This window comes from Mya arenaria, chromosome 15 (assembly GCF_026914265.1).
Source record: "Mya arenaria isolate MELC-2E11 chromosome 15, ASM2691426v1".
NCBI classification, from domain to species: domain Eukaryota; kingdom Metazoa; phylum Mollusca; class Bivalvia; order Myida; family Myidae; genus Mya; species Mya arenaria.
In genome coordinates this window covers 22,974,760-23,096,810 of record NC_069136.1, presented here as the reverse complement: position 1 = coordinate 23,096,810, position 122,051 = coordinate 22,974,760, and the positions used below count along the sequence as shown (strand labels likewise).

The 122,051-nt window shown below is 35.7% G+C and overlaps 4 protein-coding genes and 2 long non-coding RNA genes across 16 annotated transcripts; 1 reads left to right on the top strand and 5 right to left on the bottom strand.

The window, feature by feature from the left end:
- Nucleotides 1–7,976: 7,976 nt before the first annotated feature.
- LOC128219859 (uncharacterized) lies at nt 7,977–14,072 on the bottom strand. Of its 2 annotated transcripts, XR_008258679.1 has the most exons (7): nt 13,918–14,072; nt 13,399–13,499; nt 11,238–11,342; nt 10,603–10,727; nt 9,631–10,234; nt 8,636–8,768; nt 7,977–8,230 (listed from the first exon to the last, which is right to left on the bottom strand). It is a non-coding gene; the product is annotated as an uncharacterized LOC128219859 (long non-coding RNA). The 2 variants fall into 2 exon arrangements; XR_008258678.1 differs by having other exon boundaries at nt 8,636–10,234.
- Nucleotides 14,073–23,334: 9,262 nt separating this feature from the next.
- LOC128219858 (uncharacterized) lies at nt 23,335–27,444 on the bottom strand. Of its 2 annotated transcripts, none has more exons than XM_052927986.1 (6): nt 27,294–27,444; nt 26,159–26,226; nt 25,288–26,020; nt 24,701–24,746; nt 24,442–24,558; nt 23,335–24,101 (listed from the first exon to the last, which is right to left on the bottom strand). In XM_052927986.1, the coding sequence occupies exons 3-6, from the start codon at nt 25,567–25,569 to the stop codon at nt 23,704–23,706; spliced, it is 843 nt and encodes a 280-aa protein (XP_052783946.1). In that variant the 5' UTR covers nt 25,570–26,020; nt 26,159–26,226; nt 27,294–27,444; the 3' UTR covers nt 23,335–23,703. The 2 variants fall into 2 exon arrangements, with proteins under 2 accessions (XP_052783946.1, XP_052783947.1); XM_052927987.1 differs by lacking the exon at nt 27,294–27,444 and adding an exon at nt 26,930–27,244.
- Nucleotides 27,445–29,225: 1,781 nt separating this feature from the next.
- LOC128219857 (uncharacterized) lies at nt 29,226–31,670 on the top strand. Its single transcript, XR_008258677.1, has 2 exons — nt 29,226–29,409; nt 29,787–31,670. It is a non-coding gene; the product is annotated as an uncharacterized LOC128219857 (long non-coding RNA).
- Nucleotides 31,671–52,135: 20,465 nt separating this feature from the next.
- Nucleotides 52,136–120,282, bottom strand: LOC128219854 (uncharacterized). 6 transcript variants are annotated; one of them, XM_052927979.1, is made up of 7 exons: nt 56,256–56,345; nt 55,137–55,204; nt 54,515–54,993; nt 54,105–54,278; nt 53,595–53,640; nt 53,353–53,460; nt 52,136–52,857 (listed from the first exon to the last, which is right to left on the bottom strand). In XM_052927979.1, the coding sequence occupies exons 4-7, from the start codon at nt 54,117–54,119 to the stop codon at nt 52,460–52,462; spliced, it is 567 nt and encodes a 188-aa protein (XP_052783939.1). In that variant the 5' UTR covers nt 54,120–54,278; nt 54,515–54,993; nt 55,137–55,204; nt 56,256–56,345; the 3' UTR covers nt 52,136–52,459. The 6 variants fall into 6 exon arrangements, with proteins under 6 accessions (XP_052783939.1, XP_052783936.1, XP_052783938.1 ...); XM_052927976.1 differs by having other exon boundaries at nt 54,105–54,993; XM_052927978.1 differs by having other exon boundaries at nt 54,105–54,993; nt 55,458–56,339.
- LOC128219855 (uncharacterized) lies at nt 67,239–77,488 on the bottom strand. 4 transcript variants are annotated; one of them, XM_052927980.1, is made up of 6 exons: nt 77,400–77,488; nt 70,715–70,782; nt 69,376–70,581; nt 68,748–68,793; nt 68,489–68,605; nt 67,239–67,997 (listed from the first exon to the last, which is right to left on the bottom strand). In XM_052927980.1, the coding sequence occupies exons 3-6, from the start codon at nt 69,655–69,657 to the stop codon at nt 67,600–67,602; spliced, it is 843 nt and encodes a 280-aa protein (XP_052783940.1). In that variant the 5' UTR covers nt 69,658–70,581; nt 70,715–70,782; nt 77,400–77,488; the 3' UTR covers nt 67,239–67,599. The 4 variants fall into 4 exon arrangements, with proteins under 4 accessions (XP_052783940.1, XP_052783941.1, XP_052783942.1 ...); XM_052927981.1 differs by lacking the exon at nt 77,400–77,488 and adding an exon at nt 75,922–75,998; XM_052927982.1 differs by lacking the exon at nt 77,400–77,488 and adding an exon at nt 71,199–71,217.
- LOC128219856 (uncharacterized) lies at nt 98,824–100,309 on the bottom strand. The gene is made up of 3 exons (XM_052927985.1): nt 100,228–100,309; nt 99,969–100,085; nt 98,824–99,474 (listed from the first exon to the last, which is right to left on the bottom strand). Exons 1-3 carry the CDS (start codon nt 100,268–100,270, stop codon nt 99,077–99,079), a joined length of 558 nt encoding a protein of 185 aa, XP_052783945.1. The 5' UTR covers nt 100,271–100,309; the 3' UTR covers nt 98,824–99,076.
- Nucleotides 120,283–122,051: the final 1,769 nt, after the last annotated feature.

The window sequence follows — 122,051 nt, the reverse complement described above, 5'->3', positions numbered from 1 at the left end:
AACTTGAGAACGCTTTGACCCAGGAACCTCATACTTGGTAGGTGTATTGGTCATGACCAGCAGATGAACCCTATTGATTTTGAGGTCAGTGGGTCAAAGGTCAAGGTCAGTGTGACCTTAACATGAAAAACGGTTTCCGATCAATAACTTGAGAACGCTTTGACCGAGGGACCTCATACTTGGTATGTGTATTGGTCATCACCAGCAGATGAACCCTATTGATTTTGAGGTCAGTGGGTCAAAGGTCAAGGTCAGTGTGACCTTTACATGAAAAACGGTTTCCGATCAATAACTTGAGAACGCTTTGACCCAGGAACCTCATACTTGGTAGGTGTATTGGTCATGACCAGCAGATGAACCCTATTGATTTTGAGGTCAGTGGGTCAAAGGTCAAGGTCAGTGTGACCTTAACATGAAAAACGGTTTCCGATCAATAACTTGAGAACGCTTTGACCCAGGGACCTCATACTAGGTAGGCTTATTGGTCATGACCAGCAGATGAACCCTATTGATTTTGAGGTCAGTGGGTCAAAGGTCAAGGTCAGTGTGACTGTAAGCTGAAAAAAGGTTTTCTGATTGTCCATATTTTATTTAAGTGTCCAAATCCTACTAACAATTTGGCTCCCAAGGGGGCATAAATGTTTCACTAACATCTCTTGTTTCAATTAATTTCTCATTCAAATCAGTTTGCTTGTTTTTACCCCAGATTAATCTGTCAACAGTTTCAAGCTCCTTTGGACACACTATTTTATTGAAAGACAAGTTGAATTCAACCGGGCAATGATCCGAAAAATCGGATAGATCATGTACCAGCATATTGTCAAATAATGAAAATGACTCGTAATCAGCTAATACATAGTCTACAACGCTAGCACCAACTCTGTTTCTACACATATTATAACAGGTGAATAAACCTGGGTCAATACAGACACTACATTTTTTACATAATGTCAACAATTTATTACCGAATGAATTAGACCTATTATCGCATGTATTACGTAGCGGTAAAGTGTTAACGTCAAAATCATCTAAAGGTAAATTGACAAATCGCTGCAGATCAATATTGTCCACAAGATCTGATCTTTGACCAACACGTGCATTAAGATCCCCGGTCACAATGACGTCACCAACCTGCTTAAAACTTCAGATAAGATTAGAAATATAATCAAAAAAGTCAAATTCAAATAATGGTGAGTTTCTGATTTTATACACACCCGATTCCTCAGGCGGAATATAGCAATGGATAAAATATAAATCATTTTCAGTACCAGTAAAAGATTGTTTCACCTTAATGCAAATACAACCTAGTTCATTCGAATCAACTAGTTCAATGTGACCCGAAAACTTTTTGTTGTAATATATTACAAGACCACCACTCGAACGCTTAGCTTTCTTATTAAATTTTGGTCTCGGACATGAGAAGTTTTCAAAATTTTCTAAATCAATATTAACGTATCTTGAATGCCACGTTTCACCTAACAGTAATACATCAAAGCTGTTAAGAAAATTTAAAAAGTCATTATCACATAATTTTGTTACTAATCCTTGCACATTCCAGAGTAAGAAATAAAGTTGCTCCTTGCTGCGTCCCGTTATCTATGTAAACAGGTAATTAATACAATTTAGCCATATCGCAATATGTTTTGAATTGTATACTGTAAGGTTATTTGTGGTCCAATGACTTAGACATGATTGCTTATTTAATCAGACTTTATTCTACAACTTTAAAAGCGTATCTAAAGTTATGCGATTGTGGTGAATATAATTGTACTGTTTTAAGATTACTATTTCGCTTTCTATGATATCTATACAGCGTGTATTCATTACTTCACTCCGATTAAAATAGAAATCTAGACTTTCGTTTTCGTCAAATTATGCACAAGTATATATGTATACATATATGTTTGTATGAATATATATATATATATATATATATATATATATATATATATATATATATATATATTATAGAGAGAGAGAGAGAGAGAGAGAGAGAGAGAGAGAGAGAGAGAGAGAGAGATCCGACACAGTATAAAGAAATATTAATTTTATAAACGCCAATATGATATACTTTAAATTTTATATCAATCAATACAATGGTAAACTCTAACTGACGTATACAAATACCACTGTGGCAATCTTTATAAAACGTGTTGATGGCATGGATAATATTTGCTTAAATTGTAACGTTGTCGATTTAACCTTGGGACACATGATAAAAGCATTATCAATTAGTTTGCAAAGCAGAGTTAAAAAATGGCTTCAATTGCCGAGATACATATGATATGATTTGTATGACATTTGTTATCAATAAATGTTAATAACATAAAACATACGAATTATGCCCTAATAAGATTAATCAAATGCGGAATATCTGACGAAAAAGTTCACATTTCACATACATGTATAACGAAATGTCAATATACTATATGTTTTTCATAAATATTTAAGGGATCATGCGTTTGACAAAAATATCGGAGGCAGAAGCCAACCATTTCAAGTCTTGGCTGAGCCTTTAGTGCATGCTGTAATACGGTTTTGGACAAATCAGCAAGCGCATTGTCATTTCTTTAGAAATTAACTTGAAACGATAGTGGCGGTGGGTGGTGTAACGTGTTTAGAAATTGGGAGCTTTCACGGAAGAAGAGCCAAGGAACGCGAGAAGACGTCCAGTGGAACTGAGCTATTCCATCTGGACGACACTGGGTGCTCTAGGATATGACTTTAAGGACGCCTCATTTCTCTGCCAGGCCATGAACACTTTGTGACGAGCTTCAAAACCACTGTCGTTTATAGCTTGGATGACTGCGGCCATGAGTACTAACCTGATGTTTTGCTTGCTTAACAAATGTCTGCCATGAAATTGCATTATAACCGCCTTGACAGAGCCGCAATGATGAACCAAATGTCATTTGCATCAGGTCTGGCGATAGCATCATCGAAGCAGCCATTGAACAACATCGGTGCAGATTTGTCGGTTTTACTGCCCTGGGCTCTGCTCTCACGGGCCAACCGGTTGAGGACATTCTGCGGTCCGATGGAGCCTCATTCTTGTAAAGCCAACTTCGGACTTCTTTTGCTGAGTGTCGTGCTTCAGGGTGACATACTCGATTCCATCTTTAAGGAGCAGACTAAGACTTGGTGAATTTAAAGACCGCGTGAGACCCAAGTTAGGACCATACGCGCTATCGAGGAATTATTGGAGAAAATGGAACATTGGTAAAGTACCTAGAAATGGTTGAAAGGTCGTTTTGCTCAATGAAAGGCTTGTGATGTATAGGTCATGAAAGCCCGGCCTTACCCTTTTCTTCCATGAACTCATCAAGTGTGCGATATGTAGCCTTAAATGACGTGTCATAAACAATGTCTTTGTTGCGGCCAAGGTCAGTCAAATGTCTGTTCAGACTAGATCGTATGTTCTTTCTACTATTGTAATGGTGCACATTTGTCTGATGGCTACGGGGCGACTTTGCAGTAGAGCTTCCTTAAAGTCTGGCCGTATTACTCTTCTGAGACAGAAGGCATGTATAGTGGCCCAGCGTACCTTGATGTGTATCATTTTGGCCAATTTCCTTCCTGTAATAATTTGTTCATTTTATTATAATAATAAATTTATAATTTATTGCGAATAATGTTATTGTAATTGTTGTTTATAATAACGTATCCCTGTTAAATGAATTTTGTATATATTTTCATTATCAGTCTTAATATATTTTATGCTTTAACACTTCTTTCTATATTGACAAATTAATAAGTATGATTTATACAGAAAGTCGGAGAATCAAATCTATTTTTACACTGATATGAAACAAAAAACCTTTACTGCCCACTTTGTGTTTTTCTTTGACTTGTGAGACTTCTTCGTCTTCCTCCATCCCTTCTAAACTTGGAACATGTAATTCTTCTTATTCTTTATTCAAGTCCCCTTCTTTCTTCAGTTCTTGCCTTATTACTTTGTTGAATTGTTAGATGCTTTAATCTCGACTTTAAATGTCGATTCCAAATTACGAAATAAGTCGTCAACATGGTCATTTTACAGTTTCTCAAATGTTCCATCCATCATGAAATCAAAACCTGGATTAAAATCAATCAACTTATCCCTGCACATTTTGTTTTAACTGAATTACGGCAGCTTTCGACGTCTGCATTTTTTGACTGGTTGCCTAGAATTTTGCTACGATTTCATTCAAAGAATAAGTTCCGAAGTAAATATGCCCTGCCAGGTAGTACTGTTGCGCCCCATGATAGGAGAGGAGTCTCGAACAAAAACACGCGATTTCGATGGGATGCACTTTATACAGAAATTATATTAAATTGATTAACACAAACTATCGTTAAGGAATGAAGTGCTCATGTTGACATATATAATTGGTACATTTATCATGCCTTCCATATGCAAAGAGGGAGAGGTTATATCTAATGTTTGATGATTCCAAAACGATTTAAAATGAACAAGAAAACACTGGGACAAAGCACGATCCCCAGCCCATACATTGTTGCTTTTGTAGCAGCAAACGTCAAACCAAAACGAATGGACAAACGAAAAACCATACACGAATCCTTTGGGACTTCACAATAATGAATCCAGTAATTAATCGAGAACTCACTCAACAAATTTAACCATATAAACCATAACAACCTGCTAAGGCTTAAAATGAAACTGTCGTAGAAGCAAAGTTAAAAAAAATTTCAAAGTGAGAGAGGAAATTACTCCAGATATACAAATTTAACTAATTTATGTTATGCAAAATTCCCACCGGCTCAATTTAAACACAATGTAGAACGACTCGTTCAGTAAACAAGGGCAGTAATCAAGGACGTTTTCCACCCAAATCAATGAACCAAGAAACTTGTACGCACCTGACATTACTGCCCTTTGTAAAATGATTAACACTAACATGTATTGTAATTATTTCAAGATATTTTATACCCATGTAAACATACTTAAAAATCTCGTAAAGAGGATATTTATTTCAACTTTGTTATTTTCTTGAAGGTTTCTAAAATAAGTGAAATTTTACAGTTTTGAAAAGAAAACATTTACCTATTTCAACAAATGCTTAGGAGATGATCTACGAATAAAGATTGATAGTGTTAACATGTTAAGGATGTTTTATAAAAACTGAAAACGATTCGTTAACGTGTGTTTCATAATGTTATAACAAATCGTTCATAAAATGTCAATACTTCTTGTTTTATATATCAAAATGCGTCTTTTTTCGCAAATATATATGCAAATATAATTCGCTTTACACATTTCCATCACATGCGTTTACAGCTTATAAGTTTGTATTTTGTTGTGCAATCGTCTGCCATACATTATTTCTCATTCAAATGAGTCTTTTACATTTGATGAATAGTATTCTGATTTTCAGCCACAACCTTTGATTGTATTACGATCATTTGCCTTGCAAGACACGAGTGCGTTAGAAAACAATAAATAGTTTTATCCAAGATCTGAATAATCACAATTTGTAAATGCTTAGTTTGCAGCATAATAAAATACATAGGCAATATGCAGTTAGTCCAGAGTTGTGTTCCTTGACCCCACAGCACTTTTCTACTCAGTATAGGTGTGTGTCATGTATCGTTAAACATTCCTGTTATAAACAATAAACTTTGCTTGGCATTTATGTCAGGAATCCCTTGACCTATTAAATAATAGACACCAAAATATGTTGCAATATATCTAGAAACTGTTTTGAATCTATTCTAAACAATTTTATGAAATTTGGTAAGTGAGTCTGACTAAAATTTGTGTCAAGTTATGGACAAAGTCACATATTCAAGTAGATTACTAGGTCAAATACAAAAATATTATCATTTTAAATACGAAAAGCAACCTATTATTACCATGTTCCATGAACGTTATTCGTAGTCTTTGCTTCTCTGAATTATATCAAATTAAAATATGAACCCTTCTGGTATAAACGTGCGTCAGTCTACAATTGTTGTAAAACGTTTTAACATTTCAGACGACATAGTGTATACGCAATCCTATTTAAATGTGATAACAAAGTATGTCATTTAATCATCCGAGATAGAGGGAGAAAAGCATACGGCGGAAACAAAAAATAGGACATGTCTGTAGTTGTTTCCTTGTCCAGCGCATTCATATGCCGGTGGTCATATTACTCTCTGGGCAATTCTAGGCAAAGGTCGGTTATAAGGGAATTGCAATAGGTCGTATACCTGTACATTGGCTACTTAAATGTACACATAAATATGAAAAGTATAATAATTTTATCTCCACCTTCATAATATTTCAACAAAAACGTCAAATTGTATAGCCATTAATTTCCTTCCAGGAACACCCTACCTTCTGCAATTATTGCCATGAGCTGCCATGAGCTGCACAATTCAACCCCAGAAGCAATTCGGTATTCTCAAACAGTTATAAAATACAATAAATGATGTCCACATCAACAGCCATTCTCCATACTTATGAAACGTGCCGGCTTATGTTCTATCGGTGTCGCAGAGCTTTTATGGATCGCTCTTATACATACGTTTGTTCAGACCACTTTGTCGTATGATTGAAACAAATGATTGAAGAAAATAGTTCACGGGCAAAGGCAGGTTTTAACAAAATGGCTTTAATAATCTGACTTGTAAATGCGAAACAACAAAATTCCGAACTTTTAGTATTATCTGAGAATAACTCGTGGTAATGTACTGAGTGTAGATATTTTGACGCAGATACTGTACGAAGTATATCCTTTATATGTACTGGGGATAGTAGTCTCATTGACATGCGCGCTATGAATATTCTTATCACAGTGTTAATATTTTGCATTCTTAGTCAAAGATAATAAGTAACAGATCGTATATGTACCATATTTTTGTTTATTTTAGTTGTGTGGTTTCTTTTATTTCTTCCTAATAAAAGTGCTCTGGGATGTATTTGTACCTTCATTAAGTGATTAGTAGAAAAGTATTATGACACAATCATCACGCTGACGATGTGGACATGATAGTTGTTCTGCATATAGTCAACCTTATTTCATTTTGTTTTGAGAAAACCTCACTCATATAACGTCTGAAATAGGAAAGCGTGCGGCTTCACTATACTGGCAATGTCTAAACATGAAGATGCAAGTTTTCGCCACCATTTCCCTAATCGGATAATACATGATGAGTATATACTACATTGCACATACAACATGAAAACATTAATTAAAAATAGTGGATTTAAAACTACGCCGAATGCAGACAATTTCCATACTTCAGAATAGGTTCCATGTGCTTTGTCATTTTAAAGCTATTTGATTCCGATCATCAAATAAGCTGTGTTGTATTTTACGTCATCTATAGATGCGAAATTTTCTGAAGTGGTATGCATACAGTTAAACGTGGATTTCTAGTATTCACGGATAGATAACCGTTTGGTATTAAATAACTCTATTTAGGGCTGACAACTGTTGTTGCTGCAATGTAATGGATGATCTGGATCAGCGTAGCAGACTGGCCGTTTTTCATCATATATTTTGAACGTTTTTACAGGACATCGTTCCGGATTTCTGTTGTTGACCCATAGTTTAGGCTTGACTTGGTTTTTCCCCCGACCTTTTTTGTTTGCAACTCTGAATACTCTGAAAATTCATGACCACTGTCGTCACTTTTCAGTTCCTCGTCATCAAACACATATCTCTGTGCTCCTGAATTCCCTTAGTTCAAAAGTGGACAGTAGTATAAATCCACAGAGTTAAATCTATAAAACAAATACATGAGTTCGGCTCAAGCGATAAATTCGGCAGCCGAGTCAGATAAAAAAATCATCAAAGGCACAAACCTAGCTGTTATTCTTTGTTTCTAGTCGCAATTGATATTAAGCCTTGTATAATGTTTGCACCTTTTATACTGGAAGTTTACCGCAAAGTTAGAACAATGCAACACTTCATATATCAAGGGATTCCGAAGAAACGATGAATTAGTTGACACTCAGAAGAAAAATAATTTTATTGATACGTTATGTTGATAATTCAAGTGACAAGACCGATGTTAAGAAACGAAGAAATAGAGAAATACAATTAATGCTATTCTAATTCTTTTAAGTGTCCGTGTTCCCGCTGTTAAACGGTTACATTCACTACACCCACCGACTGGGTTTGAAATATATTAAAGGGCCCTAGGCCATCGGCGGTCCAGGGTTTGTTGCCGCATTGGTCCAAATGGTCACAGGCGACACATTGATTCCGGTGGGTACGTCCACATTGACATGCACCCATACCTGCAATGGACGGAAACACATTTAGGTAATTTTAATTTAACACTATTTTATTTTAATTTACGCTCGATTAAGAAAACTGCTAAAGAACGATACTTATAACACTGGAGTGCGTGTCCTACATATACCCCTAATCTTATGTTTCTCCCTAGTCTGCCTCTATAAATACACGTCTACCTACATATATCTCTTATTTCTAGTCAGTCTCTATAAATGCAAGTTGAATGGACAGCCAGGGCTAGGAAAAGAGGAAAATGGTAAGATAGGTGTTGAAAATCAAACTTTGTATTGTAAAGAACAGAGGAAGTCAACTTTTGCCTATAATCCAAAATGTAAACGGAGCCAAGAACTTTTTTTTAGCCCATCTTTTATCACTAAGCTTAAAGCTTTTTATTTATATTCACTCACGATGTCCACAGCTCTTGGTATCCCCACACTTCACACACTGGTTGGAATTTGCCGCTTGACACTGTAACCCGCCTACGTCACAGCACGCGTGTACAGCGCGTGATTATGAGCACACTGACATCCGCTCTGTGAGCTAAAAAGGTATTAAAATAATTATATCAATGTTGTTTTCTGTGCATGCACAATCATGTTAAGCTCTACTCGTTCTGTCTCAGGCATTTTATCTAAACGATACGCTCAAGTGACAATAAAATTAAGCTTTGTAAAGGACACAGTTTTTGTTCTAATATGAACTTTTGTCCTTCGAAATTTTAACAAAAATATTAATACGTTTGGCAAGAAATCGAATTTCGTGATTTGGTCTTGGTAATGATTATGGGTCATAAACGAACTTTTTATCCCAAACTCATTTATGCTCATTTATGCAAGTGTGTCGGACTTCTTTCATTTGTTGCTTAGAAATTATGAAGGTCTGTCCGTGCTCATTGGCTGCATAATTTCTTCACTTTCTTTAAAGATAAAAAGGCTGCAAGTTTTTACAGTTAAAGGCCTAATATCCATAAATCAGACTTTAGAAATGTGATAGTGTTTTAATAAAAAGTAATCTACTTTCACTTTCAAAACAGGTAATATTTTTAAAGATAAATCTATCAGTTAATCATAACATTTATCAATAGTAACCCCAAAGTCCTCCCATACTATCTTATAATGCAAGACTCGAGGTATAGTAAAAACTTTTGACGACAGTATTGGCAGCAATGGTGATGTTGTATCAAATAAATGAATAAAAAGATCAGTTCATATTATGTATGCATTATAAATGTGTAAAATAATTGACCATTCCTAACCGAATTCGCCTCCTTTTTGTTAACCAGATTTATGCACACAAATCCCTATTCCAATATTTCTACAACTTACAATATCCAGATATCAAACCTCTTGAAATAATTATGTTTTGTCAACACTAAGACACTGTGTAAGTTTTTTCAAAATACTTGACAGTCAGCTGTGGTGTTGGACGCCTTGATGATCGACATTCGTTTCAATGAATGGTGAATGTTTCAGGACTGTGTGACCGGGGTACATGTTTGCTCCGAATGTCTGTACAAATGTACAGAGTTTTCTGTAATCTCGTAGAAATGTCCTAACAATATTCGAGTTATTACGTATTTTGTTCTTGACAGTTTTCAGCCCGCAGAATCTCGTAGCAACGGCTGGATTATGTAAAAGGGACATCTTGATACAAACATAAGTTCCGATATGTATATCGCCGTATCGGAACACCAGAACGTTTGACAATTGGCTATTTCGTTAATATTTGATAAGTTTCGATGGCACTCTGATATAATTATCTGACAATGAAAGAAGTTATACATTGTGCAGTAATATTTTGAATCTGGAAGGTTTTCTTTCAAGTGACTGAATTTCACAAAACGAACTTGGCAATATCAACATTTGGATCGCAGTCAAGTTCTATTTCCTGTGGAGAATCCACTCAATATATCACAACGTGTCAAGCGCGTTTCTAAGAGCACTTAATGATCCATGCTTTTACCTCCCCGCCGTCCTACAGTTACCCTCAATCAGACAGGTGCCAGACTGAAACACGAGAAACATTAACCTTACATTTGCATTTATGCTGGGGTAGTTATATTATGTACGGGCAGATCCGGTTTATTCACCAAATGATTTTATCTGCCGTGCTTCATTTACATATAACTTTCTCTTGTTTGAAACGTAGCCATTTCTCTCTACATGTATGCATGTATATATGTATATAAGTAAAACCTTAATGCAATTAAATCAAAAGTTGATAATTCACTTTTTTAAACAAGTGTATTCAACATACATTTGTATATATCAAACATTAGATTGTAATAAATTTAGCAAATCGCAACTATCAATACTGTTTATGTTTTACAGTTTATTAGCGATAAATTAATAAAAGATACTGGATTAGAGCCTACCTTTACCGTACACGACGTCCCTGATTGAAGACAGTTGGCACAGTGTTTGTCTGTCCGTACGGCAGTTATCTCATTACTGTATGTGTGGTCGTCGTTTGTCACGGAAATGTTGAAGCCAGTCTGACCTGTACAAATAGGTTTGATTTGTGTTCGTTGTTTTAAAAAATGGTAAAATGAAATGGTATGACCATTATCATTTGAAGTAATGACTTGTGTCGGTTACAAGTGTTTTGTTTCCCGGCCTGGGCGCATGTGAGTTTGGTTTGTAGTCACCAAGCCGGATAAGTGGGTTTCCTCCGGGTATTCCGGTTTCCCCCACAACACAAGACCACACTCTCGCGTAAAATCGTGCCAACGAGAGTGATTTATATAATGTTGTAATAACTAGTTTCAAAATCGTTGTAAAATAAATAAGTTTAAAATAAAGTAAGTATTTGACAGTAATGACCGTGCTTATTTATTCAACTACTCATCAAAATTACATGGACAAAGTGTTTATAATGACGAAAGAAAATTATTTTTATATCCAATTTGACCAATGCTGTCACAACACAATAGAAACAGTGTTAAATATATTTTTCTAGCTGTTTATGCACTCAAAATTATTTTCACTCGAACCCTCCCCTTTAACTGACCTCCAATGGAAGCCTTAGTTGGTAAGCGACATCCGACGTCATACATGCTCCTGTAAACCACACCGGTAGTGTGTGGCCCTTGTAAACAAATCCATGACCGTCAAACTGAAAACAATCAAGGCAGTGTACGACTTAAGCCATTTTTATGCGCCGTATTATGACCATAAGAAAATTAACTAATCAGCCAGCACAAATTAATGTAAAGTATACTCCTAGAAGCGTTTTATCTGGACCTACCAACCAGGCATGTGCCCAAAATGAATCAGATCATGCAACTGTGTCAAATGTTATGATTACGAAAGAAATATAATCATCCGATTGGTTAAATAATTGGAAATATTAACGCCTCATTTACAGTGTGTGTATACCACGTACAAATTGCGTCATAAATGCTAAGTCGGAGGGCAACATTTTGCTTCGAACGAGGACTTTAAACAAAAATAACTTCACTATTTTTTCATACTTTTAAATGAAACATAGCGCAGTATACGCCGCTACGCTCAACTTATCAAATTCCGGTAATAAAACGAATGCGGGGCTCTTTAAAGCTGCACTATCACAGATATACTATTTTTACATTTTGTTTTATTTTTTGTCTTGGAAAAAGCCAATTTTTGTGTAAATATCAGCAGACCAATGATAGAAGATTGCTGACAAACAATCAGATCGTAGATTTTCATATTTCCGTTTGAAAATTAATGTTTTAAGGCTTAAACCGTTATTAATGGTTTAACAGAAGTGCATAAAACATATAACTGGTTTCCATGGATTTTTGCAAATAAGGTTTTTTCTACAACAACACATACTCGTACGTTTAGGGCAACCCGACTCTACCTGACAAAACCCAGGGACCATAGAGTTGTTTTAACCCTAATAAAATCCGATGTTCCGATTTTAAGTTGTTGTTGACAGTGAAATCCTTTTTTAGTTGATAACATTTAAAAAAAAGGTATGAATAATTGAATACAAAATATACGAAATGTCATGGTACACATTTGCGACCTGCTTTGCTGTTTTAACTTGACTAAAAAATGTGTCCCCACTCTATATAATTTTTGAGGACGTTGCCCTAAACTCAGATAACTGTTTTAGGCCTTACTGATTAATAACAGTCATTATTATGTGTATGCCATGCAAAGATGGTGACACTTATATTAATCAGACGACCCGAAACTTTTGTCGGACGTCATGCTCCCACAGACATCAAACTTAATGGTGAAAATGTTAATTAATCAGCATCAAAACTTTAAGTTGATATATCTGACCAGAATCAGCACAGCAATAGTCCTTGGCTTTGCAAACATTTCATATTTTTACTTTAGTGAATAAGTATGGTAGCACTTATTTAAATTTATTACCGTTACAATCCTGGAAAGTACATAAATGTTAAAAAATGGTGATTAGCATTCGCACCGACTAATAATGTAAGTTTTTAAATTGAACTATGAACCGAATACAGTTGTTCAGTTTTTTAATTAGGGTCAAACTTTTACACGTGGAATGGTCATTAGTTAACGGATACGTTACGAAAATTATCAGTCCCCCGTTGAAAAATGAACCTTGGGGTCCATTTTCAACGGGGTCAAAATGTAATGTTGCAACAGAATCAGGATTGATAATCGGATATTATGGGCCTGCATATTCATTACACAACGGTATACAGTTACTCCGGAAGAGTTTTATGTAATTCATTATTATAAAATACAAACATGTAAACACGATTTTAAAATTGACTTCATTAAAAAGAAGGTTGTCAATATTTAAACGTTTAATGTGTTAATGTTGAAATATTCTTTACAACGAAGTTATCAGTTAGGTCGTCACTTGATGCTAATAAGGTAATTTGATAATGAGAAGTTTTTCAAGGGGTTATTACAACCCGTTATTATTTTATTTTGGTTTCCACGATGATAAAAAATGAGCTCGCACAACCGTATTTTTCGTACTAAACACCAATTTCTTATTCGAAATATGTGTACAATAAACACTTTCAATTCAACTTCTTTAATCCCCTTTAAGTAGTTTCTATGATTTGATATGAAGTCTGATATCAAGAATATATTTGAAATTTTACAAAAAGCATTTTAATTGAATTTACATTAAAGAAGTATTTAATACAGTATAATACAATGTATTATAAAGCAAGCGAAAAAGGGCGTACCAGATGCGATCAATAGAATCAAAACACATGTTGTAACCTTGCCAAAGACAGCATCTTTAAATCGCTCAAAAACACAGTAGGCAAGATAAAGTGACTTTCTCCTGGAACATATGCAAAAATCATTATTATAACTTTTTAGATAATAATGATAAAATAGAATGATGGCATTAGAATATACAGGTGACAGTCGCAGAAGTAGCAGCATGGTATTACTCGTAATGTTAAAACATGAACATGTAGAAGAGTTGAAGGAAAGTTTTTGGAAAAGGATTCTTTTTTCGTTAAGACTCTACTGTTTAACTAAATATAGAAATATTCGTGCCGCAGAAACAGGGTCAATCCACTCAAATACAGTAAATGCAGTGTATGAAAATTGTAAAACCAAGTTATAAAGTTCGATTAATAAGAAAAAGCAACAAAAAGAGTACATGTATTTTACTTTATGTAACAATTTTAAACAGTTTATAAATTAGTGTATACAGTTATTTTATTTTTAAATAAATCTAGATGTTAACAAACCTCTGTCCTCTGTTTTGTTTTAAAAGTCCAAGTTATAATGAAACGCTCATAATCGGTATCAAAAGAGGATTAAGCACATCGTTATAAAACCAACACTTAATTGTAATAGCTCCTTTGATATAGGAAGTGATTGTTCATTTAGGCGAGATACCCGATATACATAGCGTGTTAACAGATGCAAAGTAGTCAACTAGAGGTACGTTATATATATATATATCATTAGTTTTGCTATATTTGAATTTCAAGTATACCTGAGCCTTGTTACCGTAGAAACATATAGATAAGAATTGCTAAGTCATCATTAAGACTAAGATCTTAGGAATGTTGGCAAACGTATCTTTAAATAGAACATGAAATGAACTTGAAGATAAAATATTTGATTAATCGAACTTTAAATATACATATGTGTTTTTTTCTATTTTTCTAGGGATCATGCGTTTGACAAAAATATCGCAAGCGGAAGCAAAAACGAACGTCTGCATCTGTTCCAGCCATAGTCTATCCTTCCAAAGAACACGGCCTGTCCGGGAGCATTATCGTGTGGATTCTTAAAATAGTTTGCCTTACTTTCTTACTAAAGTCAATATATTGTGTTCCGTTAATAATGCGACTTTCTGAACGAGACATTTTGAAAACACGTACATGTATTGTTAACATCATTTACTCAGTGATAATATGAACATGTAAAACATAGAAGTGTATCACGCCTCAAACATAAATGGCGCAACGGCATATGTTCAGAACAGGTCACGCGGTGACCCCATATTATTCCATGTTCGGGCACCAAATTTATATAGTACCAATATGGCGTTTATTTTCCGAATAAATGGAACATGTAAACAGGTTGTAGACGTGATATATACGTGACGGAGTTAGTAGGTGACCCGATATGGGTACAGGGCGCAGGAAAACTAACCCCTTACTAACAGTAGTATGTATACATTGCTTCATGACATACCTTATAATCTCAGTGATAAAACATATCGAAAATATATTCCGTTGTGGAAGAAGGTTCCATTACGTTCTAACTTAAAGTAATGACGTAATATACGTCTGCTCACTCCATAAATTAATATGCCTAATGTCTGATGATTCAAATTTGCCTAAACTGAGCTACAAATAGATATTTTAAAAAACACTGTGACAAACCTAGACCCCCAAACCATACTCTGATGATATTGTTGCACCAAACGTCAAAAGACGAAAGGACAAACAAAATAATACACTACGGATCTTTTACCCCAAAATAATCTAGCATTTATCGAGACTTCTTTCAACAAAATAAACCTTTTAACAACCTGTTGAGGCTTAAACTTTATTAATATTAGTGTTTGGTCAATCAGTGAAGACTTTTTTAATTAAGAAAGATTATGACTAAACATATATAAGTTTATCTCAATTACTTTACATGAATGATGAATATCATTCCTGTCTAACTCAATCTTGCAACTTTTATCACAAAACAGTAAAATGATAAATTCAACAATGGTATTAACCTTATCATTGTTAACTTTCAAATAAATATTGCCCTGTAAGTTTCACAGATACACTTATGATGTGCAGTATTCCTAACAAAAGTTGAGACAACTGTTTCAGATGCACTTGTTTAATTTAAATATATGAACACATCATGACATATATTTCAACTTTAAAAGTTAACAACGATGTCGTTAATTCCATTGTTAACTTTATAACAGTTCTGAACAATCCGGCCTATGTCTTTAATTATTGCATCTTTGCTCGTAATAACAGTCTATGTGCAGTATTTCATAGCGGCCGCCGTTGTAAAAAGCTAGTTAGCGATAAGCATTTCCCATTAATTCGCAATTTTGATATGAATATTAAATAGTCTTTTCAACAAATGACAAAGGTTTCAATAACGAAAATTAGGCACTCGAAACAGCTGACATTTCTAAGGATAATCACCAAGTAATGTTTCTCCGTGTGCAATTCGGGGCTTGTTGGAAATTAACCAAAATCTATGAAGTCGACAGGAGATGAGACGGGCACGCTATTGCTCTTATACTAAGTACATTGTATTCATGATGGTAGTATTTACACATGACTCTTTCAACATGTTGTACATGTACAGGATGTTATACTTAATTACATCAGTAAAACAACATTATTTACGAGCAATTTTGTTTTTTAGAGAATGAAATAACAATGTTAGTTTATTTATTAACAGTTGACCTTATTTTCAATAAAAAAAGTATCACAAGGTAGATCTACACCTTGTTCTGGGTTTAATCATCACGTATATTTCTGTAATACTGGATTGCTCTTTTTCTATTTGTCAATAAATATATCACTAAGCATCTATGTAAACAAATTATTTGACAACTAAAACTTACTTAATTGGCAGTATTCAAGCAAGTCATACATTTAATTCTCATTTTGTATTTATGATTTAGATTTATTTAAACACAACAGTACATTTTCCACCTAATCCTTAATACGTGGTATTTCATCTTGATTTCGTGAAAAACATTTGAAAGACGTAAAGTACAAATGCATTTTAACGGGAAATGATGCCATGAACATATAACCATCTATAACGTCAAATTACCTGATATGACGTCACAATTTGAAATAAAGCAAATTTCCTTAAAAGGATAGTTTTCAGTTGTCATATTTACTTGATATCATCTAAGTATATGTTCTACTTATACACGATTGGATGTATCTGTGGTTTTACATTACTTCGGGTACTATATATCTGCAATGCACGAAGTGCGGGAAATGGTATATCTTTGTGGCATTCGGCTCATCCGTAGGTGAAACAGATGTCGTTTTGCTAATTTTTACTTAAAAATGCATGTTATGAAAATCATCTGACAACAAAATAAAGATCCTATATGTATACTGTTCATGAGCTCTGATATAAAGTGTTCATTCTGATTGTATTTATGTTAACAACTTCGATAAAATATGATAAGTCACATTTTTCTACAGCTTTTAACTCATTTGTCGCTGGATTGTGTAGAATTTAAAAACTTTAAAATGTTAATTTTTCCCATTTTAACATGAATTAAGAATTTATACGATTCCATGTTTTTTTGTTGTAAATTATTCGTGAATTCTCCGACCCAAACCGAAATGACGTCTACCGGAAACAAGATTTAGTGTTGTAAATTTGCGTCGCTTGATACTCTATACATACACTATTCATAGATCCGACTAAAAGTCTGTCTTCTGTCTAGGTCGCAATTGCAAAATCATGAAATGTTTTACTTTCATCGTTTTTCTCTTATTCATACTGTTTACGCAATATCTGTTAAAATCTACGTCTGTCTTTGATTATCATTATTGATCATGACTGAATGGTACTTCACATGCATGATTACATTTTGTTCTAACTTCTAAAAGAGAGAAAAAAATCGAATGATATTTTTTTCATTAGGAAGTTGAATGTTCCAAACATTATAAAAGTCTTTGTGTTTGTAATTAGTTCGACATTCAGTTTCTTGCATAACACTCTTAACAACGACATGACAGACACGCTTGTATACATTTAAACGATCGTTATAAGTTCAAATCTAAATGTTTTGCTTTCAGACAGAATTTGAAAAAATACCTTTAAAATTTTCACTTCGTATTTTGATATAGAAACGACAGAAATATCATCTCCAGCACTTAGAGTGATCAATCATATTTTGACATTCCGAGGTTTAAACAGGAAAAGATTCTATAGACTTCTTGTGTTAGTGTTACTTAGGAACGTTTCATATTTGACACCTCGATATGCAGTTATGATATTGCAATAGTTATTATTTTACCTCACGTGACCTGTCCATGTACAGTTCTCCATTACACGTCATTAGCCATTCCGTACCGTTCCCCTGATATAACGCTATTCACCGGGGTTGATGTTATTAATGTAACACTCGCGTGGGATTCGCAAAACCGCGGCCATTATCCAACAGGAATGACATTGGGAATAAAAGGGTTTATAGAAAATAGTACATCGTGGCCAACCAAAAAGGAGTTCAAACAACAATGCAAGATAAACGACCATTACAGAATGATGGGCTAACTAGTGCCACTTGTTTTGTTTTTGTAAGTATTTTTTATACTTAAAATATTTAATTAAAATTAGTATACGATCTACATTTTCAGCCTATGAAATTGCAGATAGGCAATCATTAACAACTAAGCTTAATCGTTAAGAACTTCAACTTCTGTTGTCGGTATTTTCATAGCCTCTAATGGTATACGGAGCATTCAAACTTTTCTGATCGTACGACAAGTATATGGCTTTCTCCGACTGGTTTAGCCGTTGGTTAATTTTTATGTTGAGTCGTTTGGCTCATATAATACGGACATGTTCAGCCTAGTTGGGCATATTTGTTGTTGTTTTCCGTTGGGCCCAAATGTCCATAAAGTTTAATTTGTTATCAGTTAAAGAAAAAATGACATTTGTGAATTTGAACAATATTCTGTACCTTAAAATTAAAAAGAACTTTTGCTTTGTTTCCGCGCCTAGAGTTTCCTCTGTGTGATTTGTTAATTACTAAATGTTTTAATTAACATCACCGCAAAGTTGGTCGGCAGCTTAGTGGAATTGTTGTTTGTTGTATTGTCTTATTCAAACAGCCATGCCATTTACTGGCAAACTAAAATGTATTTTTAGTGAAAAGATAGGGTTGTTGTGTTTACTTATTGACATGCCTAGTCTGGGAGGTGTCATCATTAGTTTTCGATAATGCATTTGATTTCTTACAAATGTCTCAGTTATTTCTTGTCTTATATTTAAAACAAAATAAAGGAACATGTTGATCTTAACAAAACTGTAATTTGCTGGAATTAAACATATTTGCATTTAATGGAGTTAGACAGAAACAAAAGTGTTATTGGATCAATAATAAATATTTAAATTTATTTTCTTGTCTTGTTTAATTAAAAGAATGTTACAAGGTCTGGAATACATTGCTAAAAGCTTTAGTAATCCGACTAAATATTGAAGGTTTTAGGCTTTTGTTTATTAAACATGTTCAATTGAGTACTCATCAGAAACTTTCAATGTTTGGGTTGATCAAAAGCCTATATAGGAGGAAAATTGAGCTATATGTGAAACATGATCTTCCGTGATAAATTACTATTAGAAGACAAGATAACAGCCATCTTAGCTTACTCAACTTTTTTTTAATCCCACGCACATTGGTATTGTACTCTATTTATTTAACTAACTGGGTGGCTAGTTCAAACTTTGCCTTATCCCAACGCCATAGGACTGGTACACCAAAAATGTTCCGTGCGCAGCCCGAACTCTATTATACTGAAACAGTGACATACATGGCAATCAACTGATTCAGCTGACTGGGCGGCTCGTTTACACCCACCCAACCATCACAGTGCACAAAGTTCTGTACAATGCAAGTCATGCTTTTTTATAGATCGAAAACTCTTTTTGTTTAAATGGCAGGAAAAGCTTTAAAAAATATGCAAATTATAACTTTTAAATCATTTAGTTTATACAAGCATTTAATCCGATGTATTATTTCAAGCATATCATTGACTCATTTCACTGTCATATAAATTGTATGTGTACTCACTATTCTTCAGGTGTAGAACAACATCTTAATATTCAAATGCGTACATACTTTGATGTTATAATTAGTATATTCCTTAAAAGAAACACATACAACGTATCAACACAATTCATTTCCATGTTGTTTAGTTCAGTACAAAGGCGCTTTCATTAAGCCTCGGATACAAATGGTGTTCATCGCCGACGACCTCATCACCCTTTCGTTTATCCTTACTACTATGACGAGGTCTATCTCGAAGAATGCCGGAGATGACATTACGATTGCTCTGGTAGGTCTTAAAAAGGTCGCTTAATTTTTTCAATATATTCAGTTGTCTTTTTTCTTGCAGAAAACAAACGTTTGGACCAACAACTTACATCCTTGTGAAAAAAATGATCGTGAACTGATCAACTTGTTGTTTGAAGTTTCCTTAATTTTAAAATAAATGAAATAATCAAGAAATAGAAATTTGAATAAACCGGAAACAGTCCGTCATATGAAGCAATAATAAAGCCGAAAAATGTTATCGCTTTTTTGTTTACAATGATGATCTTGTTAACTCCTTGTATAATTGCAGACTAATTATAACTACAGTCGAAACTCGTTGGCTCGATATCTCATGGCTCGATATCCTCGTTGGCTCGAACCAAATTAAAAGGACCGATTTTTATTTACTCTTTGTTCATATAAATTTCGATCGGATGGCTTGATAACTTGAGGGTCGATATTTCTCCTCGCTCGAAGTCGTTTTCGCGGTCCCAAACAAGAAATTCACACTTTGATTTGTTTGCTTGGGTCGATGTCATTTTCGCGGGTTCAGTTAAGAATCTCACACCTTGATTTGTTTGATTGGCTTCATTTAGCACAAGGCGCTAATCGATTAAAATTGCTTGACTGATATTATAAATATTATCGAATTTAAATGGTTTAACAGTTTGAATAAACATGCCATCACTTTAAGTTCTGTTTCTAATTGTTATCCATGCCTAAATTACTATGCATTTTGATATAACTTTTAAGCTATGTTTGTGTTACCCATTGTTTACAATTGCTTGTTTTCGCATAAATGTATTTTTATTATAAATAAAAAAATAAAAATGATATTTTCTAATATAATCGAATAACTCATATTACGAAATTTAGGGTGCGTAACTATGCCCAATAAATACTCTTTCTTCTCCGCTTGGCTCGATATTCTCGAGGCTCGAAGTACTTTGGCCGGTCCCTAGAATATCGAGCCATCGAGTTTCGACTGTATTTCGTGTTCACAGATTATGCATCTATGCATAAACCTCGAAATTGTGAACCATATTAAACTTAAGGACTTTCATCATTATTTATTTTTTATGTTTAACAGTTTGTTTGCAGGCAAAGCTGTAAATGCTGAAAATAAATGCTGTACATACATGAAGTGGCTGTCCTGATCAGAAAACAGAAATAGATTATGATTATTAAACTCGAGACTACCACTCTCTACTGGCTAATACCTTTAGATGATAATAATAAAGAAAAATAATAGAAATTTAGACTACCCGCAACCGAAAACTGAGAATTCAACTCTTCGACTATAACCAGCTATAAGGTTCAGGTATTTGTGCATTTCTGTTGAGAAAATAACAGACAGAGACAGGCCTTTTATATTCGCTTCTAGTGTACATCGAATCAGCGATGAGAAACAGTGCCATGTTCACCGAAAAAGTCCAAGCAATAGGGTATCAAGTAAATATACTGACACTTCATAATCGGTCACTATTATTCAAACATTATGCAAGACTCCAATGAAAAAGGGCATTCGAATTCATTCTATTTTATCACAACCAAAATTAAAAGGGAGCAAACGATGGAAGCTATTTCATTATTGAAGTATTAACTCTATTACAAGGTTTTCTCCCATTATTATGAATGGGCGGTCATATTGTGTATACAGAAAGCAGTAAGGCATTCGGCGTTCTTAAGTTGTTGATGTGTTCATGAGCAATCAGAATGATCTGAAGCCAGTTCAGTACAATGATGCTTTTTATTATGAAATTCTATGATCACACAGTTTTAAACCTTTTATTTTATAAGGCAGACTGTTTCTAACAATGACTGCATTGTATCTTTGAAAAAGTTTTTGCATTAGGTGCTCTGAATTGTTTACCTCCGTCTGCAGATAGAGTTGGGATCTATAATCATAGAAGTTCTTGGGGTTCACCTATAGGTTTTTTTATTTTTTGTTTTATTGATAAGTTTCCTCAAGTTAATGCATACTTTGATAAGATTTACCTTTTGCGTTTTATCTTTTTAAAGGATTGTTGGGATCAGAGTGAGGTTTGTGTACAACAATGGTTTAAACCCCCAGTAAATTTACATTTTACTGACCGTTCCAAGGCGGTAACTAACAATTCTTGATAAACATACCTATTTTTTATATATAGTATGTATGCACTGTGCTGTTTGTGGAGTTTTGTGCTGTTATTTTTTGTTTCTTGTTTGTGATTTTGTGTTCTATGTCTTTGGCGTCTGCCCAGTGCCACTAAACCGGGTTTATGTTTTAACTTTTTGCTACTGGGTTTGTTTCTGTAGCTTTTTGCATAAATATTGAAGGGAAATTGCACCTTCTGGAAGTGGAAACTTGAAAGGCAAGTTGACGACGCCTCTCGTCGACGACCACATGAATTATAGCAACACCAGGTATCGTCCTCTTGGTCTGACTTTCAAAAACAATACACTATTTGTTCCTACTCAGGGAACGAACTAGAAATGGATTCAAATAAAACATAAAAATACAAACAATTGGGTCAATAGATCAGAGGTCAAGGTCACAAAAGTGTTGTTTTTTTGTAAAAAGGAGATCATGTGCCTTTATGGGACATACATTAAACGATGCAAATGCAAGTACGATACAGTTTCGTCAACAAATAATTGGAAAAAGGTATATGAAATAAAGTAAAATGTAAACACTTGGCACGATTTATGTTTCTTTAAATTCCTGTAGAAAGTGTACCCTTTCTACTTTACCGAAATATTAACTCTAGGAAATTTTGAATGATTTCGGACGACGATTCTAAATTCTAAATTCTACAATTAGTAGAACTCCACAGAATTGCGTGTGCCATCCTACCGAGAACGCATACCTTTTTTCAAATGTAAAAGAACAGAACTCTGGTGTAACTGGGGGAAATTATCTCACGAGCGTTCAGGTCAAGTATCTTCATGAATTGTTAAGTGATAATTAAGTCAGTATCTGCACAAGCAATAACGACGGTCTCTTTGTCGCAGAACATAACACTACATTGAAAGGTTGGCGCTGACTAACAGATGACCTCTGTATTTTAAGGCTCGGTTTAAAGTCAACCGTCTTATGGACGCTTTACGCTACAGTTACGTGAAAATGGTTAAACCTTTGACTATGTTACGCCAATTATAGGTTACCCACGTGTACAAGAACCCTTTTATTTTTTTCATTATTTTTATCGTGATTTTTCAAGGGGAAGGGGAATGGGTCTTGAAACCTTTTTTGTAAAGATCCCCGAGAACAGTGTGACCTAAAACCGAATATCTAGAAATCAACTGGTAGTTTGGACTTAACTGTAGATGACCCATTTTGTTTAAGGGTATGTATGTCAAAGGATAAGATCAAAACCAAGATTTTTATGAAAATTTTGTACGCAAATTAAGTTATTTTCTGCAAAAGAAGAACGTGTTGCTGTCGCCGTAGACGCCAAATGCCGGACTGCTACGATGTCAAAAATACATACATGTTACCCTATGTGAAACGCACATTCCCCCAATATGAAAAAATGATACGAAAACGTTTAACTCCTTATATTAGTGAAGATGGTTATTATGTTGACCTTATAAGCCATATTGCTATTTTGATAAATAACATACAAAATTGCCAATGTGTAACACAAGTGTAAATGTTTTATTCAAACATAAGTGCAAAACAACAAAATCGATTTGTTTAACAAGAAAATTATGCAAAATAAACAGCAGGAACAAAAACGACTTCTTCTCATTTATTTTTAACGTACTTTGAGAAAATATCTTGGTAGTAAAAGCTATTGTTAAAAATAACTCGATTAATTTCTTATGAACGTTAACACATTATTACGGTGTAACTCCAAACAATAGTTATTATTACATTATCTTATCAATAAGTCACTTGACACATTCTTTCTGCCGGTTATAACTATTGCCCAAATATATCTTAAAACAAAACCATCTTACTCATATATGTGTACGTCTAATGCTACAGAATGTGTTTGCTACTTTAGTACATGTCGTACGTAAAAAACACGCCAAAGAAGTTCTCTGTGTCGTTGATCTGTAAATGTTGCGCGTGTGTAGTGTGAATGGATATGCGATCGTACTTATGAAATCGAAAAACCGCTGATATGAAACTATCGTATTGATCATCACTTGCGTGGCACAATGTTCTGCTTCTCTGCATGAGAACCGTTTCAGATTCATACTTATGTGTTAATCGGAACAAAACGTGGGAAAGGTTGGCTGCAAACGGTGTAGACGGATCCCGATGTACCCTTAGCTTTGACAGTACAACGTATGTACCCTCCTGTTTGATGAATATCTCTCCTTCTTCTTCCAAGTGTGTTATATCCCCATTTGTTGCTGAAGCACCGTTCTTCTTCCATCGAATTTTCCGGAGGTCTGTGGCAATAACAATTAAAATATTCGCTTTAAACTTATCTATACAGTACATAATTGTGCATCATATCTGTAGAGCAGTACATGTAAGTAATGCAGAAAATTAAAACATATACCTAAGCACTTGTGTATTTTTTTCCCTTTTCTCTGAAAGCCCAAGCAGACTGATATGCCAGTCGGCTGTCTGATGTGAATTTTCCTTTCACAATACGTGGGTAAGTTTGTATGGCCCTCAAATTTGTAAAACACATACGCAGACCGTATACCTATGCATATGCATTTCCAAACAAACTGTGTAAATTGGTAAGGGAATTGATTACGATATAACATGCAATAGTCATACCAGTTTGAAATGAAGACCTGACGTGGTCGACAACGCCAACAACTTTTGCTAGCGGCACATTTTCGTCCGGATGAAATATGTCACAGTTGTCTTTCCCCAAGATATTCGTTATTGTTTCTGAAGAACAGAAGCACTCTTAAGGTTAACGATTGTGGAAACAAATCGCCTGAGCAGCGCAAGCTAACACCGTAGAGTTCAAGTTTACTTGTGTCCTTAATTTCACTCACAATACTGAAGGGATTGATTAAATCTTCAATACCTGCAGCTAAACCCGAGTTGTATTCGTACACCTGCTCATCCATCTTCTAGATGAACAAAATAAAACAAAACGTAAGTTAATAGCAGTTGTTTATATAAAAATGCGTTATTTTGTTTGTACATTTACTGCCATATCGGAACGATAACCAAATAGGCGGAGCTTAACGGTTCAGTTAATAGCGTGTGGATAAATTACAACGCTATTCAAATGACATGTCTTGGCAACATGGTAAATTACAGCGATTTCACCCACTACCCTCATGATTGAAATTATACTCGCGATGAAGCAGGTTATTGGCGTATAACTATAGCATAGCACTAACACATATGTATCTGTTTGTGTTTAAGCATTTTTCAGCAATCAGTCAAAATATGACACATGATAGTGCATTATTTACTGTACCCAATAGTTTTTATTTAACTCTAGCACGAGTATTCAGTATTCGTACACTGTTTATGATCAAGGCCCCGTGTTTTGTTATGTTATGGGTTTATGGTATGAGTATACAATTCAAGAATGATCCATTTAAAGGCAATAGCCAAGTTAAAAAAAGAGTTCTTATTAATTAAATAATAGGTTATATGTACCTTTCGAATTCGCATCCTCAGAATTTCGTCAGTTGAAGAACAGCATGAGGACTTGTTTTTCGCAGACCGTAATCTATCGATGTCTTCAGATGCAACAGCGGGGAACCCAGGGAAGCTTTGCAGTTCATCACATGACACACACATGTTTGTTGCATACTTGATTGATTTCTGACTGATTTTAATTGGGAATAAGCTTATGATTGATACAAATGAAATACAAAGGATGCAAGTGAATACAATATTAGAAAATGCAAAAACCTTCAAAGTGATTGACAATGCCATTATGTTGTAATAGATAAAAATATATCAAAGGAAAAATAAAGTTTTATAATATACCCACAATAGATAATTCTCAAGATTCGTCACAACCGAGCTAAACTGAAGTAGCATAACCAAAACTAACCCCAAAAATACTGCGATCTTACACTAAAGTAAACAATTAATTTATATGTAATTTAATCTATGGTTGGCATCATCTTACTTTCAAATGATGAATGCTAATAAATTTCAATCGCCATCTTAAATTTAAATCAAACTTAAATATGCATCGATCCATTGTAGAGGTATAATTTGATGCAATCAACATTGTAGAGCCGGGGGGAAACATGTTGTTTACTTCATAATGAAGGTCATGTCGTTTGCTACCATAAAGAAATACTTTTACAGCGTAAATAAATAAGAATAAGAGAAAAAAGTGAAATCTATTAAACTAGCATGCAGGTGATTCTCGAACCTGAAATAAACAAATTACCAAATTGTAATAATTATTTATTGTTGTTAGTTAAATTCAAAGATAAGACTCTTGAACCAACGCGCCTGAGTAAATGACAACACAAAGTCCTATGTATGTGATTGCACGAGAATATCTTACTTGTGCTAACTGATAAGCTTTTGGACTTGTTAGACAACGTTTTCGTCTACTGCAACTATGTATTTCACCTGTAAGTAAAAATGTACATATGTAAGATTAAAGTAATTGTGTGCATTGATTTCACAAAGATCGTAATTATTTTTTATAACATGCTTCTTATCAAAACAAAGAAAAAACTATGGTTTATTCAAATACATCCTATATGTTAAATATAGAAATATAGCAAAATCAGCCACACGGCATGCTTCATCCACTAAAATTACTGGTAAAATCCCCTCCAAATGCCCCCGCACCCCGGGATACCTAGGCAAGGCCCAATCCGCGCTATTTTCGGAGCGAAAACAAAACCACCGCATTCACTCGGTACTGCGAGGCCACCTGGACGGTTAAAACACGGCCAATTTCCCCCGCTATCCCCGGTTTACCCCCGGACATGGGGGGGGGGGGCGTGGTTACAATTGACTGGTGCATTAGCCTTTCATAATCGGAAAGTGGATGAAGCAGACCACACATTAATCTCTGATTTGATCTGCTTCTGAGGTTCAACTGGGCCTGTTGAATTAATATTACTTTACCGATAATAATGATCATAAACCTCCGGACATAAATGATCGTTAAAAAGTGCATTGCAAAATATTCCGCACTAAGTATTCAAATCTTTATCAAATTTCTGCAGTGTTGACATTTTTCGCCGGGATTATGAAACTGTTTAGAATCCAACGAATATAGATAAATTGGGTCAACATTCTACTTCCGTGTGAAAATTCTTACTTGCTTTGTTCTTTACATGCATATTATGAATATTGTACTGTTTTTACTCCAAACTTTTCACATTGTTTTAATGACTTCAAAACTGTAGCTAATATGCCTTTAAAAGAAATCACAGTTAATGATTGATTTTATTTTTCTTCTTGATTACGGACATATATTTTAAACGATTATCAAAGAACTATATCCAATGCATTGCGATCCCTCGACGAGATCCTCTCTTAGAATGTCCCGCAAGAATGTCATATGACGTATAATCATTCTACACGCGGTATTTAAAAGTAAAACAAGTTTCAAAAGAGAAGCATTCCTCCGTATATTCCCATGTACAAAATACAAACATACAGATGCCTGATAAATAAATTACTTGAGATTGTCTTTAAATTTCTCAAATATTTCTTCTCATGAATTTAAAATCGCTAAGCCAAATGCGCAGACAGTTCTTTTCCTAGGGTCTTAATGGATATAAACACCACCCTTTACATGGCCATGACCGAACAACTAGGTTTATTTTCCAAAACAGTCAGCAGTGGCGGGTCTTCTTAATTAATCCCCCGCCCCAGATTGATAAACAGTATTAGTCACGTCTGTCGCAATAATTTGTAAACACCGTGGCTTTAAGGTCAATGCTGACAGCTATTACATTGCAGTATATCGATTGCGAACGCATGGGTATAATTTACGGAATGCCGTTAGGGTCATCGCCTATGAATGTGTTGACCTGAAACGCGATACTCGATAGTGCGATGATGAAAACGCGAAATCACGAAACTACGATGGTGAAAACGCGACATTACGATGATGAAAACACGACAGTACGATAGCGGAAACGCGATAATACGACAGTACGATGATGATAATGTGATAACCTATCACCATCGTTCGTTCGCGTTTTTACTATCATAATATCGTGATTTAGCGTTTTTATCATCGTACTATCGTACTATCACGTTTTCAAAATCTTACTGTCGTGGTTTCATCATCATACGTTCGTGTTTTCATCATCGAACTATCGCGTTTTCATCATCGCAGTAGCGCGTTGTCATCATCGTACTGTCGCGTTTTCATAATCGTACTGTCATGTTTTCATCATCGTACTATCGCTTTTTCATCACCGTACTGTCGCACTTTTATCATCATACTGTCGTGTTTTCATTATCGTACTGCCGTGTTTTCATCATCGTACTATCGCCTTCCGGCGTGCATGCGCAGAGAAGAATTTGCCCTCCATGTGATAAAATGTCGAATGCAGGGGTGCGTTTGAGATCCTTTTTACGATCTGCCGTTATCGTAAATGCACGATCATAATAACGACAAACTTGATGACAATTACAAAGGCGTTTAAGAAACGTCTCATAAACTCTCCAGTCGTTTATAAAAATAACTTACGATAGCGCAGCGTTAAAGCGAATGACACATCCTGAAGTGAAATGACACCACGTCATATAAAACTGATAAGTGGTGTTGGTGGTGGTGGTGGTGTTGATGCTGCTGGTGGTGTTGCTGCTGCTCTGCTGCTGATGCTGCTGCTGCTGCTGATGATGATGATGATATGATGATGATGATGATGATGATGATGATGATGATGATGATGATACCTCAGAGGTATTGCATTTTGAAAACTGTTCGAATATACTGTTTTGACTGGTTGGTTTTATTGTATAAAGACAATTCATAATTAAATCTTTATTGTGTCAATCGTTGTTTAAACTTTTAATGAAAAGTATTTCAGATCAATTCAAAATGCGTGATAAAAGCTTTAGTTGAAGACATGATTCAATGACTTAATACAAGCACCCCTGAAACCGACATGTTTAACATGGAGGGTAAATTCTTCTATGCGCATCCACACCGGAATGCGACAGTATTATGATGAACACACCAAAGTACGATGATGAAAACGCGATAGTACGATTATGAAAACACGACAGTACGATGATGAAAAAGCGAAATCACAATATTACGTTGGTGAAAACGCGAAAGTACGATGGTGAAAACACAATAGTTTATCGCATTATCATTATCGTACTGTCGTATTATCGCGTTTTCGGTAACGTACTGTCGCGTTTTCATCATCGTAATGTCGCGTTTTCACCATCGTAGTTTCGTGATTTCGCGTTTTCATCATCGTACTATAGAGTATCGCGTTTCAGATCAACACATTCATAGGCGATGGCCTTAGCGGCATTCCGTAATAATTACCTTTTATATTTTTCTAATAAAGAAATGCAACGAAAATTGCGTTGTTGATATAGAGTCAAAGCAGCAATATACAAAAAGTATGTTCTGGCTTGTATGAATGTTCATATTTACGAATAGATAAACAAAATCGCAGGTTTAAAACCGGCCCCAGACTAAACTTAACATGCCATATTTTACTGAAAGTAAATTGTTACTTAATTAATCCCCCGCCACGGATCCAATCCTTGGCCAAAAATTCAACGCGTCGGAATTTTGTAGAACGATGCAACGATGTGTGCGCCGTGAGTCTTTGTTTTATATATATATATATATATATTTAGTAATCATTATATTTAAGAAGTCATAGTATGTTGAAATGTTAATTTTGTTCATTTCTTTCCTTAAACGAATTGTTTGTAAAATGTATTTTTGTTATTTTAATGAATATCGATATTTCAAGAAAGGTTGTTGTAAGCGTGAATTTTATATATGCTGTTGTTAACATGAATTTTTCTCATAACATTGCTTATTTTATTTAATAAGTAGTTTGAACTACTCTCTAAAACTGTGACGATAATGCATTCACTATTGAACTATTATTCTAAGTGATATTTCTTTTTTGAAATGAATGTATATCCATCCATTTCATTGATTTTAAAATGTTAGATTTATGTTATAGGTAAGCCGTCATGGTGATACGTCCAAATTATCCATCGTCCCTCTGTAAAAAACGGAGTCAACCCCCATATGTTTTACCAAATGTTGACAAAAGATGGATAAATTCAATTGATGCAGTGATGAATACATTCAAATGGAAGAGAAGATATACTCCAGCCAACTCCGTTCCATGTACATCCCCTGGTAAAAGAAAGTCAACAGTCAAGAAATGACTGAAGTACGTGCTCTGAATGTCGCGCTCATAATGTAAAATTTCAACCCTTTAAAGTAATGGATGTAGTTGATGCAATAACAATTTCTTTGATATATTATATGTTTGTATAGTCATGTTGTTGTTTAAATAAATATAATCATATTATATTGTGGTGTGGCATGGACTTTGTACAACTTTGAATACATTATACATCGGAAATGTGTACACAAATGACATAACTATCTGAGTTTTTTAAAATAGCTGAAGTTTGGTTTTCAAAAAGGAAACGTATTAAGGGCAGTCTATTTTATCAGAATCTGAAAGTGAGTTACAAAATGGCCTGTTGTTGTTAAAAGATTACTGTTATAGATAGGAAGTTTTTCACATAAATATTAGTGTAAATGAAAAAAAAAAAGATAATAAATTTAAAAAAAGGCTGAAACATTAGGCGAAATTTAATAGTTTTGTGTCAAGGGCTTGAGATTGGAATTGTGAATAGATTTACTTATCTAGGAATAGTATTTTGTACTGGTGGGTCATTTAGCACAACGTTTGACACTTAGTCAGGACAAGCTATGAAGATTTCTTACAAGCTTAATTCAGACCTAGTAAAATTGCCTGGTATAGCAACATGCCATTCTTTATCTTGGTTTGATCAATAAATATATCTTGTTTTAAACTATGGTTGATAAGTTTTGGGTCTACAAGATAGCATTAAGTTAGAAAGAGTTTATTTCAAATTCTGTAAAGAAATACTGGGTTATAGAACCCAAACTCAGAACAAGTTTGTGTATGGAGAACTTGGCAAAATACCATAACTAATTATAGGAATTGTAAATGTGATTAATTATTCGTTAAAGATTTTACAATGTGATGATATTAAATATATATTAAAGCTGTTTAAAGAAAATTGTTTAGAGATTAAGAAAGATTGCCAATTTGTTAGTCATGGGCAAAGGTTATTATAGATATATTACAATCACTAGGATTTTATGATGCATGGTTATTTCAAAGTGTTGGTGATTTTAATATATATTTATATGTAAACTAAAACAGAGACTAAAATGTATATGTGCAAAAATGCTATGCTGAATTTTATGCTGTATTGTTCGCAGACTGTAAGTTACAGCCATTTTTGTGTGCTGTTAACATAGTTAAATTTGGGAAAGCATTGACGAGACAATCCAGTGGCACAATTTTACTCCTATATCTGAAAGGAATAGTCAAGTTTGCCATAAAATAGTAGTTGAATTTCATTTCCTATTTGAATGTACTTTATTTAGTTATTTAAGAAGACATAAATACTATTTAAATAGACCGAATATAACCAAATTTGTTGAACTTTTACAAAAACAAGTAAGAATATTCAAAGGAAATTGGCAATGTTAATCCACAAGGCTTTTACATTGAGAGTTCCTGTTATATTTATAATTATGTTAAATAACTCATTTAAATAATATCTGTAACCACTCTTACCTCATTATGGTTATACTATATTCTATGTGTACTGTCTATGTTCAATTTCTGTTTCCAAAGTACCTTGTTAGTATAAATAAGTATACGTGTATTAATATATATTTTGACCTACGATCGATTGATAGAAGTGCATTTAATTATTCATATTATAAATTCCATTGATGTATGATCATGGGCCCATGGCCTTTATGAATTTAAATAAACTATGAAACTGTATTATTATAACTCGAGGCTTGTGATTCCACCGTAGTATTAAGGTGTCTGGTTGGTGATATTTTCTTCTATGGCGTCAAAGCTATCAATCCCCCCTCCAGATAAGTAGATTCGAATATTTTGCCATGCTGGACATCCTTATCGTGCTCATGGCTAAAGATACCCGTAATGAACAACTCTTCTATTGTCATCAAATAATTGCCTCCCTTGTTGATCACCGTCGTCTGTAGAACAATGGAAACATTGTCATATGGTATTATTTGTAATGTGGAAACTTTGTAAACCTTTTTTCCGCATAAAACGATAGGCTCGGGTTGGTATGAACCTTACTTACACAAAATACCATGCAAGATACAAATTATCATCTTACGAGGGAAGGTCATTTTCATGGTAGTCAATTTCTTTGTCAGTGCTTCTAATTATTTCCTGATATCTTCTAGATAAAGATATTTTTACCATTTTTGAAGCATGGGGTTTAACTTGAGTGTAGGCAGTTTTATGATTAACCTTTTCAATTTTGATATTGAATGTAATCGTTTCTTGGCTGTTGAATTTCTTTCACTTTGGAACGTACATGGGACGGGTTTGGCTGAAGTGTATTTTGCCTTCCATTTTAGTGTATCTATTACTTCATCCATTTAATTTATCCATTTTTGTAAACATTTGGTGAAACTACAGAGGGACAAAGAGTATTTGGAAGTCTTCCTTTGATGGCCTTCTGGCAACAAAGATTGAACATTTTCAAATTGATTAAATTGATGTAAATTCATACCATGAATAAGAGGTTTAGGTTGTATACATTCTCGTCACAAATGAGAGGGCAATATAATCTATAAAACAGAATAATATAAGCATGTTATGATAGGTTTAAATATACCGATTTAACATAGTCAGCTTTATTCATATGAGAAGAAGATCACGTTAATGGCAGCACATGTAACATTCACGTTAACAACAGCATTTCTTGAAAATTCGATATTTATTGAAAAAACTAAAATAACATTTGATGAAATATACGTTTTGTGAAAGTAATGCGCAAAACTAACTTTTTAGCGCATGTCTGATTTCTGAACTATTACTAATGACTAAGAAATGTGTACAAAACAAAGAATCATGGCGCACACAGCGTTGCATCGTTCTACAACATTCCGTCGACTTGACATTTTGGCTAAGGATTGCATCGTTAAAATACAAGCACATCTAAAATATTTTAAACGTGTAGAAGAGGATAATATCATATTCTTATATATTTTCGTATCTTTTCTCTAAAAAAGGGTTATTTAGGAATTACTCTCACTTTCTTGCTTGTTTACATCGGTTTTGAACCGTGATGACACATGTGAGAACCCCGTTGAAGTCACGTGATTGCTCATCCTGTATTAGCAATGTTATCATTATATTTATAAATGAAGTAAATGAACTAATCATATATATATATATATATATATATATATATATATATATATATATATATATATATATATATAGTGCGTAGCTTTATAGAACTTTAAGGGCATATGCATCATCGAAATAATTGCATAAAGTATACTATTCAAAACCCGTACTTTGTGCAAATTTAAAGAAATGCACAAACGAATTAGTTCCAATTAACTAATAGGCACTTGCGTGGCGTTATTTGCTAATGCCGTTAATACGTTTTGGTAAACTGCCAGTAAGGTCCAAAACAGTCAAAACAACATTGATATCATTTTTCAGTTGTCCAAATTACAGAGCAGGGCGAACACAACGACAATTACAGTTGTCAATAACCACGCTCCCTAATAAGGAGGTTGTTTTTCCAGCCTTGACATTGAAAAATGAAAATTATTTTATGCGGAAAGTTTTAATTTAAACTTTAATATTTAGAAGTGTATGGCTTCAGTTTAGCTCTCTGTTTGCGACGATTTCATACAGTAAAATGCCATACATGAATTTACTCGTACAGAAATCAGAAGAAATTCGGATACGCCTTGAAGTGTGGATCTTGGAACAAACAATCAGCACCTTGGTTTAAGAAAGACTTATGAATAAATGAAACATGTTCCTGCTAAGTTCAGCTGTCTTTTTTAGCATCGACGTCATAAGGTCAAATCATGGTCAAGTGTATCATGAATTGAATCAAATAATACTGAATTGAGTCCTTGTTCATCATTCCGATTTCCATCCAAAAAGAAATTCCTTAGTACGCAGTTTTATAGCCACCATCATCAGATAAACATGTTATATTGCATAATAATGATTTGATTAATGATTCCTTAGTGCACTTCAAGGCGTATCCGATTTATTTAGTGCATGGGATGATGGACAATGACTTCGAGCGTGGTCACAACACTTATTGTCAAAAATAAGATTAAAATTTCAAAATTCGGGCAACAGTGTTCATACCGGAAGATGCCATTGATTGATTTAATAAAACCAATGCTGAACCGATCGATGTGCAGTATAAAACGTATGGAGCGGTATTTGGATAAAAAATGAAATTGGCAATTTGTTAACATCTGTATGCTCTATTTATAATCTCGTACACTATATTTCATTCGTCATTGTTTAATTCGTTGTTATGAAGTGTTATATCGTTATTTACATTACGTTTTCCATGTTTCTTGAATAGACATTGTCTTTGTAATAGTTAGATGACATGAAAAGAATTATTAATGATTAAGAATGGGCGGAGTAAGCGCAGCGAACGAGTCCTCCTTAATCATTAAGAATTCACTTTATGTCATCTAGCTGACTAAGAATACAACCTCATTGGCTGATACATTGACAACGCAAACTCTGACGCATGGAGTGTGTATCGGATGATTGGCAGTAGGCGGATCTTTAAACACGCGCGGAAGTTGAAATTCTTAATGATTAAGTCTACTACTTAATGGTTGCCTATCTGCAATATTATTGGCTGAAAATGTAGGTTGTATTCTAAATCAGGCTTGCAAATATCAAGATGATCCAAACCGCTAAGTGTCTAACGCCTTACGCCAAGCCGCAATACGCTTAACTGGATTTCGATTACGAAACTAAACATGTTAATATCAACTTATCACTGAAATGTTATGTCGTTTGATTTGGAATTGTCTTCATATGTTGCAAATCGGAATGAGTCTATTGCTTAAGTTCAAACCGCGATACGATAAAACTAGAATTTGATTACGAAGATGAGCTTGTTAATGCTAGCTCCAACTAATCACGGAAAAGTTACTTCCCCTGACGTTGAAATTGCCATTTGTACTAAGTTGGACAATAGGGCCGATGTATCAATTATCTAAAACCGACCAAATGAACTTATATATCACCTCAATACAAATCTGAGTGATAGTTTCCGTACCAAGGTCAAGTATTGTTACTATAAGTAATGTTGGCAAACGATAATAATTTAGTCCATATAAAGGGTCCGCATATAAACAGCCGCTTCAGAGTCATTTGACGTTGTTTTTTGCTTGCTTATGTTATGGTGGAACGCGGTCCTGAATGTATTTTCGAGTAAATGTCTTAAAACTGTCATACGAGCGAAACAGTATATGTCCAATAAGGGACTGTTTTTAAATTTTCAACATTCGAAACAATTTTGAAGCTACGAGTCTTACCATTGACGTCAATTTCATTTGTTCGCGTTCCAGCTACAATAACCGTTATTTTTATACTTAATTTTCCCGCTATAAAATTTCCTCCTCAAATGCGTCTTGTTCACACGTTCACAGACATGTATTTTTCTTTCTCTTGTTTTACGTCTTGTTCTTGTTATATTATTGTTTATTTTGTTAAATGAACTTGATTGTACGCATAGCAAAGAATTTGATTGAGAGATATGGTTGCTATGTTGGGTTATGTAACATGGGCATTGAATGGATCGCTAAAAGATGTATTATGAACTTGCTTGTACTCCCAACAGAGACGTTTAGTGCGGGATAAGGCCAGGAAAACAGAATAACAAGGTAAGCGTTACAGAAAACAATGCGTTGATAAACAAAATTAAACAGCATTTTACTGCACTAATAACAAAAGCTTTAAGTTCATCATTTCAACCAATTCATATTTTATCTTATTGCGCGTTTGTGTGCATATGTTGCGCGAGAGCATGTGTGTGGGCGTGCGAACAAGTATAAGGGCGTATACGTGCATGCATGTGTGTGCGTTTGTGTGAACTACAACAACCCTTAACAAGATGAGATTATAGAAACGATTCAATGTGTTCATTTATAATCAGTGCAATTCTAATTAAATCAAGCTGTTGAAACGTCAACAGAAAAATATTAAACACAGTACGCAATGATTAATACTTTAGTGTGCTTTATGGTAACGCCGGTGTAACATTCAATTGACCCGATGATTCATTTTTTTCTGTTTAACGAATTACGGATCAATTTGTAACGTTTAAAAATGACCCCCCCCCCACCCACACACACACATACCGTTAAGAAATGAATGTTTGTCGCATGACAAATGAACCTTGTTGAAAGTTGAGTGTTATATTCAATACCAAACATAGTCCATCATATGGGCATACTTCATTGAATTTATTAATTGAATATGTTTTTTTTTCATACAACGATAATTGACGTAAGAGAGGTTGTTAGGGGCACAATCGTTTCACTGTCGCCCCTCAGAGCCGAAATTAAACTAATTAACGCCAGGGGGTTGGGGGTAATCTCCCACGAAAATGTAAACAATTTCTAGTCAGTATGGTGCATTTGAGCGTATTTAAATACATTTTTCTCCAATACTGACATGAAAAAGCAAACTTGGTAGATTGTTTAGGAGGGGGGGGGGACACAATAACTTCATATCAGGCGATTTGTACTAAAAGTTTGAATACATATATTTAAAAAAAATCAAAAATAAAATGAACAGTTGTTTAAAAAAAATTGTTGCGCGCATATTTAAAAAAAAAATGAAAAACGAAATGCAAATTACGATTTAACATGTTATTTCAACAAATTTAAAACTGCATGAATAGAATGCAGTGCAAGAGATTATAAATCAAGCATACAAATGTAAACAAATTGCCAATTTCATTATTGAACCGAATACGTCCGCTCCATAAAAACGTTTAAACTATATTTAAGTTGTTCTTTGTGTTAAACTTTATATCGTTTTTCTACGAAGGACATAAAAAGAAACAAATCATTGCCTAAACGATTAACGATAAAAATAGATTAATGGTAGCGTTTGAGTACAGGTGTATCAGGTGGGTATTGAGTTAAAAATGAAAGCTGGGACACTCTTGACACATTTAACGTGCCAAGATCTAGTGAAGGTCAATAAACAAAATTGAATGGGTTTTCTGAAAATGAGAATGATTAACGATTCACAGAATCGAAACGAGATACGTGCGAATGTAGATCAACAACTCATAAAGCTCTTAGTATAATTAGTACTGTGGTGCATTCCTCTCGATTTATTAATGTCAGTATAATTTATAAAACAGAATAACATATATAAACATATATTATTACGATATGGGTACGATGTTAGTTAAAGTTAATGCTGTCTCCAATGAGGCCCGTGGTTAAAATTTGCAGTCTCCAATTCGGCCCGTGGTTAAAATTTGCAGACTCCAATGTGGCCCGTGATTAAAATTTAGACTCCAATAAGGCCCGTGGTTAAAATTTGCAGACTGCAATGAGGCCCGTGGTTAAAATTTGCAGACTCCAATGAGGCCCGTGGTTAAAATTCGCAGACTCCAATATGGCCCGTGTTTAAAATTTGCAGACTCCAATGTGGCCCGTGTTTAAAATTTGCAGACTGCAATGAGGCCCGTGGTTAAAATTTGCAAACTCCAATGTGCTCCGTGGTTAAAATTTGCAGACAAGTGCGGTTTGGTACTCATTTCATCTATGCAAGCTTTTATGTATCTATCTGTGTTTCCGGTACGGATAGAAAAATCCGACCCGAGGGCACGCGCGTTAGCCGGTAACGAGGCTTGCAGAGTTACCGGCAACGCAGCGTGCCCGAGGGTCGGATTTTTCGATACGGACAGGAAATACATGATTGATATATTTTTTCTTGCATATCAAAAATTATCAATTTTAAAATTTTTAAATTAACGTAGCAAATGCCATTTTGTACATTTCACCAAAAAGCATGTGCGGCGTTGTTTACTGACGTCACTAAGCGCAGTAATTTTAAATCATTATTGACGTCAAAAAATCCTCTAAAATCGTGTTTGTACGATTATTTATTTTCAATTTTTATATTAAAAGTCTTTCATACTTATATATTTGATTGCGCTTAATTGCAATAAAAATACTGTTCATAAACCATACAATAAGATTAATAAGAAGTGGCTCGTTTTTGCGCGTGTCTCATCTTACATGGGTGGGTGTAAGACGGGTTTTCCAGCACTGTTCAAATGACCGGAAACACACGTCCGGTATGCAAGGAGAACTTGTCTCCCACGCCAGACCAGGATATCCGTTTATTCCGCCAATGAAATAAACATCTGTCGATCCTCCGGACATGGAATTTAGGTTATTCGACCCATGGAAAATACACCTGTCTCCCTGCCGGACCAAGATTTCTGGGCGTTTGACCGATCCAAGATACATCTATCTTCCTTCCGGGACCTTGAATAACAGGTATTTAATAGGTAAGAACCACCTGTTAAACTTCACGGACATGGACTGCCGGTCGTTTGACTCATTTAACATACATCTATCTCTCATCACGGACCTGGATTGCCGGTCAATTGACTCATTTAAGATACATCTGTCTCTCATCCCGGACCTGGACTGCCGGTCATTTGACTTATTTAAGATACATCTGTCTCCCATCCCGGACCTGGATTGCCGGTCAATTGACTCAATTAAGATACATCTATCTCTCATCCCGGACCTGGATTGCCGGTCAATTGACTCATTTAAGATAAATCTATCTCTCATCCCGGACCTGGACTGCCGGTCGTTTGACTTATTTAAGATACATCTGTCTCCCATCCCGGACCCGGATTGCCGGTCAATTGACTCATTTAAGATACATCTATCTCTCATCCCGGACCTGGATTCCGGTCATTTGACTCATTTAAAATACATCTGTCTCATATCCCGGACATGGACTGCCGGTCATTTGACTCATTTAAGATACATTTATCTCTCATCCCGGACCTGGATTCCGGTAAATTGACTCATTTAAGATACATCTATCTCCCATCCCGGACCTGGACTGCCGGTCATTTGACTCATTTAAGATACATCTGTCTCTCATTCCGAATTAAGATTGCCGGCAATTCGACCCAAAAAAGATACATCTATTTACACTGACCCTTTGAGATTTGCGGACTTTAACAAAGAGGTATTGGAAAATTGAAAAAGTTTATTAATTGGTATAAAAAGATTTCGATACGAACTACATTAATGATGCTAGAAACATATTGTAATTTATCAAACGCCACCTGGTACTAGTATATTTATTAGAAAATTATATTATTACATTTAACACATTTATAACATGCAGGTGGTTTATCAAGTAAAATAGACTACCATTGTAAAAATAACTCGTATCTATTTAAAGTTTTTGTGTCAAGGCTGTTGAACGAAATAATTTAAGTATAAATAGGCACGACATAAAAGCATGTTCTATTTTTAGCCACAAACAAGCACATCCTCCAATTGGTGATCATTCAGGTTAGCTATGTAAACAGGCAATACCACTTTCCCCTTTCGCAATATGTTTTATAATGTTTGTAATAGATACACGGTAAGAGTTTTCTTTCAAAAGTGTACTCTTACAGACGCAAGAGGACGGCCTCTTGCGTAGATATAAATTATAGATTATGATTTGCAAAGCTGAACTCATCTGTTTGAAATGTCATTTATGTTTCATACGCAACAGTTAATAAAAGCACACATGCTATTTGTTTCCCTTTTCTCTGAAAGCCCAAGCAGACAGATATGCCAGTCGGCTCTGATGTGAATGTTCTTTCACAATACGTGGGTAAATAGGTATGGCCCCCAAATACGTAAAACACATGAGTATCCAGTATTCGTTTATAATAACAGTTTATTATCAAGGCCTTGTTTTTTTTTATTGTGTTATGGGTTTATGATATGGGTGTAAAAATCATGGATATGAGCATAAAATTCAAGAAAGATCCATTTCCGGGTTCTAGCGAAATTAAAAAGAGTTCTAATTACTTAAAGAATAGGTTTTATGTACCTTCCGAATTCGCATCCTCAGAATTCCGTCAGTTGAAGAACAGCATGAAGACTTGTTTTTCGCAGACCGTATTCTGTTGATGTCTTCAGATGCAACAGCGGGGAACCCAGGGAAACTTTGCAATTCATTACATGACACACACATGTTACTTGCCACTCTGGTTGTTATCTGACGGCTTTTATTTGCCAATGAGCTTATTATTGATACAAATGATATACAAATGATGCAAATGAATACAATATTAGCAAATGCAAAAACCTTCAAAGTCGTTGACGATGCCATTATGTTGTGGCAGATATAAATATGTCAATGGGAAAAAATAGTGTAACTTACAAAAGTAATACCATGCAATTTATATGACGGTGTTTCGTTTTATTGCGCACTTACAATAGAAAATACTCATTAATGAGTTTCCCCAAGGTACGACAGTGTATAATTTCATCAAACCGACCCACCTCTTACTCAAGAAGCTGTGGGTTTAATTCCCACCATGTATACTTTCTCATTGCCTTTCAAAATGGACGTCAGGTAACGGACGCGGGAGTGATCATAAAAGCTGTCGGGTTTCGTCCCAATCGAGCTTAAATGCCTAGTTTAAAGGCCTAGTTTAAGGAATGTTTGGCATGATAATCTCCTGCTGTGTATCTTCTGCTAATTGCACTGGTGTCACAGTAGGGGCCAATTTCCTGTGTATTCGTTTTTTGCCTCAGTGCCATTTAGTGTCCAATTCTATAATACAACCTCTAAAACTGCACAGCAGGATACCCAGATCAGAGATCTGATAAGAGGGATCAAGGCAAGTAGATTAAAGTCAATACACATAGGTTGTGTACTGTACACAGATTTAGGGGGGGGGGTCACTTATAGAAGGCTTAAACTAGGCCTTTAACGAATGTTTAGCATGATACTCCCCTGCTGAGAATATCCTGCACTAATGTCACAGTAGGGGCCAATTTCCTGTGTACTTGTTAATTGGCTCAGGGCCATTTAGGGTCCAATTCTATAATAAAACCTCTTAAAGTTCACAGCATAGATCTAATAAGACTACACAAGGCAATTAGATTAAGATCAATACACAGAGGGGGTCACTTATAGAAGGCTTAAACTAGGCCTTTAAGGAAAGTATTGTAAACAAACCCAACCCGAAAGATATTACGATGTTACCTTGAAACAAACAATTACTTTCTATCTAATTCAATGTATGTTGGCATCATCCTACTTCCAAATGATAAATGCTAATAAATTTCAATCGCCATCTAAAATTAAATCAAACTTCAAGGCCACATTTAGCCCAAGTTTTAATCTATATAGATACCAGGTAAGTAAGCTGATACGCGGGACAAAAACATGTTTACCACTTCTACCCAGCCAGTCACGTCTGTCGCATTCTATTTTAAACAACTCGGCTTTAGGTCAAGGCTTACAACTTCTGAATACACTATATCGGTTGTGAACGCATGGATATAATTATCAGTTTTTTACTTATAAAGAAATGCAGTGAAATTGCGTTGTTGATATTGTGTCAGAGTAGCACTATAATAAAACCTATGTTCTGGCTTGTACGACTGTTCATATTGACGAATAAAGAAACAAAATAGCAGGTTAAAACAGGCCCCAGACTAAACGAAAATGTTATAATTTACTATATTTACTTTATTTTATTTTCAATGAAAAAGTACATAAGACAAAAAATGAATATCAGGAACTTATATTCGATACATTTTGTATTTTACATAACAAAACTGATGGAATTGTATCTGTTAGGTGCATAAAATTTCCCTTTCCACCGAGTCCATCATACCCTTGGCGTATCAGCAAATCAGTGGGGATACAGCAATTATGTCTGCTGAATGAATAGCTTCATGCTGTGAGCGAAATCCCTTGGAGAACAGCTAATCAGTGGTCATCATTGATGTGTACAGTCTTCAACTTCTCATTATCCTTCTATCTGGAGCAGAAACGGCGTTTTGTTTTAAACAACCACAACACAATTTTAAGTTATGATTGTACATCTTTATGTTGTTAACAGATGTGTACTGGATATGGTTCCCACTGCACACCAAGTACCTGGGTTCGAATCCTGTTGTCGGCGGAAGATTTATTGTATTTAATCTCCATTATCATTGTTATCATTATATAAGGTTAATGAACTTATTACCTCGATATATTTCTCGAAATGTACAGAAAGTGTTATACTTGATTACATCAAAACAACCGCTAGTGGGCCTTTAATAACCCTTTTGAGGTCATAACGATCTGCAGAGGCCTACAAAAATGGTTAACAGCCCGAGTGCGTAGCTTTAAAAAAATTTAATGGCATTATGCATCATCGAAATAATTGCATGTAGTATACTATCCAAAACCTGTACTTCCTGCCATTTAAAAGAAATTCACACAAGAATTTATTTCAATTAACTACCAAGAACTTGGGGGCGTTATTTGCTAATGACGTTAATATGTTTTGGTTAACTGGCAGTAATGTCCAAAACAGTCAAAACAACATTGATATCATTTTTCAGTTGTTCAAATCGCAAAGGAGGGCGAGCACAACGACAATTAGGCCACACCAAATTCATTTTTTGTTCCGCGGATATACCGCTCCTACTTTTTTTAAAAATGTAAAAAAAATATTTTTCTGTGCGCCCGCTCCTATATTCTAATAGCCACCCAGTGTTTTTGTGGTAATAATAAAGGCTGAAAGAATAGTCAATTATATTTTTTCTACGCTAGTTTAACTGTTTTTGTAAAGGGAAATAACCGATGCGTGGTGATTTATACTTTATATCGATCGGTAAAGCATTGGTTTCAATAAATTCAATCAAAATGACGGCTTCCGAAATAAACACTGTGGCTCAAATTTTGGAAGTGCAATCTTATTTTTTACAATAAATGTGTTTTGACCATACGGTTAGTCAGTAAAACTGACAAAAGTGTATTCTTATTTCTTTTTCGCTCGCTCGCTCCTTTTTTTGCAAACATCCGAGGAACGAAACATTAATTTGGAGTGGCCTTATATTATGAATAGTTAACAAATACTTCCATTTTTGATACGTGTTCTTTCTTACTTTACTATCTATCATATTTAATGTCATTAAAAAGTTTTGATCATATATACACAGTTTATCTTTGTGTTAAACTTTATATCGTTTAACTGCAAAGGACATACAAAGAAAGAAAAAAACATTTTGCTTTACAGTTAATGATCAATATAAAGGGGATTTTTTGGGAAATGGTCTGGATATAACCTAAATCATTCATTTAAACATGTAACAAGATCTAGTGAATATGAAACAACAACAAAAAACTTGAACTGGTTTGCTGAAAATGAGGTTTATTTTAAATAAACAATTCACGGAATCGAAACAATTACCTAATGCGTCTAAACTAGTTCCGCTATCGCAAGATACGTTATTGAGGGTTAAGGTGGTAGAATAAATTAACAATTCATAAAAGTACTGTGGTTTATTCTTCATAATACATAAATGCCACTATAATTGTTAAAAAAACAATATATCATAAAACCGTATATTATTACAAGATGGTATGATGTTTAAATTACACACAAATCTGGTTTTGTCTAATAAAAATCGACCTTCCATTCATTTGCAGGTTCATGTAACATGTTTTTATCAATGAGCACTTTGTAGTCAATTTACAATTCAAAATGCAACGCAGTTCTTACAAATGAGGATATAATTATCAAAAGCTGAAATGCTGTCTCCAATGAGGCCCGTTTGTTAAATTTGCTTACATGTGAGGTTTGGAACTCAATTGATACGGCCGCTGTTCGTGTTAGATTATGCAATAGTTAATTGTTACCACGCCCCCCGGTCCGGGGGTATACCGGGGATAGCCGGGGAAATGGGCCGTGTTTTTACCTTCCAGGTGCCCCGTAGTGCCGGGTGAATGCGGTTGTTTTGTCTTGGTGCCAAATATAGCGGGGAAAGGTCCTTACCTAGGGTACCTGGGGTGTGAGGGCATTTTGCAGGGATTTTACCAGCAGTTTGTCTCCGCACTGCGTTCGTTTTACCTTTCAGGTGGTCTCGCAGTGACGGGTGAATGCGGTGGTTTTGTTTTCGGGCCGAAAATAGCTGGGATTGGGCCTTACCTGGGTATCCCGGGATGTGGGGGCATTTGGCGGGGATTTTACCATCAGTTTATCGCCGTAGTGCATAGATTTTACCCGGGATTGGCTGGACCGAAAGTCCATGTCCCCGCTATTCACCGGACCAGGTGGAGGGGGGGGGGGTATCTTGGTTACAATTGACTGGTGCATAAGAGAAAGTGTAAATGTGTTGATGAAGCATGTTATATTAAGGGTCGGCAGCGATGCAGAAGTCGATTGAGGGACCAAAATGTTTTAAATGTTTTAAAAAGGCAATTTCTATCTAGTTTTTGAGGTTCCATATTTAAGAAGCATGACTCATATATCCGATGCAACATAAAAAAAGCTGTAATTGTTGAGTTGAGCATTTTTGCGAAAGAATATTTTATCAGATTTCTAATAAAAAGGGCCGTGGTTACAATTGACTGGTGCATTATAAGTATCTATCGGAAAATTCCGACCCGAGGGCACGCGTATGAGCCGGTTACGAGGCTTGCCGAGTTATACCGGCCATGCAGCGTGCCCGAGGGTCGGATTTTTCGAGACTTTATTTATTGACGCCATAAAGTGCAGTAATTTTAAATCACTATTGACGTCAAATAGTTCCTCTAAAAATCGCGTTTTTACGATTATTTATTTTCAATCTTAATTATAAACCTTTCATACTTATATATTTGATTGCGCTTTATTGAAATGGCATTATATACTTTTCATAAACCATACAATTAAAGAAATAAGTAGTGACGCGGTCTTGCGCTTGACTCATCTTACATGGGGGTGTATGACGGGGTTTTCCAGCACTGGTCACAAGAACGGTACGGTATGCAATAAAGGTTCATCCTACCCCGAGCGCAGGGTGTTTTGGGGAAACAAGGTTCACCGAGCGGACATGGTAGATGCTTTTTTCTCCCACCTCAGTTTAACAAAACAAAGTTACGTGTATTTTTTCGCTGAAAAAACGTTCGTGCGTAGTAAAAATAATTCGCGTATAGATATGTGATGATTTGTGGTTGTCATAGATATGTGCGCTATGTTAATATTTAATAGTCAAATCCTTTTTTAAATAGTTTCTAGGAGAGTGCTGCATTTGTTTCTTGAATATAGCGTGAAAACATTTTTTGTGTCATTTGAAGCGAGAAATGATTCATTTGGATTTAAAACATTGCCACAAAACAATGTTTAAATGGTACTACAGGCAACAGTCTTCAACAAGGGAGGTAATTCCGTGATGACAATAAAAAGTCACTATGGTAATTTTTATCTTTGCCCGTGGGCAATATAAGTATTTCCATCATGGCCCAAATATTTGGATCTACTTATCTGGGGATGGAGAAATACTTGTCTCCAATGCCGGACCTGGATTTTCGTGTATTTAACCAATGAAAGAAACATCTCTCAACTTTCAAGACATGTAACTGCGGTCAATTGACCCATGCAATATACATCTGCCTCTCTTCCCGGACCTGGATTTTCGTGCATTTAAACCATGAAAGATACACCTGTCTTCCATCTCGGACACATATTGCCGAGCGTTTGACATAAGGAATATAAACATGATTCCCTACTCGGATCGGGATTTCCGGGCATTTGACCTTAGAAGGAAACACCTGTTTCCCATCCCTGAACAGGATTTCCTGGTATTTGACCTAGAGAAGATACAAATGTTTCCCTACCCGGACCTGGATTGCCGAGCGTATGAACTTAGAAAGAAACACCTGTTTCCCATCCCTGAACTGGATTTCCGGGCATTTGACCTAAGGAAGATACACCTGTTTCCCATCCCTGAACTGGATTGCCGAGCGTATGACCTAAGGAAGATACACCTGTTTCCCATCCCTGAACTGGATTTCCGGGCATTTGACATAAGGAAAATACATCTGTTTCCCATCCCTGAACTGAATTTCCGGCCATTTGACCTAAGGAAGATACACCTGTTTCCCATCCCTGAACTGGATTTCCGGACATTCGACTCATGATAGATACACATGTCACCCTTCACGGACCTTAATTTTCGGGCATTTGTTCCATGTCTCCCACCCTGGACCTGGATTGCCTAACATTAATTCCATGAAGGGTACACCTGTCTCCTACCCTGGACCTGGATTGCCTGGCATTTGATCCATGAAGGACACACCTGTCTCCCAGCCTGGACCTGGATTGCCAAGCATTTGACCAATTAAGGATACACCTGTCTCCCACCCTGGACCTGGATTGCCAAGCAATTGACCAATGAAGGATACACCTGTCTCCCACCCTCGACCTGGATTGCCTGGCATTTGAACTATAAAGGACACACCTGTCTCCCACCCTCGACCTGGAATGCGAAGCAGTTGATCCATGAAGGACACACCTGTCTTCCACCCTGGACCTGGATTGCTTGGCAGTTGAGCAATGAAGCATACACTTGTCTCCCACCCTGGACCTGGATTGCCAAGCATTTGACCAATGAAGTATGCACCTGTCTCCCACCCTGGGACTGGATTGGCAAGCAATTGATCCATGAAGGATACACCTGTCTCCCACCCTGGACCTGGATTGCCAAGCAATTGACCAATGAAGTATACTCCTGTCTCCCACCCTGGACCTTGATTGCCTGGCATTTGATCCGTCTCCTACCCTGGACCTGGATTACCTGGCATTTGATCCATGAAGGACACACCTGTCTCCCACCCTGGACCTGGATAACCTGGCATTTGATCCATGAAGGACACACCTGTCTCCTACCCTGGGCCTGGATTACCTGGCATTGACCCATTTTGTTTTTCATATAATTTTCCGAGAGATGTGTAACCTAGAACCGTATATCTAGAACGCAGCTGGTAAGTTGGACTTACCTGAAGATGACCAATATTGTTTTGGGGTTAATGAGTGAAAGGATAACATCACATCCAACATTTTTATGAAAGTTTTGTACGCGAATAAAGTTATTTTCTGCACAAGCTTAACGTGTTGCTGTTGCCGCAAACCAGACCGCCAGAACTTACTACTGTCGAAAATAATAAAATTTATTTTCTGCACAAGCATAACGTGTTGCTGTCGCCGCAGACCAGGCTGCCAGACTTTACCAATTTCAAAAATAATACCTAAACGCACAATCCTCTTTATTGATATTAATACAACAATGTTGAAAAGTGAAAGAATTCGATTTATTTCTATTATCAGTGGGTGATATCATTAATGCAGTTATGCGTTTAACTCCATAGTGAATATAGTGTTTATGTCGACCTTAGGTCATATTACAATTTTGATAAATGTTGATATCAAGTGATCCAATGTCAGTTCAGCTTTATTTAAAATAATTTAGTGTCAATCAAATGCCAATAATGACAATGTGTTCCATATGTATACATGTTTGTTTTTTTCAAAGTTAAGAGACAAAAAACGAAAACGATTTGTCACATCTCGCCAGACCATATGAGGAGGTCTGTGTGTGCTGAAATATAAGGTCAATTGTTTTTCTTACAACTGACGATCATTCGTTAGCAACTGTGAAGCCTATGAAAAAATGCTTTCGTCATTTATTTTAAGGGTTCTTGTTCAAGTAATGAAAAACGTATAAAACGAATAAGAATATTGCCCGATTTTCTATTCAGGGTAGGTTATTTCGTTAATAGTTGGTGATAGTATATTTTGATTTTCTACCTTCTATGCAATGAGTTTTTTAAACTTGAACATATTGGAAAAGTTCACCCAGGAAGCGCTGACCACTGCTGTTAGCGCGCTCAAGCTTGCGTAAGACTGCGGACGAGTTCGGGGTCCCTGTGACAACCATTCTTGACAACCATGTAAAGACTAAGGATAAGGCCACGCGTGGACGCAGGCATGATTTGCTTGAAGATGACGAGAACGCCCTGGTTGGTTAATTATAATACATGGCCAACCAGGGTTTCCGGCCGACAGACTGACCCTGAACAATACGGTTCTTCAGATAGTCAACTCATATGGTACATTTAATATACATAAATCAGTGATGTATTGTGTGCTTTAACATAAATATAAAATTAATATAACGCTTTCGCAGAGACATAGATACATGTTATACTCTGGTTTTCGCAAAAAAGTGTTGTTAAACACAATATGTATCTTTTTCTAATAATGATATTATTTTGTCTTGCACATACACTTCACAGATCACCGAACGAGGATGAACAGCTTGAAAGGACCATCAAAAAAGTGGGTTAGATGCTTCATGATGCGACACCTGGATCTATCCGAGCGCATAGCAGAGCACATGGATATGGCCAGGGCTTCCATGTCATCCCCGGAAGTGATGGATACATTTTTTCTCCTTCTGGGGTGAAATTAAGCACTCCAAAAACAAGCCAGAACATGTTTATTTTACATGCTTATTATAAAACATATATCGCCCACACATTTGCCTAAACTGTCGGTAATATTCATCAGGAATAGGGAACGCAGAGATGGCTCAGAAATAATGTACGCCTCCCGACCAAGAGGTCACATGTTCGATACCCAGTCTGGGATCATTCTTGCAGCCCCTCGTATGGATACTCAATACTGGTGAGCTTGACCCAGGAAACGGACCCAAGCGTGATTCTATGAGCTATCAGCTTTCGCCACAATCGAGCTAAAATATATTGTTTAAACTATGATTAAATTGTGAAATATTCTTACAGTATTCCCTTATATATGTGTTAACGTATTACAATTGGGTATATACGTACGTATATATTTGAGATATTCAACTGTGACGAAACTGGGTGGACGGGGAGAGAAAAGACCGCGGTAAGAGTCATCGGAGAAAGAGAGGGTCACGTCTTCCGCAAGAAGATGTCTGGTAGCGGACACATAACCACCAAGGTCTGCATGTCGGCCAGCGGGAGATTTTTACCTACGCTAGTAATTTTTGCGATACGACAACTTTGCAGTTTTCGCTTAATATTAAGTTATTGTGTCTATAGACTTTGTTGTTCCTACTCACAATTATTACACATTTACAGGGCAGCATTCCACATAGGACGATCAAGGGGGTGCCCACGTCGTGGATGTCAGCTCGAGCGAAACAGAACACATAAACGCTGACATGGTCTACCAATGGCTGGTCAAGGTCTTCATCCCGAACTGCGGGAAAGAACGGCCTGTTTTGCTCGTGCTTGATAACCATGGCAGTCACATTTCCGTTCCCATAATCAAGGCCGCGATCGAAAATGGCGTCGTGATTGTTGGGTTTCCGGGGCACACGACTAACATACTTCAGCCATTGGATGTGAAGGTAATTATTAAACAGTGTCTTAACATAAACTACCATACAATAAGTTATTTACAAGTTGTTCATTTTAGTGATTCCGTAAATGTGACTTGATATTAGGGGTGTTCTACCTAAAAATGTGTTTATGAATTTTACATCAAAGAACAACGTTTTCAAAACAGATTTTCTGTCCGCTGAAGTCGAGGGTTGCAAAGATTGTGACAAACGTTGGTTATGTACTTCGTTACGCCATAGACCAGATTTGTTCGGCCTCAGCACAGAAGCCCTTCGAGGTAACTGGTCTATGCCAGTAAACAGGACTGATATCGACATTTCACAGTTGATTACAACGACGTTTTCAACTGCGGAAACCAGTGATGCTAGGATATAAAAATGAACACAACTGCTTATCGTACTATATACCAAAAATATGTCAACAATGATGTAATATCACAAGCTAGCAAGGATTGTACCTTATTTGCTTTTTAACTGATACTGTTCATGCCACGATACATATACACTAATAAAACGGTTCAGTGCGATGCAGAAACATGTCCGACGTGTGGGTACTAAACCCTCTAGTTACCAGAGGCATAGTGCCCAAGAGATTGGCGCAAATTTTTGGTGCCTCCCCCTGCTTAACCAGTTGACGACGTGCCCAAAAAGTCAATGAAAAGGGTTGAAAAGGGCAGGGTGGTTAGCACAGAGGAAATGTTGCTTGAACTCAAAGTAAGTGAACATATTTATACGTATGATATGTAATTCACAATTAATAAGTTAAAGAGAAATCTTAACGCTTAAGGTATTTTTTCCTGTAAATCGTAATTTCAGGAGAAGACGAAAGGAAACGAGGAAGAGAGCTTGGATGGAGAAGAAGAGCAGGCCTGGGAGCAAGGAATTTTGTGAAAGAGAAATAGCTTGTGTTCAAGCTTTTTTCTTTTGTCTGTGGAGTTTTTAGTAAACGTGGGACTGTGAGTAATGAAGAGAAATGTCTATTTTGATATGGTTGTGATGGATGTGACCGTTGGTTTCACAATGTTTGACTGAGTGTGGACGATTTGTGCAAGGCAGTTGAGAGGTTTAATGGCGGTGTGGGTGTGTGATTCGTTCAGACCAGGACTATTTGAGGAATGAATTTGTTTAAATGGACATTAGAACTCAGATTGATGATTATGAAATGAAGCAGTTGTTTTGAATTTTGTTATGTATTGACTGAATGGCAGATTGAGGGGTTGGGGTGGGGGCAAGAATGATGGAGAGAAACTTTTGAGTGTTTCCTATTATACAATGAACAAACACGTGAACGCACGATTATCTGTCAAAATAGCTTCCATGGACGAGAACATTTGAGCCGCAGCGAGATACAGACGACCAGAATTCATAATCTACAGATGAAGCGCCAGTAAGGAACCACACGAGGCAAATAATCAAAGTCGATTAACCTTTTAATAACTAAAACAACGTTAGTAAACATGCATAACAAAATACAAATCAGGGGAAGAAACTAGTGTTTACTGTATATCATAGTCTACGTTGTAAGGGAGATAGTTATGTACTGGCGAAGTTTGGCAGAGCATGGGGTTATTGGAAATGGTCGAGTTGGCAACGTTGACTGGTGCCTATGCGGACATTGTTCAGCAATGCAGACAAAGATTGACTGTTTATGTTGAGGTGAATTGGTTGTAATTAATGAAAAGGAGAGTAAAGAACAAAATCAGCTTTATTAGATATGTAACCACCCGAAGTGCTCTACCGTCTGGATAGAGATGTTTCGGAATTAGGAGCCATAACTGTATCTGCAAGGACGGGAACGTTTCTACCAGTGCCAGTAACTGACACTTCTGTTTCAATTATAAGAAAACAGTGATTTAATTAAATGTTTAAAATAATACCACTGTTATCGTATTAATGATAAAACTGTACCTATTCAAGTACTCCAGTGACTATTTATGCTTTTATATGTGTGCTGACTTTGTAAATCATACTAAATGTGTGGCAAATTTCGGTTATTACAATAAACGTAGAATGTTAAATATTGAGGCATTTTTCCTCATCTCTAATCGATGCTGAATGTTTATCACCTGGGGTGGACAGTGGCTAAACATGAATTATTCATCTTGAAGTCAGTATTTTGGTTTATTTGATTATTTAAATTATTTATTGAATATATGGAGCACTTATTTAAGTTATCGACAATGTATGTTTCACATTTTACAACCAATCTTAACCATTTTTCACAGAAAAGCAGTCTATGTATTGTCATAGCCTTTGTGCTTTTTGTTGGTGTCTCTTTTGTGAAAAACCCTTGGTCATAACTCAAAAATGTCAAAAAATACGTTGGTAGTCATTCCATGACACTCTTGTATTTAAGCACAGCAAGTTGCTGCAAGTATATTCAAGAGGGAAGTTGACATACATGTATAATGGTAATATTCCTGGAAGAAGGTTTACCCACAATTTTGTTGTATTTTTTTTTTTGATAACTGTTTGTCAAACTAAATACACAATGAGCTCTGCTTTGTCAAGAACCTGTTGAATGTTAAATAAATATGTCTTAAGAATGCCATATTATTAATAGTTGCAAAAACGCTTTCAGGAAAGCGAAGGTAAACTTATCGATCCGGAAATGGTTTTGATATTAGACACATGGTCAAACGTCTAACCGTTTTCAAGTTATTGTGTGGACATATTATTTATAAGACTATTGAGTATTGGGTATTGAGTATTGACCTTGAACTACTGACATCAAATGCGATAGGGGTTGTCTATTACTCAAGAGCAACCTACCCCTGAAGTTTCATAGTCGTTGGTAAAATGTTTCTCTAGTTAGGATGCAGACAAGACATTGTATATTTGATTAATCAACTTTGCAAAACTACGCTCTTTTTATTCAAATGTATTGATTTCACTTAAGACTTTCGCAGAAACAAACAACCACTCATCCACAACATTGTATGTGCTATGTACCGGTACCTCACATGCTTAACAAGCATAAAGATAACATTCAACTTTGTCCATTTAATCACATGTATATTCAGATCAAGCAAGCATAACCTACAGCAACTGTTGTAATAAAAAATAAAATCACTGTTAGATGAAGCATAAATAAAATGTACATGTATATAAAATGTTCAAAGCAAAACTGAACATTTTAAAACTAACAGGATAAACAAAATCAATAACAGAGTACAATAATAAATAACACGTTTTTCACAATGGATCCGTGGTCATAATTCGGATGCATTTTTTATTACAATTTTTATCATAACACAATACATCCTTACTTATATATGTGTACGTCTAACGATACAGAATGTGTTTGCAATTTTAGTACATGTCATACGTGAAGAACACACCAACGAAGTTCTCCGTGTCGTTGATTTGTAAATGCTGCGCGTGTGTATTGTGAATGGATATGCGATCGAACTTGTTAAATCGAAAAACCGCTGATATGAAACTATCGTATTGACCATCACTTGCGTGGCACAACGTTCTGCTTCTCTGCAAAAGAACAGTTTCCGACCGATGCCTATGTGAGGATCGATACAGAACGTGGGAAAAGTTGGCCGAAACCTGTGCAGATGGATCCCGATGTATCACAAGCTTCGACAGTACCATGTATGTACCGGACTGTCTGATGAATATCTCTCCTTCTTCTTCCAAGTGTGTTATATCCCCATTTGTTGCTGAAGCACCGTTCTTCTTCCACCGAACTTTCCGGAGGTCTGTGGCAATAACAATTAAAATATTCACTTTAAACTTATATATACAGTACATAATAATGGTGTATCATATCTGGTGAGCAGTACATGTACCTTATGCAGAAAATTAAAACATATGCCTTAAATTAAGAAAAAAATAATGATACCCACGTATTTAGACATCGCATTATTTTATATGATACCGGACTACCTTTGACTTACATGAAGGTGATGCAAAGCTAAACTCATCTGTTTGTAATGCCATTTATGTTTCATAGGCAACAGTTAATTAAAGCACCTGTGTTTTTTGTTTCCCATTTCTCTGAAAGCCTAAGCAGACTGGTATGTCAAACGGCTGTCTGATGTGAATTTTCCTTCACATTACGTGGGTAAAATTGTATGGCCATCAAATTTGTAAAACTGATAAACGCATACCGTATACATGTGCACGTGCATTTCCAAACAAACTGTGTATATTGGTTAAGTTTTCGAGTACGATATAACATGCAATAGTCATACCAGTTTGAAATGAGGAACTGACGTGGTCAACAACTTTTGCTCGCGGCACGTTTTCGTCCAGATGAACTAAGTCACAGTTATTTTTTCCAAGGATGTGGGTAATTATTTCTGAAAAACAAAAGCACTCTTAAGGTTTACGATTGTGGAAACGAAACGCCTGGACAAAGTAGGCTAACACTGGAGAGTTCAGTTGTCCTAAATTTCACTCACAATACTAAAGGGATTGTTTAAATTGTCAATACCTGCAGATAAACCAGAGTTATATTCGTAAACCTGCTCAGCCATCTTCTAGATATACAAAATAAAACAAAACGTATTAAGTTAATAACAGTTGTTTATGTAAGAATGGGTTTGAATTAGCAATTGGTACATGGTGTAGAGTGTTTTTGTTGTTTTGTCTGTACATTAACTGCCATATCGGAACGGTGACCAAGTAGGTGGAGCTTAACGGTTCAGTTAAGAGCGTGTAGATAAATTACACCGCTATTCAAATGACATGTCTTGACAACAAGGTAAATTACAGCGATTTCACCCACTACACTCATGATTGAAATTATTCTGTCGCTGAAGCAGGTTATTGGTGTATAACTATAGCATAGCACTAACACATATGTATCTGTTTGTGTTATGATATGAGTGTATAAATCATGGATATGCGTATAAAATTCAAGAAAGATCCATTTCCGGGCTCTAGCGAACTTAAAAAGAGTTGTCAGCGAGTTCTAGTTACTTAAAGAACAGGATGTATGTACCTTCCGAATTCGCATCCTCAGAATTCCGTCAGTTGAAGCACAGCATGAAGATTTGTTCTTCGCAGACCGTAATCTGTCGATGTCTTAAGATGCAACAGAGGGGAACCCAGGGAAACTTTGCAATTCATTACATGACACACACATGTTGGTTGCATCCCTGGTTGTCCTCTGTCCCTGGTTGCCAATGAGCTTATGATTGATACAAATGATATACAAAGGATGCGAGTGAATAAAATATTAGCAAATGCAAAAACCTTCAAAGTGGTTGACAATGCCATTATGTTGTAATAGATAAAAATATAACAAAGGAAAAATAAAGTTTTATTGCACACCCACAATATAAAGTACTAAGTAATGAGTTTTTCCCCGGTTCGACAGTGTATAATTTCATCAAACAACCTGCCTCTTACCCAAGAAGTTGTTGGTTCGATTCCCAGCAGGGCTACCTTCCCATGGCTTCTCAAGATGGACGCTAGTACAAGTTTCTGCCAGCGAACCGGACTCGGGAGTGATCATAAAAGCTGTCCGGTTTTGTCACAATCAAGCTTCAGGAAAGTATTATAAACAAAACCAACCGAAAGATATTGCGATATTACATATTATTTGTATGTAATCTAATGTAGGTTGGCATCATCTTTCTTCCAAATGATATATGCTAATAAATTTTAATCGCAATCTCAAACTTAAATCAAACTTAAGAATGCAAAGATCTATAGTAGGGATATAATTTGATGCAATTAACATTGTAGAGCCGTGGGAAAACATGTTTTGGTTTACTTCATAATGAAAGTCATTTGCTACCATGAAAAAATAGTTTGTATAGCATAAATAAATAAAAAGGAGAGAAAAAGTGAAATCTCTCGAATTAGCTTGCTGGCGATTCTCGAACCTGAAATATCCAAATAACAAAAATTTAAATATTATTTGTTGTTGTTGTTGTTTTAAAATTAAAATATAGGACTCGTAAACAAACGCTCAGTCATACGTAAATGACAACACAAATTCATATGTGATTACAAGAGAACTTCTTACTTGTGCCAACTGATAATCAATTTGACTTTTTAATCAACGTTTTCGTTTCTTTTAAGGATGTTTTTCACCTGGAAGTAAAAATGTACAGAAAAAAATAAATAATGTTAGCAGTGATTTCACAAAGATCGTAATTATTTTTTTATAACATGTTTCTTATCAAAACAAAAATAAAACTATCGTTTATTAAAATACAACCTATATGTTAAATATAAAAATATAGCACAATCAGTCACTCACATTAACCTGTTAACATGACATGCTTCATCAACACAGTCTGCTGGTAAAATCCCCTCCAAATGCCCCCGCACCCCTGATACCTACGTAAGGCCCATTCCCCGCTATTTTCGGCACGAAAACAAAACCACCGCATTCATTCGGCACTGCAAAGCCACCTAGAAGTTAGAAACACGGCCAATTTCCCCCGCGCTATCCCCGGTTTACTCCCGGACCTGGGGGCTTGGTTACAACTGGTGCATTAGCCTTTCAAATTCGGAAAGTGAGTGAAGCAGACCACACATTAATTTCTGATTTGATATGCTTCTGAGGTACAACTGGGCCTATTGAATTAATATTACTTTAACGATAATAATGATCATATACTTCCCGACATAAATGATCGTTAAAAGATCTCCCGCACTAAGTATTCAAATCTTTATCAAATTTCTGCATTGTTGACATTTTTCGTCGTGATTATAAAACTGTTTATAATCCAACGGGAACAGATAAATTGGGTCAACATTCTACTTCCGTGTGATGCTTTGTTCTTTGCATGCATATTATGTATACTTTACTATTTGTATTAAAAAAATCACATTGTTTGTATTAAATGACTTCAAAACGGTGGCTTATATGCCTTTAAAAGAAATCACAGTTAATTTTTTGATTTTATTTTCATTCTTGAATACGGACATATATTTTAAACGATTATCAAAGAACTATATCCATTGCATTGCGATCCCTCGACGAGATCCTCTCTAAGAATGTCCCAAAAGAATGTCCTATGCCGTATTATCCTTCTACACGCGGTAATTAAAAGTAGAACAATTTTCAAAAGGTGAGATTTCCTCCGTATAATCCCTTTACGAAAACAAACATACAGAGGCATGGTAAATAACCAACCTGAGTGTAAAGCTTGTGTTTAAATTGCTCAATTATTTCTTCTTACGATTTTTTATAAACGCTAAGCCAAATCGCAGACAGTTCTTTTCCTAGGGTCTTTATATATATATATACATCACCCTTTTAGTGGCCATGACCGAACTATTGGGTTAATTTTTCATAACGTTCAGTGGCGGATCTACCGGGTAATGTTTCAGGGGCACATCTTTATTGATTTAACTGTACGTAAGTTGTTTTGTCACAATTTAAGTTTATATAATTATTTGAGCAAATAAGCAAATGATCCTAACTTTCGTGTTCAGTTATTTATGGTATACAACTAGTATAATATAGTATACGACACGAAAAAGTCTCTTGAAATTGATATCGGGGCCCGAACATTCACAGACAGCTCATCAATCAAAAGTAAAAAAAATGGCTACAGTTATACGGGTAAGTTTACTGTTTTCAGAATATAAGTTGTTACAAACTGTTAACATGTGCACATTATATGTTCGTCATTGCTTTTAATACCGTCATTGTGTGTCAACAAGATATGTGTGTGCATGACGTGCATTTACCACAAGATTAAATTCAAAACGTTGCTGCCTTGAAACTTTCTATTTCGGCCTTTATTAACGTCCAGTTCTCGGAATCATGCTAGAGCCTTTGTAAACTAATACAGAATACTTTATTTGAAACCCTTTTTGGAATTTATGTGTCTCAGGTGGCCGATCGGTTACCGACTTTGCCTTAAAATCTGACGATCCGTTTCGATTCCCAACACCGGCATGATATTTTTGTTTTTGAAAGGTTTATCTTATATTAGTTAACGCTATCCTTTTAATTAAATTGATCTGCCAAACATCATTGACGGCGACGAAAAATGTTAATTCCATGTCATTATATGATTAAAATAATGCATTCAAAAAAAGTTTTATATGTTTATAATAAGTTGTGCCCCCCCCACCCCCATTTAGAAAGTCCTTGTACCGCCACTGACATTTCTTTATGGATATAATGTGACACTGGATACCTATAACCTATATTTAAACTAAAACGAACGCAAAATAACATGTTTACCACGTCTACCCAGATTGATAAATTGTATAAGTCACCTCTGTCGCACTCATTTGTAAACACCGTAGCTTTAAGGTCAAGGCTTACAGATATTACATTGCAGTATATCGATTGCGAACGCATGGGTATAATTAACGGAATGCCAGTACGATAGCGGAAACGCGATAATACGACAGTACGATGATGATAATGCGATAAACAGGTTAGCTGTATTTGCTGTTTATAGCTCACCGGGTATTGTAATAATTAACTTTTACGTATGGTACGACATTTTGATTAAAACTTTCCTATAATTTGCCTTAAGTTCACATTGAAGCCGTATTTATCCCTTATACACTCATGGTGTCTGCTTTTCTGCACTTGACTTTGCTGATTTTGACATGCATCCTTAGAGTGACATTGCACATATTTATAATAAAATAATAAAGCACTGTGCTGTCTAAGGAAGCATGTTTTTACGTCTTTATTTCGTAAATCGGTTGCCAAAACGTCAAATCTTTCACCTTTGTCGTCCATTTTGTAGATGTACAAAAACATAATAGTCGTAAATCCACTAACAGGTTAAATACAACTGTAATATTATGTTATTAATTAGGTGATTTTATATTGGCCCAGTTATTTGTCCGAGGTTAGCTGTATTTGCCTGAGCTGACCGAGGACAAAAAGCTAGGCCAATATGAAATTACCTAATTAATAAGTATTTTATTAATTAACTATTACGTATGGTACGACCTTTTTGTTAAAAACATTCAAATAACTGTGGGTTTTTTCGGCTAACTTTATTATACCAATTAGCAAAGGTTATTTGGGACAATTACCTTTCCTTAAGGTATCTGCATAACCCGTATATTCGTCTACGAAAGTGGATTTTAACCTTCAACTACAGCAAGCATGCTCCTGCCTCATTCCTCGGATTCCTCTCCCCTATTCCCAGGTCCTGGTTTCCAGTTATCTCTCTTATATACAAATAAAAAAGTCAATATTCAAAATTCTAAAGAAGCATTACAAATATATACAACATGTGCCCAATTAGGTTGATTAGTCTATCATATGTACTCTTCATTGAACCACATATGTGTCACATTCAACTTAAACACAATGAACACATTTGGAGATGTACTGAAATGATATCAGTAAGAATGTCGTGTTCACGTCATCTTCAAGTAATGGCTGTCGCTCAGTAGTTGAGACCTCAATAAGGCTGTTAATTCGCATTTGCTTATAACATGCACAATTGTGTCCGCTATCTGGATGTTGCATCGTTCACAGACGAGCAAGTCCGTCTATTGATTTCCATGGCACCATATTTTAGCAATTGCATGCATCATGTCCCTATGATCAGTCCTGTTGCACACTTTGTATACAACAGATGGAGCGATGGTTGGCTGTAGTACCCTGAAGTAGGCAAAGTCGGAGTCCGTCATTACCCTATGTTTCCAACTGTGAGCTTCCACCGAGTACACAAGCTGTCTGACAGTCCTTTTTCGCAACAACTTGCTTGGTAACGAAGAAGGATTGATAAGAGCATTATTAATAAAAGTATGGAGACCAAGTTGGCAAAGAATGTTACAGATATCGGGTTCGCATTCGTACCGCAAGTTTGTATTACATGAAAGAAATAACAAGTATCGTCGAATAAAGATGTTACGACAGGTGCATTTACAATCAGGCTAATAATTTTGTGTAAAACGTAAGCTTCCTTAAATTAACATCATAAATAAGTTTGTGCAGCCCAACCCGACCTTGTACGAACAGGAAATCCGTGTATTTTCTTAACAATGAAATATTGGAATTTGTCAATCAAGTACACGTTGTGTTTATTTAAATTACCCTATAACTCAGATCCATATAATATAATACAATTGGTTTTACTATCTTTGAAAACAAATTGACACAAACTAAGGGGTTTGCACCATACGGGTTGACACATTGAGCTGCAATGGAGAAGAAGGCGTTTCTGGCCTTTTGTATCCTCTCATGTATTCGCATGGTATAGTTAAAATTCGAGTCATGCCTTATACCCAAGTAGTTCACGTTATGTACTGGTTGTAAGAATATATGATTTCTGCGACAGTTATGGGCCTGCGCTTTGAAAATACGATAATATTCGATTTGGCAACGCTAATGTCCATCTTCCAAGTTTTACAATACTTGTAAACAATGTCAATCATAATCTGAAAAAGAGGGGGGGGCTACGGCGACTTGCACAATGTCGTCTCCGAAGGATGGGTTTCCCGCCTTTAAGTACATCACCGTGCAACCACAATTGCTATTCTAAATCCTTACTGACCGAGTTTGTAAAACAAACCGGTGTGCCATACAAAATCAAACGCGGCCTTCTGGTCCAAACACGCCGTGTACACGTTACTTCCGAATTCTATCTGCGTGTAAACTGTTTCCGGGAAGTTGAAGGCGGATGTGAGACAGCTGAGTCCTGTCTGAAAACCCTGTTGCTGTGGCGACGTAAACTGGAAACAGCTTCAAGGAGGGGGGGGGGGTGTAACATCGTCCCTCCGTCTATGACATGTTCAATTAGTATATTGTCGATTCCTGGTGATTTGTGCTTCTTAAGCGTTTTCACAACTGATTCGACTTCAACTGGTAGTATTTCGCGCAAAAGCATTATTTCTTGGCGACAGTAATTGGTTGCAAAATATTTTAACAACATTTTTATTGCTTTATCTTCACGCAAAAGTTGATAGTTGTGATCGAACACATTTGGAAGCCTTTAACGACATTTTCATCAGAATAGTTAATATCATCAAATATCAGTTCATTGCAAATTTCAGTGTTTTTACCACTCTTACTCTTTAATGTTTTCCAGAACTGTCTATAGTCAAGCTCTGCGATGCGATTCAGTTCATCTAAGTGTTTGTTTTCACTTTCTCTTTGTTTTTGTGTCTGAATGTTCCTGAACTTTACTGTTTTGTGCATTTTTCTTAAACGTTAGTAACGGTTTAAGCCATAAAACATTAAATTTTGAATGAAAATATGAAAATCTGTGATCTGATCTTTTGTCATCAGTCTTTCATCACTGGTTTGCAGATATTTGCGCAAAAATTGCTAATTCTAAGACACAAAAAAAAAAGTTGGAAAAACGGTAAATCTGTGAGAGTGCAGCTTTAAGAGGAATGTGTGGTATTTCGTCTTGATTTCGTGAAAAACATTTTAAAGACGTTAAGTTCTAATGTATTAAAACAGGAAATGACGTCATAAACATAGAACAACTTAAGACGTCATCTTTCCGGAAATGACGTCACAATTAAAACAAAGCAAATTTCGTTTAGTATAGTTTCTAGCGGTCATATTTACTGGATATCATCAGCGTATGTGTTCTACTTACTTATTCCGATCAATTCTAGAGCAGGATTAAAGAGTTAGGTCATTTTTGCTATAATTTGGCTATTTTTATACTTGAAAATGCATGTTCAAATAGTAAAATAATGACAAAAAGATAAAGATCCTATATGTGTACTGATCATAAGCTCTTATATATAGTGCTCCTTCAGATTGTATCTATATCAACAACGTTCGATACACTATGTTAAGTAACGTATTCCTCTAGCTTTTAACTGATTTGTCGCTGTATTGTGTAAAATTTAAAAAAAAAAAATAGATGTTTATTATGGCATTTTAACGCGAATAAAGAATTTGTACGATTCCAGGTTGTTGACGTAAATTATTCGTGATTTCTCCAACCAAAACCTAAATGAACTCTACCGTTAACAAAATTAAGTATCGAAAAACTGCATCGCTTGATACGCTATACATACATCCGATTAGTAGTAACCTTTCCGATTAGGTCGCAATAGGAAATTCATGGACTATTACTTTCATCGTTTTTCTCTTATTCATACTGTTAACACAATCTATGTTAAAGTCTACGTCTGTCTTTGCTTATCATTATTGATCATAACTGGGTGGTACTTAACATGCATAATTACATTTGTGTTCTTCCTTAAATCTAAAAGAAGAAAAAAAACATTTATGTTTTGGTTGATTGCACTCAATATTTAGATCGATTTCATTGTTTCATTGATAAGTTAAATGTTCGAGACAAGTCTTTGTAAGAAGTTCGACATTCGGTTCCTTGCATAACACTCTGAACAACGGTATGACAGAAAGGCTTGTATACATTGGAACCGAACCATCGTCATAAGCACAAATTTAAATGTTTTGCTTTTAGACAGAATGCCTTTAAAGTTTTCACTTCGTATTTTGATACAGTAACGAAAGAAATACTATCTCCAGCACACGAGTGATCAATCATATTTTGACATTCCGAGGGGTCAAAACAAAAAGGTTCTGTCGAATTCTTGCTGTAGTGTTACTTAAAAAAGTTTTATATTTGACACCTCGATATGCAGTTATATTGTTGCAATAGTTATTATTTTACCTCAAGTGAGTCTGCTTCCATTTGACAGATGTTGATATAGTAAAAAAAATATTCAGGGTTCAGTAGCAAATATTAAAAAACACAAATGCTTTATTTAATTTATTTTATGTAATAGTTAGAAGACATGAAGTGAATTTGAATTAAGAATGGGCGGAGTGACCGTAGCGAATGAATCAATAAGAATACAAACCCATTGGCCGGCACATTGTCGACGCAAAATCTCACGCAGGGAGTATGTATATCGGACAAGTGGCAGTAAGCGGACCTTTAAACTCGCGCGAAAGTTGACATTCTTAATGATTAAGTTTAGTACTTAATAGATGCCTATCTGCAATCCCATTGGCTGTGTATATAGGTTGTATTCTAAATACAATAAGATCGAATCAGACTGTACATAAATTGATGTATGTTAGACCTCCTAAACTCGGTGTGTTTTTAAACTTCAGTATTTGTAATTAGATGTCTTAAACCATAGACAATGCTTAAACATACTTCTTCTCCAAATCTTATCTTTGACTGTGAGTGACATGGTTGGATATATTTAGTCTTTAAAATTGAAGTGTGAGAGTCGATCAGCTGTGATGTTAGCATATAGTATTAAAGCTCTCCAAGAGCGTTGTGCTAGTGGTCTGGCGGAATTGGTTTGAACATGTCAACAAGTGCACATTTCATCCAAGGTGAAATTATATAGTAAAGACTAATTATGGTGCATAGAAACATAGAAAAATGCTGACATTTTTGTTGTGCCCATGAATGGCAGACAATTAAATGTAATCTTATAGTTGTTTTCGGAGGACGGGAATGGTATCAAAAGTCTTCGATCTCTGAATTCCTGGCTTGTTCTAATGAAAACTGGCAGAAGAGTATATGGTTGTGCTCTTTTCCAAATTCGGACACTGATTTAACAAACAGGTACTGGTTTTAGCCATGTGTATGCAATTATTTAACAAAGAATGACTTATATTAAATCGATATTGTAGTAGAAATTCAACATGATAACACTTATTTTTCATCAGTACTTAATTTTGGTCCAGGTGGAGGTGGTAGAATTATTGTTAAATAAATAAAAAAAACACGTCATTCTGAATGTTTAAAAAAAAACATTAAAGGGGTTAGACACGGGGTGGTCCAATATTGGTAAATACAATTTTTCCTAAAAAAACATTGTCATTGTCTCAGCTGAGTTTACCTGTTTAAAGTGTGTATATTTAGCATGTGAAAGTCATTTAATTAGTACAGATACATATACAGACGCTATTTTTAGATAAACTCATTTCAATTTGAAAGCTTACAGAAAATGCTTCAATATGGCACATCCTTGGATGTGCCATTTTGTTAATAGGGCTCTTTGGAATGTGAAACGATGAAAGTGGTCTTATGGATAAAGTTTCCGCCTCTAAGGATGTCGGTTCAATCCTCACCAGCGTACTCAAGGCCTCAGAACTATATATCAGTACTGGTTTCTATCCAGGAAACATACTTGAGAGTGAATCTAGAAGCGTTAAGATTGCCTCGCTTTATAGCTTAAATAGTTTGGCATTAATATAGCTAAAATGATAGCTGACTTGCAGTCCATTTTACCATTTTTATTGAGTTGTTTTGCTTTCAGTCAGAATGTTTATCAGAAGTGATGAGCATAGCTTTTTGCAACCAATTTTCATTTTCTTTATATTGTAACTACAATAAAAGCACGTAATATCAAAATTGAAACTGAATTGCATTATGAGATTGCATCAGTAAGTTTGTGTAAATATAAATGATTTTTTTATCAAATATAAAATAAACCACTAATTTAAATCAAGTGCAATTTAATATAACATAAGTACGATTCTTTTTCTTTCTGTTTTGGCAGTGTCGGCTTGTTCATAGCCTGCTATGGCATACGGAGCATTCAAACTTTTCTGATTATACGACATGTCTATGGCTTTCTACGATTGGTTTTGCCGCTGGGTACTTTTTATGTTGAGTCGTTTTGCATATAAAATGCAGACATGTTTTAGCCTCCATGGCCATATCTGTTGTTTTTGCCGTTTGGCCCAGATGTCCATAAAGTTTAATCTGTTATCAGTTAAAGAAAAAATGTCATTTTGTGAATTTAAGCAATAGTCTGTACCTTGAAAGTAAGAATAACTTCCGCTTTGTTACCGCGCTTAGAGTTTGTTTCGTGTGTTTTATTAAATATTAAATGTTTTAATTAAAGTCGGCCGGCAGCTTAGTGGAATTTTCGTATGTAAATAACATGCATTGTGTTATTCAAAGAGCCATGCCATTTACTGGCAAACCAAGATAAAACATCTCTTATTGAGAAATAGAGTTTTTGTGTTTACTTATTGGTATTCATAGACTGGGAGATGTCCTCATTGGTTTTCGATATTGCATTAGATTGCATACAGATGTCTCAGTTATTTCTTGTCTTTTATTTAAAACAAAATATAGGGACATGTTGATCTTAACACAACTGTAATTTACTGGAATTATACTTATTTGCATTTTATGAAGTCAGACAGAAAAAAGTTTTATTATGTGTGAAAAGTGATCAAAAAACTTGGAACAATAATGAATTATTATTCAAAATTATTTTCTTGTTCAGGATTATTAATAGAATATGACAAGGTCTGGAATACATTGCTAAAACGTTTTAGTAACCTGACTAAATATTTAATGTTTTAGGCTTTTATTTATTAACACATGTTCAACTGAGTATCTATCAGAAACTTTCCATGCATGGGTTTATCAAAAGCCTATATATGAGGAAATTAAGCTCTATGTGAAGCATGATCTGCAGTGATAAATTACTATTGGAAGGCAAGAAAAGTTTTGCAACTTAGCTAACTCGACTTTTTTTGTTTTTAATCCCACGCCCTTTGGTATGGTACTCAACTTATTTAACTAGCTAGCTAGCTAACGGGTTGCTAGTTCAAAGCTTCATCCCAACGACACAAGACTATGTACATCAAACATGTTCAGTGTGCAGCCCGAACTCTATTATACTGAAACAAAGGCATGTATGGCAATCAATTGATAAAGCTAACTGGGCGGCTAGCTTACACCCACCCCATCACCACAATGAACAAAGTACTGCACAATGCAAGCAATGCTTTTTACATATCAAAACACCATGATGTTTAAATGGCAGAAAAAGCTGAAAAAAATAAGCAAATAATGACTTTAAACATACATTTCGTAAGGTAATCCATGGACTCATTTCGATTACTATCATGTACATTTTCAGTGTACTCACGATTTTTCTAGTGTGCTTCAGGTATAGAACATCATCTTAACATTAAAATTCGAACACACTTTGATGTTATATTTAGTATCTTCTCTGAAAGAAATATATATAACGTCTCAACACAATTCATTTCCATGTTGTTTATAACAGGACAAAGGGCTTTCTTTAGCCGCGGATTGCAAATTGGTTTCATCGCCGACGTTCTCATCACACTTTTGTATATCCTACTATTTACGAGGGCTATTTCAAAGCATGCCGGAGATATGATTGCTCGGGTAGGTCTTAAAAAAAGTCGCTTGGAATTTTCAATATATTGAGTCGACTTCTTGCAGAAAATAAACGTTTGGACCAACAACTAACACCCGTGTGAAAAAACTGATCGTGAACTGATCAACACACTTGTTATTTGAAGTTTCATTAATTCTAAAATGAATGAAATTATAATAACGTGTGTGGTGAATGTCTTCATAAATATACCAGTAAATTTGTTGGATTAAAAATCAGTCTAAGAAAACGCAAAAAATAGAAAGAGTAATTGAATAAACCGGAAACAGTTCATTATATGACGCAATAATAACGCCGAAAAATGTAATCGCTTTTTGGTTGACAATTGTGATCTTGTTAACTCCTTGTTTAGTTGCAGACTATTTATAACTATTCCATATTCTCAGATTGTTCATATACGCATCAACCTCGAACATGTGGACCATATTAGCCTTTAAGGGTTTCGCCATTAACCTTTTTTATGTTTAGCAGTTTGGTTGCAGGCTATACTGTAAATGCTGAAAAAAATGCTGTACATACATGAAGAGGTGGCTGTCCTGAAACAGACAAAGAAACAGAAATAGAGTATGAATATTCAATTCAAGACTACCAATTTCTACTGGCTGCTATCTTTAGATGATAATGATAAAGAAAATGAATAGAAAGATAGACTACCCGCAACCGAAAACTGAGAATTAAACACTTACACTATCACCGGGTTCTGACATGTGTGCATTTCTGTTCAGAAAATAACAGACAGGCCTTATATATTCGCTTCTAGCGTACATCGAAACAGCGATGAAAAACAGTGCCATTTTCACCGACAAAGTCCAAGCTATAGGGCATCAAGTAAATATAATGGGTGCTGTTACTTTATAGTCAGTCACTATTACTAGTATTAAAACATAATACAAGACTCCAATGAAAGAGGGGTATTCGAATTCATTGAATTTTATCACAACCAAAATTGAAAGGGAGCAAACGATGGAAGCTATTTTATTATTAAAGTATTTACTCTATTACAAGCTTTCTCCCTCTGTTATGAATGAGCGGTCATATTATGCATACAGGAAGCAGTAAGGCATTCGGTTTTTCTTAAGTTGTTGATAAGTATATGAGCAATCAGAATGAAACCAGAGTTGGAAGGAAACTTGCACCTTCTGGAAGTGGAAACTTGAAAGGAAAAGTTGAGGCAGCCTCTCGTCCAAGACGACATGTATTAAAACACCACCAGGTATCGTTTTCTTGATCTGACTTGATCTGACTTTCAAAAAGGTCACACTGTCTGTTCCTACTCAGTGAAACAACTAGAAATGGATTCAAATAAATCATGTTTAAGGTCATTGGTCTTATGGACACTTTGTTCCACAGTTAACCTTGGACTATGTTACGCTTATGGTAGGTTTCGTTTGAGACAAGTACAAGAATCCTTTTATTATTTTCTTTTTATTATGATTTTTCAAGGGGAAGCTCTATTGTTCTTGCGCTATTGTTTTCGTAATCGTTATCGTATAGTCTTTAGAACATTGTGACCTAAATCCGTATATGTAGAACTCAATTGGTAAGTTGGACTTAACTGTAGATGGCCCATATTGTTTTAGATTTGGAATGTCGATGAATAGGTCATAGCAAACATTTTTATGAAAATTTTGTACCCGAATTTTAGTTGTTTTCTTCACAAGCAGAACGTGTTGCTGTCGCCGCAGACGCCAAGCGGCGGACTTCACCGATGTCAAAAATGGTACCAAAATGTGACCTTATGTGAAACGAACAATCCCTAATCTGAGAATAATACAATAATGAAAATTGATTAGAACATGAATTGTTTCTTTTATCATTATGGATATAAATTATACAGTTATGCATTTCACTCCTTAGCGAAGATGGTTTTTCTGTTGACCTTAGGCAATACTACCATTTTGATAAATGTTGAGACCAAGTGATTCAATGTTAGTTTGGTTTTCATTAAAAACGATTAAGTGAGCTGTTAAACAATGTGTCAATCCTATGAAAGAATTGACAATGTGTTACATAAGTGTACATGCTTTATTAAAAAATAAGTGACAAACAAAGAAAACGATTTGTTTAACATAGAAAATCTACAAAATCAACAGCAGGAACAAAAACGACATCTTCTCAATTAATATTATTAACGTTTTTTAGAAAATATCTTGGTAGTACAAGCTATTGTTTAAAACAACTCGATCAATTTATTATGAACGTTCACACATTATGACAATGTAACTCCAAACAACAGTTATAATTATTATCTTATAATAAGTCGCTTGATACATACTTTCTGCTGGTTATAACTATTGCCCAAAAATATCTTAAAACAAAACGTCCTTACTCATATATGTGTACGTCTAACGCTAAAGAATGTGTTTGCAACTTTAGTACATGTCATACGTAAAGAACACACCAAAGAAGTTCTCCGTGTCGTTGATTTGTAAATTCTGTGCGTGTGTCGTGTGAATGGATATGCGATCGTATTGGTGAAATCGAAAAACCGCTGATATGAAACTATCGTATTGATCATCACTTGCGTGGCACATTGTTCTGTTTCTCTGCATGGGCACAGTTGCCGATCCATACTTATGTGAGAATCGGTACAACACGTGGGAAAAGTTGTCTGTAAACGGTGCAGACGGACCTCGATGTATCCTTAGCTTTGACAGTACAACGTATGTACCGGACTGTCTGATGAATATCTCTCCTTCTTCTTCCAAGTGTGTTATATCCCCATATGTTGCTGAAGCACCGTTCTTCTTCCACCGAACTTTCCGGAGGTCTGTGGCAATAACAATTAAAATATTCACTTTAAACCTATCTATACAGTACATAAGTGTGCATCATATCTGTAGAGCAGTACTTGTACGTAATGCAGAAAATTAAAACATACACCTTTAAATTGAGAAAAAGTAATGCTACCCGCGTAATTTGACATCGCATTATATTATATGGTACCGGACTACCTTTGACTTACATGGAGGTGTTGCAAAGCTGAAACTCATCTGTTTGAAAAGTCATTTATGTTTGATAAGCAACAATTAATTAAAGCACTTGTGTTATTGTTCCCCTTTTCTCTGAAAGCCCAAGCAGACTGATATGCCAGTCGACTGTCTAATGTGAATTTTCCTTTCATAATACGTGGGTAAATTTGTATGACCCTCAAATTATACACACATATACGCATACCGTATACATATGCATATGCATTTCCAAACAAACTGTGTATATTGGTAAAGTTTTCGATTAAGATATAACACGGAATAGTCATACCAGTTTGAAATGAAGACCTGACGTGGTCAACAACGCCAACAACTTTTGCTCGCGGCACATTTTCGTCCAGATGAACTAAGTCACAGTTGTCTTTACCCAAGATATTCGTTATTGTTTCTGAAAAACAGAACCACTTTTAAGGCTAACGAGTGTGGAAACAAAACGCCTGGACAAAATAAGCTAGTACCAGAGAGTTCAGGTTTAAATGTGTCCATAAATTCATTCACAATACTGAAGGGATTGTTTAAATTTTCAATACCTGCAGCTAAACCAGAGTTGTATTCGTAAACCTGCTCATCCATCTTCTAGATGAACAAAAAAAACTTATTCAGTTAATTGCAGTTGTTTATGTAAAAATGGGTTTGAATAAGCAATTGCTACATGTTGGAGAGCATTTTTGTTGTGTTGTCTGTACATTAACTGCCATATCGGAACGATAACCTAGTAGGCGGAGCTTAACGGTTCAGTAAATAGCGTGTGGATAAATGACAAGGCCATTCAAATGACATGTCTTGACAACATGGTAAATTATAGCGACTTCACCCACTACCCTCATGATTGGAATTAAACTCGCGCTGAAGCAGGTTATTGGTGTATAACTTAGATATATCTTTATGTTATTGTTTCAGCATTTTTCAGCAGTCAGTCGAAATTATATATGAAACATGATAGTGCATCATTTACTGTACCCAATATTTATTATTTAATCAAGCATTAGTATCCGGTATTGGTTTATATTCACAGTTTATGATCAAGGCCTTGTGTTTTGTTGAGTTATGGGCTTATGATATGAGTATAAAAGTCAAGAATGATCCATTGCAAGGCTCTAGCCAACTTAAAAAGAGATGTCAACGAGTTCTTATTACTTTCGAATAGGTTATATGTACCTTCTGAATTTGAATCCTCAGAATTTCGTTAGTTAAAGAACAACATGAGGACATGTTATTCGCAGACCGTAATCTGTCGATGTCTTCAGATGCAACAGCGGGGAATCCAGGGAAACTTTGCAAATCATCACATGACACGCACATGTTAGTTGCATACCTAATTGCTCTCTGACTCACTTTATTTGCCAATGAGCTTATTATTGATACAAATGATACACACAGGATGCAAGTGATTAATATGCTAACAAATGCAAAAACCTTCATAATCGTTAACGATGCCATTATGTTTTAAAAGATAAAAATATATCAAAGAAAAACTTAAGCACACCCACAATAGAAAATACTCCGAAATAAGTTTCCCCAAGGTACGACAGTGTATAATTTCATCAAACCAACCGGCCTCTTACCCAAGAAGCTGTGGGTTTAATTCCCACCATGGATACTTTCTCATTGCCTTTCAAAATGGACGCCAGTACTAGTTTCTGCTAAAGGAACGGACACGGGAGTGACCATAAAAGCTGTCGGGTATCGTTCCAATCGAGCTTAAAGGCCTAGTTTAAAGAATGTTTAGCATGATACTCCCCTGCTGAGCATATCCTGCTAATTGCACTAGTGTCACAGTAGAGACCGATTTCCTGTGTATTTGTTAATTGGCTCAGGACCATTAAGAGTCCAATTCTATAATAAACCTCTAAAACTGCACAGCAGGATACTCAGAACAGACATCTGACAAGACAGCACAAGGCAATTAGATAAAGATCAATAAACAGAGGTTGTGTACTGTGTACTATACACCGATTTGATGGGGGGGGGGGGGGGGTCACTTATAGAAGGCTTAAACTAGGCCTTTAAGGGAAGCATTGTAAACAAAACCAACCCGAAGAATATAGCGATGTTACATTGAAACAAAAATTACTTTCTATCTAATTTAATGTATGTTGGCATTATCCTACTGCAAAATGATAAATGCTTATAAATTTCAATCGCCATCTAAAATTTAAATCAAACTTAAATATGCAACGATTCATTGTAGAGGTATAATTTGATGCAATCAACATTGTAGAGCCGTGGGGAAACATGTTTTTGTTTACTTCATAATGAAGGTCATGTCGTTTGCTACCATGAAAAATAATTCTACAGCATAAATGAATAAGAATAAGACAAAAGGTGAAATCTAATAAAGTTTCTTGCAGGTGATTCTCGAACCTGAAAAAACCAAATAATCAAATTGTAATAATTATTCATTGTTGTCAGTTAAATTAAAAGACGCGTGAACCAACGCGCATGAATAAATGACAACACATATTCATATGTATGTGATTGCACGTGAACATCTTACTTGTGGTAACAGATAATCTATTTGATTTGTCAAACAACGTTTCCGTCCACTTCAACGATGTATTTCACCTGTAAGTAAAAATGTAAGATTTAAATAATTGTGTGCAGTGATTTCATAACGATCGTATTTTTTTTATAACATGTTTCTTATCAAAATAAGAGGGCCAAGATTGCCCTATATCGCTCACCTGAGTAAAACTTTGTGCTATTGACTTGTTGATAATTAAAGGTCAATAACAGGGATTTGCCTTCTCTGATGTATAATGCCCATTCACATTCTCACCAAAATTTGTGATGATTGGACAAATGCTTAGAAAGTTATTCATAGGAAAAGAGCAATTTAAGGTTATTTCTCTAATTAAAGCGCAATAACTCTCGGGAAACTACAACAATTTTACTAATTTTCAAACAAGTTCATATACATTCTGACCAAATTTGGTCATGATTGGACAAAGAGTTCAAAAGTAATTGATCGGTCTACATACTTGATGGTGCCTGTCTGCCCTTCCATACACCATAGGTGGAACTATTCTATGTCCAGTCTTTTTAAACAGGCGTGTAAAAACATGACACATATGTATTTTTTAAAGATACAAAGCGCAATCACTCTTACTATATTTAGGTTGGATTTATATAACTCGTCACAAAAAAAATCACAATTTACTGTAAATAAGTTCATGAAGTCTGAAGTTGGTACCTTCAATGGTTTGAATGTTACCACTAGAGTGTTAACAAGATTTTTCTATATTGGGGCTCTGTGACCTAGTTTTTGACCCAAGATAACTCATATTCTTACTTGAGCTAGAAATCAACAAAACAACATTTCTGACAAATTTCCACGATATTTGAGCTGAAAATGATACCTCTAGAGTGTTGACAAGGTTTTACCATATTTGGGCTCTGTGACCTAGTTTTTGACCCCAGATGACCCATATTCGAAATTGAGCTAGAAATCATCAAAACAACCTTTCTGACAAATTTCCAGGATGTTTGGGCTGATAATGTTACATCAAGAGTGTTCAGAAAGTTTTTCCATATTTGGGCTCTGTGACCTAGTTTTTGACCCCAGATGACGCATATTCGAACTTGACCTAGAAATCATCGAAACAACCTTTCTGACAAATTTCCAGGATATTTGGACTGAAAAAGTAGCCTCTAGAGTGTTAACAAGATTTTTAAACATTCGGGCTCAGTGCCCTAGTTTTTGACCCCATATTCGAAATTGAGGTAGAAATCAACGAAACAACCTTTCTGACAAATTTCCAGTATATTTAGGCTTAAAATGATACCTCTAGAGTGTTAACAAGGTTTTTCCATAATTGAGCACTGTGATCAAGTTTTTGACCGAAGATGACCATTGTTCGAACTTGAGCTAGAAATCATCGAAACAACCTCTCTAACAAACTTCCAGGATATTTGGGCTTCAAATGTTACCTCTAGATGGTTAACAAGGTTTTTTTCATTTTTGGGCTCTGTGACCTAGTTTTTGACCCCAGATGACCCATATTCGAACTTCAACTAGAAATCATCGAAACAACCTTTCTGACAGATTTCCAAGATATTGAGCTGAAAGATTTTCCCATATTTGGGCTCTGTGACCTAGTTTTTTACCCCAGATGACCCATATTCGAACTTGAGCTATAAATAATCGAATTAACCTTTCTGACAGATTTCCCTGATATTGAGCTTAAAATATTACCTCTAGAGTGTTAACAAGGTTTTTCAATATTTGGGCACTGTTACCTAGTGATTTACCCTAGATGACCTATGTTCGAACTTGAGCTAGAAATCATCGAAACAACCTTTCTGACAAATTTCCAGGATATTTGGACTGAAAAAGTAGCCTCTAGAGTGTTAACAAGATTTTTAAATATTTGGACTCAGTGACCTAATTTTTGACCCTATATTCGAAATTGAGCTAGAAATCAACGAAACCACCATTCTGACAAATTTCCAGGATATTTGGGCTTAAAATGTCACCTCTAGAGTGTTAACAAGGTTTTCCATATTTGGGCTCTGTGACCTAGTTTTTGACCGCCGATGACCATTATTCGAATTTGAGCTAGAAATCATCGAAACAACCTTTCTGACAAATTTCCAGGATATTTGGACTGAAAAAGTAGCCTCTGGAGTGTTAACAAGGTTTTTCCATATTTGGGGTCTGTGACCTAGTTTTTGACCCCAGATGACCATTATTCGAACTTGAGCTAGAAATCATCGAAACAACCTTTCTTACAAATTTCCAGGATATTTGGACTGAAAAGGTAGCCTCTAGAGTGTTAACAAGATTTTTAAATATTTGGGCTCAGTGACCTTGTTTTTGATTCCATATTCGAAATCGAGCTAGAAATCAACGAAACAACCCTTCTCACAAATTTCCAGTACATTTGGGGCTAAAATTTTCCTGTAGGATGTTAACAATGTTTTTCTACAGTTGGGCTTTGTGACCTAGTTTTTGACCCAAAATGACCCATATCCAGACTTGAGCTAGAAATCATAGAAACAGCCTTTCTGACAAATTTCCAGGATATTTGGGCTGAAAATGTAACCTCTAGAGTGTTAACAAGGTTTTTCAATATTTGGGCACTGGTACCTAGTGATTTACCCTAGTTGACCTATGTTCAAACTTGAGCTAGAAATCATCGAAACCACCTTTCTGACAAATTTCCAGGATATTTGGACTGAAAAAGTAGCCTCTAGAGTGTTAACAAGATTTTTAAATATTTGGACTCAGTGACCTAATTTTAGACCCTATATTCGAAATTGAGCTAGAAATCAACGAAACCACCATTTTGATAAATTTCCAGGATATTTGGGCTTAAAATGTCACCTCTAGAGTGTTAACAAGGTTTTTCCATATTTGGGCTCTGTGACCTAGTTTTTGACCGCCGATGACCATTATTCGATCTTGAGCTAGAAATCATCGAAACCACCTTTCTGACAAATTTCCAGGATATTTGGACTGAAAAAGTAGCCTCTGGAGTGTTAACAATGTTTTTCCATATTTGGGCTCTGTGAACTAGTTTTTGACCCCAGATGACCATTATTCGAACTTGAGTTAGAAATCATCGAAACAACCTTTCTGACAAATTTCCACGATATTTGGACTTAAAAAGTAGCCTCTAGAGTGTTAACAAGATTGTACCATATTTGGGCTCTGTGACCTAGTTTTTGACCCCAGATGACCCATATTCGAAATTGAGCTAGAAATCATCAAAACAACCTTTCTGACAAATTTCCAGGATGTTTGGGCTGATAATGTTACATCAAGAGTGTTCAGAAGGTTTTTCCATATTTGGGCTCTGTGACCTAGTTTTTGACCCCAGATGACGCATATTCGAACTTGAGCTAGAAATCATCGAAACAACCTTTCTGACAAATTTCCAGGATATTTGGACTGAAAAAGTAGCCTCTAGAGTGTTAACAAGAATTTTAAACATTCGGGCTCAGTGACCTAGTTTTTGACCCCATATTCGAAATTGAGGTAGAAATCAACGAAACAACCTTTCTGACAAATTTCCAGTATATTTAGGCTTAAAATGATACCTCTAGAGTGTTAACAAGGTTTTTCCATATTTGGGCTCTGTGACCTAGATTTTGACCGCCGATGACCATTATTCGAACTTGAGCTAGAAATCATCGAAACAACCTTTCTGACAAATTTCCAGGAAATTTGGACTGAAAAGGTAGCCTCTGGAGTGTTAACAAGGTTTTTCCATATTAAGGCTCTGTGACCTAGTTTTTGACCCCAGATGACCATTATTCGAACTTGAGCTAGAAATCATCGAAACAACCTTTCTGACAAATTTCCAGGATGTTTGGACTGAAAATGTAGCCTCTAGAGTGTTAACAATGTTTTTCCATATTTGGGCTCTGTGAACTAGTTTTTGACCCCAGATGACCATTATTCGAACTTGAGTTAGAAATCATCGAAACAACCTTTCTGACAAATTTCCAGGAAATTTGGACTGAAAAGGTAGCCTCTGGAGTGTTAACAAGGTTTTTCCATATTAAGGCTCTGTGACCTTGTTTTTGACCCCAGATGACCATTATTCGAACTTGAGCTAGAAATCATCGAAACAACCTTTCTGACAAATTTCCAGGATGTTTGGACTGAAAATGTAGCCTCTAGAGTGTTAACAAGATTTTTCAATATTTGGACTCATTGACCTCATTTTTGACCCTATCTTCAAAATTGAGCTTGAAATCAACGAAACCACCATTCTGACAAATTTCCAGGATATTTGGGCTTAAAATGTTACCTTTAGAGTGTTAACAAGGTTTTTCCATATTTGGGCTCTGTGACCTAGTTTTTGACCCCAGATGACCATTATTCGAACTTGAGCTAGAAATCATCGAAACAACCTTTCTGACAAATTTCCAGGATGTTTGAACTTAAAATGTTACCTCTAGAGTGTTAACGAGGTTTTTCCATATTTGGGCTCTGTGTCCTAGTTTTTGACCCCAGATGACCCATATTCGAACTTGAGTAGCCTCTAGAGTGTTATCAAGATTTTTTTTATTTTGGGGTCATGTGACCAAGTTTTTCATCCCTGATAACTTATATTAAAACTTGTCCGAGTAATTACTGGGACAAACATCTTGACTAAGTTCCGTGACAATTGAGGCAAACATGTGACCACTAGAATGTTAACAAACTAAGTGTGGACGGACGACGGACGAAAGACGACGGACGACGGACATTCATCGATCCGATTAGCTCCCCCGGCCAACGGTTAAGGTGAGCTAACAAAGAAAAAACTATCGTTTATTAATATACAATGTATATATTAAAGTGACACTCTTATTCAAAACCAATACATATAAATAAATGTATAACAAACATCAATTTTGACTGATACACCTTTAACTACTTACTAAATAATGCATTTATAGAAAATATTAATTACTTATAACAAGATTGTAACCGTGTATTTAATAGCAGAAAGCGCATAAACTATTAAATGATTGGTGAATGCTAAAAGATTTATTGTGGTTTACTATAGTCTCATCAGGTAGAAATACCGTGTTGAATGCCTATTTCTTTCAAATTAAACTCGGTATCCTTCAAAAGAACAATTGTTTTCGACATTTCTTCATCCTTTTTGGAATATTAAAATAATATTATTAATTGTGGTAAATCGTATTTGGGAGCAAGAGTGCATCTTTAAGTATAAATATATAGCACAATCAGTCACTCGCATTAACCTGTTAACATGACAAGCTTCATCAACACAAACTGCTGGTAAAATCCCCGCCAAATGCATCCAGCACCCCGGGATACCTAGGTAAGGTCCATTCCCCGCTATTTTCGGAGCGAAAACAAGACCACCGCATTTACTCGGCATTGCGAGGCCACCTGGAGGGTAAAAACACGGCCAATTTCCCCCACGCTATCCCCGGTTTACTCCCGGTTTATGAATTTGTTTATTAAAATCCAACGAATACTGGTTGAGAAGCAGTTTACGACAGTTTTATACAAGTGTTTATTGAATAATTCATACGTGTTTAAATCCCTACTAAAATTGCTTACATTTTAGATAACTGCAGCTCAAGCTACTCTTGTCGATATATTTTACACATGTTTAACGTCACATACAGTATATTTAATAGGGTCGCCAAGAGGGTACTTACACTGTTCTGATTAGCTGGTGATGAGAAGCAGTTTCCGACAAATCGAAAATGCGGCGGATTTAAGGTGCTTATTGTGTGTACTATTATCCTTTTATTACATATACTAAATATAAGACTATATTACGAGAAATATTATTCAATTTGTTCAGTTTTTATTATAAATTTAAACCCTTAACTTTACGACAGTCAATTCATTCTCAAAATCAGACAAACTCTGAATAACAATGGTATTTTGATTCAATTCTGATAGGAACTTGTGTTTGTATACATTTAAATGAATGTGAGTGTGAAACTGGCACGACAACAGTGTTCACAAATATGTACACAATGATAATCGTTCTTATAAGTCCATCTAGAAAAACCTTGAAGCTATTCATAGATATATGCAAATTAGGTTCACACGCATGAACGATTCGCTGCGCGTGACGATTCCCCACGTGCAAGTTTGTGTACAAAATGAAAAATAAACATTAAACCTTAAATAATAATAAAAGTTACTTACGTGTCTCGGTAAGAACTTCAACGTTTGATTGCTTAGTAACCATTTATTTGCATTTCAGTACCTTCTTTATGAAGATCATAATAAAGTACGCGAAAAAGCGATTTGTCGGAAACTGCTTTCCGTCGGAAACTGCTTTTCAACCAGTACATTTAAGTTAGATGAATATGCTGCTTTCGCGTGATACTTCTTACTTGCTTTGTTCTTTACATGCACTTAACTGTTTGTATTCCAAAGCTTTCACATTTTTTTTATTTCAATTACTTCAAAGCTCTAGCTAAAATGCCTTTAAAAGGAATCGCAATTAATAATTGATTTTATTTTCCTTCTTGAATACGAACATATATTTTAAGCGATTATCAAAGAACTCATTGTATCAATTGTAATGCGATCCTTCCACGAGATCCTCTCTAAGCATGTACCAAAAAATGTCCTATGCCGTATTATCCTTCTACACGCGGTATTTAAAAGTAAAACAATTTTCAAAGGGGAGCTTTTCTCCGTATAACCCCTGAACAAGATACAAACATACAGATGCATGGTAAATAACTACCTTGAGTGTAGAGCTTATCTTTAAATTGCTCCATTATTTCTTCTTACAAATTTATAAACGCTAAGCCAAATGCGCAGACAGTTCTTTTTCCAGGGTCTTTATATACCACCTTTTCATGGCCATGACTGATTTATTGGGTTCAGTTTACATAACGTTTTCTGCAAAGGTTTGTGGATATAATGTAACACAGACCAATCTATAATCTATATTTACACTGATACGTAGTAAAATAACAAGTTTACCACGCCTACCCAGATTGATAAACAGTACTAGTCTGTCGCAATCATTTGTTAACACCGTGGCTTTAAAGGTGTCATCTGCCTACACGTTAAAGGCCTAGTTTAATCCTTTTATAAGTGACACCCCCCCCCCCCAAAAAAAAAAAAAAAAAAAAAAAAAAAAAAAAACAACAAAAAACGTGTACTGTACACAACCTCTGTATATTGATTAAGGGCCTTGTTAAGGAATGTGTGTCATTATAATCTCCCGCTGTGCATCTCCTGCTAATTGCACTGATGTCACAGTTGGGGCCAATTTTCTGTGTAATTGTTTATTGACCTAGGGCCCTTTAGGGTCCATTTCAGATACAGCAGGATACTCAGGATACTAATCTGGGATCTGATAAGAGGGCACAAAGCATTAATAAGATTAAGATGAATACACAGAGGCTGTGTACTGTACACAGATTTGAAGGGGGTCACTTATAGACGGCTTAAACAAGGCCGTTATGGTCAAGGCTTACTGCTATTACATACAGTATATCGATTGCGAATGCATGGATATAATTACCTTTCATTTTACTAATAAAGAAATGCAGCAAAATTGCGAATAAAAGCAGATTTAAAATAGTCCTCAGACTAAACGAAAATGTCATATTTCAATGAAAAGTAAATTCTTACTTTATTTTATTTTCAATGAATAATAACTTTACACAAAAATGAAAATCAGGAACTTTTATTCGATGTACAGTTTTGATAACTGAAAACAAACATTAAACATGATATGTTAATTAAATTATAACAATGCATCTTTCATTACAATACTGATGAAACTGTATCTTTTGCATAAATTTTCCCTCTCCACGAAGTCCATCATACCCTTGGCTAGTCAGCTAATCAGTGGGGATGCAGCAATTCTAAATATTGTACACAACGTTCAAATTGTAAAACAACGATGAAGAAACCCGAGTAGAAAATCTAATAGTTTTATCTTATATCACTGTTTTCCAGATATTTACGCAAAAAATGCCTCATTCCTAGACAATTTCTTTTTTTAAAAATTGGCAAATCGGTCAATCTGTGAGAGAGTATTTAAACAGAGACTATATGATATATTATGTCTCAGAATCAATGTTTTTGATTTATTATATAATAAATTTTCCATTTACTTGATATTTAAACCTGTTTTACCTTCGATGGATTTAAAAACAAAACTAACTTGAAAGATGATTTTGATAGAGAATAATGTACTCTGGAGCCCAACAAAACACTTTGTTTTGGAAATAACACTTTCCTTAAATTTAAGCAATTACAATCACAGAAACGTGACGTATGCCCACATTTTGGCATATGCTGATGGATAATAAGATACATGTTGCATAAAATGTTTTATAATATTATTGATATAAAAAAGTATTGATCTTATATAAACAGTTTAACGTTGTGTCAAACTTCATATCGTTTTAATGACATTAAAAAAACATGGCTTAACAATTAATTATCAAAGTAAAGAGTTTTTTTGAGAAATGGTCTGGATATGACCTAAATCATTCAGTAAACTAGATCTAGAGATTTAATAAACAATTCACGGGATCGAAACAATGATCTATTGCATCTAAACCAATCCGCTATGGCGAGGTACGTAATTTAGAGTCAATGTGGTAGAGTGAATAAACAATTCATAAAAACACTCTTAGTACTGTGGTTTATTCTTCATGATACACAAATGTCAGTGTTAATGTTATAAAACAACATATACTAATGGCCAAACGTCGTGTCTGGTATGGGTATCATTTGTGCCTTGCAAATCCTCAATGCCAATTTTCAACACATTACTGTATCGGCAGAACTGGCTCAATTCCAATATATTGAATGCATATTAATGTCCTCTTTCCATCAATACCGAATGTTTGAGTGTGCGATATAAAACAAAACAGATATTGTAGTTTTTGTAGACCGGACAAGACTTTGGAAATTTTAGTTTTTGTAGACCGGACAAAACTTTTGACCATTAGTATTATCATAAAACCTTATATTATTACCACAAATTTATCTTGTCAAATAAAAATCGACCTTCCATTTCTTTTGCGGGTTCATGTTTCATGTTTTCATCTTGGCATTGAGCACTTTGTAGTCAATTTACATCTCAACATGGTATGCTTTTCTTGACAAATAATGAAATAAAATATTAAAATTTATGCTGTCTAAAGATGCCCTTGGGCTAAATTTGCTTACATGTGAGGTTTGGAGCTCAATTGATCGATGAAAGATTACTTATCTTCGATTACCTTATAGGATAGATTCATCCCAACCCGAGCGTAGGACGAAGGCTTACCGAGCGAATATTGTAGATGCTTTTCTCCCACCCGAGTTAAACAAAACAAAGGTAAAAATGTACTTTTCGCTGGAAGTCTTTTGTGCGTAGCGCAAATAATTCGCGTATAGATATGTGATAATTTGTGGTTGTCATAGTTGTGCCCGTAACGTTACAAAATGTAAATTGTCAAACCGTTCTTTAGATGATTCTCAGGAGGGCGCAGAATTATTTTCTTTAACACAGCGTGAAAACATGTTATCGTGTCAATAGAAGCGAGAAATGATTCATTTGGATTTTAAATATTGCCACAAAACAAGATTTTAATGGTGCTACAGACGACGGTCTTCAACAAGGGAGGTAATTCCGTGATGACAACAAAGAGTCCATAACGTAGTTTTTATCTTTGCTTGTGGGCAATATAAGAATATCTAGCATGGTTAAATATTTGGATCTTCTTATCTGAGGTGGGAGAAAAACTTGTCTCCTACGCCGGACTGGATTTCTGTGTATTTAACCAATGAAAGAAACATCTCTCAACTTTCCAGACATGTAATTGCTGTAAATTGACCCACTAGTAAAAAACATCTGTCTCCCTTCCCGGACCTGGATTTTCGTGCATTTTTTACCAATGGAAGGTATCTTCCATGGCCGAGGGTGTAAGATGGGATGTTTTGCGTAAAACACACTGCGCGAGGGTTACGATGAACCTATCTTACACGTGCGTCTATGGTAGATGCTTTTTCTCCCTCCTAAAATAAACTAAATTATGTATTTTTTGCTCGAACTCTTATGAGCGTAGTGAAAATAATTGTATGGATATGTGATAATATGTGGTTGTCATAGATATGCGCGCAGTGATACAGATTATGTTAATAGTCAAATTGGTCTTTAAATATTTCTGAGGAGAATGTAGCTTATTTCTTGAATCGTGCGTAAAAACTTTTTTTATGGAGACATTTGAAGCGAGAAATAATTAATAAGCATTCTAAATATTGCCACAGGACAAGGTTTTTATGATGCTACAGACGACAGTCTTCAATAAGGGAGGTAGTTACAATGTGATGACCATTAAAACGGAGTTCCATATTTGTATTATTTTTTTTTGCCCGTTGGCAAGATAATAATTTCTAGCATGGTTAAATTCTTGGTTCTACTTATCTGAGGTGGGAGAAACATGTGTCTCCCATCCTGGACCTGAATTTCCGGGCATTTGACCCATGAAAGATACATCTGTGTCCTTTCCCAGACCCGGATTGCCGAGCGTTTGACCTAAGGTAAATACATCTGTCTCCCTACCCGGACCCGGATTGCCGAGCGTTTGACCTAAGGTAAATACATCTGTCTCCCTACCCGGACCCGGATGGCCGAGCGTTTGACCTAAGGTAAATACATCTGTCTCCCTACCCGGACCCGGATGGCCGAGCGTTTGACCTAAGGAAAATACACATGTTTACCTACCCGGATCCGGATTGCCGAGCGTTTGACCTTAGAAAGATAAACATGTTTCCCTCCCCGAACCTGAATTGCCGAAAGTATGACCTAAGAAAGATACACCTGTTTCCCATCCCTGAACAAGATTTCCAGGCATTTGACCTAAGGAAGATGCACATGTTTCCCTACCCGAACCTGGGTTTCCGGGCATTTGACCTAAGAAAGATACACATGTTTCCCATCCCTTACCTTAATTTTCGGGCGACTCCCACCTTGGACCTGGTTTGCCGGGCATCAGCCCATTTCGTTTTTCATATAAGTATCCGAGAGATGTGTAACATATAACCGTATATCTAGAACTCAACTGGTAAGTTGGACTTGACTGAAGATGACCCGTATTGTTTCTTGGTTAGTATGTGAAAGGATAAGATGACATCCAACACTTTTATGAAAATTTTGTATCCGAATAAAATTATGTTTTTGCACAAGCATTGCGTGTTGCTGTCGCCGCAGACTAGGCTGCCAGACTTTACCAATATCAAAAATAATAAAAAATATTTTATGCACAACCATAACATGTTGCCGTCGCCGCAGACCAGGCTGCCAGACTTTACCAATGTCAAAAATAATACCTAAGCGCACACTCCTCTATATGAGTAATAAAACAATAATGTTGAAAAGTGATTAAAATCTGTTTCTATTATCAGTGGGGGTATCATTAATGCAGTTATGCGTTTATCTCTTTAGTAAATATGTTTTTACGTCGACCTTAGGCAATTTGATAAATGTTGATACCAAGTGATCCAATGTCAGTTCGGCTCCAAAAGGTTTTAAAGGTTAAAAGGTTTTAGTGTGCAGGTAAACAATGTGTCAATCAAACGACAAGAATGACAAGGTATACATGTTTAATTTAAAGTTTTGTGACAAACAACGAAAGCGTTTTGTTTAACACAGAAATTCTGCAAAAATCAACAACAGACACAAAAAACGAATTCTTCTTATTCATTATTAACGTATTTTGGGAAAATATCTTGATAATAGTTAAAAGTATTTGTATGAAGTAACTCGATCAATTTCTTATGAACATTACCAAATTCTGACAGTGTAACTTCAAACAACAGTTTTTAAAATAAGTATCTCGTGAATGAGTTGTGTGATACGTGATACTTTCTCCCAGTTATAAGTATTGCCCAAATTCATCATTAAACAAAACATTCTTACTCATATATGTGTACGTCTAACGATACATAATTTGTTTGCAATTTTATGTAACTATCGTATTGATGATCACTTTTGTTGCACAGCGTTCTGCTTCTCTGAATAAGAACAGTTTCCGACCCTTCCCTATGTGATGATCGGTACAAAACGTTTAAAAAGTTGGATTTAATCGGTGCAAATGGATCCCGATGTATTCTTAGCTTTGACAGTACAATGTATGTACCGTCCTGTCTGATAAATATCTCTCCTTCTTCTTCCAAGTGTGTTATATCCTCATTTGTTGCTGAATCACCGTTCTTCTTTCAGAGTACTTTCCGGAGGTCTGTGCCAATAACAATTAAAATATCCCCTTAAAATTATGTATACAGCACATAATGGTGTATCATATGAGCAGTACATGTACGTTATAGAGAAAATTAAAGCATATACCTTTAAATTAAAGAAAGTAATGATACCCGCGTATTTTGACATCGCTATATATTATATGTTACCGAACTAATTGTGACTTACATGGGGGTGATGCAAAGCTTAAACTCTTCTCTCTGAAATGCCATTTATGTTTCATAGCCGACAGTTAATCAAAGTACTCGTGTTAATTTTTAAAGGCAACAATTAAATGCCTTACGAAGCTTCCTTATTCATGATTAAAGAATTTTATACTGAACTTATGTTTTCGTCTTTTAAATGTTTTATATAATTCCAGGTTGTTAACAGGAAACAAAATGCAGCACAACACACTGAAAATGATTTCGTAGGTTTAACAAAATAAATGCTTGTCTTTCCGGAAACGTTGTAGACAGAGAAATATTTATATCTTGTCAGTATTGCGGATACGTTTGGCTTCATGATCAGCATTATTTAATTCGAAACTGGCTTGATGATCAATTACAATAATGTATTTGTTCACAGTATTGTTTTCCATCAACTTTATTTTACATTTTGCGTGCTTGTAGTAAACAGACGAAATGATGGACACAATATATATGTTTGAAAAAAGTAAAACACACAAAATAAATGATATAACATGAATTGCTTTTGTGATCGAAATCATGCAGATAAAACAATATATATGAAATTGATGACAAATGCACTCAATGACCTTTGATAATAACTAAGGCAATTTTAAAGGCTTAAAGAGGGCGATAGCCAGTCATATTCTGTTGTAACATCAACAACTACACTAATATAGTTCATTAACAAAGTTTGCCTGAATAACTTTTTTCTTTTCCCTTTTCTCTGAAAACGCCACCATTTGGCTTTCTGATGTGAATTTTCCTTCACAATACGTAGGTAAATTTTTATGCCCTTCCAATCTGTAAATCACATATACGCAGACTGTATATAGATGCATATGCATTACCAAAGGTGTGTATATCGGGTTTTTTATTACGGTATAACATGCAATGGTCATACCACTTTGAAATGAGGATCTGACGTGGTCAACAACGCCAACAACCTTTGCTCGCAGCACGTTTTCCTCCAGTTGAAATAAGTCACAGTTGTGTTCCCCAAGATATGTGTTACTATGTTTGAAATACAAAAATTTCCTTAATGTTTACGATTGTGTTATTACACACTAAGAACAAATCGCCTGTACAAAATAAGCTAGTACCAGAGAGTTCAGGTTTACTTGTGTCCTTAAATTCATTCACAATACTGAAGGAATTGTTTAATTTTTCAATACCTGCAGATAAACCAGAGTTGTATTCGTAACCCTCCATCTTCTAAACGTAGAAAATAAAACAAAACTTATAAACTTAGTTATAGTCGTACCATGTTCGAGACAGTTTTTGTTATTTTTGTCGGAAACCAAGAAGGAGGCTGTAAATAGCTCTAGTGGATATCTTACAACACTATTCAATTTACAAGTTTTGTAACATGGTAAATTAGAGTGATTTCACCCAGCACCCTCATACATGAAAGTATACTCTCGTGTTGAAGCAGGTTATTCATGCATTACCATAGCACTTACACATATGTGTCTGTTTGTGTTTAAGCAATCAGTCGAAATTGAATATGAAACAAGATAATGCATTTTACCGTACCCAATAGTTTGTTTAAAATCCAGCATGATTATACAATTCTCGTAAATAGTTTGTTAGCAATGCCTTGTTTTTGTTACGAGTTTATGAGTTTATGATATGAGGATATAATTCAAGAAAGATACATTTCCGGTCTCTAGTCAACTTTAAAAGAGATGTCTACGATTGCTTATTACTGAAATAATAGGCTGCATGTACCTTCCGAATGCGCATCCTCAGAATTTTGTCAGTTGAAGAACAACATGAAGATTTGTCTTTCACAAAATGTAATCTGTCGATGTCATCAGATGCAACAGCGGGGAACCCAGGGAAGCTTAGCAATTCATCACATGACACACAGATGCTAGTTGCATTGCTGATTGTTCTCTGAGTGTTTTTTTGCCCATAAATTAATGAGTGATACAAATGAAATACAAAGGATGCAAGTGAATAGGATACTTGCAAATGCAGAAACCTCCGTTGACGGTGCCATTATGTTGTGGTAGAAAAGCATACATCAAATGGAAAATAAAAAAAAGTTTATACAATGGTGTTTTTTAATGAGTTTCCCCCAGGTAAAACAGTGTATAATTTCATCAAACAAACCTGCTTCTTACCAAGGAAATGGACAGGAGAGTGATAAAAGCTGTCAGGTTTCGTCACAATCGACCTAAAGGGACGTATCATAAACGAAACCAAACCGAAAGATATTGCGATCTTACACTGAAACATGAGTTTCAATTAAGGATTAAAATTCGACATGATGCATTTTATTGGGGTATGGTATGCAATGGCGCAGTTCAAAATGCTGTCCTTCGGACTCCACCCATTTTGAACAGCCCCATTGCATACCATACCCCAATAAAATGCAACATGTCGAATTTTAATACTTATATTTACTTTTATTTCAATCTACATTTCTTCTAAAATAAATTGATTATTCAAGAGCATTTTAGCTTTTTTCTTTCTCTCGTTGTTCTCAACGGTGGGTAAATTAGAACAGCTATCGTAACCTAATTTCATATGACAATGAATGCACAGATAAAATAGTTCCTTATTTATATGTTTATTCTCTATCTTTTCAAGGTCAAGAATATTATAAATACGTATTTTTGGTGAATTAAAACGCAAATTCCCGGGCGTTATCGGTAGAAAACGTGCATTATTCAGTAAATTCACGTGCCGATAATGTCCCGTGTTTTGTTTTACATATGCGCTATCAGGGCCCGCATCATAACAATGAAGGCTGAGCGACCTGGTTTCTGACCGTTAGTTGGTCAACGATGCAAACTTTTGCAATAAAACATATTTTAGCATATATAATGTAGCTGCATACAAATACCAAAACATGAAATAAACCACATATAACTTTTTCTGCTGAGTTGTCTTTTCCTGGCTGATGTGTTTACTAAATAGTTTTTTTTCTGCAGTTGTTTTGACTATTAAAAGCACTAAATTATGTGTAAAACGACTTACTCCTCCGAACTTTAGTTATTGCTGTCGATTTTATTCAAAACATACGACTTTTATGGATATGATTCCATTACGTCATATGCAGTGAACAAGAAATTTCAAATATTTTTTCTCTGATGCTGAAGATGCTGTACATTTTATCAAGAACATGTTTACAAAATTTTCAGGCTTAAATTAGTTATCAAAACAAATAATGGTTAATGTAGGACTGTATATATAATTAAATGATTACCCAATAGGTATTGTGTGTAAATAATCCCAGTAATCCAGTCAATTTTCCAAAAAACAACACTTTCAAAACGAATGAACACTGCAAAAAATGGCGTCGAAACAAAATGCAGCTGCCGAGTTATGTTGCGGTCCGAATCGAGCTTAATGTAAAAAATTTCAATGACATCACTCATGACGTCATACAAGCACCCGTTTAGAGGTTATTTTGAACTAACTGTTTTTGCATTTTCGTGACATTTAACAGCCTTTTTAAACACAAACGATTCTTCAACTGTTTCATCCATCATGAAATTATCTACATTAAAATCAATCAAATTATCGTTGCTTATTTTGTTTTAACTGCTTTACTGCAGATTACAGTTTTGCATGTTGCCAATAATTTTACTACGATTTCGTTGAAAAAAATAGTTCCGTAGTAAATATGCCCCGCCCATTGGTGTTATTGCGCCCAAAGACAGGACAGAAGCACGCGATATCGATGGGAAATGTCATTGCACTTTATAGAGAAATAAAGTGCAATTGATAAACAACAACCATCGTTAAGGGATGAAGTGTGAATGTAAATATTCGCCATCTAATTTTTTAAATCAAACTTAAATATGCAACGATCCATAGTAGAGGTATAGTTTGATGCAATTGTCATTGTAGAACCGGGAGGAAACATGGGCTCATTTATTTCATAATGAAAGTCATTTGCTACCGTTAATAATTATTTTGTACATCATGAATGAATAAGAATGAGTGAAAAAGGAGAAATATATCAAGCTTGCAGGTGAGTCTCAAACCTGAAATAACCAAATAACAAAATTGTAATCATTATTTGCTGTTGTTGATTTTTTAATCAAAAGATAAGACTCGTGAACCAACGAGCTTGAATAACACAACAACAATTCATATGTACGTGCTTACACTAGAACTTACTTGTGCTAACGATTTGTCTATTTGACTTGTCAAACAGTTTTCGTCTGCTTCGACGATGTATTTCACCTGGAAGTTATAATGTACTGGTAAGATTCAAATAATTATTTGCAGTGATTTCACAAAAATCGTAAGTATTTAATAGCACTTGCTTATTATCAAAACATAGAAAAACTATCGTATATTAATGAACAACCTACACGTTAAATATCACAATATGTAGCGCAATCAGTCACCCCCCATTAACATGACATACTTCATCGACACATTTATCCCATTCTCCTAGGATTTCAAAATCAAAAGTGGATGAAGCAGACCAAACATCAATCTCTGATTTGATCTGGTTTTGAGGAACAACTGGGCCTCTTGAATTAATATTACTTTAAAGACAATAATGATCGTATACTTCCAAACATAAATGACCGTTTAAAAGTGCGTTGCATCAGCTCCCGTAACACCTGCAGTGTTTACATTTTTCGCCGTGCCAGATAATATACCTTTTTTTTAATCGAACGAATACAGATAAATTGAATGAACATTCTGCTTTCGCGTGATACTTGTTACTTGCTTTGTTCTTTACATGCATATTACGTATACATTACTGTTTGTTTTCCAAAGTTTTCACATTGTTTGTTTTTAATGACTTTAATGACTGTAGCTACTATGCCTTCAACGAAATCATATTTAACGATTGATTTTATTTTCTTTCCTGAATACGAACAGATATTTTAAGCGATTATTAAAGCATTCTTTTGACTCGCATTCATTACAATGCGATCCCTTGACGAGATCCTCTCATAGAATGCCCCTAAAGAGAGTCCTCTGCCGTATAATACTTATACACGCGGTATTTAAAAGTAAAAAAAAAATCAAAAGGGGAGCATTTCTCCGTATAAACCCTGTAAATAATACAAACATACAGATAAATACCTAAATTGAGTGTAGAGTTTGTCTTTAAATTGCTCAATAATTAATTCTTTCGAATTTAAAAACGCTTAACAAAATGCGCAGACAGTTCTTTGCCTGTGAATTTATAGCACATTGATCACTCCAGGACCGAATATTTTGATAAACTGCCAGCACGTTTGCTTTTGATAAGACGCATTTAGGTTACCAATAATCTGTATGTTTAAAGATGCACTATTACTCACAAACAAGATTGACCAAAATTAATACATTTGTTCAAATATACCAGAAAGGATGAATAAATGTCGAAAACAATGGTTCTTATGAAGGATTCAGAGTTAAATTTGAACGAAATGTGCAAAAAAACACGGTATTTCTACTTTATGAGACTATCGTAGTTTACTGTTAATCTTTTGGCATTCACCAATTTTTTAATATTTTGGGACTTCAGGTATTAAATACACTGTTGCAATCTTGTTATCAGTAATTAATATTTTTCATTAATGCATTATATAGTAAGTAGGTAAAGATTTATCACTCAAAATTTATTTTGTTATACATGTGTATGTATTGATTTTGAATAAGGGTGTCACTTTAAACTAATACGCAGCCAAAACATGTTTACCACGTCTACCCTGATTGATATATAGGACAAGAAATGTATTTCGCAATCTTTTGTAAATGTCAAGGCTTACAGGTATTAATAAAGTATATCGATTGTGAACGCATGGATATGTTTACCTTTCAGTTCTTTGCTTATAAAGAAAATCAGCGAACTTGATATAGGGTCAAGGCAGCACTATAATAAGAAATATGTTCTGGCTTGTATGGATATTCATATTTACGAATAAGACAGCAAAAGAGCAGTGTTAAAACATGCCCCAGACTAAACGAAAACTGTCATAATTTACTGAAAAGTAAATAGCCAATTTATTTTATTTTCAATGCATATATTAGTTTAAACATATTTTATTTATCCGCGTATACACACATAACATATAGACAAACAGAAGACACATGACTTTGTACAATCTTGAAAAGGATAAGAACGAATGATTAATATATCTTAAAACGTTCTTCTGCAAACCTTATACATATTTAATGACGGATATTTGTACAGCTGACAATGTAGATGACACAATGATATTGATATTGTTGAATTGAATCAAGTGGTAGTGTTTAACGTGATTTGGCTTTTTATAATACTATTAGATATTTAAAGATTTTTTTACAGACGACGTACACATACAAAATAGTAGCTAAAAGTTAATTATTTTGTTAGATTTACAATGCTATAATAAGCTTAGTTTATTTTCACTTATCGAATACAGAAGTCGTTAATTCTGTTTGAGAACAGAATAAGAAGGTAAAGAGGATAAGAGAAAAGAAAGAGGGTAGGGTTTTTGTTTTAAATGAATTACTTCCAGTGCCTATTCTTCACTGAGCCCTGATTGGTAGTACTGAATATCACATGTTTACAAAAAGGAGACAATCCAAGGTGGGGTTAGTTATTAGTAGTAGGAAGTGACTGTCACTGGCTATCAAATCTTCTTGTCATTTGAATAAAAAGGTGAACTGCATCGAACAGTTTCTGAATTTGTTCTTCTGTAAGGGCAGTGTGACACGTATAGTAAATTGCGAAGTGTTACGTCAGTCAAAGCCTCCACAGAGTTGAGCAGAAGAATCCTTTGTTCAGTAAAAAGGAGACATTTATGAAGATAATGATACGTTGTTTCCTGAACTCCACACGCACAGAGAGATGAGGGCACAATATTTTTTTACTAAAAAAGGTGATGGTTCAATGAACTGCATTCGTTCCGTAAGCGAGTGTGAATGACCTATAATCGACGTTTTCCATAATAAAACAATGCATTTGGTTTGGAATTATGTACACTTAAGGTACGCTTTAAAACCAGAAACAGTGTCAATGTTTTGTGCTTCAGCTGGGAAACTATTCAATGCTGAAATTGATGAAGGGAGGAATGAATTCATATAAAGTGACGTCTGTACATGTACGAAAGATATTGGATGCGTTTCGAAGTGATCTTGTTGATGCTTGACCGACTGTCTGAGGAACCAAACTTGAAAGATAATCAGGGGAGAGACCATTTTTCATTTTGTAAATAGTAAACGCTTGTGTTTTTCACGTCTTGTTTCCAAGCTCTCAAAGCCAGATTCAAAGTGAAGTAGACACAGAGAAACAAGGCGAGTGCAACCAGTAACAATGGGTTCGCATTCGTTTTGTCAAGAACATTTTTTCATACTGTGTACAATTATTCAAGATGACATCCGCATACTCCAAGATTAGCCTAATAAAAGAAAGATAAATAACCTCCAGAGACCTCCTATCCAGTTGATAGCGTAGACGTTTCATGATGTTAACTCTAGACCAAGCTTTTTCTTTAATATAGTTAACGGGAGTATGCCAATTGCCTTCATTAGAAAGAAAATTACCCAGGTGTTTGTGAGATTCAACACACGGGATATCAGTGTCAAACATGTACACAGTCGGATGGATGGGTTTGTTTAGTTTTCGAGATATGACCATTGATTCAGATTTGTTGGGATTGAACTTAACAAGCCACTTATTAGCCCAGGTAGATAGTTTGTTTATAGCTGTCTGTAGTTTTAAAACTGAAGTCTGGGGGATGTCCACTATAACAAGTAGACTTGTATCATCAGCAAATAGGTTGACATTTGAATCTATCTTATTTACTATGTCATTAATGTATATAAGAAACAAAAGAGGACCCAAAATTGAGCCCTGGGGAACTCCAGCTTTAATTGATTTTAATGCAGTAGTGGCTCCCGGATTTACCACACACTGGCGCCTACTCTCTAAGTAGTTGGAATTCCAAGACAGTAAGTGACCACAAGTGCCTGCTTTTTCGAGTTTATACAGTAGACCACGATGCCAAACTTTGTCAAATGCTTTACTTATATAAAAAGACAACTCGTATTTCAAGACCATTGCCGATAGCTTGACAGAAACTATTATAGAGGTAGGTTAGCTGGTTGACAGTAGAATTACCTGGCAGAAAGCCAGATTGAGATCGGGTAAAAAAACTTGTATCACGAAGAAAGTTGAATACGTGTTTAAATATAATTCTTTCAAAGACCTTCTCCATAGTATTCAAAAGAGAGATTGGGCGATAATTTGATGGGTTGGAAGGATCCCCCTTTTTAAAGAAAGCGTAAACATTTGAATAATTCCAATTAGACGGAACAACACAAGAAGTTAACGAAGCATTGAACAATTCACACAAAGGTTGGCTACGTTCTGCAGAAGCTTCTAGTAAAATACGATTATCAATGCCAAATATCAGGCCCAGATGCTTTACCAACCATGAGACTACTTATAGCATCTTTGACTTCGGAAGGTACGATAACAATCGAATCAAGTTCAGCATCATCATTAGTTAAATCAAGTTCAGGTAATACTTGAGTTGAATCGTCAACGTAGGTCTGAAGGACAAAGAAAGCATTAAGGATTTCGGCCATGCCTTGGTCGTCGGCAACGCACTGACCATCTAATGGGTAGTGGAGGAATGCCTCATGATTTAATCGGAGTGATAAATGACTTAAGTGTTTTCCACCAGTCCCTAGAACTTAGTTCACTGGATTTAAGTTTCAAAGCAAGAGAGTCATTGCATATAGTATTTGCATAAATTCACAACACAAAAATGAATATCAGGAACTTTTATTCGATATACAGTAAATTAGTTTTGATAACTGAACAAAATCCCATTCAACGTGAAATGTTCATTAAATTATAAGTCTCCGCATAAATAACTGGACAATTCGGCACCAAAATAATTCGGACTCGTCAATTCGGCAACAACACATTCGGCACCAAGTCGACTCGGCCCCATAAAGCATAGTTAATTCGGCACATATTTCAATTATCTTTAAATCATCTTTTCTCACTTTCAATCGTTATGTGGTTAGTTTATTTCAACAAAACTACGTTTCACAAATGATTCGATCATCCAATATGGTAACTAATGATTACAAGACACGTTCATTGTCAAAAAATAAATCGAAATTTAAAAGCAATTCATAATTATATTATCAAAAATAGTCGTTTGAAAATACATTTTTGAGTTAATAATTGAATAAACATGAAAGTTTGTAAAGATTGGATCTTGAGTTGATCTTCCCTCGAGGCGTAAGTTTCTTCGTGTAGCTAAAACGTAACATCAAACGAATCTGAAATGAATGGGTAAAAACATAAAACAATGTTTTCTCCATTTCGATATCTTACATTGATTAGGATTTTTAGAGAACTAGAACGGATGTGAGCGAACATTTGGCAGTTAAAACCCTGAAAAGCTATTTTGTATTATTCCAAATTAATGCATATTTTAAAACAAATTATTTAATATATTGCTTTTTTCTTAAAAATACAGAAATAAAAAATTACACGTTGGTTTATTACTTCAATTTCAATTGTTTGTTTTTATGACAATTATAACGTAATTTGATTTTTATTAGTGCATTAAGAGTCATACTCTGCTGTGCATTTTCAAATGGGTAGTTATTTTGCCCCAATTGACTTTAAAAAGGCTGAAGCGCTAATTTCCCCGTCGTCAAAAGGAGCCCATAGGGCTTCACGTCTAATTCCCTGTACATTGTCCGGTTATGGCGAGACAAGATGTGCTCAAACACAAGCTGTATTTGGCTACCAACAGTCTCGGCCTAGCAATGGCACAAGAACGTAGAACTGCAAATTGCTGCGACCTGCTTTACTGTTGATCCGTCTATGCCATCCTTAAATTGTTCATATGGGTATACAAATATTTATCAAAATTTATGGCACGCGATCGTAAGTTTGTTTTATCTTTAACGTTTATGTTAATGTTATGGCACTACATCAATTTTTCATTATAATTGCACCAAATCTTAAGTTGGTGCAGCTGAACGTTAATGCTAGTAGAATAAAATGCTTTATAGCATAACGTACGGCGCAGGAGTGATATAACCCCAAATGCAAAGAATTTTATATATAACTAATGTAATAACTATGCAAATAAGGGTACCGCATCACAGAAAAATGTATTCATACGCGCTATCAAAACATAAGAAATCATGTCGGTGTCAACAAACTCAGCTCCACGATGAAACGAATGATGAAGAAGGCATTCGTGCACCGTCCAGCAAGAGTTGGACATCCACTGGTCGTCTATGTATTCACAGAAAATCTCAAGTTTGGAAGCCTTTTCTCGAAGACGACAGAACGCGCTCTCTATGCGGTGGCAGAAAGGGAAGGGCAAGAAGGCTCCTTACCAGCCAGTTCATGCCTTGCCGCTCCCCCGACGTCGTCTTCAGGCCAAGACTCGTCAATTTCCTGAACACAGCTTGGGTATCTCGAAGTCTGCTGAAATCGGATCTAGTGTCTTTGGTCTGCTCGTGCTCGATTCGCCACCGCAGTAAATTCTCCATGTTAGTTAGGTTAAAAAACCTTTTGTTGAATTACTCAGACATCTTACGGTCGACAAAACTAGATGCCGGACGATGTATGTCTTGTAGAATTGCCTTTTTAACCTAAATTAAACAGTCCATGGTCCGGTACTAATATATTCATTTAGAATAAAGATCGAACAATATCAAAAACAACTAACAATGCAAGTAAGTGTACAGTCTTCAACTTCAAATTATCCTTCTATTTGGTGCAGAAACAGTGTTTTGTTAAAAAGTATGTTCAAACAACCACAACACAATTTAAGGTTATTAGTGTACATGTTTACATTATTGACAGTGGTGTACGGTATAAGGTCCTAAACATGGTTAACAGCTCGAGTGCGTAGCTTTAAAGAATGTGCATGCATATAGTATACTATCCCAAACCCGTATTTTGTGCAATTGAAAACAAATGCACAAAAGAATTAGTTCCAATTAACTACCAAGTACATGCATGACGTTCTTTGCTAATGACGTCAATATGTTTTGGTTAACTGGCAGTAAGGTCTAAAACAGTCAAAAAATATTGATATCAATTTTTAGTTGTTCAAATTCCTGAGGAAGGCGAACGCAACGACAATTACAGTTGTCAATATTCCCACTTTTTAATAGGGAGGTTGTTTTTACAGCCTAGACATTGACAAATCAAAAGAAATTTATGCGGTAAATTTGATCTGAAATTTCGTTAAATATGTATTCTGTATATTAATTTGGACTCCAATATTAAGACGTATATGGCTACTTTATGACTTTCTTTTTGCAACGAACTCATACCGTAAAAGGCCAAACATGAATATTCTCATACAGAACTCAGAAGAAATTCGGATACGTCTTGAAATGTTGATCTTCGATCTGGGCTGGTATTCTATACTGGTCTTAACTGGATCTAAGAACGATGTAGCGAATCAGATTGCTTGTTATTTATAACTAACCAATAGAGTGAATGAAGTTAATCATGTATGACCATAAGATTGACTTAAGTTACATATTGAATACCACCCCAGACAATCAGCACCTTGGTTTAAGAAAGACTTATAAATAGTTAACAAATAGTACCATTTTCTGATATGAGTTCTTTCTTACTTTACTATCTTTCATTTATTGTCATTAAAAAGTCTTGATTATATATAAACAGTTTATATTTGTGTAAAACTTTATATTGTTTTATTATAAGGACATAAAAAGTAAAAAAAAACCTTAACAATTAATGATCAAAGTAAAGAGGATCTTTTGAGAAATGGTCTGGATATAACCTAAATCATTTTTTAAAACATGTACCAAAATCTAATGATTGGTAACTGTTTTTCTAAAAATGATGTTAATAAACAGTTCACGGGATCAAAACAATAACCTACTGCGTCCAAACTAATCCGCTATTGCGAGGTACGTAATTGAAGGTCAAGGTGGTAGAGTAAATTAACAATTTATAATAAAAATCTTTTAGTACTGTGGTGCATTCTTTCTCATACATAAATGTTAAAGAAATTGTTATAAAACAATATATCATAAAACTGTTGATTATTAATTTATTACCATATGGGTATGATGTTAAATTTGTTATACACAAATTTTGTCGAAATTTTGTCGAATTAATATCGACCTTCCGTTTGCAGGTTCATGTTCATGTGTTCATTTTGGCACTGAGCACTCTGTAGTCAATTTACAGTTCTAAATGGTATGCAGTTTTTTACAATTAATGACATCATTATTAAAGGTTATGCGGTCGCCAATTAGGCCAGTGGGTAAAATTTGCTATCATTTGAGGTTTGGAACTCAATTGATCCATGCAAGATTATAAGTATCTTCCATGGCCGCTCGTGTAAGATTGATACATCCCAACCCGAGCGTGGGGTGTTTTGGAGAACAAAGATTTAGCGAGCGGACCTGGAAGATGTTTTTTTCTCGTACGTCATTTAAACAAAAATGTATTTTTTGCTGGGAATCTTTTGTTCGTAGTGAAAATAATTCGCGTATAGATATGTGATAATTTGTGGTTGTTTTAGATATGCGCGCAGTGTTTCCAAAATGTAAATTGTCAAATCATACTTTAAATGATTCTTAGGAGAGTGCAGCATATGTTTTCTTAAATACAGGGTGAAAACATATTTGTGTCATTCGAAGCGAGAAATGATTCATTTGGATTTTAAATATTGCCCCAAAACAAGGTTTCCATGGTGCCATGGTCATCAACAATGGTGAGGGGGGGGGGGGGGTGATTGCGTGATGACAATAAAAAGTCCATAGGAATGTTTTATCTTTGCCCGTGGGTAAGATAAGGACTTTCATCATGGTCAAATATGGTGGGAGAAAAACTTGTCTCCCATTCCGGACCTGGATTTCCGTGTATTTTAATCAAAGAAAAAACATTGAGTGTTTGACCTAACGGTGATACATCTGGCTCCCTTCCCGGATCTGGATTTCTGGGCATTTGACCTAAGGAATATACACATGTTTCTCATCTCGGACCTGAATTTCCGGGAGTTCGTCCAATGATAGATACACATGTCACCCTTCATGGACCTTGTTTTCCGGGCATTTGACCAATAGAAGATACATCTGTCTCCCACCCTGGACCTGAATTGCCAGGCAATTGACCCATGGAAAATACACCTGTCATTTATCCAGGGCCTAAATACATCTGTCTTCTACCATAGACATGGATTTCCGGGCATTGACCCATGAAGGATACATCTGTTTCCCACCATAACCCTGTATAGCCGGGCATTGACCCATAAAAGATACACAGGTCTCCCACCCAAGACCTGGATTGCCGTGCATTGACCCATGAAAGATACATCTGTCTCCCATCCTAGACCTGGATTGCAGGACAATGACCCATGGAAGATGCATCTGTCTCCCAAGCTGGACCTTGAGTTCCGGGCATTTGGAGGATACGCCTGACTCCTTCCCGGGCCTGGTTTACCGGGCATTGACCCATGGAAGATACATCTTTCTCCCACCCTGGACCAAGATTACCGAGCATTTGACCCGACGAAAACAACCTGTCTCCCATCCCACAGGATTTTCGGTCATATGATTCATGGTAGATACTCCTGTCTACCTTTCCAACGCGAATTGCCGGGCATTACCCATGGATGATACATCTGTCTCCACCCTGAACCTGGATTGCCGAGAAATTGACCAATGAAAGATACGTCTGTCTCCCATCCGAGCTTGGATTACTGGGCATTTGCACCATAGAAGATTCATCTCTCTCCCACCTTGGACCTGGATTGCAGGGCATTTGACCATTTAAAGATACATCTGTCTCCCCTCCCGGGCTTGGTTTGCTGGGCATTTTCTAAAGGAAGATACATCTGTCTCCCACGCTGAACCTGGTTTTCCAGGCATTCCCGGAACTGGATTTCCGGGCATGTGACCAATAAAAGATAACACGTTTGTGTACCCGGACCTGGATTGCCGGGCATTTGATCCATGGAAGATACATCTCTCTATAGGACATCAAGACATATTGGGTGCTTTCACTACCTACTCGGTCACTATTATTAAAACATTTATATGCAAGACTCAAAAACGGCGTATTCGAATCCATACAATTTTATCACAACCAAAATTGAAGAGCGCAAACGATGAAAACTAGTTTATTATTAAAGTATAAACTCTACTATAAGGTATTCTCCCTCTATTATAAATGGGCGGTCATATTATGTATACAGAAAACATAATGCATTCAGTTTGTTAAGTCGTTGATGAGTTCAATAAGCAGGGTTCGAAGGAAGCTTGTGCCTTCTGGAAGTGGAGACTTGAAAGGCAAGTCGAAGCTCCCTCTCGCCCACGACGGCATGGATTTCAGCATCGTTCTCTTAAACTGACTTTCAAAAAGGACACACTACTAGTTCCTACTCAAGGAACGAACTCAAAATGGATTCAAATAAACGTTAAAATAAAAACAATCTTCATTTGGGTCAGTAGATCAGAGATCAAAGTCAAAACGTTTTTTTTTTTTTGTAAAATATGCCTTTTCATCAAAGAGAAAATTGAAGGATGAATTGCAGGTACGATACATTCTCGTTAACAAATAATTCGAAAGATATATGGCAGAAAGTAAAATATAAACACTTTTGAATACTTGGCACGATTCATGTTTCTTTAAATTTCTAGGAAATGTTCACTTTCTCCTTTATCGAAACATTAATCCTACGACATTTTGATTGATTTCGTACAACGATTCTAGATTTTACAATCACTAGAACTCGTCAGAATAAAATGTGCCACCGGGAACGCATACCTTTGTCAAATGTAAATAAGCATAACTCTTGTGTAACTTGGGAAATTCATCTGACGAGTGTTCAGATCGAAGATCTTCATGCATTGTTGATAAAATATTGAGTCATTATCTGTACGAGCAATGAGACTGACGTTGATTAACAGATAAATTACCTCCGTAGTTTGGGGCTCAGTAAGTCTAAGGTCAATAGTCTTATGATCACTTCATCCGCACATTGACGTGTGAATGATTTAATGTTGGACTATGTCACTCCAATGGTTGGTTACCCTTGGGACAAGTACAAAAACCCTTTTATTGTTATCATTATTTTTATCATTATTTTTCAAGCGGAATGAGAAAGGTTCTTGAAACCTTTTTAGTATAATTCCCCGAGATCAGTGTGATCTAAAACCGTATAACTAGTACCTAACTGGTAAGTTGGTCTTGACTGTAGATGACCTATTTTATTATTTTTAGGGTTAGTTGGTCAAAGGATTAGATCACAGCTAACATTTTCATGATAAGTTTGTACGCAAATTAAGTTAATTTCTGCACAAGCAGAACGTTTTGCTTTCGCCTGTGTCGCCAACTGCCGGACTGCTACGATGTCATAAATGATACCAATATGCTACTAAGTAACGCACAATCTATATGAATAACAATACAAAAATGTTAAAAAATGATTGTTACTTTTATCAGTGGGGATATCAATAATACATCAATGCGTTTAACTTCTTAGTAAATATGGTTTTTATGTCGACCTTATAAGCCATATTGCCATTTTGATAAATGTTGATACCAAGTGATCCAATGTCAGTTTGGTTTTCATTTAAAATGATTTACTGAGCTGTTTAACAATGTGTCGATCAAATGACAGAGTTGATTATGTGTTACATAAGTGTACAATTTTATTCAAAAACCAGTGACAAACAACGAAATATATTTGTTTAACAAGGAAATTCTGAAAAATCAACAGTAGGAACAAAAACGACCTCTTCTAATTCATTATTAACGTATTTTGAGAAGATATTTTGGTAGTTAAAGCTATTGTTTAAAATAACTCGATCAATTTATTATGAACATAAACAAATTATGACAGTGTAACTCCAAACAACAGTTAGTCATCAAACTATCTTATTTAGAAAGTCGTTTAAGACATACTTTCTCCCGGTTATAACTCTTGCCCAAATATATCGTAAAACAAAATATCCTTACTCATATACGTTGGTCTAACGATAAAGAATGTGTTTGCAACTTTAGAACATGTCATACGTATAAAACACTCCAAAAAAGTTCTCCGTGTCCTTGATTTGTAAAAGTTGCGCATGTGTCGTAAGAATGGATATGCGATCGTACTTGTGAAATCGAAAAACCGCTGATATAAAGCTATCGTATTGATTATCACTTTTGTGGCACAATGTTCTGCTTCTCTGCATTAGAACAGTTTTCCGCCCATCCCTATGTGAGAACAGATACAAAACGTGGGAAAGTTTGGCTGCAAACGGTGCAGACGGGTCTCGATTTATCCTTAGCTTTGACAGTACAACGTATGTACCGGACTGTCTGATAAATATCTCCCCTTCCTCTTCCAAGTGTGTTATATCCCCATATGTTGCTGAAGCACCGTTCCCCTTCCACCGAACTTTCCGGAGGTCTGTAGCAATAACAATTAAAACATTCACATAAAACTTATCTATACAGCACATAATGGTGCACCATATATGTAGAGCAGTACATGTACGTAATGTAGAAAATTAAAACATATACCTTCAAATTGAGAAAAAAGTAATGATACCCGCGTATTTTGGCATCGCATTTTATTATATAGTACCGGACTAACTTTGACTTTCATGAAGGTGTTGCAAAGATGAAACTCATCTGTTTGGAATGTCATTTATGTTTGATAGGCAACAATTAATTAAAGCACTTGTGTTATTTTTTATCCCATTTCTCTGAAAGCCCAAGCAGACTGATATGCCAGTTTGCTGTCTGATGTGAATTTTCCTTTCACAATACGTGGGTAAATTTGTATGGCCCTAAAATTTGTAAAACACATACGCATACCGTATACATATGCATATGCATTTCCAAACAAACTGTGTATATTGGTAAAGGTTTCGATTACGATACAACATGCAATAGTCATACCAGTTTGAAATGAAGACCTGACGTGGTCGACAACGCCAGCAAATTTTGCTCGCGGCACATTTTCGTCCGGATGAAATAAGTCACAGTTGTCTTTCCCCAAGATATTCGTTATTGTTTCTGAAAAACAGAAGCACTCTTAAGGTTAACGATTATATAAACAAATCGCCTAAGCAGCGTAAGGTAACACCGTAGAGTTCAAGTTTACTTGTGTCCTTAATTTCACTCACAATACTGAAGGAATTGTTTAAATCTTCAATACCTGCAGCTAAACCAGAGTTGTATTCGTACACCTGCTCATCCATCTTCTAGATGAACAAAATGAAACAAAACGTAAGTTAATAGCAGTTGTTTATATAAAATGCGTTTAAATTAGCAATTGGTACATGTTGGAGAGTGTTTTTTTATTTTTGTCTGTACATTTACTGCCATATCGGAACGATAACCAAGTAGGCGGAGCTTAACGGTTCAGTTAATAGCGTGTGGATAAATTACAACGCTATTCAAATGACATGTCTTGACAACATGGTAAATAACAGCGTTTCACCCACTACCCTCATGATTGAAATTATACTCGCGATGAAGCAGATTATTGGTGTATACCTATAGCATAGCACTAACATATATGTATTTGTTTGTGTTTAAGCATTTTTCAGCAATCAGTCAAAATATGAAACATGATAGTGCATTATTTGCTGTACCCAATAAATTTTATTTAACTCTAGCACGAGTATTCAGTATTCGTACACTGTTTATGATCAAGGTCCCGTGTTTTGTTATGTTATGGGTTTATGGTATGAGTATACAATTCAAGAATGATCCATTTAAAGGCAATAGCCAAGTTAAAAAAGAGTTCTTATAAATTAAATAATAGGTTATATGTACCTTCTGAATTCGCATCCTCAGAATTACGTCAGTTGAAGAACAGCATGAAGACATGTTTTTCGCAGACCGTATTCTGTCGATGTCTGCAGATGCAACAGCGGGGAACCCAGGGAAGCTTTGCAGTTCATCACATGACACACAAATGTTTGTTGCATTCTTGATTGATTTCTGACTGATTTTATTTGCCAATGAGCTTATTATTGATACAAATGATATACAAAGGATACAAGTGAATAATATGCTAGCAAATGCAAAAACCTTCATAATTGTTGACGATGCCATTGTGTTGGATAAAAAATATATGAAAGGAAAAAATAAAGTTTTATAATAAACCCACAATAGAAAATACTCAAGATTCGTCACAATCGAGCTGAACTGAAGTAGCATAACCAAAAACTAACCCGAAAAATACTGCGATCTTACACTAAAGTAAACAATTAATTTCTTTCTTATTTAATGTATGATTGGCATCATCTTACTTCCCAATAATGAATGCTAATAAATTTCAATCGCCATCTTAAATTTAAATCAAACTTAAATATGCAACGATCCATTGTAGAGGTATAATTTGATGCTATAAACATTGACGAGCCGGGGGGAAACATGTTGGTTTACTTCATAATGAAAGTCATGTCGTTTGCTACCATGAAGAAATAATTTTACAGCATAAATAAATGAAATGAGAAAAAAAGCGAATTTCAGCAAACCACTCGCCTCGTATTCAAAATCATTTTGAACATCATAAATGAATAAGAATGAAAGACAAAAAAAGAAATAAAGTAGTCAAAACTATTAAACTGTGAGAGTGCAGTTTTCTAACTCCAACTTAAATGTGCAACGGTTAATAGTAGAGGTATAATTTGATGCTATCAACATTGAAGAGCCGGGGGAAACTTCATAATGAAGGTCATGCCGTTTGCTACCATGAAGAAATATTTTTACAGCATAAATTAATAAGAATGAGAAAAAAGTAAAATCTATTAAAGTAGCTTTCAGGTGATTCTCGAACCTGAAATAACCAAATAAAAAATATTATATCCATTACTTGTTGTCGTTGTTTTTAAATCCAAAGATAACACTCGTGAACCAAAACTAGCGCATAAATAAATGACAAAACATATTAATGTGTACGCGATTACACGAAAACAACTTACTTGTGTCAACTGATAATCTATTTGAATTGTCAAACAATGTTTTCGTCTCCTTCAACGATGTGTTTCCTCTGGAAGTTATCATTTACAGGTACGATTCAAATAGTTATGTGCAGTGGTTTCACAAATATCGTAATAATTATATATTACATGCTACGTATCAGAATCATTACAATGTTCATTAGTATATGACTCACTTACACAGAGGTTGATATAAAATACTTGTGAGTTAATATACAGCAATACAGATGGAAATAACCAAGATTACCAAGAAGTTGGAGTATGAATGCCAAACAAGTTATCAAAATCTGAGGTATATATTTATTGATAATGATAAAGGATATATGTTCTTCCATTTATCATGCAATGCTACTGGGTATAGTTCGACCATTTAACTAATTGCACTGCTAGAGCAGTGCATGCATATGGTAGAAAACTAAATTAATTATGTATTGTATATCTGAATAGCCTCCCCTGTAGTATATTCATTAGAATTATTATGCCGTATTGCTTCAATGATGTCAAACACAGAACTGCAAGGAATTTTCCAGTTTCCAGAGTTCCCCTTTCATATTCGCGTTTCATACGTGTGTTTTACTGTTGATATGCCCAAACTATTACATACTCTTACATGAACTTATTTTGTAAGACAAACATTATACCAGGTATGCTTCACAGACTGATTTTCTTTCAAATCTGGTACTTTCGAGTATAATGTTGAACTCCACATGGACTCTTGATTCTTGTGGTCCATTACAAAGAATAATACGCCTAATAATCATTCAAGGCTTTATCAGATCTCTGCAGTGTTGACAGTGTTTCGCCGTGATTATGAAAGTGTTCATTATAATCCAACGAATACAGATAAATTGGGTTAACATCCTGCTTCCGCGTAATATTTCTTACTTGCTTTGTTCTTTACATGTATAGTATATATACTTTACTGTTTATTATCCAAAATGGTGACATTTTTTGTATTTAATGACTTAAAAACTGTAGCTAATATGCCTTTTTAAGAAATCGGTTTTAATAATTGATTTTATTTTCCTTTCTGAATACGAACAGATATTTTAAGTGATATCAAAGAACTCATTAGACACGTTGCAATGTAATCCTTTGACGAGATCCTCTCATAGAATGCCCCGAAATAATGTCCTATGCCGCATTATCCTTCTACACGCGGTATATAAAAGTACAACAATTTTCAAAGGGGAGCTTTTCTCCGTATAACCCCTGAACATAATACAAACATACAGATGCGTGGTAAATAACTACCTTGAGTGAAGAGCTTGTCTTTAAATTGCTCAATTATTCTTACGAATTAAAAAAACTAAGCCAAATGCGCAGACAGTTCTTTTCCTAGGGTCTTTATAGACTACCTTTTATATGGCCATGACCGAACGATTTGGTTTTTTTTGTCATAGCTCTTGTTGTTTATGGACTCAATGTAGCACCGGCCAACCTGTAATTGATATTGAAACTGGTACGTAGGATTAAACATGTTAACCAGGTTTACCCAGATCCCAGATTGATAAACACGGTCAAGGCTTACAGCTATAACATAAAGTTTATCGATTGCGAATGCATGGATATAATTACCTTTCAGTTTTACTAATAAAGAAATGCAGCGAAATCGCAGAAGAAAGCAGATTTAAAACAGGCCCCAGACTAAACGAAAATATCATATTTCACTTACTTTATTTTATTTTCAATGAATAATGACATAACACAAAAATGAACATCAGGAACTGTACATCGATATACAGTTTTGATAACTGAAAACAAACAAACATTAAACATGGTATGTTAATTAAATTATAACAATGCATTTTTCATTACAATACTGATGAAACTGTATCTTTTGCATAAGTTTTCCCTCTCCACGAAGTCCATCATACCCTTGGCTAATCAGCTAATCAGTGGGGATGCAGCAATTTTATGTATATTGTGCAAAACGTCCCAATTGTAAACCAACGATGAAGAAACCCGAGAAAAATTCTAATCTTTTATCATATATCTACTGTTTTCCAGATATTTACGCAAAAAAATGCCTCATTCCTAGACAATTTCTTTTTTTGAAAATTGTCAAATCGGTCAATCTGTGAGAGAGTATCTTTAAACAGAGATTATATGATATATTATGTCTCAGGATCAATGTTTTTGGTTTATTATATAATAGTTTTTTTCCATTTACATGTTATTTAAACCTGTTTTACCTTTTGATGTATTTAAAAACAAAACTGACTGGAAAGATGAGAAAAATGTACTCTGGAGCTCAAAAAAAAAATTTGTTTTGGAAATAACACTTTCCTTAAATTTAAGCAAGAACAATCACAGAAACATGACGTATGCCCACATTTTGGCATATTCTGATGGATTATAAAATACATGTTGCATAGAATGTTATATAATATTATTGATATAAAAAAGTCTTCATCATATATAAACAGTTTATCTTTGTGTTAAACTTTATATCGTTTCATTACGAAGGACATTAAAAATAATGGCTTCACAATTAATTATCAAATTAAAGGGCATTTTTTGAGAAAAGGTATGGATATGACCTTAATCTTGACTAGATCTAGTGATTTGAGGTTAATAAACAGTTCACAGGATCAAAACAATAACCTACTGCGTCTAAACAAATACGCTATGGCGAGGTACGTAATTTGGGGTCAGGGTGGTAGATGTCACGTAACGTAGTTACGTATAAACACTTTAAAGTGTCACGTAACATAAAAGTTACGTATGAAACACTTTAAAGTAATAACAAAAATCAATAATAGAATTCAAAGTTTATTTATAACAAAAAGCAAATACTTCATCATGGTGATCAAATGTAGATTTACTTAGATGCTGACAGTTCGTGATAGCCGCTGGCTATTAGACCAATTAGCGTGACAGTTCATGACTGTAGAATACATCTTTTTGTATATAACAAGAAATTAAATATGCACACCTGTCACAAACTAGACGAAATCAGCAGTATATATGAAAGCATGTTACTCAGTTAGAAGAGGTTAGGTTTTGGGCATGAACTAGACATATAGCCCGTATGATACTTAAGAAGGTACATAACAAAATAAAGACTTAGAACACTTGAACAGTTGTTGGTTGTTTACTGAACGAACTATCACGAAAGTTAAGTGAGCGTTGGCATTACGCGACATAGAGAAAATAAACAATTTATAAAATCAATCTTAGTACTGTGGTTTATTCTTCATGATACATACAATATCAGTGGTAATGTTATAAAAAATATATTATCATAAAACCGTATATCATTACCACATGGGTATAATGTTAAATTTGTAACACACAAATTTTGTCTTGTCAAATAAAAATCGACATTTCTTTTGCGGGTTCATGTTTCATGTTTTCATCTTGGCCTTGAGCACATTGTAGTCAATTTACAGCTCAACATGGTATGCTTTTCTTCACAAATAATGAAGTAAAATATATTTAAGTTGATGATGTCCCAAATAATGCTCGTGGGCTAATTTTTCTCACATGTGAGGTTTGAAGCTCAATTGATCGATGAAAGATTACAAGTATCTTCCGTGTAAGATAAATTCATCCCAACCCGAGCGTAGGACAAGTTCACTGAGCGAATATGGTATATGCTTTTTTCCCACTTCAGTTAAACAAAACAAAGATAAAAATGTATTTTTCGCTGGAAATCTTTTGTGCATAGAGCAAATAATTCGCGTATAGATATGTGGTAATTTGTGGTTGTCATAGTTGTGCCGGTAATGTTACAAAAAAAATGAAAATTGTCAAACCGTTCTTTGAATAATTCTCAGGAGGGTGCCCGTGGGCAATATAAGAATTTTTAGCATGGTTGAATATTTGGATCTACTTATCTGAGGTGGGGAAAATTTTGTCTCCAACGCCGGACCTGGATTTCCGTGTATTTAACCAATGAAAGAAACATCTCTTAACTTTCCAGACGTGTAAGTGCGGTAAATAGACCCATGGAATATACATCTGTCTCCCTTCCCTGACCTGGATTTCTATGCATTTGACCCATGGAAGCTTTCTTCCATGGCCGAGAGTGTAAGATAAGTTCATCCCGACCCGACCGTAAGGTTTGTATAAACCAATCTTACACGAGCGGCTATTGTAGATGCTTTTTCACCCACCTTAGATAAACAAAATTAAGTAAAAATGTATTTTTTCCTCGAACTCTTTTGTACTAAGTGAAAATAAATAGGTATGGATATGTGATAATTCGTGGTTGTCATTGATATGCGCACAGTGATACAGATCATGTTAATAGTCAAATCAGTCTTTAATTAGTTCTGAGGAGAGTGAAGCAATATTTCTTGAAAGCTGCGTGAAAACATTTTTATGGAGACATTTGAAGCGAGAAATAATTAATGAGTATTCTAAATATTGCCACAAGAAACATTTTCTTTGATGCTACAGACGACAGTCTTCAACAAGGGAGGTAATTACAATGTGATGACGATTAAAAAGAAGTTCATACGGGTACTCTTTTTATCTTTGCCAGAGAAAAGATAGGAATTTCTAGCATGGTTTAATTTTTGGTTATACTTATCTGAACATGTGTCTCCCACCCTGGACCTGAATTTCCGGGCATTTGACCCATGCAAGATACATCTGTCTCCTTTCCCAGGCCCGGATTGCCAAGCGTTTGACCTAAGGAAGATAAACATGTTTAACTACCCGGACCGGGATTTCCGGGCAGTTCACATAAGGAAGATACACATGCTTCCCTTCCCGGACCGGGATTTCCGGGCGTTTGACCTAAGGAAGATACACATGTTTCCCTACCCGTACCGGGATTTCCGGGCAGTTGACCTAAGGAAGACACACATGTTTCCCTACCCGGACCGGGATTTCCGGGCAGTTGACCTAAGGAAGACACACATGTTTCCCTACCCGGACCGGGATTTCCGGGCAGTTGACCTAAGGAAGACACACATGTTTCCCTACCCGGACCGGGATTTCCGGGCATTTGACCTTAGGAAGACACACATGTTTCCCTACCCGTACCGGGATTTCCGGGCAGTTGACCTAAGGAAGATACACATGTTTCCCTACCCGGACCGGGATTTCCGGGCAGTTGACCTAAGGAAGATACACATGTTTCCCTACCCGTACCGGGATTTCCGGGCAGTTGACCTAAGGAAGATACACATGTTTCCCTACCCGGACCGGGATTTCCGGGCAGTTGACCTTAGGAAGACACACATGTTTCCCTACCCGGACCGGGATTTCCGGGCAGTTGACCTAAGGAAGATACACATGTTTCCCTACCCGGACCGGGATTTCCGGGCAGTTGACCTTAGGAAGACACACATGTTTCCCTACCCGGACCGGGATTTCCGGGCAGTTGACCTAAGGAAGACACACATGTTTCCCTACCCGTACCGGGATTTCCGGGCATTTGACCTTAGGAAGACACACATGTTTCCCTACCCGGACCGGGATTTCCGGGCAGTTGACTTAAGGAAGATACACATGTTTCCCTACCCGGACCGGGATTTCCGGGCATTTGACCTTAGGAAGACACACATGTTTCCCTACCCGTACCGGGATTTCCGGGCAGTTGACCTAAGGAAGATACACATGTTTCCCTACCCGGACCGGGATTTCCGGGCAGTTGACCTAAGGAAGATACACATGTTTCCCTACCCGGACCGGGATTTCCGGGCATTTGACCAAAGGAAGATACACATGTTTCCCTACCCGGACCGGGATTTCCGGGCATTTGGTCTAAGGAAGACACACATGTTTCCCTACCCGGACCGGGATTTCCGGGCATTTGACCTAAGGAAGATACACATGTTTCCCTACCCGTACCGGGATTTCCGGGCAGTTGACCTAAGGAAGATACACATGTTTCCCTACCCGTACCGGGATTTCCGGGCAGTTGACCTAAGGAAGACACACATGTTTCCCTACCCGGACCTGGATTTCCGGGCAGTTCACATAAGGAAGATACACATGTGTCCCTACCCGTACCGGGATTTCCGGGCAGTTGACCTAAGGAAGACACACATGTTTCCCTACCCGTACCGGGATTTCCGGGCAGTTGACCTAAGGAAGATACACATGTTTCCCTACCCGGACCGGGATTTCCGGGCAGTTGACCTAAGGAAGATACACATGTTTCCCTACCCGTACCGGGATTTCCGGGCAGTTGACCTAAGGAAGATACACATGTTTCCCTACCCGGACCGGGATTTCCGGGCAGTTGACCTAAGGAAGATACACATGTTTGCCTACCCGTACCGGGATTTCCGGGCAGTTGACCTAAGGAAGACACACATGTTTCCCTACCCGTACCGGGATTTCGGGGCAGTTGTCCTAAGGAAGATACACATGTTTCCCTACCCGGACCGGGATTTCCGGGCAGTTGACCTAAGGAAGACACACATGTTTCCCTACCCGGACCGGGATTTCCGGGCAGTTGACCTAAGGAAGATACACATGTTTGCCTACCCGTACCGGAATTTCCGGGCAGTTGACCTAAGGAAGACACACATGTTTCCCTACCCGGACCGGGATTTCCGGGCAGTTGACCTAAGGAAGATACACATGTTTCCCTACCCGTACCGGGATTTCCGGGCAGTTGACCTAAGGAAGACACACATGTTTCCCTACCCGGACCGGGATTTCCGGGCAGTTGACCTAAGGAAGATACACATGTTTCCCTACCCGGACCGGGATTTCCGGGCAGTTGACCTAAGGAAGATACACATGTTCCCCATTGTTACCTTAATTTTCGGGCATTTGACCCATGATAGATATACATGTCACCCTTCACTGATCTTTATTTCCGGGCATTTGATCCATGGAAGATACACCTGTCTCCCACCCTGGACCTGGTTTGCCGGGCATCGTTTTTCATATAATTCTCCGAGAGATGTGTCTCCTAGAACCGTATATCTATAACTCAACTGGTAATTTGGACTTGACTGAAGATGACCCGTATTGTTTCTTGGTTAGTTTGTGAAAGGATAAGATCACATACAACATTTTTATGAAAATATTGTACAAATTAAAATTATGTTTCTGCACAAGCATGTGTTGCTGTCGCCACAGACAAGGCTGACAGACTTTACCAATATCAAAAATAATACATAAGCGCACAATCCTCTATATGAGAAATAATATATAATACTGTTAAACAGTGATTAGAATTCGACTTGTTTCTATTATAAGTGGGTGGTATCATTAATACAGTTATGCGTTTAACTCTATAGTTAATAAGGTTTACGTCGACCTTAGGCAATTTGATAAATGTGGATACCAAGTAATCCAACGTCTGTTCGGCTCCATTTACAAAGATTTAGTTTTCTGGTAAAGAATGTGTCAATTAAATGACAAGAATGACAATGTGATCTAAAGGTGTACATGGTGTGTTTTTTTTTTTCAAAGTTAAGAAAAAAATAACGAAAACGATTTGTTTGTTACGGATATCTTGAGAAAATCAACTGCAACAACAAATACGACCTCTTTGTATTCATAATAAACGTATTTTAAGAAAATATCTTGGTAAAAGTTATTTATTTGTCCAAAGTAACATCACTTTCTAAAGTCTTATTGTCAATATCCAACTTTTGAAAAGTTGTATGCTCTGAAGTCAAACGACAAGGTGAATCTAATTCGAAAAGTTGCTTTGTATTTTAACTACTTTCTTAAAGAGAGGGACACATATCTGGAAATGTTAAGATATTTCCTAGATATTCACTGTTAACCATAGTACGTCAATATTGTTTAAATTGACTGCGTTGTTTGTCTTTTTATGTCATAACTTAATGCATTATGTTTAATTCATGTTGTATATTGTGTATTTTGGCCGGAGGCCATATAATCAAAATAAATTGAATTGAATTGAATTGAAATGAAAGTAACTCTACTGGCTGAGTACTTAAATCGGAACAGTACCTAAATTTGAAACACCCGTTATAAAAGCGTTTGTTTTTTTCGATCGCGATCGGTTTAATCCATATAGACGCTTGCCTTAAATACAAGTTCCAATGAATACGATACTCCGGTAATATTTTCAAATGTCAATGCATGGCACGCGGGGGAATGACGACACATCTCGAGAGACCATATGAGGAGGCCCGTTGAACATTCGTTAGCAACTGAAAAAGCCTGAATTGTACTGGATATCAATTTCCATATCAACATACTGTTTGTACAGTACAAACTTCTTCAAATGAAAAATGCTTTCGTGATTAATTTTGAGGGTTCTTGTTCAAGTAACGAAAAAACGTATAAAACTGATAAGATTATCTATTTAGGGGAGGTAATTTCGTTAATAGTTCGTGATAGTATATATTGATTGTCTGCCTTCCATGCATGTGCTTTTTTAAACATGAACAGAATGGTAAAGTTCTCCCAGGAAGCGCCGACCACAGCTGTTAGCGCGGTCAAGCGAAATCAGCGCAGCTTGCGTAAGGCTGCGGACGAGTTAGGGGTCCCTGTGACAACCATTCACAACCATGTAAAGGCTGAGGATGTGGCCCCGCGTGGACGGAGGCATGATTTGCTTGAAGATGACGAGAACGCCCTGGTTGGTTATTTAAAATACATGGCCAACCAGGGTGTTCCGGCCGACAGACTGACCCTAAAGAATACGGTTCTTCAGATAGTCAACTCATACGGTACATTAAATATACATAAACCAATTATGTATTGTGTGCTTTAACATTAATGTAAAATAGATAGACCGTTTACGCAGAGACATAGATACATGTAATACTCTGGTTTTCGCAAATATTGTGTTGTTAAACACAACAATTAAATTATTTGTCTTGCACATACACTTCACATATCACCCAACCAGGATAACAGCTTAAAAGGCCTATCAGATAAGTGGGTGAGATGCTTCATAAAGCGACACCCAGAACTATCCGAGCGCATGGCCGAGTACTTGGATAAAAAAGGCCAGAGTTTCCATGTCAAACCCGGAAATGATGGATACATTTTTTCTTTCGGTGGTGAAACTATAGCCAAATATGCACTCCAAAACAAGCCAAAACAGGTTTAAATGCTTAATGTTTAATATTAAATATTATAAATATTATAATGTTTATTATAAAACATAAATCGCCCACACATTTGCCTAAACTAACGGTAATATTCATCAGAAATAAGGAGCGCTGAAGTGCTCTACTGTCTGGATAAAGATGTTTCGGAAGTAGGAGCCATACCTATATCTGCAAGGATGGGAACATTTCTACCAGTGCCAGTAATTTACACGTATGTTTTAATTATAAGAAAATAGTGAATCCATTAAATGTTTAAAATAATACCACTGTTATCGTATTAATGATAAACCTGTGCCTATTCAAGTACTTCAGTGACTATTTATGCTTTTATATGTGTGCTGACTTTGTAAATCATACTTAATGTGTCGCAATTTTCGGTTATTACAATAAACGTAGAATGTTAAATATTGAGGCATTTTTCCACATCTCTTATCGATGCTGAATGTTTATCACCTGTGGTGGACAGTGGCTAAACATAAATTATTCATCTTAAATTCAGTATTTTGGTTTATTTGATTATTTATATTATTTATTGAATATATGAAGCATTTATTTAAGTTATCGAACATGTATGTTTCATTTTTCACAACCAATCTTAACCTTTTTTCAAGTAAAAGCAGTCTATGTATTGGCATAGCCTTCATGTTTTTGTTGGTGTCGATTTTGTGAAAAACCCTTGGTCATAACTCAAAAATGTCAAAAAATGCATATGTTGGTATTCATTTCATGACACCCTTGTATTTAAGTACAGCAAGTTGTTGCAGGTTTTTTCAAGAGGGAAGTTGACTTAAATGTATAATGGTAATATTCCTGGAAGAAGGTTTACCCACAATTTTGTTGTATTTTTTTTAGAAGTATTTGTTTATCAAACTGAATACACAATGAGCTCCGCATTGTCAAGAACATAATGAATGTTAAAAAATATGTTTTAAGAATGCATTGTTAGTTGCAAAACGCTTTCAGGAAGGCGAAGGAGGTAACCTTCGAGTCTAACCGTTTTCAAGTTATTGTCCGGAAATATTAATTATAAGACTATTGAGTATTGACCTTGGCTACTGACATCAAATACGGTAGGGGTTGTCTACTGGTCAAGGGCGATCTACCCCTGAAGTTTCAGGGTCGTTGGTCAAAATGTTTCTCTAGTTAGGATGCAGACAATACATGGTCTAATTTACAAATCTACGCTCTTTTTCTTCCAATGTATTGAATGCGCTGAAGACTTTAGCAGAAACAAACACCCACTCATTCACAACATTGTATGTGATATGTATATTCAGATCAAGCAATCATTACCTACAGCAACTGTCAAAAATTAAAATCACGTTTAGATGAAACATGATTAAAATGTATATAAACAATTCAAAGCAAAACTTAACATTTTTAAAACTTACAGGATAAACAAAATCAATAACAGAATGCAAAAATAAATAAAACGTTATTAACAATAAATCCGTGGTCATAATTCGGATGCATTTTTAATACATACTTTATTTTAACACAATACATCCATACTGATATATTTGTACGTCTAACGGTACAGAATGTGTTTGCAATTTTAATACATGTCATACGTAAAGAACACACCAAAGAAGTTCTCCGTGTCGTTGATTTGTAAATGTTGCGCGTGTGTAGTGTGAATGGATATTCGATCGTATTTGTGAAGTCGAAAAACCGCTGATATGTAGCTATCATATTGATCATCACTTTTGTTGCACAATGTCCTGCTTCTCTGCATGAGAATAGTTTCCGACCCATCCCTATGTGAAAACTGATACAAAACGTGGGAAAAGTTGGTTGCAAACGGTGTAGACGGATCCCGATGTATCCTTAGATTTGACAGTACAATGTATGTACCGTCCTGTCTGATGAATATCTCCCCTTCCTCTTCCAAGTGTATTATATTTCCATATGTTGCTGAAGCACCGTTCTTCTTCCACCGAACTTTCCGGAGGTCTGTGGCAATAACAATTAAAATATTCACTTAAAACTTATCCATACGTTACATAATTGTGCATCCTATCTGTAGAGCAGTACATGTAAGTAATGCAGAAAATTAAAACATATACCTTTATATTGAGAAAAAAGTAATGCTACCCGCGTATTTTGACATCGCATTGCATTATATGGTACCGGACTTTCTTTGACTAACATGGAGGTGTTGCAGAGCTGAAACTCATCTGTTTGAAAAGTCATTTATGTTTGATAGGCAACAATTAATTAAAGCATTTGTGTTATGTTTCCCTTTTCTCTGAAAACCCAAGCAGACTGATATGCCAGTCGGCTGTCATATGAGAATTTTCTTTCTCAATACGTTGGTTAACTTATATGGCCCTCAAATTTGTAAAACACATATACGCAAATCGTATACAAATGCATGTGCATTTCCAAACAAATTGTGAATATTGGTGAAGTTTTCGAGTTTCCTATTACATGCAATAGTCATACCAGTTTGAAATGAGGACCAGACGTGGTCAACAACGCCAACAACTTTTGCTCGCGGCACGTTTTCGTCTAGCTGAACTAAGTCACAGTTGTCTTTCCCCAAGATATGTGTTATTGTTTCTGAAAAGGCCACACTTAAGGTTAACGATTGTGAAAACGAAACGCCTGTACAAAGTAGGCTTACACCGGACAGTTCAGGTTTATTTATGTCCTTTAATTCATTCACAATTCTAAAGGGATTGTTTAAATTTTCATTACCTGTAGCTAAACCAGAGTTGTATTCGTAAACCTGCTCATCCATCTTCTAGATATGCAAAATAACACAAAACTTATAAGTTAATTGCAGTCGTTATCTAAGAATGCGTTTGAATGAGCAATTGTACCATGTTGGAGAGTGTTTTTGTTGTTTTGTCTGTACATTCACTGCCTTATCGGAACGATTACCAAGTAGGCGGAGCTTAACGGTTCAGTTAATAGCGTGTAGATAAATTACAACGCCATTTAAATGACATGTCTTGAAAACATGGTAAACTACAGCGACTTTATACACTACCCTCATGATTAAAATTACACTGGCGCTGAAGCATTGGTGTATAACTATAGCATAGCACTTACACATATGTATCTGTCTGTATTTCAGCCTTTTTCAACAATCAGTCGAAAATGAATATGAAACATAATAGTGCATTATTTATTGTACCCAATAGTGTTTTTTTTAACTCAAGCATGAGTATCCAGTATTCGTTTATATCCACAGTTAATAATCAAGGCCTTGTTTTTGAACAGGGTTGTTTCAACCCTGTTCAGTGTAGCCACAAACTCGATACTCACAACAGAAAATTCCTATTAATAGTAACAAATGTCGCAAGCCGATTTACCACCAAAAATATAGTCTGAGGAAGTGCAGACTATATTAATTGCAAGCTATGTTTCAAATAACCGAGGTAGATTTGACAAAGCAAGAAGCAATCATAACGCAATATCTATTTAAATAATTTAATCTGTTGAACTTAGATAAACATAACATTAAAGTAGTATCCCTGCACCAAAAGATGAATGAACATCGATACGTAAACAAAGAATTACTATCCACTCTAAGCGCATCATTTAATCACGTGACACAATGATGAAGCCAAGTGAATTTACAGTCGAAGAGAGATAATCCTGTAATGAGATAATGCAGTAAGTTAATCAGATTTCTCTGCCTTGCTTTTGTAAAGAAGAAGCGGGAAATCCAAGCTTGATTGATTGTCGTGCACATTTGAAGTCTACAGAGATGTTTGTTTTACTTTGTTTTAGAAAACTTGATTGTTTTACTTGGAATCATATGTTCTGATGGTTAGTATTGATTTGCATTTGTAGTCTTTTGTGTTTGTCTTGGGTTAGCAATGGATTGAAATGATCATTATTTCATTCAGCTGCATTTATTTAGTTTTGTCATGCATTTTTACGACATCAGCAGATTTTGTATTTAAACCGAGAATGGCAGTTCCGTGATATTCTTTTAGCCTCTTTCCATATACTAATATATGTGGGGTTGGTTACTGATGATAACATGCATAGATAACAGAAGTCACCATGGGAGTACGAGGGAGTACGAGTGTTTGATTCCATAAATCAGTAAGTTCCATGTCAATGTTTTGTTTTATGATGTACTGTGTTGTTGTTGTTGTTGTAATCGCTTGTATTATATGTGTGTTTTATATGCTTTAGCCATTTAATTTAATCTGCCACTGCACACGATTAAATCATACCTGGTATAAGATATAAGACTGTTTACGATGTTAACTTATAAACATGTTATTATTCATTATCTTATGGTTGTTTATATTTATATTTTCATTACGCTCCGAGATTATATCTACATTCGATAATGTTGAATATAGAGATATTGAAGAACACTGTGTTTGTTGTTTGAATTTTAACTGCTACATATGGTAACCTGGACATATAGACCCACCCTCGCTTAGGAATTACAAATGTATTCTCATCTTAAAACCTGGAATGACCTAGAAAGCAACAATGGTCTCATTGATCTCAATTATCACACAGTTTCCCTGCTTAAAACATCACGTGATAGCCCACGTGGGAATAACAAACGTGCTAAAGTGCTGACGAGTTACCTGACGATATAGAAATAGAAGAGAGTTGCTGACCATATAGACAATGAAAGAAAAAAAGTTTTGAAATTAAAGATTTTATGCTAACTTTATATGATGTATATATATCTACAATTGTTTGAAATTATTTAATTTTTCATCATTGTTATTAAGAAACCATTTCTCTTTAATCTGTTTTATTTTTGAAGTTGTTTTGTGAATAACAAGGCAAACATAGGCAAACTCTTTCTAATGAGTAAAGTTTGATTAGTATATATATATGTATATACTCTTATGTAACACCATATGATGGAGTTCTGCTCGGATTGGTGACGTTCTCCATCATTGTTTGCCTTCTTACACAGCGACATTAATTTTATTGTCAATAAAATATATTTTTTTCATTTACCATCATGCTTCAATAAACCTGGGGCAGCCCCTATGGTTGTTTTACACGCGGACTCTTAGATTCACTGTGCAACATATCAGCACCTTATTAATACTATTACTATTAATCATAATGGTAAAAACCCGTATAAAACCCTGTTCATACAGCGCTATCAGCGCTTTGATTTGTTGAGTTATGGGTTTATGATATGAGTATACAATTCAAGAATGATCAATTTCAAGGTTCTAACCAACTTAAAAAAGATGTCAACGAGTTCTAATTACTTAAATAATAGGTTATATGTACCTTCTGAATTTGCATCCTCAGAATTACGTCAGTTGAAGAACAGCATGAAGACTTGTTTTTCGCAGACCGTATTCTGTCGATGTCTTCAGATGCAACAGCGGGGAACCCAGGGAAACTTTGCAGTTCATCACATGACACACACATGTTTGTTGCATACTTAATTGATTTCTGACTGATTTTAATTGCCAATGAGCTTATGATTGATACAAATGAAATACAAAGGATGCAAGTGATTAATATGCTAGCAAATGCAAAAACCTTTATATTCGTTGACGGTGACATTATGTTGTGGTAGATAAATATATATATATCTAAGGAAAAAAATAGTGAAACATACAAAAGTTACAACACAATTTATTCAACGGTGTTTCGTTTTATTGCTCACTCACAATAGAAAATACTCAGAAATGAGTTTCCCCCAGGTTCCACAGTGTTAAGTTCATCAAAACAATCGTCCTCTGAAGAAGCTTTTAATTCGATTTTCATCAAGGATGCCTTCTCATGGCCTATCAAAATGGACGTCAGTACTATTTTCTGCCCAGAAACCGACAAGAGAGTGATAAAAGCTGTCGTTAGGTTAAGGTTTCGTTAGAATCGAGCTTAAGGAAAGTATAGTAAACAAAACCAATCCGAAAGATATTGCGATGTTATATTGAAACAAACAGTTACTTTCTATCTAATTTGCTAATAAATTTCGTTCGCAATCTTAAATTCAAACCTGCACTCTCACAGATTGAATGTTTTAACAACTTTTCATTTCTTATTTGTCTTGGAACAAGCCATTTTTCCGAAAATGCCTGAAAACAAGTGATATAAGACTGCTGACAAAAGTGCGATTTCATATTTTGTCAGCACTGGTTTTCAGGTATTTACGCAAAAATTGGCTCATTTCAAGACAAAAAAAGTTTACCAAACGGTTAATCTGTGAGAGTGCAGTTTTAAATCTAACTTAGCAAGAGATGTTTGTCAAACATTATGCACCCACCCCTGAGCGCCATGTTGTCAGGATTATATGGGCAATTGAATGAAATAAACATGGACCGAAATGACAGCTGATTTGTCATTGGCATTGGTTGCCTTTGAGGCAGTTTTAAGATTATGACCATTCAAACTGTGAGTAATCATGTTCAGATGTAGTCTGATATTTGCAAATAAAAATGTACCCTCTTAGCAGCAGGGAATAAGTAAATATGGAGAAAATTTAATGATAAATATGAGTCATGACCATGACCTTTGACTCTTTGACCTAAAAATCAAAAGGGGCCATCAACTGGTCACCCAAAACATAAATGTCATGTTTGAGGGCCATAGGTGCAGGCATTGTCAAGTTAATGCACCGACAAGCTTTTTGCGTTCAATGTCACTGTGACCTTGACCTTTGACCCGATGATTCGTAAAATCAATATCAACTACTGGTCAGGCCAAGCCCCTGTGTCAAGTTTGACGATCAAAGGCCAGGCATTGTTGAGATATTACTTGAGATATTACTTGGAGAAGCTTTGTTAACTTTTCCGCGTTAAACGTCACTGTGACCTTAACCTTTGGCCCGATGACCCCCAAAATCAATAGGGGTCATCTAATGGTCAAACGCAACCTTCATGTCAAGTTGGATGACCATAGGTCCATGAATTGTCGAGTTTGCTTTCAGTGTCACTGTGACTATGACCTTTGACCCGATGACCCCTATAATCAATAAGGGTCATCTGCTGGACAGGCCCCACCTTCAGGTCAAGTTTGATAACCACACGTTAAGGAATTGTTGAGTTATCATTCGGACAAGCTTTGGTCTACCGACGGACCGACCGACCGACATGTGCAGCAATATACCCCTCTTCTTCGAACGGGGTCATAAATATTTAACGATCTATAGTAGAGGTATAATTTGATGCAATCAACATTGTAGAACCGGTGGGGAAACGTGTTTTGGTTTATTTCATAATGAAGGTCATTTGCTACCATAAAAAAATATTTTGTACAACATAAATGAATAAGAATGAGCGAAAAAAATGAAATCTATTTAAAAAGACTGCAGGTGGTTCTTGAACCTGAAATAACCAAATTGTAATCATTATTTAAAAAATAAAGATGTACAGGTTAGATTTAAATAATTGTCTTGATTACACTAAAATCGTAATTATTCTTTATAACATGCTTGTTAACATGACATGCTTCATCAACTCAAACTGCTGGTAAAATCCCCGCCAAATGCCCCCGCACCCGGGGTAAGGCCCATTCCCCGATATTTTTGGAGCGAAAATAAAACCACCGCATTCACTCGGCATTGCAAGGCCACCTGGAAGGTAAAAACACGGCCAATTTCCCCCACGCTATCCCCGGTTTACCCCCCACGACCTGGGAAGGGGGGGCGTGGTTACAATTGACTGGTGCATTAGCCTTTCAAAATCGGAAAGTGAGTGAAGCAGACCGCACATTAATCTCTGATTTGATATGCTTCTGAGGTACAACTGGGCTTCTTGATTAATATTACTTTAACGATAATAAAGACCTGACAAATTCCCGACATAAATGATCGTTTTAAAGTGCGTTGCAATATCTCCCGCACTAAGTATTCAAATCTTTATCAAATCTCTGCAGTGTTTTCATTTTTCGCCTTGATTATAAATTTGTTTATTATAATCCAACGAATACTGGTTGAGAAGCAGTTTCCGACGAAAAGCAGTTTCCGACAAATCGCCTTTTCGCGTACTTTCTTTTGATCTTCATAAAGAAGGTAATGCAACTCAGTTACATGGTTACTAAGCAACCAAACATTGAAGTTCTTACCGAAGTACACGTAAGTAACTTTTATTATTATTTAAGGTTTAATGTTTATTTTTCATTTTGTACACAAACTTGCACGTGGGGAATCGTCACGCGCAGCGAATCGCTCATGCGTGTGAACCTAATTTGCATATCTATGAATAGCTTCAAGGTTTTTCTAAATGGAATTATAAGAACGATTATCATTGTGTACATATTTGTGAACACTGTTGTCGTGCCAGTTTCACACTAACATTCACTTAAATGTATACAAACACAAGTTCCTATCAGAAATGAATCAAAATACCATTGTTATTCAGAGTCTGTCTGATTTTGAGAATGAATTGACTGTCGTAAAGTTTAGGGTTTAAATAGTTGGTAAAAGCTGAAAATTGAATAATATTTCTCGTATTATAGTCTTATATTTAGTATATGTAATAAAAGGATAATAATACACACAATAGGCACCTTTAATCCGCCGCATTTTTGATTTGTCGGAAACTGCTTCTCATCACCAGCTTATCAGAACAGAGTAAGTATCCCCTTGGCACCCCTATTGGATACACTATATGTGACATCACACATGTGAAAAATATATCGACAAGAGCAGCTTCAGCTGCAGTTATCTAAAATGTAAGCAATTTTAGTAGGGATTTAAACACGTATGAATTATTCAATAAACACAGTAAAAACTGTCGGAAACTGCTTCTCAACCAGAGTACAGATAAATTGGGTCAACATGCTGCTTTTGCCTAATACTTCTTACTTGCTTTGTTCTTTACATGCACTTTACTGTTTGTATTCCAAAGCTTTCAAATAGTTTGTTTTTAATTACTTCAAAACTCTAACTAATATGCCTTTAAAAGAAATCGCAGTTAATGATTGATTTTATTATCCTTCTTGAATACGAACATATATTTTAAGCGATTATCAAAGAACTCATTATATCCATTGCAAGGCGATCCCTTCACGAGATCCTCTCTTAGAATGTCCCGAAATAATGTCTTATTCCGTATTATTCTTCTGCACGCTGTATTTAAAAGAAAAACAATTTTCAAAAGGGGAGCATTCCTCCGTATAACCCCTGTTCAAAATACAAACATACAGATGCATGGTAAATAACCAACCTGAGTGTAGAGCTTGTGTTTAAATTGCTCAATTATTTCTTCTTACGAATTTAAAAGCGCTAAGCCAAATGCGCAGACAGTTCTTTTCCGAGGGTCTTTATACCACCGTTTACCTGACCTAATTATATTGTGTAAATATTCCAGCCTGTTTGCTCTATTTATTATTTCGTAAAACTACGAAATGCCTTTAGGGCCATCGCCTATGAATGTGTTGATCTGAAACGCGATACTAGATAGTACGATGATGAACACGCGAAATCACGAAACTACGATGGTGAAAACGCGACAATACGATTATGAAAACGCAACAGTATGATAATGAAATCGCGATAATACGACCGTACGATGATGATAATGCGATAAACTATCGTGTTTTCACCATCGTACTTTCGCGTTTTCATCATCGTAGTGTCGGGTTTTCATCATCGTACTGTTGTGTTTTCATCATCGTACTATCGCGATATCGTGATATCGCGTTTTCTTAATCGTACTATCGTGTTTTCATCATCGTAGTGTCGTGTTTTCATCATCGTACTGTTGTGTTTTCATCATCGTACTATCGCGTTTTCATCATCGTACTGTCGTGTTTTCATCATCGTACTATCGCGTGTTCATCATTGTACTATCGCGTTTTCTTAATCGTACTGTCGTGTTTTCATCATCGTACTGTCGTGTTTTCATCATCGTACTATCGCGTTTTCATCATCGTACTGTCGTGTTTTCATCATCGTACTATCGCGTTTTCATCATCGTTCTGTCGTGTTTTCATCATCGTAATATCGCGTGTTCATCATCTTACTGTCGTGTTTTCATCATCGTACTATCGCGTTTTTACAATCGTACTGTCGTGTTTTCATCATCGTATTATCGCCTTCCGGTGCACATCATCATCATCAGCAGCAGCAGCAGCAGCAGCAGCAACAACAACAACAACAACAGCGGCAGCAGTAGCAGAAGAAGAAAGAGCAACAGCACCACCACCACCACCACAGAAACTTCTAATTCATCATTTAATTTGTGTTAAATTAGTCACTAGCAAGCACTCATTATTATGCCGTGTAGTAGTAGTAGTAGTAGTAGTAGTAGTAGTAGTAGTAGTAGTAGTAGTAGTAGTAGTAGTAGTAGTAGTAGTAGTAGTAGTAGTAGAAGTGGTGGTGGTTGTAGAAGCAGTAGAAGTAGCAGTAGCAGTAGCAGAAGCAGTAGCAGTAGCAGTAGCAGTAGTAGTAGTAGTAGCAGTAGTAGCAGAAGTAGCAGTAGTAGCAGCAGTAGCAGTAGAAGTAGTAGTAGTAGTAGTAGTAGTAGTAGTAGTAGTAGTAGTAGTAGTAGTAGTAGTAGTAGTAGTAGTAGTAGTAGTAGTAGTAGTAGTAGTAGTGGTGAATGGTAGTAGTGCTAGTGGTAGTCGGGGTAGTTGTGATAGTTGTGGTAGTGGTAGTTGTAGTGGTAGTAGTAATGGTAGTGGCAGTAGCAGAAGCAGTAGCAGTTGTAGTAGAATTATCATTCATAATAAAGACAGGTGCTCTTATAAGGTATATATGACGTCGCGTCATTTCACTTCATGATGTGTCATTCGCTTGAACGCTGCGCTAACGTTAGTTTTTTTCTAAACGACTGGAGAGTTTACGAGACGTTTCTTAAACGCCTTTGTTTTTGTCGATAAGTTGGTCGTTATTATGATCGTGTATTTCCGATAATGGCAGACCGCAAAAATGCTCTGAAACGCACCCCTGCATTTGACATTTTGTCATATGGAGGGCAAATTATTCTCTGAGCAAGCGCGCCGAAAGGCAATAGTACGATGATGAAAACACGACAGTACGATGATGAAAACGTGATAGTACGATTAAGAAAACGTGGTAGTACGATGATGAAAACACGACAGTACGAAGATGAAAACGT

What these genes read in the sequence shown, in the direction of transcription:
- LOC128219856 (XM_052927985.1), bottom strand. Translation starts at nt 100,270, where the DNA reads ATGGATGAGCAGGTGTACGAATACAACTCTGGTTTAGCTGCAG. An exon ending in CAACTCTGGTTTAGCTGCAG is followed by an intron (nt 100,086 to 100,227) that starts GTATTGAAGATT and finishes TCTGTTTTTCAG; the next exon opens with AAACAATAACGAATATCTTG. An exon ending in CAGGTCTTCATTTCAAACTG is followed by an intron (nt 99,475 to 99,968) that starts GTATGACTATTG and finishes TTATTGCTACAG; the next exon opens with ACCTCCGGAAAGTTCGGTGG.
- LOC128219855 (XM_052927980.1), bottom strand. Translation starts at nt 69,657, where the DNA reads ATGGCATCGTTAACGATTATGAAGGTTTTTGCATTTGTTAGCATATTA. An exon ending in TGAGGATTCAAATTCAGAAG is followed by an intron (nt 68,794 to 69,375) that starts GTACATATAACC and finishes TTGTTCATCTAG; the next exon opens with AAGATGGATGAGCAGGTTTA. An exon ending in CAACTCTGGTTTAGCTGCAG is followed by an intron (nt 68,606 to 68,747) that starts GTATTGAAAATT and finishes TCTGTTTTTCAG; the next exon opens with AAACAATAACGAATATCTTG.
- LOC128219858 (XM_052927986.1), bottom strand. Translation starts at nt 25,569, where the DNA reads ATGGCATTGTCAATCACTTTGAAGGTTTTTGCATTTTCTAATATTGTA. An exon ending in CAACTCGGGTTTAGCTGCAG is followed by an intron (nt 24,559 to 24,700) that starts GTATTGAAGATT and finishes TCTGTTCTTCAG; the next exon opens with AAACAATAACGAATATCTTG. An exon ending in CAGGTCTTCATTTCAAACTG is followed by an intron (nt 24,102 to 24,441) that starts GTATGACTATTG and finishes TTATTGCCACAG; the next exon opens with ACCTCCGGAAAATTCGATGG.
- LOC128219854 (XM_052927975.1), bottom strand. Translation starts at nt 116,550, where the DNA reads ATGTCACCGTCAACGAATATAAAGGTTTTTGCATTTGCTAGCATATTA. An exon ending in TGAGGATGCAAATTCAGAAG is followed by an intron (nt 113,780 to 116,268) that starts GTACATATAACC and finishes TTGCATATCTAG; the next exon opens with AAGATGGATGAGCAGGTTTA. An exon ending in CAACTCTGGTTTAGCTACAG is followed by an intron (nt 113,596 to 113,733) that starts GTAATGAAAATT and finishes TGGCCTTTTCAG; the next exon opens with AAACAATAACACATATCTTG.